This window comes from Lissotriton helveticus, chromosome 3_1 (assembly GCF_964261635.1).
Source record: "Lissotriton helveticus chromosome 3_1, aLisHel1.1, whole genome shotgun sequence".
NCBI classification, from domain to species: Eukaryota; Metazoa; Chordata; class Amphibia; order Caudata; family Salamandridae; genus Lissotriton; species Lissotriton helveticus.
In genome coordinates this window covers 1,643,983,347-1,644,127,525 of record NC_136061.1, presented here as the reverse complement: position 1 = coordinate 1,644,127,525, position 144,179 = coordinate 1,643,983,347, and positions in this window count along the sequence as shown.

Below are 144,179 nucleotides of genomic sequence, written 5' to 3'. Positions count from 1 at the left end.
TTCCAAATGTCCACTTGCATCACTCCCAATTTGCCTGCAGATGAAAATTACTACTTATTCAATGTAAGACTCGCCTTCCTACAATTTACTAATTTGTTTGAAATGAATATGACATGCATTCATAACTGACTTCCATCAGCTCCAGTCTAATGACATTCCCTTTCTTCCACCACCACCAGGGTTGTAATCCTGCTGCTAGAACAGGCGATTCAGCTGACTGCTATGTCACAGTCATGTAGAGGTGTACTATCATATACACACATACTCACTGTCTCCTGCAGTTCCCTTATCTATCAACAAACATACTTCTTCATGTTACATCAGTGTCACCTTTGCTGTCCATCATAACTACGTTACAAGTGACATATGCCACTTAGTCTTTTATTTCTATGCTGCACATCCAGGAACATTTAACCTGATTAAATGGTATGCACTAACACTCAGATTTTTTCCACAGCAGAAGGTGCAAAATACTGCATCATTCCAGCCCTATCCACTAGGGTCAGCACCATGTCTACACTCCCTGGGCAGTCTTGACAGCATAATGGGTTCCTAAAGGCCAGATAGCCATTGTAAAAAGTCCCGGTGAAGCCATTGACTTTCAGCATCTTCTCCTGGTGAAGAGTTCTACCTTTGGACTTACAAACGTTTTTAGAAGTCAAAGTTCTTTCAGCTGGGAAAACCACAAAATTGAATCTGACGGACAATGCGAGGTTGGCAGCTATTGTATGGCAGTGATAGTCTCTGCTTCTTTGGAAAAATTGGAAAAGTTACAGCTTTCAGGATTTGGCAGGAGGAGTACACTCTGACACTTATCCAAGATTATTGGCCACATCTCCCAAGCCCTCATGTCAGGAGGAGGTCCCACCTCCTCTCTGACAAAACCCTTTTGTTCCTTTTCCGAAAGTAATTCACAACTCCCAACAAGCTGCCAGGTGACAGTTAGGGATTATCTCTGAAAGAGGTATTAAATGATTACAGGTCAAGGTTTTAAAAAATTGCATCTTCAAGATAGTAATTTAAAATTCGTCTTTCCCATCAGATTGGATTTTAAATTCCCATTACTAAGGGGTCCATTAGGATGTCGGGCGGATTGCCCCCGCCAGACATCCTTCCCTGAATTCCCCCCCACCATATTACAATGGCGGGGGGGACCGCAGTGGACCAAAATACCACCTGCCACTTTTCCGCCCCGGTCGCCTTGCGGCCGGGGCGGAAAATGTTTAATATGGTGGCGGTGTCTATTAGACACCGCCAGCCATATTACAATGGGCATTGTTATATGCCTTTCCGCGGCGGTGCTGCCGCCACGGAAAGGCATGCGGTCTTCACTCTGGGGTCCCCCTGCGGGCCCCGAGAGTAAAGTACAGTTGGAGGGGTGCACATGGGGGTACCTATGGTACCCCCCCCTTCATTGTCATTTGCAAAGCGGCAGGCACCGTGTGGTGCCTGCCGCTTTGCAAATGAAAATGTGAAAGTGCATTTTCAGCATTGTGGCGGGCGGTGCAGAGAGCACCGCCCGCCACAATGCTGAAAATACAGGATGTGCCTGCCACTGTGGCGGGCACAACCTAATGGCACCCCCGGGACCCCCGCCTTTATGGCGGGCGGTCCCGATTTACGATAGGATGACGGGCGGGCAAAGACCGCCCGTCATCCTAATGGACCCCTTAGAGTCATTGAATCATGTTTTTTGCTATTCCCTAGCCGAAATTATACATTATAAGGTGTTATCATGTAACCTATTGCTTTTCTATGGGAGAGCTAGCCTTGCTGCAGTGAACAATTACTATGGAGATTTCCCACTCCCAGGAAAACGTAAGTACACATGCCTTATGGGCATTTAGGGCCTACTATAACGATAACTTATAAGTAATAAACAGGAAGGTTTAGGTCTGGCAAACGGTTTATTTTTCCATGCTGACTTTGCATTAAAACTGCACACTAAAGCTACAGAGCAAGCATGAAAAATGCTTTGCGCTATCAATTTAGTGTTAGCGCAATTGGTGCTGCAGTGCATTAGTTTCATTTAAGTACAGGCCTTGGGAAGGTTCCGTCGTGGGCAATTAATCTGAGAACAATGATTAACATCTAATACATTTAAATAAAATAAACGGTGACAAGTAAACAAACAATATTTTTTAAGTATTTTTTAGAATTATTTATTATTTTCCGATTGTTTTGTTTAGATTCTTTTAATTTCTTAGTTTTTCTATATTCTACATTTCATATCAATTCATATTTGGCATTTCATCACAAATACAGTTCAAATATATACATACTATATGTGAATTTCCGGAAATATCACTGACAGAGGTCCAAAAACTATTTACGGATATTAAAAGTGGAAGTCCAGCGGACTTGCTCCCAGCTAGACTTATGGGTCCTTTAGGGAGAACTCTGGGCCCATGATGTTCAGATGCTAGTTAACCTCTCACTTTCATCTGGAGTCGTTCCACAATGTTGGAAAAAAGCCCTAGTCAGACCTATTAGGAAGAATACATCTCTTCCTTGGACCAATCTCTCTAATCTTAGACCCATCTCCCTGTTGCCATTCTTAGGGAAAATCATCGAAAAGCACACCAACAAACATCTATCCACCTATTTGGAACAATCAGGCAGCCTTGATCCATCACAGTCAGGTTTTAGGCCAAAATACAGCACTGAAACGGCCTTGCTGTCGGTAACAGACGATCTTCGACTGTACCAGGACAAAGGCTATTCTGTTGTCCTGGTGCTGCTAGATTTATCGGCAGCGTTCGATACTATCTCTCATAACATCCTGATCGAACGCCTGTCTGTGAGTGGAATCGGCGGTAGAGCACTGGAATGGATTAAAAGTTTTCTCTCCAACCGCACCCAATCTGTCACCATGGGTGATTTTAGGTCGGAGGAGGTTAATATCACCAAGGGGGTCCCACAAGGATCCTGTTTGAGTCCGAACCTATTTAACACATATGTGGCTCCCTTGGCAGATGTTACCAGAGCCTTTGGTTTCCATCCAGTGTCCTACGCTGATGACACGCAGCTGCTCTTCCCTTTTAAACATCTTACCTCGGAGATTATACAATCTTTCTCCGAGGGGATGAAAGCAGTTGCAAGGTGGATGTCCTCCAATTTTCTCCAATGTAATGTTGGAAAAACGGAGGTGATGCTTTTTGGTGAAGCAAGGGTCCAATGGTCTCCTGACTGGTGGCCTCCTGATTTGGGCCCAGTGCCCGAGCCCAAAACAATAATCAAGAATTTGGGAGTCAGACTAGAATCGGAGTTGACCATGAAACAGCATGTCATCACCACCGTGGGATTCTGTTTCCACGTCATAGGTCTCCTCCGTAGGATTTTTCCTTTCCTTCCTGACTCCCACAGAAAAACCTTAGTTCAGGCGCTTGTCATCAGCCGCCTTGATTATTGCAACGGTCTCCTGGCAGGAGCAAACGAAGAGGTTCTGGACCGCCTGCAGGTGGTACAAAATACAGCAGCTAGGTTGGTGCTTAATGCGCCCCCAAGATCCCCTTCTAAACCACTATTGCATAAACTACACTGGTTGCCAATACGGCAACGAGTGAAGTTTAAGACTTGCTGTATTATCCATAAAGGTCTTAATGAACTAGGACCAGAGTACCTGGCCAGTAAATTTGTTTCATATGTCCCTACCCGCACCCTTAGGTCTAGTGAACAGTTGCTGTTAACCATTCCTAAGATAACTAAATCCAGGTTAGGTGGGAGGGCTCTGTCCGTGGTAGGTCCTAACCTTTGGAATTCACTCCCGCTCTCACTGAGACAATGTCAGAATCACCTCAAATTCAGAAAAAGTTTGAAAACTTTTCTGTTTAGCTCATTTTAACCAAGTATCCAGTTGGACCTTGGTAGTTCCTCTGTTACATGTTTAACTTTATTTGCTTTTCTCTGTTTCTTTACTGGATGCCACCAGCGCGGAGATATTCCTACGGGAATCTATTCATAGCGCTATACAAACATGCAAATAAAATAAAATAAAATATGTGGAGAAAAAGAATTGATTATACAAACCGCTTTGGACTGCGAGGGAGGAGGCGACGTTAGGAGAGAGATCCCAGGTTACACGCGAATAGACTCCAAGTCTGATATGGACAGAAGAAATTTCTTCTCTCATGTAAAGCGGGACTCGACCGAATAATCTTTAAAGTTGAACGTATGAGGACAGCAAAACAAGATTCATGTAAATTAAAAGCTTAAAACTTCGACAAATATCCTCTTATGTAAACCGAGATACGATTGAATGACTGCTAAAGTTGCATACACGAGGACAGAAAAACAAGATTCATTGAACTAAAAGCTCTAGAACTCTGCAAATATCTTCCTCTACCAGTTAAAAAAAAGGTTTCACCTCCCTCCAGGACATTATAGACTTCAAACGCGGCCAACCTGTATTTTTGGTGGCGGTTTTTCTTGAGAAATAGATTGTGACATTTACCAAGAAATATCAATCATTTATCAAGAAGCTTGCTTTATCTCTCCAATATCATGGACCGAAATGAGAGACTTAGAACTTGCTTTTAAACTGTCCCTTGGAGTATTTGAATCATATGTGTCACGGAAGAGGTCCTGAAGAAGGCAGCACTCGGCTGCTGAAACGCGCGTAGACCTGTGCAGGGTCTCTAATTGTTCCTTTGAGACCTAGTATTTGGCATAACACTCTTGCCAATCTGAATTCAGTTCTTTCTCTTCCCTTCGTCTTGTGTTAGTATATACAGTGTGGGTGTGATTGATGATAAATGTTGTTGAATGAATGTATGTTATTAGGGACTTTTTCTTTATGAGTAGATCATTATTGATTGGATATTTTGTATAATCAATTCTTTTTCTCCACATATAGTATGTATATATTTGAACTGTATTTGTGATGAAATGCCAAATATGAATTGATATGAAATGTAGAATATAGAAAAACTAAGAAATTAAAAGAATCTAAACAAAACAATCGGAAAATAATAAATAATTCTAAAAAATACTTTAAAAATATTGTTTGTTTACTTGTCACCGTTTATTTTATTTAAATGTATTAGATGTTAATCATTGTTCTCAGATTAATTGCCCACGACGGAACCTTTCCACAGTAATGTTGTTTGATTTCCCCTCTGTTCCGGGGCATTATTTAAGTAATTGAGGGGGTCCCATTGTACTTGCTATCAGTACAGGCCTTGGGTACATATATACTAGGCAATTATAGGTAAGTTACATATGCCAACTCAGGCATTAGCCAATTTTACATGTGATTTGGGGGAAGAGCTCAACACTGGACGGCAGCACCCCATTGTTTAAAACTTCCATACACCAGCAGCATCAGTCCAAAAATTGGAAGGTGAACATGCAAATAAGTGACCTTTCCTTACAGCCCTCAAGGGAGAATTCAATCCCTAAAGCTGACCTGTGCACCTAATACACTGATAAAGTGATTAGGCAGACCAGCTGCCCCTAGGTCATTACAGACACTATTTCCAGTCCTGGACTTTTATGTGATAGCTTAATTATACGGGGTGTTGCAGTCTTATTTTGCTTGAATTTAACTAATTAGAATAACTCCTAAAGTCACCTATGTAAAGCAGAAATAAAACATTAGCTTTATTGAAAATTAAAATGTAAAAGATACATTAAATACCATGAGGGTCTGTGGAACTTGATGGATTACTTACCACTGTCAACAGCGTAATCTGCCTTACTACTAGGATAAATGATCGCTTCTGCCACTTCACATTAGGCCTCTCACTCTTCCGCTCTTTAACCTAGTCTGTAGCATTAAGACAAAGGAAACCTTAATATTTCCATTCAACAGATAATCTAGAGCTCTCTTATGAGCAAAACGCTCTTTGTTTTCTCTGTTTAACCACTGCAAACACAGTAGGCCAGGATATTCCAAAATATTTACTTTTTCCTCCAGTAATTACCTATTTATGCCGCTGAGCATTGGACTGGGACACACATTCCTCCATATATTAGCTTTGTATGCCGCTAAGCAATGTATTAGGATGGGCAAGAAAACCACCGAATTATGAGCAAGGGGAGTTACCAAAGACAACTCTAAGTCCATAAAAGATACAATAGGTCTAATGCGATAAGTCAGCTCAAGCTGACTGCAGGTGAGACAGTAGTGATGAGGTCGGTAGGCAAGATGTAGTTTCATGTAGATTCATTGAGATTAGTTACAAGTAATTGAGTTGTAGAGATGCAGCCCCACCAGGAGCAGTCTTCCTGCTGCTAAGCCCATACTCCTACTGACACACTCAAGCACCCAGGCACCCAAACATTCCATTCAAGACTCTCACATCAACATTCCATGCATCACATTCACAGTGGCTGAGCTGCTAGGGAGTAAGTAACCAGATAGATACAACACAGGTAACTATATACTTTCCCTTCTTCTACAAAACAAAAATAGCAACCACCAAGAAGAGGAAGATTCCAACAAGGGGAACCCCAAGAAATTGAAAAATGGAAAAGTAGAGAAAAAGCGAGAAGTTAGTGAACCCAAAGCTTGAAAGAATCATGGCAAAAAAACTAAGAAAAACAGGCGTAAGCAAAGAAGAAAATACAACGGAGGTATGCAAGAGAAAGTACAAGAGAAAATGTAATAAAAGATTAAGACCGGAGTACAAGAGAAAGGACAGAAAATTCAGTGAAAATATACGAGAGATGTACAAGAAGTACATGAGAAGAAAAATAAACAGTGTAGAGGAGATACAAAGATAAATAAACATAAAATATGTATTACCCACCCATCATCCTCCTATAATGTTTTAAAGAAATCATTGGAAATGGGTGACCGACACTCAAACGTACTTTTCCAAAATACAGGTGAATAAATTGACCAGAAACATGGAACATCTACACCAAACATGAACTAAAAAATAAATAAAGGGAAAGTAATCTTGACTGCTAACCATACAGCTAATCAGGTCTAGGGGCAGACAACCAACGAGTGTGCACAAAGTACGCACAAACAACTATATATATATGGACTTGTTCCCATTAGAACCTCTCAATGAAGGTAAGAAAAGTGAAAAGAACAATAAAACACATGAGACTCGTACCCATAAGAGTCCCTGTGAAGAGGTTAGAAATGTACACAGAACAGCAGAACACATGGGACTTGTACCCATTAAAACCCCTGTGAGGAGGTTAGAAATGTGCAGGAAACAATAGTAAACATGGGGCTTGTACCCATTAGAACCACGTAGAAGGGACTAAAACCCACTACAAACTGCATAGATGGAACTAAAACCCACTAAAAAACATGGGGCTTGTGCCCATTAGAACCACGTAGATGGGACTAAAACCCACTACAAACTGCGTAGATGGAACTAAAACCCACTAAAAAATATGGGACTTGTACCCATTAGAACTATGTAAATGGGACTAACACCCACCACAAAAAAAAGGACTTGTACCCATTAGAACTACGTAGATGAGACTAAAACACACCACAAACGACGTAGATTGGACTAAAACTCACTACAAAAACAAAATGTGAAACACCAGGTGACTACACCATTAGCTGTGAAGATACGTTGAAAGGGACAAAAACCCCTCAACTGTGATAAGGGAGTGACACCCCTTAAAACACCCCTCTTATAAAGGTAAAGTGACATTTGGGATTGAAACGTGAGAAAAACAATAGTATGCGACTACTTAAAGAGATGTGTACCCTAATGGATGCTTGTCAATCAAAAATAAACACAAGAACATAAAATGGTACATTCTACACATTCTGAGACTAGGATACAAAACAGGAATGCAATGCAAAACTTGGCCAAATTAAATCAAAATTACCACAAAATAGCAAAATACTTTGCTGGTGAGCGACCTCTCACTTGCATCATGCCATGGTGTCATTCAAATTCTTCTCCCAAGTGTCCAGGAAAAGCGTTCATCCTTAAGAAGCTAAAAGCAGGTGAAGACAAACTCCACCACTAGTAGTGGTAGGCATAACATAAATCGTATGTAGCACACTGTAAACCTTACAGATAGACTCCTTGTAGCCTAATCAATACTGTCAGACTACTTGAACTCGAAATAGCATGTCACAGCACTGTCAAATGAACTGGAAAAACATCTGACGGAAAATCCATGATGTGAAGGACATGGAACCAGATTGTGAGAGTATTACCATGCTGTCACTGTTCACAAAGTGTCTAACAAAAGGTGTGCGCATCACCGTGCTAGATGGTGTAGCAATCAAAAATAAAACAGTACTTACGACTTTGGAATTTACACACAGGCCCAGTTGAACTAGACCAATCCATGGGAAGCACATGAAGAAATACATATCACATGGCTCGTGCCTAAAAACACAACATTGCAGGTATCTTTTGCTTGATGAGACAATCCCGTGCCTCCCCAACCGAGATGGCGGCATGTAACAGGTGGGAGGGTCGGGTGGCTCCTAGTGCGTGCGTGCCTCAAACATTGCTGCGCAACAATGCTGACGTGGTGAAGGCTGGATCACCATGAAAATTCCAGGATCCTATTGGGACAGGCATGACACTGCTGAAGAGACTCTGTGCGTCCCTCAAGCTTAAGGTAGGAGCGTGTGCGTCACTTGACTCATGCCACGATTCAAAATGTTGCGCAGCGGTTGAACTGTCAAGTTCCTTCTCAAGTAAAATCCCACACAAATCACTGGTAACATGGCCGTAATACCGTAGTATGACAGAGAATTACAACTACAAAAATAGACTGTGCTTACACCATGACTATTCTCCTTTTCAAAAAGATCATGCATTGCCCAGCATCAAAAACACTTGCAGATAACACAACTTTGCGCTGCATGCAACATAGTTTTTCATAAAAATGATGTCCAAAAGCAAGAATTTCTTGAGATACAAAACTGTCCTTGATAACATTAAAGGAACAAAGAGGCAGTGTGCAGTAAACAACAAACACCAATATAGTGCACACACAAAAGTTATTTAAGTACATAAGTCCTTATGTTTTTGTGCATATGAAGCGTGTCGATACAGGGGCTGTTCACTGACCAGTTCATAGGACCACAGAGGCTGTCACAGAAGCAGGACATGTTGATAGTTTAAGACAAAGAAGTACAAGAAGGCTGGGGCTGTCTGTTGAAAGAGACACTGGTGTTGTGCTGAGGATCACACAAGTTGTCATGCTGAGGATCACACAAGTTGTCATGCTTAGGATCACACAAGTTTTCATAGATGAAGGACACCCAGTCCTTGTAGCCAATGAAGTACGCGCAGGCTAGGGCTGTCTGATGTAAGAGACACTAGTGGGGCTTGCATGCCTTGTACTTCAGACTGGAGGTTTCTTCTTAGTTTCTGTATCTTTCCTTTGAAGATGTATTGTTTCAGTAAGATCTTTTTAAAACATGCGTAGTTTCATTTCTAGAATCATCGCCAAAAATCTGTAGTGATGAGGTCGGTAACAAAGATGTAGTTTCATGTAGACACACTCAAGCATCTAGGTGCCCAAACATTCCATCAAAACTCTCACACCAACATTCCATGCATCACATTCACACTGGCTGAGCAGCTAGAGAGTACGTAACCAGATAGACAAAACACAGGTTACTACAGAGACCTAAAACACCAAAGGACAGGGTTATGCTCTGTTAAAAGGCCTCCATTCATATATGTTTGCATACATTTCATCTTGTTGATGCTCCATTATAATTTAGATATAATTTGCATGTTGAGAGAAAAGGGGAGAAGAAATGGGGGACGTTTTGTAAAATTAATTTATTCTGGAATTTGATGTGTTTGTATCAAGTGATTGATGCAGTTCTGTGATCTATAAAGGATAGAGCAGGCAATCAAACCCGCAAGTTATGAGCCATTTCAATTCATATAAACGTGGATACATTGTAAATCTCTCTAAGCAGCCCCCACAATGAAAGAGAAGTGGGGGGTTCTAATCAAAGCATTTGAAGGGGCAAATAGGCGGTCCCTATGGCAAGCCTTCACACTTGGCTGCTAAGGGTCCTCGACGAGCTCCATTGACTTTCCATTGAAATCAATGGAAAGTCCATGACGAGTTACCCTTGTCATTAGCGCTGAAGGGGTTAAAATAACACCAGAAACATAGACCAGCATCACAGGCAAGAAATTGCATTTCGCCTAAATTTACTGGCCTTATGCATTTCCCCCTTTCCCCCTCAGTACATCCAGCACACTGATTTCATACATATGGACGGAGGGAGTTTTTCGCACAGCTTCCTGATCCCCCACATTCAAATGTGAGGGTTCCACGAAAATAAGAGAAATGTTGTTAAGGCATAGAAAGGAAATAACGTCAATGGAGTTAAATGTTAAAGGACAACTTTTGAGGTGCCACTGCTGAGACCGCGACCACAACGTCGTTGAATGCTTCAACCCTCAGCTCTTAATGCACAGTAAGATAAAAGGTGGAGAATCCACTATAACTGCACCATTACTTGTGCAAATCTGTTTCATTTTGGTGTGTGATTAATTGTCAGTGCAAGACGGCAAAGCAGTTTCCGGTTAGTAAAGATTTAATTTATATTTCCTTCTAACTTGGTTTTGAGTTTTATAACTGACTATAATGGACTTTCCCTTCTTCGTTAGTGAGATCTGATGGTCCTCTTCATTCGCTGGGCAGAGGAACTAAGACAGGGAATGATTAGAGGTTGGCAAAGGACGTGGCCTGCCTAGTAGCAAAAGCTTAGTCGAGGAAATCTCAACAGGTAAGTTTATCAAGGCTGCCACAGTAATGTGTGGCCATGGGAATACACCCCATAAACCCTGCACGCACACCCTCCAAAAACATCATTCATAAATTGCAGGCACACACACAGAAACACACACACACACACAACACAACACAACACACACACAATCACACACACACAAACACACCCACACTCATACACACAACACAACACACGGTCACACACACACACACATTCATATCACTGGAATTGATAAAAGTACAGTTGGTTGTGCTTCAAGTTGCAAGTATTTCCCTTCTCAGACTCTGAAGTTTATCAAATACTTCACTTTGCAGGAGAATGCTATCCCCCCAAAAATATAGTAAAAGCATACTTTTCTAATTTTTATTATGACCCGCACATGAACTTTTGTGAAGTTGCCAAACTTTCCAGTCTTTAGGAACATAGGGGCATATTAGCAAGAACTTCGTTAAAAAAAGATGTGCAGGACTTCTAACCTGGGCTTCTATTGGAATTCTATAACACATATTAGCAAGCCCATTACCGCCGTTTTAGCGGCAGTTTCCTGCGGCTAAAACGGCGATAATTTTAATGAGGTTCTTGCTAATATGCCACTCAGAGGTTAGGCAAATACACAAGGTATTATAGACAAAGATAAAATGTTGCTCACCCTCTACACTGTGTGTGAGTGTTGGTGGGGCCAATATATTTCGAACGATAAATGCATTTTGTTTCAGACACATAATGACATACATTCCAATATTCGTATACGAATCACAACATTGCTTTTACGGAGAATACTTATTTATACTTTATTGTATAGTTAGTTAAAACCATTACAAATATTCTTGCAAATGTAGAACAAATGCATTTTGATTCTTGGGTTGGGTGATATTTAATTTGTATCCCCTATTCAGAAATGAAACTAGAATTTAAAAACCTTGGTTTAGCATAATATTCTTGTGGATCCAAGATTTGATAAGTATGCGTGTTGCATGGGTTAAGAATTTGACAAATTTACAATTTGATCGTGTTTTTCACCAGTCGAGCATGAAATTAACGCTTGGAGACAAGTTCTAACCTGTAAATCAAGAAATGCTGGCCTTAGCAGTTTCTTTGGTATAGATAAATTAATAGGGGATAGGTTCACAGGCTGTGCTAAAGCGTTACAGTCTTACAGCCAAAAAATCCGCCGCTCGTGGTGGGCACGGTATATTTCCATTCTGAGATAAAGTCCTCGCGGGGAAGGAATCCAGTCTGTATGACATCACAGCTAGATTCGAATGTGAAGAGTAATTAATGCTCAAATAATGTTGTGGTTAAGTTATTGTCCAAACAAATCACTGACAAGCCATGAGCCTTTTTCACAAGTAAACGTTTATCTTGACAGAGTGAAAGTAGTTTTGCTGCTTTGTGACCTATTTTTTCAAAGTATTGGGTATGTAAACCTCCCAGCTCTTTTTAAGTTGCAAAGTTGATAAGCTGATAGGGTTGTTTTAAGATAGTTTCTCCAATGACTGTGTGGATTTGAGCGTTGTATTTCCACCCACCATTGGCTATTTATTGTGTCAGTTGGGGCACCATATACTTTTCTGCAAAATTTGATGAAATCCCTTTTCCTTGTGAGAACTTCTTTGGGTAGACCAAAGGCCACGCATATCTGGGCCTGCGAGGAACTTTGTAGTCGAAACAATGTTCTATGTAAGCTGTTTGCCATCTTTACCACTCAATATTTCAGACCCATATATTAACAATAGTAGACATTTGCTGTGAGGATTGTGGTATATTATATGGTATGTTTGTGCTACTTTAACAAAAAGTCCTACGCACACGCTGTTAGTGTTCAATAAAAGTTCATCATGTGTTTGAAGCATAAACGTTAGTAATGTCTCATAAAAGTATTTTCTATGTCGTCTTTTTATGCCAACACAAAAAGTCCAACCAGTGTTGGAATAGAAAGACAAAGAAAAGACTTTTATGATACATTACTAACGTTTGTGCTTCAAACACATGATGAACTTTATTGAACACTAACAGCGCGTGCATAGGATTTATTGTAACAGTTACTTGTAGGATTTCTTGGTCCTTCAAAACTTAGGGGTTACAGGTTTTTTTCCCCTACCTCTTGCACCGCACAATTCATCAGATCAACATATTACATGCAGATTTTGATAGACGCCAACATTTCCTATACCACTAACACCCCCAAAACATTAGCATGTTTGTGCAACTTTACTGATGCAATGGAGAACTATGGTCTAACTTTATTTTCCTACGTAGATGACACACAGGTTATGTTTTCTTTGTCATCTGCACGGGACCCTGGTTCCTCCGTTCTCAACCAGGGCTGTAGCCGAATATCCTTATGTATAAATAATAATTTGTGAATATATCTCTTTACAACGAATGCGCTACAACGCATTCCATTACAACGCGGTCGTTACAACGCGAACCATTACATCGCAAGTTGTTACAACAACTTGTTGTAAGGTGCGCGCTGGACTTAGGGATAGTATAATTTACTATTCCTTCTCCAGTTTGTGAAACAGCAGGGAAGGTTGTGGATTGTAAATCCAACACCAGCGGGCCCCCTACAGCAAGTCGTTGAAATGACTTACGATGTAATGGTACGCGTGGTCAATCAATCAATCAAAGCATTTATAAAGCACGCTACTCACCCGGAGGGTCTCAAGGCGCTGGGGGGGTCCGCTACTGCTCGAACAGCCAGGTCTTGAGCTGCTTCCTGAAGGCGAGGTGGTCTTGGGTCAGGCGGAGGCGGGTCGGAAGGGAGTTCCAAGTCTTGGCGGCCAGGTAGGAAAAGGACCTTGGATGCGGGGGACGGCGGCGAGGGCGTGGATGGTCGATCGAAGCTGGCGTTTGGGAGCGTAGAAGTTGAGGCGGCTGTTGAGGTATCCTGGGCCTTGGTTGTGTAGGGCTTTGTGTGCGTGGGTGAGGAGCCGGAAGGTGATTCTCTTGTTGACCGGGAGCCAGTGCAGGTCTCTCAGGTGTCCGGAGATGTGGCTGCGGCGGGGGATGTCCAGGATGAGTCGTGCTGAGGTGTTCTGGATCCGCTGGAGTCTCTTCTGGAGTTTGGCGGTGGCTCCGGCGTAGAGGGAGTTGCCGTAGTCCAGACAGCTGGTGACGAGGGCCTGGGTGACCGTCTTCCTGGTCTCGGAGGGGATCCATCGGAAGATCTTGCGTAGCATGCGCAGGATGTTGAAGCACGACGAGGAGACGGCGTTGACTTGTCTGGTCATGGAGAGGGAGGAGTCCAGGATGAAGCCCAGGTTGCGTGCGTGGTCTGTTGGTTTGGGTGCGCTGCCCAGGGCGGGGGGCCACCAGGAGTCGTCCCAGGCGGAGGGTGAGGATCCTAGGATGAGGACTTCCGTCTTGTCTGAGTTCAGTTTCAGGCGGCTGTTCGTCATCCATTTGGCCACGTCTGTCATCCCTTCGTGCAGGTTGACTCTGGCGGTGGTGGGGTCATTGGTGAGGGAGAGGATCAGCTGGGTGTCGTCGGCGTTGGAGATGATGTTGAGGTTGTGCTGGCGTGCGATGGCTGCGAGGGGGCTCATGTAGACGTTGAAGAGTGTTGGGCTGAGCGAGGAGCCTTGAGGAACGCCGCAGATGACTTCGGTGGCCTCCGATCTGAACGGGGGGAGGCGGACTCTCTGTGTCCTTCCGGCGAGGAAGGAGATGATCCACTCCAGTGCCTTCTCCTGGATTCCGACGTTGCTGAGGCGCTGTACTAGGGTACGGTGGCAGACAGTGTCGAAGGCCGCGGAGAGGTCCAGGAGGATGAGGGCCGCCGTTTCTCCGTTGTCGAGCAGGGCTCGGATGTCATCGGTAGCTGCGATCAGGGCGGTCTCGGTGCTGTGGTTGGCCCGGAAGCCAGACTGCGAGAGGTCGAGGGAGCCGTTCGTCTCGAGGAAGGCGGCCAGTTGTTGTTGACAGTCTTCTCGATGACTTAGCCGGAAACGGGAGCAGCGAGATGGGGCGGTAGTTCTTGAGGTCGGTGGGGTCGGCTGATGGTTTCTTGAGTAGAGCGCTGAGTTCGGCGTGCTTCCAGCTCTCCGGGAAGGTGGCGGTGTCGAAGGAGGAGTTGATGATGTCCCGCAGGTGGGGTGCGATGACAGTGTCGGCCTTGTTAAAGACGTGGTGAGGGCAGGGGTCTGTCGGAGATCCGGAGTGGATGGAGTTCATCGTGCGGATGGTGTCTTCGGTGCTGATCGGAGTCCAGGCGCGGAGGGTGGTGGTGGGGGGCGGTGGTTCGGTCGTGGCGTGCGTCGGTTGAGTGCTGAAGCTGTTGTGGATGTCCGCGATCTTGTTGTGGAAGTAGGAGGCGAGGGAGTTGCAGAGGTCTTGCGACGGGGTGATATCGTTGTTTCCGGCGTTGGGGTTGGAGAGCTCTTTCACGATGTTGAAGAGTTCCTTGCTGTTGTGTGCGTTGTTGTCCAGTCGTTCCTTGAATGCGGTTTTCTTGGTGGCGTGGATCAGTTGGTGGCGAGCTTGAGGGCAGTCATGTTGTCCGGTGTTGGGTCTCTGCGCCAGGTTTTCTCGAGTGCTCTGCAGTTCTTCTTGGAGCTCTTGAGTTCGTCGTTAAACCATGGGGCTTTCTTGCTGCCGGGTCTGCTCGGTGGGGTCTTCAGAGGGGCGAGGTCGTCTGCGCAGTCGCTGATCCATTTCGTGAGGTTGGTGGCGGCTTGGCTGGGGTTCGTTGTGCTGGTGGGAGGCTTCTTGCTCAGGGAAGGCGCGAGCTGGTAGGCTGTGATCTTGTTCCAGCTTCTACGGGGGACCTGTTGTTGGTGATGGTGGAGCGTGGTCCTTTTGAAGCTGAAGTGGACGCAGCTGTGGTCCGTCCAGTGGAGTCCCGTGGCGTGGCTGAAGGCGATGTCCTTGCTGGATGAGAAGACGGGTCGAGTGTGTGTCCGGCGTAGTGGGTGGGGGTGGTTACCAGTTGCTTGAGTCCGAGGTTGGCGAGGTTGTCCAGCAGGGTGGTGGTGTTGCGGTCGTTGTTGTTCTCCAGGTGGAAGTTGAGGTCCCCGAGGAGGATGTAGTCAGCGGAGAGGAGTGCGTGCGGGCTGATGAAGTCGGCGATGTCTTCGCTGAATTGTGTGCGTGGTCCCGGGGGTCTGTAGATGAGGGTGCCTCTAAGGGTTGTCTTGGGGTTGATGTGGATCTGGAAGTGCAGGTGTTCGGCGGGTGCAAGGGTGTCGTCGGTGTTGGTCGTGATGCGGATGGTGTTCCTGTGGATGATGGCGATGCCTCCTCCTGTCTGGTTGACGCGGTCCCTCCGGATGATCTTGTAGCCGTCCGGGATGGCGATGGCGATGTCGGGTGCTGAGGAGGCGTTCATCCAGGTTTCCGTGAGGAAGGCGACGTCAGGGGCTGTGGTGTCGAGCAGGTTCCAGAGCTCGACGGCGTGTCTGTGGACGGAGCGGGTGTTGAGCAGGATGCACTTCAGGTGGGTGCTGCTGGTGTTCGGCTTGGTGGGTGCTGGTGTGGCTTGGGTCCGGTTGCAGGTGAACTTGCAGGAGTGGCAGCTGAAGGGTCCGTGGGTGCGTCTCGGTGTGGCTCGGTAGCAACCCGGGGACCTGCCAGTGTTGAGTGCGATGAGTTCGGTGGCGTCGTAGATTCGTCGGGTCGGCTTCCGTCGGTGGGGGCCAGGGGTCCTGGCACTGAGCGAGGTCCAGGCGCGGACGGGCACAGACGGGCCTACCTTTGGCGCACCTTCGGCGCTCATTCGGTGCTCCCGCTGCGCGCGTCTGCTGCGCGGTCGCTGAGGGGGCATCATAAGTAGGGGCCGTGAGGGAGGGTCGGCCGGGAGGCGGGAGGCCCAATGGGAGAGCAGGGGAGGCGGAGCTACGGGTCTGCGGCGGGAGTCACGGAGGTGACCGGGCCGGTGAGGAGCGGGGGCAGAGGCGGCAAGCTGCGGGCAGAAGGCGAGCCCGAGGAAGAAGCGGAGGGCAGCGGCGTGGGGGAGGTGAGCAGAGGTCTCGGCGATCAAGGGAGCGGCCAGGCAGCAGCTGAGACCTCAGGCAGGCGAGCGAGCGGCAGAGCAGCAGGTAGGCAGGCAGGCGAGCAGCAGCAGCGAGGAGGGAGCGACCGCCTGCGAGGGCACAGGGGTCACCGACAGGTTGTAACGACCACATTGTAATGGAATGCGTTGTAGCGCATATGATGTAAACAATGTTCCCCTTCCCCAATCCTTTTTCCAAAATCAAAAATCTGGGCTTTCTGTTGGATGATTATCTATAAAGCCTCAGGTAGCCTAGGTTTCCTTCACCTGTTTTGCGGTGCTCAAGTGGGTGAGAAAGATTATCTGGATACTTCCTCTACTAGCTCAAAAGACTCTGATATTCAAGCCCTTATTCTATCTAGGTTAAATTATGACAATGTGCTGCATCTAGGTATTGATAAGGCTTCGATTTGATGACTACAGCTTGTCCAGAATTCAGCTGCCAGACTTTTGTTTCACATCTTAACCATGAGTTCCACTGGCTTATGATTACAAAGTGCATCCAATTCAAAGCCTTTTGCTATATGCACAAAGCTAAAAGTGGTCTGGGTCTGCAATATATCCAGAAGCTGGTTGTACCCTTTCAGCCAATACGAATGCTAAGATCAATGAACTAGGCCCTATGTACTGTGCCTAGAATCAGACTAGACCCCATGGGTGGCGGCTCTTTCACTGTTCTGGGTCCTAGACAGTGGAACACTCTTCCATTATATTTAAGAAACTGTACCTTGCTTCTTGCATTTTGTAAAGGCCTGAAGACGTGGTTATTTTAAACAGCGGCCAGGCCAGCTTACCCTCTTGATTAGCACTGGGAAACTCTTTGTGTGTAGCTGTAACACTTTGGGGCCGATTCCGATTCGGGAAAAACCACTCCGAATAGCCGTACGGAGCGTTTTTCCCATACGAATCGTACCCTGCAGCCTCCCCCGTACGTACGATGAAGTACGATTCGTACCAGGAGCAGGACTACGTACCAATCGTACAAAGATCATACTACTCTAATCTCCGTACGATTCTCCCTCGGAACGTGCTGTACGTGACATCCGTACGGTTCGAAGCAGGTTTTCCCGACCCTGCAAGTACAATTCGTGTCTGGTACGCACCGTACAACGCTTTTTTTACAGGAGCCCAAAACATCCAGAGAAGCAGAGAATGCCTTGAAACAGGTACGGAACGGACCCCCCGGGTATGGTGCGTACACCCCATGTCTGCAAGGGTACGGTTCGTACCCCTGCGATCATGGGGTGTACGCACCGTACCCCACGATCATGGGGTGTACGCACCGTGCCCCATGATGGCAGGGTGTATGGGGTGTATACCCTGCGGTCATGGGGTACAGTGCGCACACCCCATGATTACAGGGGTACGCACCGTACCCCTGCGATCATGGGGTGTACGCACCGTACGGTGTGTATGTGATTGCGTGGTTCGCCGTATGAATCGCCCTTACCTGACGTGGACCGTACGAATCGTGTCCTCATAACCCGGTCCGGATCGTACTCGTCGGGTCGTACGGCATGTTTACGAATCGTACGGTTCACTGTGAGGGTCCGTGTCATACGGTTTCAGACTTGCAATTCGTACGGTTTGCGACGATTCGGACGGATTGACGAGATACGGATCGTACGATCCGTACGGAGAGGGCTCCGGATATGATTCGGACAGATGCTTTTTTTCCCGAATCAGAATCGGCCCCTTTATAAGTCTTTAAAAATTAAACATTACTGTGTAATACACTGACTGAATCCTCTTGGGTCGAGTCAGGCTCATTTGTAAAACTTCTAGCTCAATCCTTGGTATCTGTGACTTTGAACAGCAAGGCTAAAACAAAGGAACAAGTGTACAGCATTTAAGAGCATCAAACAATGAAATCAAAAAAGTCCAGCAACAGAAAAGAAATCCGACACCTATCTATTAAAATAGATTATATTTTTATGAATTTTTATACACAAAGATGAGCAAAATCCATCATAGAGTTTCAGAGATAAAGATTTTTAAATGAAACATAAATCTCAGAGTTTTAGTCCGAAGCCCAAGCAAGCATTGGTAAACGTAAAGTTTGCAAACTTTTGAAAAGTTTGAAAGAGTTGTGTTTGACTACTCTGGCCCATGTGGGGTGACCACATCCAACATGGAGAAGGCCACAAGGTATTTGGACAGTTACCTGAACACCAAAGCAGTTTCATGTCCAGTTCCACACTTTATATCAAGACCGTCATAGACTTTAATGGATTGGTCCTGCTCGGGATGCAGGATGCTGAGGATGCTGAAAGATGCTCTGGGTGCTGTGCAGTCAAGGAGGGTCTTCTTGGGGTTATTCCTCTGTCTACGGGTAAGGTGGGGCGACTATGGCCATACAGGTCAGAGTCCCTTGAAGTTCTCTTTGAGCCAGTAGAAGTTCAGCTGATATCCTTCGGTGAAGGTGTATTGCTTTGCCCACTTGCGTAATCTGAACTTACGCACACCACTTACTCACATAGAAACTCCACATAGAAACTCCAACACTCCACTGGAGGTACAAATGAGCTTAATTAATATTGTAGGCAAAGGCAATAAGTCACTGTAACTAATAAATTCTTAGGCACCGAGTGAAAGGCAATAAACAATGAATACACCACACTATAAATCTATAAATATGAAACTGTAAATACAGGCATATAAACAGTTAATGTTCAAAGCACCTCACCAGATGCGTCCGCACCGGAGAATCCAACATCCCTGGCCAAGCACTGAACACCAAGTCGGGAACCCAGGAAGTAATCTCTCCGGGCACCAAAGTTGTCCCGCGAGTGCGTCCACTCCAAGACTGAGTTCCTGAGCTCCACCCCACAGACACCGCTTTTTATAGTTTAAATCAACATGTTCGAGAAGCCTCTAGCAGGCGCTCTCGTTCATCTATTCACAGGTGCTGGCCCCATCTCTGCATCAGACCCACCTAGACAGACCTGGCCAGATTCTGTTTGGGCTGTGCAGAGGCAAAATACATTCCTTTCCCTATCTCCAGCCTTGGAGCTTTGCACGGCCATCCTCCCTCTGTCCTAGAGATAAGCATAGAATGCACGAAAACACGCTGAAGGTACAACAACCTCACGAGACATCCTCACGAGAAACCTCGCACCAGCTTGTACTGGTTTACGTGAAAAAACATGTTCATGTTACTGCTGAAGTGTAACTACAGGGCAAGGCAGCACAAAATGGAAGTGTGATGCAACAAAATGGAAGATCAGAGCATTACATGGAATTGAGGTCAACATATAATTTAGCACGTGTAAAATGGCAAATGCAGTACAGAAGGCTAGCGTCCATCTTTGGCGACCAATCTACACTCTGATGATGTTCCTGAGTTCTGCAGACAAGGGTGCTAATTTTGAGTATGGTTTGGAGGTCTTCTTGCAACATGTCGGCAATCAGCAGAGATTCTTGTGGCTGGCAACTGACTGGCCAGAATGGCATACTTCAGCTGTAATGGCCCTTGTGCAGGAAAAGGGGTCAGCAGACTGAGTTTTGAAGTCACAACTTTGGTCTGGGGCGGAGGAGCGGCTTTTCCTTGAGCGAGGGACTACAGGCATAGTCCTCTCTTTGCTAGCACAAGGAGCAGAAAGTGCATTCCAGCAGTTGGTGCAGTCTCTCTTGACAGGTCCAGTGGTCAGCAGGGCAGTCCTTCTCTGGTCCTTTTTTCAGTCCAGATGTGATCTGAGGTTCAGAGACCCAGAGGTCCCATATTTATTCCCAGGAAGTGCCTTGGGACAATGATGTGCTCACTAGCAAATGGGTTACTAGAATCCCTCCTGGACAGTGACGACTTCCGGCTATTCGGTGGCATCTAACAACCCCAGAGTGCACTATTCTGCCCACTTTCACGATGTCTCAACCCTACCTTGGTTGTTAGGAGATTGGTAGCCCACCGTACAGGTGTGGCTACAAGGCCAAGGGAAAACGTAGAAAACCGTTTTAGCCATTGGTTTTCCCCCTCTCTTCCGGCTGCTTGCCCAGCTACCTGAACAAAGGTGCAGCTCTAGATGAGTGTGATTGCCATTTGCCCACCAGAGGAGGCTTCCTCTTTGAAGCTCGCCTTTTGGGCTAACACCCTGTTTGGCTTTCTGAAAAGCGGAGGTAACACCTCCCTCTGTAGCAGGCCTCTATTGTCCCTGAGCCTGAAAGTCATCCACACTACTCCCCAGGAGGGCAGAACGCTGTCTGGTGGCCAGCAGATGTGAAAGGGAACCAGATAAACTGGGCAATAGAGTGGCAACTTTCTAAGAGTTGCCTTTACTTAAAAATAGCATTCAAATAAACGTAGATATCAAATCGGGTTTAATACCACAATTAATTTAATAGCTTGAAGTACTCACTTTAGTAGTCACATTCAGAACATAGCCAGAATGAGAGGTGAGTGGGTAATCTGTACTAGGCAATGGGGATATTAACTTTTCCAAAGCAAATACAACAATTTGGAGGTTTTTCTGTAAAGACATAATAAAGTATATGTCCTACTTAGTAATACTGGTCACTGCATTGGGGCTCGATGAGCCTTCCTTAGGGGAGACTCACATATATTGTTAAGGGAATTGGGGTCTTTGCCACATGTTTTAATGGCAAAGTCGCTCTAGCAGTTTTAAAACTGCTCCTACAGGCTGCAGTGACAGGCTGAGAGCCATTTGCACTTTGACACATGCAGGATGTCACAATCAGTGCTGCAGTCTGCCACTCTAATTTATATGTCGCGATTACCTGTGCTAACATATAATAGGGACTTATACATAAGTCAGCTTATGCTAATTGGGGATAGCCATTTCAACATACACTTGGTAATGGGTTCCAACACTGGCACTGAGGTCTAGCAGGCCTCAGTGCACTCTCAAAAAACCAGCAACATCAATCCAAAATTGAGTTTTCACAGAACCAGTGTTCTTTTGCTGCAATTTTGGTTGGCCATTTCAGGAATAGGTTTTGTGGAAATTGATCACTTTCCATATTTTTTTTATCCTATACTACCATAAAAATAGAAGTAAGTACAGATTTTTGTCATGTAAACCAGATTTGATTTTGCCCTGTTTGTAATGCTTGTTGGGGCGGCTAGTTGGTCTTTCAAAAAGTTGACAGTGAATACTCAAAATTCCAATGAATTAAGAACATTTGTACACTAATCCACTGTTGTTTCTTCATGTATCAATTGAGGTACTTGCACTGCAATGTTCCATTGGTGGTTCTGAAAGACTGTTATGTTCCAAGGAGTACGTTGCAGAGGAATTGCAAACCAACTGACATTGTCAATAGTGTGATCTGATAGACCACTCATAAATTGTAAGGTGGATAACTTATAAAATTGCCATGCCTAAACAAAGTGTGAGCAAATTATTGCCTTGCTGCATTCGCTGTTTTACTTCGATACCCATGTTGAATGAAGAACTTTTCTGTGAGATTTTAATTGCAGGGATTAAGAAATAACTTGGGAATTCCGCTCTGATTATTTTCATACTTACATACTCTGTTTGGGCCTGGCTCAGCTCGCAGTGCCTAAGCCCAGTGTCTGTTTTCAGTGTTTAATTTAAGGCAGTAGTTGCTGGCGGTGAGATCACTGCTCATTTTTGGGGATGGGGACTTATATTCCACTAACGGACTTGGATAGATAGCAAGACAGTGAAACGTATAAAAGGGAGAAAGAAGGAGGAAGAGAGTACCCGCAGTGGGCTCCTGAGAAAACTTTGGCCCCACACTTTTTTAAAAATATATAAATTAAGCACAGTGTCTGCACCTCCTGTAACACTGTCTGTGTCTACACCTTCTGGTCTGGGTCAACATCTGTTGCTGCACTGTCTGTGTCCTACACCTTGACTCTTGGGGGACACCATTGGGAAATGTTAAACAGGCTTACTCCTGTGTGCACAGTAGCTTGCAGAAGCAGTTCCCCTTTGGCAGAAAGAAGCTGGGTTTAATTTATAGTTTTGCATGGGCTTTTCAAAGCAAATAATCTGTTTCTATGCATGCCACATCAGCATATACTTACTGCAGCAAACAAGGATCATGTGTTGTGCAGGCAGTACAGAAACTAACTATAAGCACCTTTGCTGAGGACACAGTAAATACTTGTGCAGTGGCGTAACATAGGCCTCTGCAGCCCTCGCATTGTGGGGGGGACAAGCTTCAGGGGGGCTCTCAGGACAGTACCCAGGCTTGAGAGCTCTTGAGTGACTCCAAAGGGGGGGCCTCTATGTACTTTTCAGGGGGCCCCCCTCAACTTTCGCTACACAACTGTGTAACAAGAGACCTACAGTGATGTATTGGGTGAGAGAAAACAGCACGGACCACTGACACTCTTTTTCAATCAGTCAGGATTTGTAAAGTAGGACTGCCTGCAAGGGTCTCAAGGGGAAGAGGGGTTCATGCTGCTTGATCATGCTGCCTGTACCTATTGGTTGAACATCCAGGTCTTGAGGTCCTTCCTGAACTGCTGGAGCGATGGTGAGGCTCTTAGGTGCCAGGGAAGAGTGTTCCAGGACTGCGACGCCAGGTGTTTTTGTTTGGAGGATGCACTGGGTGGCTTCTAGGGAGAAGGATCCGGAATGGAGTTTCCTACTAGGCTGGTGGAAATTCACTCATTTGTTGAGGTTTGCTAGGCCTTCATTGTGAGTTGTAGCAGTAGAGTCTGCTGGTGACGGGACGTTGTGTGGCTGTTCATCTGATGTTGGGTGGGAGCCATCTGGATATATTCCTGAGCATTTTGGAGGTGAGGAAGCAAGAGGAGGAGAAGGTGCTGACATGCTTCTTCATAGATAGCTGGCTGTTGAGGATGTTGCTGAGTTTGCAGGAGTGTTTGGTGGGTTTTGGGTTAGGACCCAGCTTGGTGGCCACCATTTGTTGTTCCATACGGTATCCTTGCCTTTCTCTAAGATGAGTACTTCTGCCTTGTCTGTGTTTAGTTTGAGACATGTGTTGTTCATCCAGAAGGCCACATCTTTCATGCATCTTTGGAATTTGTCTTTGATGGTTGCTTGGTAGTTTGCCTATGGAGAGGATGAGTTGGGTATCATTGGTGTAGAAGGAGGTGTTGTTCCCATGGCTCCTGACGATTTTGGCCTGGGTGTCATATACATACTGAAGAGGGTTGAGTTGAGGGATGAGCCTTGAGGTACACAGGAGCGGGAAGTAGGGAGTATGAGTTCTTCATGTGAGGTAGGATGCGATCCACTTGAGGACTGCTCCTTGCATTCCGTTCTGGTGGAGTCCGTTGATCAGTGTGTGGTAGGATACGGTGTTGAAGACTACTGAGAGGTCGAGCAGGATGAGGGCTGCTGTTTCTCTGTGGCCTAGCAGCATTTTGATGCCGTTTGTGGGTGTGACTAGAGCTGTCTTGGTGCTGTGGTTTGCTCTGAAGCCAGTTTGGGAGAGGTCCAAAAGGTTGTGGTTCTCCAGATGGCTGGTTAGCTGGATTTTGATAGCTCGGTGTTATTGGCTGGGAAGGGGAGCAGGAAGATTTGTCGGTAGTTCTTGGGATCTCCTAGGTCAGTGGATGGTTTCTTCAGCAGCGGCTTCACGTCGGCATGCTTCCATTTCTGGGGGAAGTGAGCAGTGGTGATCGAGGTGTTGAGGACCTTCCTGAGTTCTTTGCTGATGGGTTGATTGCTGTGGTTGACTATGTAGTGGGGGCATGGGGCAGCTGGGGCCCCGGAGTGGATGGATCACTTTAGCGTAGAAAAGGCCACTTCATCGAAGCTGGTGCAAATAACAAAATATTTAAAGCCTACTCAAATATGCTCTATAAAACTCCTAACCTCAAAAACATCCTATTCTCATACATTTACCCACCCTCACCCCTAAGTGATTACCCAAACCTTACCCCAAGCAGACTGCCTGTCAGTGTATCTACCTTCTACTTTCATAACTAGCTAATTTCCTGTACTTATAAACAATGGAATTCTTGCCTTCAGCAATTGTCAACTTACTCCCCCTCCCCTATCCAAACCGCTTCACCCACCCCAACATCAATAAAATCGATTCAACATGCAAAGCTGCCAGGTCACAACTCATTTTCGGGGGATGGGAGGGTGCAAATAATTAATTTTCTTAACCTGTCTCTCCTGAAACCTTACCAGCCTCGGTGTTACAACCACAAAATGTTGTCTGGTAGCTGAAAACCCCCACAAATGTAACAGCTGGCCCCCACCCCCATCTACCAATATGTAGCCCACCGCTACAAATCTCCTGAACTGAACCACCTCGCTCAAAAAGTTCGGGGGGCAAAGCTCCCTTTGCTCTTACCCCACCCCCACCCCCCATTTGTATACCAAAATATGTTCACAATTTCAAATCGGCCTTAGCGTTGCACATCTTTTATAATACTGAACCGTTGGACACATTTAGTGATGTTATTTTGAGTTATAATGTATTCAGGAAATCTTATAAATTAAGTCAAGCATGTTCGAGGATACTCCAGCAGACCTTGACCAGTGCCAACCTTTTAAGATATTCAAGTTAAATAAATGTACATACAACAAGTTTAAATGGATTGTTTGTATATGTGGTCTGTTGTTTTCCTGAAAATTGTATGTGTACACCCCTGACATAACTGCTAAGGTGATTTTTTGCTAACACATTAATGTATTGGTATGTGAACCTACATTTCAGCACAATTATTTCAATAAAAAAACACATAGCAGCAACTTGAGTATTTGCCAGAAATAAAGTTTACATGAAATTAAGTAAGCATTTGCCAATGTTTTATTAAAATATTGCACCCATTGTAAAGTGTTACTGAACAGCAGGCACAATCTGCAAAGAAATGAAACTGACAAGCGATATCCCAATTTGAATAGAAGGCCTCACCTCGGGTATCTCAATGAAAAGCAGAATATGAGAGCATATTATTTCACTTTGGGTGAGGGACACTTTGCATGTAATATGGACACAATCGTATTTGCTTTTTTCTGTGACTGTAGTCTTTAACAAAAACTAAACATAACAAACACTGGCAAAGTCAATTAATTGTGCATTTTATTTAAGGGTGGGCTGAACTCGTGGAGTTTTACTCTACGTAATTCTGCGGGGTTACCTAAAAATGAGATTCCGTGGATTTCCACAAGCGGCAGAATTCCGGTCCATCGTGCTGCTTGCTCTGATTTTTAGCGCTGGGAGCCTGTTCTACTCTGTAAAATCAGTGTGAACTGCACTACACAGCACAACAGATGGTGCTGCTTCTTTCTGACACTCGGGTACATTTTCTACTCCAGCAACAGCTTTTGCGATGCGGCAACTTTCTCAATGCGAGTAGTAACGACCTGCCGTGACCTCCCGCATTGAGAAATCTTGCTGTGAGGCAGTCTAGCACTTGATTTTTCTCACGCGCACTTGGGAAATCAAAAATGAGAAAAACTCCTCCACATGGCGAACCCTGCCGCCGGAGCGTAGTTTACCACCCACCTCTAATTTTATTGGTAATTCTGAAAAGCACCAGAAAAAAGGAAGATGCATACGGGTGTAAGCTGATGATTTATGCTCATATGAAGGGCCGGACTGCAAAAACGGCCCTGTAACAAAAACGGCCCCCAGGGGCCCAAAACCGCCCCCCACCCTTGCGGCGCACAGGGGGATTGCCCGGCGCCCGTTATGGCCAGTCCGGCCCTGCTCATATGCTTCATGGCACCACAGATGCTACTGGATGAAGTGGATACATGTATGCAGCGCCACGCATTCAGGTGCAATCATCAAGACACAGCAGCCATTTTTATTTAAATTTACCGTTTCAGGATGGCAGATTCGAATCTCGATGCAGTAAATTTAAAAATGTGTGCACGGCTGGGCCCTCACTAAAAGATACATTTTTGGTATGTTATAAAAAGAATGGAAGGGGCAGGGCGCAGGGAGAAAGAGAGGAGCAGAGATGAGTTGAGGCTGCTGAATAGCAGGGGCAGAGGGGGGAGCAGAGGCGCAATGGAGAACGGGGACGTTAGGAAGCAATGTTGGGGGCAACACAGACAGTGAAGGAGATTTGAGGAGGAGACAACACATGAGGGAGAGAGAAAGAAAACATATGCCCTCCCATGGAGTGCAAAAAGAAAAAAAGCAGTTCCCTAAATGCAAGCAGAGGAAGGATACAAATCATCCATTGAACACAGCAAGGAAGTATTGATCCAGAGGTGGCACAAGCAAATAATAGAGATGAGCTATTCAATCAAGACCATAGGGCATCTCCAAAGCCCATATTACGTATATATTTAATTGTATTAAAGACAATAGTTCCTCAACCACAGACCAATAAATTGGCTCACTCTGGACCCTGTGGTAAAACCTAAATTGGCCACAGATTGTGTTTGTGCCGATTTCAGATTATGGACCATGCGCAGAGTTGTTTACCTGCGCAAAGCACTCTAAGTATTACAGGGAGCATTTGCCAGGGAAAAACAGGCCTGAAAAGAGAACCGCCTGTCATGAAACTGAAACCAAACAGTACTCCCCAGTCCGACATATGAAACTCACAATCAGCAGTTCATACTGTCTGGGGTAATACAATGATCATGCGCGAATAGGGTCGTTTTGCCACCCGATAATATGAAAAGCTCGGAATGAGATGAAAGCAGTAACATGCTTTGGGAGAGAGGGGTGGGGGGAGAGTGAGCAGACTCAAAAACCCTTTAAGTGTGAAAAAGGCCGCTTTATTGGAACAGGTGCACATTTACAAAATACACAAACTCGGCAACCGCCTCACAATCTAAACCACAACCCAAGTTTTTGTTCGTTTTTATTTCACACCCAAAACCCCGCCCCCACCCCACACCCTCCATCACACCCACCCCCACCCGTACATACCCAACACAAAACCATACAAACCCCAATAACCTTATAACATTATAACATCACCTAATAAATATAATCTTACATCTCTGACTATAAACCAACAGAACATATCCCCCGATCCATATTCTCCGAACCCCACGTCAATCAAACTGAACAATCCCCAAACAATAACCGATACAACTAACTGGTCCAACTTGGCCCAAAACTGACGATCACATAGCAAAACCGCCACGCACCTGTCCCAAGCGACAAAGCACAACGTAAAATCCCATGAACACATGTTTCAAACCGCAGCCAAAAGAAAGAAATAAATAATTAAAATCCCTTAAAAAAGGGGAGAGGAGGGGGGGGACAAAAATTCTAAGCTCAACCGGCCACCAGGTCACCAAGCCCAAAATGGTGCCCGGAGCGAGGAGCCCCGCCCATTCCTAGAGGAGCGCACAAAACAACTAAAAACCAGCCCAAAACGCCCAAAAAGAACCTGCTAGAAAGAATACCCCACCCGGATCTCCCAAACCGCCCGGGGGAGGAGACCTCCCGGAGGTCGGCTGCCCTCCCCCAAGCCCCCCTTGGGAGAGAGGGGTGGGGGGAGAGTGAGCAGACTCAAAAACCCTTTAAGTGTGAAAAAGGCCGCTTTATTGGAACAGGTGCACATTTACAAAATACACAAACTCGGCAACCGCCTCACAATCTAAACCACAACCCAAGTTTTTGTTCGTTTTTATTTCACACCCAAAACCCCGCCCCCACCCCACACCCTCCATCACACCCACCCCCACCCGTACATACCCAACACAAAACCATACAAACCCCAATAACCTTATAACATTATAACATCACCTAATAAATATAATCTTACATCTCTGACTATAAACCAACAGAACATATCCCCCGATCCATATTCTCCGAACCCCACGTCAATCAAACTGAACAATCCCCAAACAATAACCGATACAACTAACTGGTCCAACTTGGCCCAAAACTGACGATCACATAGCAAAACCGCCAACCAGAAAGCCGTGGGGTGAACGACTGATACGGAGAGAGCCCCACCTTTCTGCCCCCCCCAACCGCCGCAAACCGGGGGGGGGGGGGGGGGGGGGGTTCGAGGGAGACCCAGTAGGAAAAGGAAGGAGAAAACCAGAATACAAAACGACTAACACTTACTCCCCAAACAACTGACGAACCGTCAAACAGCGAGACAGAACCTCCCGCAACTCCAGAAGATACAGGTCCATACCCATACGGGACAGGTGTACACCATCCCCCCGAAAAAATTCCACCGCATCATATTTAATGTCACTATGGACGATGCGCCCGAAACCCAGGTCTCTACAAAAACGGGAAACCTCCAAATTCACCTTCCTCCGGGATTTGTCCACCGCCTTCGGTTTCACCGCATACCTCCAAACCCTACGCGGCACCATCTCCGTCCAGATGACATGACAACCCGACCACTGACTGTGCAGCAAGGCCAAATCCTTTTTTATCGCCCGGAGCAGGACAACCCCTTTGACAGAGCCCATGTCATTCTCGCCCAAATGAAGCACCAGGACGTCCGGGCAAACCCCCCCTACCAACCAAGAATTCAAGGCAGGTATAAGTTCTTTCCACAACATACCCCCCTTTCCCTTCCAAACCACATTAAACAATCTGTCATTGAATCCCAACGAGGAACCAAAATAACTCTGACGGGCTTGCACTTGAGCTCTCTTAATGAACGAATGGCCCACGATCCAAACTGTAACGTAAGCAGCCCGAGGACCAGCCACAGAACCTGAAAAAGAAAACAGAGTCAGACAGGCAAAACAGAGGAGGACGCCAGCGCTCCAGTAGGCTCATTACGAACATAGCGCCGAAAACAGTTAGAAGTCCAGCGCCCCAGACCCATGATGTCCTCCCTCGACCAACCCCTGTGGAAGGCCTCTGTGGCTGCCCCAATCCGAAAAGAATGAGTACCGTATGAAGACCCATCCAAACCAATATGTCGCAGCGCTTTACGCAGTACCATGCGCAGTTGATAGTTCGTCACACTAGACCCATTGGCATGTTGAAAAACTCGGAAATCCACCAGCCCACCCGACAGTTTCCTCCAACAAAGGGCCCAACGTAAAGGGCACGTTTCCTGAGGTGAAACCGATTCTAACCAGACACCCTTGCCCACCCTTCTCTGATCCGTTTTGGAGTGTGAGAGCCAAATGTGGACCCCCCGCTCCGTGATCTGAACATCCCCCCACAGGAGGCCAGAAAAGGATCTGTTGCCAAGCAACTCAGACACACGAAAAGCCCCAAAAAACATCCACACCATCAACGTGGCAAACAAACACGCTTCCACTCGGTCAGTGCACACAACCGGAAGGACAGAAACAACCTGAAACAGCTTTTGCCACGACAAAGGAGATCGCAAAGTGCGAATAGCACCACTGTCTCTAGACCATCCCTCCAACATTCTCCTACCCAACTCCCCAGCCGACGGAGAGTAACCCCACAAAAGCTTACCCATGAAAGAAACTCCAGCTAATTTGCCAGATATAGTAATTCTAGACAACTTCTTATCCATTAACACCAAAATAAACTGTACCACATCTTCCGACCTTTGCCAATCCAGATCCCTCCGACAAGCGCCTGACTCCAAAAATTCCTTCCAGGCTAACTCATACGCCGTCCTCGTGGAAGGGGCCAGGGAACCTAAAACCAAGTGAAGGACCCGGAGTCTCCTATCGTCCAAAGGTGTTCCGGCATGGGAGTCGGCTCCTCGTCTGCCTCAAAAGCAAGCCCACGGAATCTCTCCCACTGTGAACGAGACAAAGCATCCGCAATGTCATTGTCCACGCCAGGCACGTGAAGGGCCCGAAAACCAATATCATGTTTCAGGCAACCCAACACAAACACTCTCAGCAGTTTCAACATCTGGGGATCTCTGGCCGACTGTCTATTAATCACCTGAACCACAGCCATATTATCGATCCGAAAAAGGACCTTTTTGTGGGCCAACTCCGCCCCCCACAGCGTGACCGCTACAACCACAGGAAAAAGTTCCAGAAAGGCAATACTTCTACCACCATTCTTCCATTGCACGGGCCACTGTTGAGCACACCACCGTCCTTGCCAGTAGAGACCAAAACCCTCACTACCGGCAGCATCAGAAAAGATCTGTACCTCCCAACACCAATCCACCTCCCAACACAAAGGCACACCATTGAAGGAATGTAAGAAAAAGACCCACATACGTAAGTCCTCCTTCACCCCCGCAGACAGTCTCACCCTATGATGTGGAAGGGAATGACCAGACAAGGCTCTGCCTAACCTCCTACAAAAAGTCCTACCCGCCCGAACCACTCTGCAGGCAAAATTCAGGTGTCCCAGCAAAACCTGTATCTCTCTCACAAACACCTTCTCCTTCCCCAACATAGTTCCAACCAGCTGAAGCATTTTCTGTTTCTTGTCCAATGGAAGACGAGCCTGCAACAAATGAGAGTCAAGCTCGATCCCCAAAAAAGACATGGTCGCGCAAGGACCCATGGTCTTCTCTGGAGCCAATGGCACACCCAAGTAACTCATCAGTGATTGAAAGGATGTGAGAGCCGCATGGCAGGCTAAGGAATTGGCAGCACCTACAAAAAAGAAGTCGTCCAAATAATGAGTGACAAGGTCATGGCCACTCTGTGTAGTAAACCACCATTGAAGAAAGGTGCTGAAAGTTTCGAACAAAGCACAGGACATAGAACAGCCCATTGGCAACGCCTTATCCACGTACCATTTCCCAAGGAAATGGATACCCAGAAGACACCAGTCCTCAGGATGGACTGGAAGGAGCCGAAATGCGGACTTAATGTCGCATTTTGCCATCAGGGCGTGAGGGCCCGCCGAGACAACCAGCTGCATGGCTACATCCACAGAGGAATAGGACACCGATGCCGCTTCCGGGTCAATAAAATCATTTACTGACTCACCGTCCGGCCATGACAGGTGTTGAATGAGCCGGAACTGACCCGGCTCCTTCTTGGGGACTACACCAATTGGGGACACGATAAGGTTCGCCAGAGGCCAGTCATCAAACGGGCCCGCCATCCGACCCTCACTCACTTCTTTGTCCAATTTCAACTGTACAATGTCCGGGTGTTCGCTCGCTGACTTTAAATTCTTGGACCAACGTCGGAGACGCGGTCCCTTATACCCCAAGCGAAACCCCACCTGAAAACCCGACAACAAGACCGACCGCAGCTCCGCAGGCTCATAGTCCCGCAAAGCCGCGGCCAATCTGGTTACGTTAACCGGAGTACGAGCCTTTGGGCCCAGCTCCAGATGAACCTCTTCCTCCCCTGTGAGCTGGGGGTTGTTGTGGTGGCACGAAAGTTCCTGAACTCTGTTGGGAACCCTGGGGCCCTGGGGTCCTAGGACCCCAGCAGCGGGACAACGGATGACTCTTCCTCCCACATTGGGAACATTCATGGCGGAATTTACAAAACTGTCTAGTACAGGTCCCGGTATTAAAATCCCAGCAAGTGCCGATGGGCGACTGGGCGGCAGAGACGGCCCCCACCCCTCCCCGGGTGGGACGGGACTGAAAGGGACGATACAATATAGGAAGACCGCTGGCCGTAAAAATGGTTTTACCGGAGGCCGACGAACCCATCGTTTGCTGCCAAAGGTCAGAGTCCAACTCCCCCCATTTCGCCTCAGGATCCCAAGCCATTCGTGCCCTGAACTCCTCATCATATTGAGCCCATGCATAATCATTCCTGGTTAGCTGAGCCTTACGGATAACATCCATGTATTTAAACAGGGACACGCAGCGCTCAGGGAATTTCTCACAATAGACGCTGGCAAAAATTAAAAAGGCCGCCGTCCAATTTTCTATATTCAGGGGAACTTTAGGGCGTTTAGCTAACTCGAACTCTTCTTCTTTAGAACCTTCCTTAGCACGGACTTCCCTGTGGAGCAATTTTAACAGTTCCACATACTCACCATTCCATATCTTTTCTTTCGTACTAAGCATCAAATGAGCCCCCAAAGGCTTTGTCACACCCATGTACGGCAACTTTTTGATTTTAAGTTCTTTACTGTGAAGCACCTTTGACGTATTACCCACACCAATAGTGGACGTGCCACTATCCACCATGTGACTTGTAGTAACTTCATCACCATTAGTACCCACACCTTGATCTCTTACCACACGTCCTTTATACAGTTTACCATCCTTTTCCGTCGAAATTAAATCGACACCAACACCAATAGAGACCATATTGGGCCGCACGGCCTGAACCACATTCTCACCTGGATTCAAAAGAGGCGGTTGATTGGTTTCCGTCCTCCATGCCGTCCGAGCACCTTCATCTGCCCTTCGAGGAGCCCTCACCGCGGGGCCGAGCACTCGTGGCTGTGACGATTCCACACGACTCCGAACCGCTTGGTCCTGAAACATGTCACGAGAGACATTAACATGCCCCCCCCTAGACCCAAAATCACGAACCTCGCCCTCTTCAGGGCTATCCTCATCATAATCTAAGATCAGGGAGTCCTCCAACTGAGGGGGAGGGACCACCACCGAAGTCTGTCTTGACTCCACCGTATTTGAACGAACATGGGCCTTACCTGCCCGCACTCTGGACCTAGGTGGGGAGGACGACTGAACTCGTCTATACCCCCCCCCACCAGAACTACTGACAACCTGCTGACTCCCAGAAAAAGATAAACCAGTAGCCAAAACACCACGTGGCACAGGAGAGGTCGTACGTAACCCGCCCCCATGAGCAACGCTGGAATCCACCGCCGAGGCTGGGAAGGTCGTACTGGACCCGGAGGCACCGCCTATGTAGAACTCCCTCGTTGGGACCATCGAGGTCGTATTAAACCTGCTTGTGATGGCCACAGCGGGATCCCTCGAAGGTATGGGACGTGCCGCGCTAGGCTCCACCCGCACTTCTCCTCGGCGTACCCGGGCTGCCTGCCGCCCTGCCAAGTCTGCTGCCGTAGATCGAGCTTCTTCCTGGAAAGAAAAAGGCCGGACTGGTGTGCCGGGTCCCTCACAAAAACCAACTCTATGTGCAGAAGACAAACCGCCAACATTAACACCGCCTCCCCTACCAGACACCCTAAAACTTCCAGAACTAACAACACTCTTTCTCTTTAAAGCATCGCAAAGTCGCGGAGACGGCGGACAGACCTCCTCATCCGAGCTAACATCCAACACAGCCTGAATAATTCTCGAAGCCGTCCCCTGAGGGTCCCAATCCTGAACCCCCCTGACTGAAAGAGCACCCCGCGAAGGAGGCCCTGAACCCACCAACCCACTATGCCATTGAAAATCCCCCGACAGCCTATAAAAAGCCCCTTCCCCCCCCACACCTCGCTGAGCAACATCCCCACCACTCTCAACCCGTCCTGTGGGAAGGTCGCCCACCACCCGAAACTGGCGGGAATCTCCCACCGACCCACCCGCGCAGTCCAGCTCCTCACCAGAGATCAGCAAGTCCGGCCGCCCCACACCCACTCCCAGACCCATTTGGGCCCATTCCCCCTCCCCCAAGGAGCTGCAACCCCCAGACCCAACCTCCCCCCCCACAACCGACCCAGATGGGGAAAACAATAACGGGCTCTGCAAATCCCTCCCCGCAGAGCGAACAAGAACGCCACGGCCCTCAGGCTCTCCGACAACCGCAGTAGATACCACAGGACGCGCAATGTGCTCACCAACCGCACCACCGTCAACCGTCACCGGGACCTGAAAAACATGGCGGCGTATAACGCTCAGGGGAGCGACCACCTCCTCAATGTCCCGCTCTGAGGCACTCTGTAACGGTTGCTGCGCCACAGAAACCACATCCAAAATGGCCTCCGCCCGCCCCGCCTGAGTGACTTCAGTCCCCACCCCCGTGGAGGCAGAAGCCGAACGCCGCGTGCAACCACGTTGCCTGGAAGCACGACGGCCCCGCAAAACAGGAGCAGAGGCCGCTCTTTCCCGCAGACCAAAATCAGAAACCATTCCCTCCCCGAGGGGGACACCCCCAACCCCAGCCTCCTCCAACAACGAGGAATCCAATGACACGGCCGGATCAGAAGAACTAGCGTCACTCCCCCGCCGAGCCCTGGAACCCGCCCGACGGGACCTAGAACGACCCCGCTCACTTACCCCATCCTGCCTCCGACGTTTCGGGGAGTAACATGCTGCCACCACAGCCGACACCCTCGCAGAGGCCTCCCGCTGGGGGCGCGGGGTCTCGGCCCGACCCCGGTCGCCAATGACCAGGTCCAAACGCCCCGCCTCGCTAAGCAGGCGAATAGCTTCCAATACACGATAATCTTCACCAGACATGATATCGGATCAGACTAGCCAAGGAAACTAAACGAAATACCAAAGAATGACACAAAAATTCTAAGCTCAACCGGCCACCAGGTCACCAAGCCCAAAATGGTGCCCGGAGCGAGGAGCCCCGCCCATTCCTAGAGGAGCGCACAAAACAACTAAAAACCAGCCCAAAACGCCCAAAAAGAACCTGCTAGAAAGAATACCCCACCCGGATCTCCCAAACCGCCCGGGGGAGGAGACCTCCCGGAGGTCGGCTGCCCTCCCCCAAGCCCCCCTTGTGACTTGGTTAGACGAAAAAAGGGGAAAGCTTTTGAGGCTCACCCGCCAGAACTCGCACACAACGCCTGTTGGCTGACAATGCTCGCCATATGTTCCATCTGCTTCTTTTAATATGGTGTAGATTGAAAGCTCTATTAGGTTCAATTTGTCTGTTTATTGAGCCCACAGCTGTTAATAGCAAACAAATCAGAGCCATCTCACAGGATCTCACCCAACAGGCGCACGCGCCATGGAGTTATCAATCTCCGAAGCCCATATTGATCGAATCATTTGCAATATCATGCACGCCAGGGCCTCAGGCCGAAATCAAGTGTAATTGCAATGGATCCGAAATCCCAGCCGGGGTGCGTAATCCGATTTTACTCATTCCTCCCCTTCCTCCGGTGAGATGAAGCTTAGACACAAAGCCCTCGGTTTAAATCGCAAAAATTAAAATTGACATGCAGCGGCATTAGCGAGGAGAGGAGAGGAATTTAAAGGAGGCACCGGCTCACTTTATCCTTTGCATTAGGAAGTAATTTGTACTTCTAACAGGGACCTAACTGTTCCCCCTCGGCAAAAGGGCAAAGAAGATGCCGTGCAAGGGAATTGCTGTTCACAATACTTAAACAAATTTGAATCTTAGATTTTTAAATCTGTATTCCCCGATGGAGGCCGCTTCATCCAATTCAAATTCAGGTCTGGCTGTATGCTCCTGCCAAGGTGTCAGCCGCCGAGAGAATGATGGATTGATGAGGCAATGGGAAGACACAAGCTTGCAGTGGCAATGTGCCCCGACAGTGATCTATGCCTCTGCACATTATCAATGTCACGCGGAGGCCCGCGCCGCCCTACGCAGACATTCAATTTCCCACTTATCCTCTATGTACTAATTATCAGCTTGGATTACTCCCTAAGAAAATGCTCCTCGCGCTCTAAGTGACAGTTTACACAATCGATACAACGGATGATTCCGCCCTCGGCGAGGCAGCCATTTTGAGTCTGCCTTGTAAAGATCTGTTTGAAGGCGTTGGGAAAGGTCTTGCTGCTATGACACGGATGTTATTAAAGTGATTGCAGAACTATTTTTTAAATTGATGAGGAAAGAAAAATAGTGCCTCATTTCCTGGAAATACTCGCAGAGCAGTTTTTGAGGAAACGGGATGCATAGATTTAAAGGCTGGGCGAGGCCCGTAGAGAAGACGTCATACATGAAATAAAATAAGAAATGAAAACAATATTTAAAAAAAAGCAAACTTGAACAAAGCAGACAACGCACTAACCTGTATGACAAGTGCTTAGGGGAAGTTGACTTAAGTTTAGTAAGAGAATGTCTGATTGGAGAAACTATTAGTCGACCGAAAGGGGTGCACTCACTAATGCAGGCATTCGGGAGGTTTGTGGCACAAGGACAAAAAATATAGAATATGGGTAGAGAAGCTAATCATGTCTGTTTGACAACTGCTGTCACCTGTTTCTTGCCAATCTCCTCTGTTTTTGATTCAGGCAGTAAACACATGCAAGCTTTCTCCACTTTTATCACAGTCATAAGTCTGTATCCAAAGAACCCTCATCTGAAGGAGACCCAGTTGCAACATCAAGAGGTCTGACCCAAATAAAATAACCAGCAGAAAGTGACAGCAGTGAAAAGGGACAGAGGTTTAGCTAATTAAATTGGTCGTGAGGATATTTCTACAAAAAAGTGTTTTCAACGCCGATCGATTTGGCCCTTGCTTAGCTTGCTTGAGTACCCCTTGGGCTTTAAGTAGCAGGCCATAAGTAGCACATGTGATGGGGCTGCTGGGTTGAAAGCTGCTAATGCTGCTTGTTATGTGAATGGTAGTTATGATGCTGCTTCTCTGCAGTGCTCTGCAGTTTGTTTTTAAGTATTCAAATATTTTTAGAATAAAAAATTTTCAAATTCATATTACTTTCATATTTCACTATACTAATTTACCTCAGATCCATTATGGGTTACGGAGTAGCGCGCTACTTGCCGAAAAAACCACTTTAACACCCCATCAGGGGTAGCAAGCGCTATATAAATGCAAACCTTTTTACCTTTTCTATCCCTCCGCTATCCTTGTCAATCCACATAACTGACTAACATATCCACCACTCAAATTACTTTAATATTTCACTATATTAATTCACCACTAATCCTTTATGGGTTCCGGAGTAGCGTGCTACTCCCCAAAAAAGCACTTCAACACCCATCAGGGGTAGCAAGCGCTATATAAATGCAAACCTTTTTCCCTCTTCTATCCCTCCACTGTCCTTCTGAATCCAAATAACTAACTAACATATCCACTATTCAAATTACTTTCATATTTCACTATACTAATTAATCACTAATCCTTTATGGGTTCCAGATTAGAGTGCTACTCGCCAAAAAAAGTGCTTAGACGCCTTGTCAGGGGTAGTAAGCGCTATATAAATGCAATTACAATACAATACAATTACATCAAGTTTAGCTATAAAAAGCATTATAGAATACAAGGATAGTCAGTAGAAGTGCAAATCCACGGCAGGGGTTAAGATTTTAAAAGACTATCAAAATTCTAAAATATACTGAGTCATTTTAGCGCTGTACAAAGAATGCAAACACAACAACGGTCAATTAATTTCTACCATACTTTATTACATTAACCTAAATGTAGGTAGCCAAGTAACTGAACCCAATCAATTTAAAGGAATGTTCATTATCCTTGAGTCTGTATGCTATTCTTCTCAGGCTTGCCTGCTTTGTTATGTCAACTATTAGCTGTAGTGCTACAGATATGCTTTTAGGACTGTTTTTGCTGTCTGCACTATTGGTGATGTAAGCATCTGCAGTTCTGGGTTTATATTTGATGTGGTCTGTAAGCTATATTGTGGACATGGCGTGCAGATTGATGTTAACCATGCTTAGACATGTGATGTGCAGTAAATTGTGCTGTGAACTTGTGCACTGTGAAGTGAGCTGTGCTTTTGTAGACAGTTGTGATTTACTGTTTTATGTGGTATTGTTTGGCTGTGTTGTGAGCTTGCTATGAGATGTGCTGGGAGTTTTGCTGTAAGTTGTGCTGCAAGATGTGTTGTGAGTAGGCACTGTTGACTACTATGCTTTTATGACTGTTTAGGCTGTTTTGTAGTATCATCAGTGTAAATATATGCCATGCTGCTGTTGTCATTTACTGTTGCCTGTTATCTGTGTTGTGGACTTGCTCTCCAAACTGTGGTATTTCTGTGTGTGAGCTGTACTTGTAGTAGCGCGGTCTAGTGTTGCACGTCACGTGAGCTACGTGACATGCCGGCGGCCATGTTAGGCTGCGCACGCAGGGAGCGCGAGAGTGGCGCGAAGAGTCGGTACGAGCAGCACAGGCTCGGCGCTCTATTAGGGAGATAATCAGAAATAAACATATTGAACAGCACTGAGGCTGCAGCGTCTTATTGGGGGCAACAAGGAACACCACAATGGCGACGAGGGTGGGATGAGCAATCCCTCAAACCCCCACAGAGAAAAAAAAAGACCACCGGGGAACCCAACTGCACACCGGTGGCCAGAAGAGACCAACAGGCACCACACTGCCACACAGGTACCCTATAGAGCGCGGCAGGGCCTATAAAGCATCCGCTGGAACAAGGCAGTCACCGCAGTAGGGGACAGAGCGGGAAGGCACAAGAATTGCGCCAGAACCAGCCACCAACCACAACCTGAGGGCACAGAGCTGGATAGCGTACAAAAGAGCGAGGGGGCTGACGCAGGTAGTCCCCAGGCCCACGGAAGCGAGGAAGAGCAAGACAGCACGCCGGGGAGCCCCAGGGGCCCAGCAAGCGCAGAACCCAAGGTCAAGAGCGAGAAGATGAGTACGCAGGCGGGGTATGCGACGGCGCCTGTACAATTTCTACCCAGGCCCGGCGAACCACTGATGAAGTGGGAAGACTGGCGAGAGTACATCGACAATTTCATAGGGGTATTAGAAGACGAGAATGAGGAAGTGTTCAAACCCCAGCGGAAGAAACGCATCTTGTTACTAAACTTGGGCCCCGAGGGGTTGAGAGTGTACAAAAGCTTAGTACCAAAACAGAGGACAAGCACGGACAGTGACGTGTACGCTCATGCTATTGAGGACCTCAATGAACATTTCAGGCCGGCGGTATGCGTGTCAGTGGATAGATTCAACTTCCAACAAAGGAAACAGCACCCAGGAGAGACGGTAGAGGAATACGTGGCAGCACTGAAACGATTGGCGGCCACCTGCAAATACGACAACTGGGAGGAAGAATTCATAAAGGACCAGGTGGTAATGCACACCACGTGCACGTCCGTACAAGACAAACTATGGGCCAGCGGAGACACCACCCTGAAAGAGGTCATGGTCATTGTCAAAAGGGCTGAGCTGGCTAGGAGGTGCGCTGAAGCGACGAAGAAAGAAACAGTGCCCAGCACCATGGTAAACAGAGTGGACGAGGAAGGGCCCCGTAAGGATCACCTGAACAGGAAGTTTGCAGAAAAGGGACAGTCCAAATGGCAAAGCTACGGCGGTCCCCAAGGAAAATCGGCGGGAAACAACAGGAAGTCATGTTACAGGTGCGGAAGCTGGACGCATGAGGCCCACGACAGAAAATGCCCGGCGTTTCGCGCCAAATGCTTATACTGCGGTATAACAGGTCATTACGAGAAGGTGTGCAGGAAAAAGGCCTCCAAAGGAGAAGTGAGATACGTAGGCCAAGACAACGATGACCAAGAAGAAACGACGGAACAGGAGGTGGTCACGTTTCTGTGCATATACGACCAGTTACTGGGCGTCGAGGGGCAAGTGCTCAGCGTCGATGGCAAGAGAACAATGAAGCCCATCCTGGAGATGAAGATTGGCGGCAATACGATCAGTGTAGTGACGGATACAGGCTCCCCATACACCATAGTCCAGCGAGCGGTATGGGAGGAGAAATTTGCACCGCACTTGGGTTCAGCACTGGAGAAGCTAGACATCCGGCCAGTATCATACAACGGAGACCGAATACCAATGGCAGGGTTCAGACCGCTACTCTTCGAGTTCCGCGGCCGGTCGGCCAACTGCAAACTCTATGTGTCAGAGAAAGGCCCCTCGGTCCTGGGATGGCTGGACCAGGGTGACCTAGGCATCAAGCTTGATCCGGGAGGTAAGGAGCAGATACTACTGACGGAACCAGAAAACTGGCCAGACCTGGAAAGGTGGAAAAGCGACTTCCCCAAAGTCTTTGGAGGAACAGTGGGGAAGTTAGAAAAATTCGCACACAAGATAATCCTAAAGGAGAATGCGGTCCCTGTAGCCCACAAGGCCAGAAACATCCCCTTGGCGGTACGAGATTCAGTTCGGGACGAACTCCAGTACTTGGAGAGGAAAGGGATCATCGAGCCGATAACGTGCGCCGAGTGGCTGGCGCCCTTGGTGGTAGTCAAGAAACCCAGTGGAAAGGTCAGGCTATGTATCGACTTACGCAAACTGAACAAGAACATTGTGGTCGAGAGGTTTCCCCTACCCCGAATAGAGGAGATGTTGGCCAACACCAGGGGTATTAAATGGTATTCCACCATCGACCTGACCTCTGCCTACCACCAAATAGCTCTACACCCGGAGAGCCGCCACCTCACATCGTTCATCACCCCATTCGGATGCTATCAGTTCCGCCGAATGCCGTTTGGGCTGGCCTCGGCGGCACTTGTTTTCCAGAAGCTGATGCACCAGCTGTTTCAGAAAACGACCGGAGTGCAATACTTCCAGGATGACATCCTAGTGATGGGCCAAGACAAAACCGACCATGACACGAAACTAGGAGAGGTGTTGCGGATTCTGGAATCGAAAGGCCTCACAGCTGAGTGGTCCAAATGCCGGATAGGAATGGAGTCAGTGACGTACCTGGGGCATGAGATCGGAGTAGGTGGAGTGACCCCAAAGGCAGACAACGTGAAAGCCATATGCGAGGCACCATCACCGACCAACAAGGATGAAATCAGGTCGTTTATCGGCATGGCAGAATATTACAGCAAGTTCATGCAGCATTTCGCCTCCAAGACACACCATATGAGGCAACTCACTCGAGAAAACACGGAATTCAAATGGTCTGAGGAAGCCCAAGGTGAATTCGAGGTGGTCAAGAAAGAAATTGCGGAAGCCATTCCACTCCAAGGTTATGACCCCCAAGGGAGGACGGTGCTGACCACGGATGCAAGCGACAAAGGGCTGGGCGCGGTCCTCATGCAGGACCGAGGACAGGGACAACTGGATACGATAAGCTTCGCCTCTCGCACGCTGAGCGACACGGAAAAAAAGTACAGCGTGATTGAAAAGGAGATGCTGGCGGTGGTATGGGCCACTACAAGATTCAGGCAGTTCCTGTGGGGCACACGGTTCCAATTGAGAACGGACCACAAGCCTTTGCTAAAGGTACTAACGTCTAGTGGACATGCCGACGCAACGCCCCGGATCTCCAAGATGTCGCTGAAGTTACTGGAGTTCAGATATGATGTAGAGCACATCCCTGGGAGCAAGAACAGAGTGGCAGACTACCTGAGCAGGGCAGCAGCCATGGAACAGAGCGGGGATGACAAGGCGGGAACAGAAGAATGGGTAGCGCTGACAGAAGACTTGGAGAGTACTATCAGCCTCCAGGAGTGGAGACAGGCATATGAGGAGGACCAAATCCTAGTGGCAGTGAAAACACATGTCATCCAAGGATGGCCGGAAAAGAGATTTATCAGCGGAGAACTGAAACCATACTTTGAAGTCAGGGAAGAACTATCGATTGAGGACCGAGGAGTGTTTATGCACAGGGGGGAGAAAGTGATTCCTCCGGCTAACCTCATCAACAAGTTGTTGGACATGCTCCACGATGGGCACCTTGGAATATGCAAATTGAGATTGAGGACAAGACAGGATTACTGGTGGCCAGGAATGGACATAAGGGCTGAAAGACATGTGAGGAACTGCACCAGATGCCAGGGAGCAGACAAGGCACTCAAACCCCTGCGACCAGCAATGGGCCAGTTTGAACAACCAAAAAACCCATGGGAGGAGTTGTCGGTGGACATCCTTGGTCCGGTTCTGGACACACGGGGCACACAGAAGTATGTATGTGTCATGGTGGACAGGTACTCGAAGTGGCCTGAACTCAAGATAGAAGAAACAATGGACACAGAAACAATAATAAAATTCATGGCAGATACATTTGTGAGGGAAGGAATTCCTAAAGCGATTCTCAGCGACAATGGACCACAATTCAGATCGGAGAAATGGAACAGCTTCATGCAGCGGAAGGGCATCATATCCAGACACACCTCCATTTACCACCCGGCGGGGAATGGTCTGGTGGAACGTTTTAACCGAGTAGTGATGGGGTCGATCCAAGCGGCCATATCGGACAACAAAGACTGGGAAGTGGAAATATGGCACATGATTTGGGCATACAGGATTACCCCCACAAGCACGGGATACAGTCCATTCCAAATACTGAGGGGACGAGAGCCATTCACCCAGGACAACAGAGTGTGGGAAGAAAAAACGGTCAAAAGTGAGTGGTCCCCAGCAGTGGTGCGAGCAAATCTGGAGAAGGCCCAGGCAGCTTACACCAAACACTACGACAACAGGAGACAGGTGAAGGACACTGGATTGGAAAAGGGAGAATGGGTACGTGTAAAGTTGGCCACGATGCAGAAGAAAGGAGAGAGTAAATATAGCAAGCCTATGCAAGTAAAGGAAGTCCTGGGCAGGGCGGCACTGCTGAGTGACGGGAACGTATGGTCGCAGGACCGCATGGCGAGATGCAACAAGATTTTGTGTTGGGACCAAGGAGTAACAGACTGGGACGAGGAGAACCAAGAAACAACAATGCAGGAACAACCAGAGACAATAGTAGAAGGGAATGGAGAAGATCTACAAAGACAAAAGACTGAGACGAGTGACCGAGAGCAGAGGGCTGGAGGAGGTATGAGCAGAGGTGATGGAAGTGCAGCTGCACCAGTAAGTAGAGGAAGAAGCGATGGAGATGACCCCAACACCCCGGTAAGACTGACCCGCAGGGGTAGAGTGGTGGTCAAGCCAGCCAGGTTCAGAGACTATGAGATGAGCAGTGGACTATAGTTATGTTGTATATATTATTGGGAAAAAAGGGAGATATGTAGTAGCGCGGTCTAGTGTTGCACGTCACGTGAGCTACGTGACGTGCCGGCGGCCATGTTAGGCTGCGGGCGCAGGGAGCGCGAGAGTGGCGCGAAGAGTCGGTACGAGCAGCACAGGCTCGGCGCTCTATTAGGGAGATAATCAGAAATAAACATATTGAACAGCACTGAGGCTGCAGCGTCTTATTGGGGGCAACAAGGAACACCACAGTACTCGATGCTGCACTGAGATTTGCAGTGAGTGGTGTTATCATAAGAGTAGATTGGAAGAATGCTGAAGTTATGCTGTAAATAATCCCAAGCAGTGTGTTGTAAACTGTGTGCTGTGACCTGGGTTGTAAACTGTGATCTTTTTCAAGTAATATCTGTCCTGCGGTCTGTGCTGTCGATATTAGCTGTTCTGTGTGCCATGACTTCTGGGTTTTGACTGCCTTTAACATATGTAGTGAACTATGCAATGAGCAATGCACAGCTCCTATTGGAGCGGCCACACACAATCTATGTACACTGTTTAGGAAGCTGAGGAGATATCAGTTTAACAACGAATTCACCCCGAATTCCTTGCCTCCCTTTAGCCTTAACCTCACTGTTAGTAAATGATCTAGAATGTTCTGCTCAACTCCCTCTAACTAGGAGAGGATAGACAGCCCAGATTCGCGATAGAGAGACAGTTCTCTCCACTTAAAGTGACATTATTGAGAGAAGAGATTGTTTGTTTCCAGGGGAACAGTCAGCTTTCTCCGGCCACAGAGACAACCGTAGGAGGGAACAGACAGCTCCTGTGTGGGGCATGCACTTTTAGCCTGAATATAACGTACTAAGAAACGAGTGACGCCTCTTACATGGGTTTGGGGAGCACAAAGTGGCACTTTTTCACTAGCTCAAAGTGCCTTTGGAAGAAAAGAGGGGGAGTGTTAGAACTGGCATCGTTGGCGTGGTTCTCCCCTAACATTTTTCCTTGAATCCTGCTATTTTTCTGACTTCGTTTTTTCTATGTTTAAGGCTTTGCACACTTTACCACTGATAACTAGTACTGAAGTGCTTGTGCACTGTCCTTAAAACATGATGAAATTGGCTTATACCTAATTGGGCTATTTAATGTACTTGTAAATCCCTAGTGAAGTGGTACTACATATGCTCAGGGCCTGTAAATTAAATGCTGCTAGAGGGCCTTCAGCATTGATTGTGAAACAGAATGTCCAAGTCAAAGGAAGGTCCCTGGGGACACAATATGCTTTCTATTACTTTCTTTACCTCTCACTCATACCATGCAATTACATTTAAAAGTAAATTCCCACACTAAAATGTAACGTTTACAGTCTTTATTTCTCATAAAAAAAGAAGAAACTACTCCTTCATATACAAATTAAAATTTCAGAACCAATTTTCTGAAAAAGTGCACAGTTTAAAAAACAACCATAATAATTCACAATACATAGCATTGGAAAGCAATATACATACAAGTTCATTCAATGTGAGAAAAATAACACAGGAAAAAGAGCCAAAAGACTCTATACCATACAATACATGAATTTATCACATTAAACCCCCTTCTGCTTGTAGCTGCAATGTATTCTAGCTACACTTTTCACCGATCCATTTGCCTCTCACAGATTTACATTGGGAAGAAACGTACCACTAATAAATGAATATCTGTTATACCCTGGGCTCTAGATGGATTCTATAGACAAAACACTGCGTCGACGCGTTTCGGTGTTCAAAACATGGATACTATAACACCTTCTTCAGGACTGACATTCTTTGGGGTCACCGGCTTCAAATATTGATATCCTTCTGTGTATGTAGAAAGATACATGTAAATAACAGTGAGCTACTAATTAGTTTATCAAATTTGAGACAATACTCAGTTCTTAGAGCAAGACTGCATTGTTTGGGCATTCCACTCTTTGGATCATAGACCTCATTATGTTTCTCAGGGGGGTACATTTACATTATATTACTTTACTCTCCCTCCATTACATTTTAGTGTTGGGACTCAATCATCATTCATTCATGCATACATCCCCAGATCTATGTCCTTGTGTAGTCGCCTTTTTCTGTTAGGGGAAGGATGAACGAATCGCACATATGGCGTATTATCCGTTAATTTCAAATTCAAAATCCACTGATTGGTGCTCTCTTTTTCTGTGGGCAACCTGTATAAGGGGACAAAGGAGAACAGTTTTCCCCACGTTTCCCTATAGTTCAAGTTTACCCCCCTCGGGGTCAAAGGACTTCAGTTACCTGTTTCGTGCTACCAAAGCATCCTTTTGATGGGTCTGGTTTCTAAGACTTAGTCTTCTTGTGTCATTAAAAATTTGACCACGGACCTTCTGTCTATTGGATCCGGAGGTCTATAAATAAGGATATAGCATTTATTTGTTTTTCCCTGTCTTTTCCCACTCGCCATTTTATTCTAATGTTTTTGTGGGCCCATCCCCTTTCCAGTAGCAGGGTTCTTACCCCTGTGTAAGTCATATTCTTGACATAACGAGGGATATTTTCACATAGAGGGGCATCTAGAGGGTCCTGCTTGTCTCAAACTGGATATGTTCTGTAAAATGATGTTTATTTGTTTTATTAGGCACATGGATGGTACAACCTATTTATTAATGCATTTTCCCTAATTTCTATTTTTAAAGTGATCACCTTATTTTTAGTTGGTTCCCCCGATCTCCATCTCTATTTGTTTTATTGGGCACACGGGTGGTACAACATATTTATGCACAAAATAAAAGAAGTATGTAGTTTTTTTAAATTAACTTTTATTAAACAATAAATATAAACAAAACTCAATTATAACTATTTTAGAACTGGAAAAATAACTTAAACAATGTTATAAACAAATTGTGAAATGGATTCCAAAAGGTGTCCGATTGGTAATCTGCAAAAGAAAAAAGAAAATTAGAGTTTAGAATTATGTATATGTGAGTAAATGAGCTGAAGCATTACGGGGCATATTATCAAGAACGGCGATAAAATTATCGCTGTTTCAGCGGCAGGAAACTGCAGCGAAAGGGGCGATAATGGGCTTGATAATATGCTGTTGTGAATACCCATAGCAGTCCAGGTTCTGGTGTTAACCTGGGCTACTATGGGAATTCACAAGGGCATATTATCAAGCCCATTATCGCCACTTTAGCTGCAGTTTCCTGCCGCTGAAACAGCGATAATTTTATCGCCGTTCTTGATACTATGCCCCTACAAGTTTTGGTAACTCTGCGGTTTTACGTGTGCAGTGTGACTCGTACATTCCAGTTCTGTTATAGTGCCGCGTTCAAGTGGTGTCTATATGGAAGTGCCTACTGCGCTACTGACGCCCGTTATGGCGACTTAGTTCTAATGCATTCCTATGAACGCTTTGTAGATCTAGGCCTCTGTGCTTACTGTTGTATAAACCTTGCGGGTAAACATTTCAAGCAGTTGGTGTCACAACTTATTCTGAACAATTCTTCTACACGTTTACACGTCCAAGACAGCAGTGTCTAAGTTTAAGAGAGAAAGAGAAATGATGTCACAGAGAGTGAGAGAGAGAAAGAGAAAACAACATTAAAACTGTGTCGCATAGTCTGGAGTTGAGATTTTTTCCTTGCGTCACTTTACTCATGTTAAAAGTGACTCAAAAGTGGCATAATAAGGTTGTGGATCTGTTTGTCAGACTATTGTAACGTATCTGTTGTCACTGCTCGGAGGTAACTATAGATTTTACAGAGAAGCTGCTGTACACTACGCACCTTGGGCCATAATATCAAGCCTGGGCGACAAAATTATCGCCAGTTTATCGGCAGGAAAGTGTCGCTAAAGTGGTGATAATGGGTTTGATAATATGCTCTATGGAATTCCAATCGAAGCTCATGTTAAATGTCCTTCACATCTAACATGAGCTTAGATTGGAATTCAATAGAGTATATTATCAAACCTATTATGGCCACTTTAGCGGCAGTTTGCTGCAGATAAATTGGCGATAATTTTGTCGCCAAGGCTTGATAATATGGCCCTCTCTCGTTTCATAAATAAAAGTTAGACTACAGTTTTACGAGTGCAGTGTACCTGGTACATTTTACTTGTCATAGTGCCGCGTTCAAGTGGTGTCTATATGGACGTGCCTACTGCGTTACTGATGCCTGTTATGGCGACTTATTTCTAATGCATTGCTATGAAGGCTTTGTAGATCTAGGCTGCTGTGCTTACCTTGTATAAAGAGTGCGGCCACCGGAGTTCACCACTCGACTTGAACTCTGCTTCTATACGTCAAAGTATATTCAATAAGTTGCAGAGAATTCCATTGCTGTTGCTTGATAGGCCGTGGTTGCTTCTGAAGGATGTTTGCTGAAGGAAACAAAAGGACGTTTTTTTGAGTTCAAAATATTTTATTGAAATTTTCATCATAGGAAACAATAAAGAAAACATACAGAAAAATATAAGAAATTCACAATTCAAAATATGAAGATATAGTTATGCGATGATAACTTAAGAAGGGGAAGGGAAACATATAATATCATATAATTAATAGATAATGAACCGAGCTACTTATACAATAACAATATAAGTATTAATCTAACATCATAAAAAGAAGCAAGTACTATAATTAATGCGATAAATAAACATCAATAGGAGTCCAAAATACATGATAAGAAATAGAATTTTGACAAACCCCAGATAAAGATAACTGTGCACCTCTTCTTGTAAAAATAACCCAGGACCACCATGCATGAACAGATAATTTTGAAACATCTTTCCAACAAAAGGTAATAGATTTTAACGCAGCTGAAATTAGGAAATTAAAAAGTTTACATTCAATAGCATTTAAATCTTTCGACAAGAGTACAGATTTGCAAATTAACAGATTATAGGATAAGTCTTCTTGAATATTAAGAATATTTTTAACAATGACCCATACATCAGTCCAGAATTTAGTTATTAAAGGACAAGTAAAAAGCATATGCTGCAATGAACCACAGTGCAAATTACAATGCCAACAAGTATCAGATTGAAGGATTTTAGCATTAAATAACCTTAATGGTGTCCATAAGCAATTAAATAAAATATAAGAATTAGTTTGAAACAGAGAAACCGGTAACCAACCAGATATATTAGAGATCCATATAGTTTCCCACAAATGGATAATGAAATTGATAATTCATTGTTCCAAAAATCTGCAATCATATTAATATTCGAACCTAAATTGTTAGACAATTTTTTATATAAAATAGAAACACAATGAGAATTAGATGATATAGTTTGAATATACGTGGATAGATCAGCATGAATAATAGAGGGAATAGCTTGTGAGAATGAATCCAAGATAGAATTAGTTAAATATTCATATTTAAAAAATCTGAATTAGTTAAACTGAATGTAGTTTGTAACATTTGAAATGATATAAACGTATTATTAGAATAAACATCCTTAAGATAAACAACCCCAGCTTTAATCCATGAAGACAAAAAAATAACATGTCTATTTAATTTAATAACATTACTATACCATAGTGATAAATCAACAGTATTGGACATGGGGTGTTCAAAAATAGAATCAAGATCATTAAAATTAGTTTAGTGGATTTAATGATACAAGATTTATGAATACAAGAGGATTTATTTGACATGGTAAGTAAAGTGGGAAGTGGAAAGGGATTCACAATGGATTTTTCAATAAGGAACCACGTGGGAGGATTATGTACAGAGGCATGGTTAACAGCACTTTGTTTCATAAACGCTTTATGATACAAAAGAAAATCTGGAATGCCAAAACCAGCATTACCTTTCAACATCTTCAGTTTTTTATAACTAATGCGTTTTGCTTTATTATTCCAAAGAAATTTGGAAAGAAGTCTATCAATATCGTTATAAAATTTTAATGGAAATTGAATGGGGATCATAGTTAGAGTGTAAAAAAGTTTGGGGGCAATATTCATTTTAATGCATTCCATTTGTCCCGACCATGAACGATGTAATGAAGACCACTTAGACATTTTATCTTTAATATAATTTAAAACAAAATCACTATTTAAAGTCATTGTAGATTTAATGGAAGCTGAAAATAAAGTGCCCAAATATTTTAACTTTTTCTTCTGCCAAATATTTTCACGCATGGGACTCATATCAGGAGTACAATAAACATTTAAGGGAAAAAATGCAGTTTTATTAGAATTTAATTTATATCCAGACACCAGTGAATATTTAGAGATTGTGTCTATTAAGGAAACGAGGATATGGGATCATTAATAAACAAAAGTACATCGTCAGCATATGCCAATTTTTTAACCTCAACATCCTTAACCTTAATTCCTTTAATGGAATCGCATTGTCTGATAGAAGCAAGAAAGGGTTCAATACCTAGTAAAAACAAAAGTGGAGAAAGGGGACATCCTTGACGTGTACCTCTGTAAAGGGGAAATTGAGTGGATACTTGGCCATTAATAAATAATCTAGCAGTAGGGGTTTAATATAAGGCTGAGATCATATGGATATAATTATCACCAAAATTGAAAGAAATTAAGGTATGAAATAAAAATTGCCAATGAAGCTTGTCAAAGGCTTTTTCAGCATCCAAAGCCATAACACCTGCTGGACTAGTGAATGTTTGTGCTTGTTCAATGACATGTAATAATATACGTGTATTATTAGCTGAGTATCTATTTTTCATAAGCCCCAATTGATCAGAATGTATAATAGAATCTAATATTGGGGATAAACGTAAGGCCAAGATTTTTGCTAATAATTTACAATCTTGATTTATTAAAGAAATAGGACGATAATTAGAAACAAGAGTGGGGTCTTTGTCCGGTTTAGGAAGAACAATAATTAAAGCTTCCGAAAAAGAACCAGACATACTTCCTGAAGAAGTAAATAAAGTAAATAGCTGAAGTAAAAAGGGTGGAAGTTGGGATTGAAATTTTTTATAAAACTCTGCTGGTAAACCATCAGGACCTGGAGATTTCTTTGGTTTGAGGGATTTTATAGCAGACAAAATTTCGTCTAATGTTATGGGTAAATCTAATTCAAGTTTATCTGATGGAGAAAGTTTTGGTAAATCACAGGAGTCCACCAGGGAAGCATAATTAAAATCAGGTTTATTATATAATGTAGAGTAGAACTCTAAAAATTCATTGACAATATCCACGTGTGAGATGGCAATTCTACCAGGAGGACTACGAATGGAGGTAATTTGTGTTCTGTCTTTTTTAATACGAAGGTAATTCGCTAAAAGTCTACCAGATTTATTTGCGTTAAAACTGAATTTAGCTTTGGCTTTGGAGAGTTGGACCCCAGCTCTTTTACTAAGAATAGTATTAAACTCATAACGTAACTTTTGTAATGTATCTCTATATTTTAAATCATAGAGGTGATAACAAGTCGTTCATATTTCGCTATTTGTTTTCCAAACGTGTAATATTCGCATTAAAAGTCTTATTTTTATGAGCCATAATAGAAATAGTAGCCCCTCTAATATATGCTTTAAAAGCATCCCAATGAGTAATCAACGAAGTAGAACCTTCAGGATTCAATTGAAAGTAATCCGAAATAGCAGATAAAAGTTTTGGTTTATTACGGTCGTTAAGAGCAATGCTGGAATTCATTCTCCATCGAGATTGTTTATGGGATGTTGTCTGGAGATTTAAAATACAAGAAATCATGGCATGGTCAGAGACATAAATATTTACAATCTCTGGGTTTGAAATAGAAGCAATAAGTTGTCGTGATACTAAAATATAATCAATTCTAGAGTGTGAATTGTGTGGATTAGAAAAGAAAGTAACATTTTTATCCATAGGGAAATGGAGGCGCCAAATATCGACTAACTTCGTAGTTTGAAGAAATTGTTTAAAAGCAAAATAAACTTTAGAGGTATGAAATTTCGTTTGAGACAGTCTATCCAATAAAGGATCGGAGATAACATTAAAATCAGCTGCTACAATCAAAGGAACGTTTCCAAGTTTAAGAACCTCAGTAGCAAGATTAGACCAAAACTTAGGTTCATACGCAGTAGGACCATATACATTTATTAAGGAAATAATAGTATCATGAACTTTAACTTTAACAATTAAGTACCTCCCTTCTGCATCAGTAAATGTGTTCAATATTTGGCAATGAGACTTTTTTGCAATTAATATTGCTACACCATTTTTCTTACCAAGAGCAGGAGAAGAAACTATACAATCAATCCATTTCTTTTTCATATAATCTAATATTTTATCATCAACATGAGTTTTCTTAAGAAAACAAAAATCAGCTTTGGAACGATCTAAAATCTTAGTACGCTTAACTGGATGTCGTAAACCTTTTACATTTAACGAAATTACTTTAACATTAGCCATAACGAAAGAATGAAAGAAGAAAAAGAGAAGAAGAGGATGATTAGGAAAAGAACATATAAAAGAGTGCAAGTAGCTCTAAAGATTATAAAATATGAAGGATAGGGTAAGACATAAAACAAAAGACAAACAACAAACAGAACAATACACATAAATATGAGTAGTGAAACGCACACACGCTCTACAAGCATGACCGAAACCGTTGGAGCCCTGAAGTAGAGTAGGAATTCAGAAACCTGTCAGCAGACAATGTACACCAAAAAATTCAAGAATTAGGATCAGAATTATGAGTGTCCATTGGACGTGAAAGCTGTTGATCAAGAAAATGGCGTAGTTCTTCAGGCCGTTGGAAATTTTTTGAGAAGGAGTCTTTCCAAATGCGCATTGTTGAAGGATCAAAGAGGCCCTATTTATATCCAAGACTTCTTAGTTGAGAGCGAAGAGCAGTGAATTCCTTGCAAATTGCAACCGTTTCTTTTGCAAAATCTTGATGAATAAAGATTTTGTGTCCATTGACCATCAATGAGGGAATTTCTCCTGCTGCCTTCCTGATCATAACCAAATGATGATGACGAAACACCTTAAGAATTATTTGTCGAGGCTTGATATGTTGCGGGTTACGATGAGAAGGAATTCGATGAGCCTTATCTACTTGAAATTTTTCAGGGAATTTGAGATTTAAAAGGCCAGGAAGCAAGTTCTCCAAATATAATCTACAATTATTACCCTCAAATTCTTCTGGTAGATTAAATATTCGAAGGTTATACTGCCTATTGCAATTTTCCATATCCAAAAGGTGAGATCTCATAGGAGATATTTGCGCCACAAGTGGGGTAAAGGCATCCACTTTGGCTTTATTATCTTGAATTTTGATGGAGTTATCCGAAATTTTCATGGATAAACATGCCATTTCTTTACGCACATTTTTATTTTCTGTCGCAATAGTGTCTGTATTAGCCCGAAGTGCTTGAAATTCCTCTAAAATTAGAGAAAGTGAAGGTTCAGATGAATCCACCAATTTCGATTTTAATGGAGGTGGTGAAATCTGTTGTTTCCTTTTATTGGGGGTTTTATTCTCCATTTTAGCATAAAAACATATTTAAAGAGAAGTAAATCTTAAAAAGATCTGCCAGAGAATATGAAAAGAAGTTAATAAAGCCCAAATGACTGGTGCAGCAGCTAAACTGTACTGTGGGTGTGGCTAGGCCCAAGCCAGGCCCTTTCTTAAAGTATACTCCGCCCCCCTGACAGAGATTTCAGGCAGAATCAGCAAGCAGAGCAGGGAGCAAGAACCAGGATGCTGGAAAAACCACTTGCCGTGTAAACAGACGGTTAAAACTTCTTCCAGCAGCAGGTAGGCACTTTATAAGCACAGCAACCCATAAAATCAATGCAGTTGACAGGAATTTGTCGTTTTTAACGAAAAACGGGCGCAAAACGCGACGGAGCTCTTCTGGCGGCAGCCATCTTGGTTCGCGCGCTCGCGCGTCTCCAACAAAAGGACGTTTTGATTAGTCTTTGAAACTGAGTTGCGTAACTACTATCAAAAGTGAATTTTAATGTGGGTTCTTAATATTCCGTAGTTAAGACTGTTGCAGCTCCAGCAAACAAAGGAAGATCAATAAGTTAATAAAGGCCGGGGACGGCCTCGTGACGCAGAAAAAAAAATACTATCATGGACGCACAATTAATAATAATAGAGGCCTAAGCACGTGGCGTAGTACAGAAATACGACACAGAAATTTATGCACAGACAATTTTTAAGATTAGGGTTGTATAGGACCTCGTGACTTATAAAGAAATATTTCAATTATGTAAGTACTATTTAAAACCATTGAGGGGTAGGAAAGCCATATGAAGGATAAAAAAATAGTATAATGCATATACAATTTACAGTGGAGGCTGATGTTGTGACATCTTCTCTTACCTTTGTTTCTGTCGTCTTTTGTCGTGTCTTGAAAGGCTGTGGTTTTGTTGAGTCTGGGGTGTTTTCGACAGTCTGTCTGTCATCGCAGCAGAGGCAGGCAAAAGAGAGCGTGCTCACGTCAGTGCCCGCATTATATGGGAACCGCGGGGGCTGACCAAACCAAGCCGAGGGCCGTCATTGGTAGCGTTTTCGCGGTCTATAAGAATGATGGCCCTGGGGGACATGCCATTAGGTAATGTATTGGTTTCCAGGCTAAATGATAGCAAGCATGCTTGGTGGTGGCATGTGGGTAGTGTGGGCGGACGTGCACTGCGTATGTGCAAGTATGAGTGTGTGCACCAACAATTAACAACAGAGAGATGGGGGCGGTGTTATAATGTACGCAGAGGCAGGCCCAGAATCGGATCTGCAATGAGTCAGCACTTCTAATCATTTTCCTTAGCGCGCCCTGAGCTCTGATTTGTCACTGAAAGGTTATCGCACCATAGTTTGTACTGCCTATCATACTCAGCGTGTACCCGCACATATGGTACGAATATGGTTTGACGTTACGCGTCGCATTAAAGCTTCGGTGTGACGTCATGTACGGCGGTCTGTACGCGAAAGGGGGCAATGTTTGTACTTGGTTTAAAACATGTATTTATTTAATGTACATACTAAGGGTAGACATTTGGGATAACTATGAATTTTTTTAATACTTGTAATAATCATATATTACTTTTAAAAAGAATTACAGAAATCGCGGTAGAACATCATGCGTACTCGTATTGAAAGAGCTGCGCAAACGCATCATAAGCGTATGCAAAGCCATGTGACTTTAAAAGTAGAGATTTGATTGGTTCATAACTTTTCCTATTGTGACTGTTGAAAGTTCCGTCCCATTATAATTATTCAACTTTGACTTTCTAAGAAGAAGCATTTGTTCTGAGAATCTTCTCAAATAGAAGGAAGATCACAATAATAAGAGCAATGGAGTCATCTTGCAGCAGTTCTTCAGAGGGAGATTTCATTCCTGAAGAACGTCCAAAGAAGAAGAAAGAAGCTCTAATTTGGAAGTTTTTCACTTTTTCAGAAGGTCAAAAAAAGGTTAATGCTCCAAAAGTAAGCTGTAAAATTTGCGAAACAACTCTTTCAAGGAGTGATCCATGTAAAAAATACTCGTTTGGCCCAGCAAATATGGTGTGACACGTGAAGAATTCGCACCCCAAGAACTTTGCTCGAGCTGCAAGACGGAGGTTGCACGAGAACCCACCTGCTGATACACCAGGCACATCCACTGCGGCAGCAGGAATTTCAGCAAGCAGTCCACACCCACATATTGATTCTGACTTTGCTAATGTTAAAATTCTATGCATTTATTGCGATAAACTTTTGTGTTATGGGGAACAGTCTATAGACTTGATGAAACGCAGGATGCAGGATCATTGCTGTCCTCGACATTAGTTTTTCTTTTTTTCATTCTTTTGTTCCGCTTGGAATTTGTTGAGAAAACACATAAAAAATTCAAAACAAAAAAAACTGTTATTTTTAGAACTACCTTTACTGGTCAAAGAAAGAACTATATTTCTATGTTAGTGTGTAAAAGTTTGTCAGAATGATTGTGTAGTTCATAAATGAATGAATGAATATGTTACAGTGTATGGAGAATGTGAAAGTGCAGGACTATAAGTAACTGCTACAACATAAATCTATAAGGTGTTTATCTATAGTATACTGTAGTATGTCCGAAGCACTTGAATGTAACATATGTACATAAATACGTTACAAATCTATGCTTCAATTTGCGCTGCTGGTGAAACTGCCTGGGTGAATTTGTATGTGTTAGGAGCGGATTTACAATCACCTTGTGCCTCTTTTACACAGCCGTTGCGTCACTTTTGTGACACAGCGGTGGTGCAAAAGATGTGCCATGGTGTGTGCTACTAACAATGTGACGCATATGGAGGGTGTATTACATTGTAATGCGCTGCGCCAGAAGAGGCTTTCTTGTGCAGAAGGGGGCACAGCAACGCCTCCTAAAAGTGACTGAGTGAAATGTATAACATTTCATTCAGTCACTCATTCAGTCACTTTTGAGCTTATGCTGCATCAAAACCTTGCACATGCTTGAAGCAGGTATAAGGTTTGATACAGCATTGTGAGCATAGGGCCCCAAGAGCATTGGTGGAGCTGTGTTATACTTGCAACCGACGTCAAGCAATTATTAATCCAAAAATTCCTTTGCAATTTAGTTTTGTTATTATTTTATAATAAGAATATGAAATATATTCTAAAAAATAAAATAAATATAAATATGTATATTAAAAATATAAGAAATTAGTATAAAAAGAAAGACATAATATTTAATACATTTATAAATTATCATTTACAAAACCTTTGAAATTCACTGAAAAAAACATAGGTTTCACACACATTATAGTTAGGAATCAGCATTTAAAAAACCTTGCAAATTCATTGAAAAAACCATAGGTTTCACACACGTTATAGTTAGGAATTAGCATTTAAAAAACCTTGCAAATTCATTGAAAAAACCATAGGTTTCACACACGTTATAGTTAGGAATTAGCATTTAAAAAACCTTAGAAATTCATTGAAAAAACCATAGGTTTCACACGTTATAGTTAGCTGAACATTTCTCTCATACAAAACCTTTGAAATTCCTCCGTTATACTTGCGCGCCCACAATGCAGTGCTGATGACGTCACATATTACATCACTCATGACATGGTCAGTGACGTCACTCATGACATCACTGATGACATCTCAAATTCCACAGTCTTTCTGCCCCCTGGGGGCAGATGGGGACAGTGGCCCCTGACCTGCCCCCGGGGGGGGGGGGCAGAAAGCCTAATAGGCACAAGTGATTACGCTGGCTCTTTTTATGCGTGGGGGTTGGGTCTTCCCAGAATGGGCATACCAGTGCCACACCACCAAAAAAATAGCCACAGGCACATCGAGGCAACGCTCCCACCCCATTTCTCCCCAGGGCGGCAGAAAGCCCACTAGGCACAGACTTCTTTTTAGCAATGTGTCTACCTGTGGATTTTGGGCCCTAGCAAAGCCGGCACATAAGGAAACCTAGCAAAGCTGTACATTGTTTAAAACTAGACACCCAGGGGAATCCAGGTTGGGGTGACTTGTGTGCCTCTCACAAGGTTTTCTTACCCATAATCCCTTGCAAACCTCAAACTTACTTTAAAAAACACTTTTTCCTCACAACTCTGTGATGGAAAGTTCTGGGATCTGCTTGGATCAACAAAATTCTACCCACTCCGCATTACCCAAAGTCTTCTGCGAAAAATGGTACCTCACCTGTGTGGGTAGGCCTTGTGCCCATGACAGGAAACGGCCACACCACATTTTCATAGAGAAAACTGACCCTTTTTTTGCAAGGTGCCTAGCTGTTGATTTTGAACCCAAGCTCTGCTGGCACCTAGGGAAACCTAGCAAACCTATACATTTTTGAAAACTAGATACTGAGTGAAATCCAGGATAGGGTGACTTGTCTGGCTCTCACCAGGTTCTGTTACCCAGAATCCCTTGCAAACCTCAACATTTGTAAACAAAAAAAAATTCCTCACATTTCTGGAAAGTTCTGGAATCTGTGTGGATCCACAAAATTCCACCAAGCCCGCATTACCCAAAGTCTTCTGAGAAAAATGGTACCTCACCTGTGTGGGTAGGCCTTGTGCCTGCGACAGGAAACGGCCACACCGCATTTTCATAGTGAAAACGGACCCTTTTTTTGCAAGGTGCCTAGCTGTCGATTTTGAACCCAAGCTCTGCTGGCACCTAGGGAAACCTAGCAAACCTATACATTTTTTAAAACTAGATACTCAGTGACATCCAGGATAGGGTGACTTGTCTGGCTCTCACCAGGTTCTGTTACCCAGAATCCCTTGCAAACCTCAACATTTGTAAACAAAAAAAAAATTCCTCACATTTCTGGAAAGTTCTGAAATCTGTGTGGATCCACAAAATTCCACCAAGCCCGCATTCCCCAAAGTCTTCTGTAAAAAATGGTACCTCACTTGTGTGGGTGGGTCAAGTACATGCGACAGACAAGGGCCCAAAACCTATTGAGGCGACATCAAAATTAGCTATCACAAAACAAAATGGTTTTGCAAGGGGGGGGTCCCATGAGTTTTTGGCCCCGGGCACGGCGGCCATCTAGGGAAACCTACCAAACCCACACATTTCTGAAAACTAGATACCCTGGGGAGTAGGAGCAAGGTATGGCTTGGTGGGTCCCCCAACATTTCCCTTCCGAGAATCCCTTGCAAACCTCAAATTTAGATTAAAAAAATCACTTTTTGGAACCTGCGTGGATGCACACATTTCCTTCTACACAGCATCCCCCTAGGTCTCCCGAAAAAAATGGTACCAGTCTAGCAAGGTATTGCTTGTGTGGGTCACCCAACATTTCCCTACCCAGAATCCCCGGCAAACCTCAAATTTTGTCTCTAGTTTTCAGAAATGTGTGGGTTTGGGAGGTTTCACTAGATGGCTGCCGACTCGGGACCAAAAACTCAGATGCCCCCTATGTATCCAAAAATGACCTGGTTTTGCAAGGGGGGGTTCCATGAATCTTTTGTTCCTGGGCCCGGCAGCCATCTAGAGAAACCTACCAAACCCACACATTTCTAAAAACTAGTGACCCAGGGGAGTCCAGAGAGGTATGGCTTGCATGGGTCCCCAACGTTTTCCTACCCAGAATCCCCCGCAAACCTCAAATTTTTATGAACAAATCACTTTTTTCTCAAATTTCTGTGTGGGAAAGAGCTGGAATCTACATGGATCCACAAATTTCCTACCACCCAGCGGTCCCCCATGTCTCCCGATAAAAATTATACCACACTCCCGTGGATGGGTCAAGTACCCACTACAGGCAAGGGCCCAAAACATGTTGAGGAGATATCAAAATGTCCTACCACAAAACAACCTGGTTAAGCAAGGTGGGTCACCTGGGTTTTTGGCCCTGGGCTCGTCGGCCATCTTGGAAGACTACCAAACCCACAATATTTCTGAAAACTAGACACCCAGGGGAGTCCAGCGAGGTATGGCTTGCGTGGGTCCCCCAAAGTTTTCCTACCCAGAATCTCCTGCAAACCTCAAATGTAGCTGAAAAAAACACTTTTTTCTCAAATTTCTGTGTGGGAAAGTTCTGGAATCTACGTGGATCCACTAATTTCCTATCAACCAGCGTTTCCCCAGGTCTCCCGATAAAAATGATAGCTCACTCGCGAGGGTGGGTCAAATACCCGCGACAGGCAAAGGCCCAAAAAGTATTGAGGAGACATCAAAATTACCTATTACAAAACAACCTGGTTTTGCAAGGGGGTGACCTGGGTTTTTGGCCCCGGGCTCGGTGGCCATCTTGGAAAACCATCAAACCCACACATTTCTAAAAACTAGACACCCTGGGGAGTCCAGTGAGGTATGGCTTGCGAGGGTCCCCCAAAGGGCACAAGTCCTAAAAAAAGAATTGGGGGGACTGATCTACTTAATCACTATGCAAGTGGCATCACAGAGCATGACATCACGGCACGCGAGGCGTGTGACATCACGGGGAGTGGCATCACAAGAAGTGACATCAGATCTTAAGCATATTACTATGGGGGCGGAAACATACATTTTTAGCAGGTGTATTATGAGTACATTTGAGCACATTTAGAGTATACTTGCAAACCCTCCTGATTTAGGCAGAAGATTCACACTTTTGTACGCTACACATAAAACAATGTTGCCTTTTGTCAGCGTAAAGCTTCCTCTAGCCATAGTGCTTTAAAAGATAAAATAGTGATATTTACATTATTACAATGCCTCCTCAGGGGTAGTAAGCCTTATATAAATGCTATTTATTTCGTGCAAATACTGGGAAAGATCAGCAAATCTGACATTTTTACAGTGCATGCATATCTCTTAAACAGACCCTGAACAAAGTGAAAAGCTGCCTCTCTTAAGTATGTGTGAAGTGCTAACAAGGTGTGAGCCTTTATTTCCCCTTTGCTGCATTGGCTTCTAGGTGTAAGGCTCCTGGCTGCTGCCAGCCAGGAGACTCGAACAAAAGGAGGTCTGATGACCCCTCAGGTTCGGCCTTTGTTATGGGTCCAGCAGAAGTCGGAAATAAGAGAGCCCCGTCCCCGCATGCACGTTGTTGCGACCAACTGAAAGCAGATAACAATGTGCAGGCGCTGCTGAATGTGTCCCGGTGTTTGGTTACACCGGGACAAATTCAGCATCTTTATCAGTGAGGCCCAACTTGTTGGCAGGAGGGACTGCATCCACCCTGTGAAAAAAGTAGGGAGACGCCGTCCACCGGCAAGGACTCCCAACTCGTGCCCCTGTCCCCCAACGTTTTCCTACCCAGAATGCCCTGCAAACCTCAAATTTAGCTGAAAAAATCACTTTTTTCTCAAATTTCTGTGTGGGAAAGTTCTGGAATCTATGTGGATCCACAAATTTCCTACCACCCAGCATTCCCCCAGGTCTCCCGATAAAAATGATACCTCTCTCGCGTGGGTGGGCCAAGTACCCGTGACAGACAAGGGCCCAAAACGTATTGAAGAGACGAATGTCTGACATAATATCGACGTCAAATATCGACGTCAAAAATATCAGAGGCGGAATATCGACATCAATATCGAAGTCCTATCTACATTAAGGTAAGTACAAAAATATCGAGAAAAAATATTGTTGTAAAAAATATTGTTAGTAAAAATATTGTATAATTAAAAAAAACATAGTTAAAAATATGTTTAGAATTATAAGTAATACATATAAGGATTTCTTTTTTAAACATAATTCATATAAAATATAATATATATACTCAGTTAATAATATTTACAATTAATTACTCTAATAACTTATAAATTATTAAAAAACATTTTATAAATTATAAATACATACGTAAAAATGCATTAATATAAATAAAAATATCAAAACTACATATAACAAACTATAAAACATAATTTTAAATAAATTGTAAACTACAATAACTAAAACAGTAAGGGCCCATTAGGATCTCGGGCGGATCGCCACCGCCCGCATGGCAGTGGCGATCCGCCCGAGATCCGACCCTGCCCAACACCCATTTACCCTCCGCCATATTACTATGGCGGGGTGGACCGCAGCGGACGGAAAGACCGTCTGCCGCTTTTCCACCCCGACAACAAGTCGACCTAGCAGAAAAGAGTTTAATATGGTGGCGGTGTCTGTTAGACACTGCCAGCCATATAACTATGGGGGCAGAAACATGCCTTTCCGTGGCAGCAATGAGGCATAGGGTAATTGCTTGCGGGTCCCGTTGCGGGCCCCCAGGACCCTGGGGTGTGGAGGGTGCACATGGGGGGTACCTATGATACCCCCCTGCAGTTTCTTACACAACATGGCAGGCACCATGCGGTGCCTGCCATGTTGTGAATGGAAGTGCACGACATGTCTTCCTGGCATTGTGGCGGGCGGTGCTGAGTGCACCGCCTGCCACAATGTCAGGAATGCAGGATACACCCGCCACTGTGGTGGGCACATCCTAATGGCCCCCATGGGACCCCCGACCTTATGGCGAGGGGTCCCATTTCACAAAAAGATGGCGGAAAGGCCGTCTGCCACTTTTCCACCCGGTCAACAAGTCGACTGGGCGGAAAAGAGTAAATTTTTAGCAGGTCTGTTTGACACCACCAGCCATATTACTATGGGGGCGGAAAGATGCCTTTCCGTGGCAGCATTGACGCCACGGAAAGGCATGCAGCAACAGCTTGTGGGGCCTGTTGCGGGCTCCCAGGGACTCTGGGGGGTGGGGGTGCACATGGGGGGTACCTATGGTATCCCCCTGCAGTTCCATGCACAACATGGCAGGCAACGCGCGTGCCATGTTGTTCATGGAAGTGCACGACATGCCTTCCTGGCATTGTGGCGGGCGGTGCTGAGTGCACCGCCCGCCACAATGTCAGGAATGCAGGATGCGCCTGCCACTGTGGCGGGTGCATCCTAATGGCCCCCACGGGACCCCCAACCTTATGGTGGGCGGTCCCATTTCACGATAGGATGGCGGGCGGACTAAATATTGGATAGCGTAGGGGTAAACATTACTATTCCAACTCCAGAGAGTGCAACAGTAGGGAAAGTGTTGGATAGCATAGGGATTAAAATTACTATTCCAACTCCAGAGAGTTTAACAGTAGGGAAAGTGTTGGATAGCGTAGAGGTTAAAATTACTATTCCAACTCCAGAGGGTGCAACAGTAGGGAAAGTGTTGGATAGCGTAGGGGTTAAAATTACTATTCCAACTCCAGAGGGTGCAACAGTAGGGAAAGTGTTGGATAGCGTAGGTGTTAAAATTACTATTCCAACTCCAGAGGGTGCAACAGTAGGGAAAGTGTTGGATAGCGTAGGGGTTAAAATTGATATTCCAACTCCATCGGGTGCAACAGTAGGGAAAGTGTTGGATAGCGTAGGGGTCACAATAACTTAATAATAATCAAAATAATATTTTTTTTAAATGATAATTTAATTATTACATTACAACAAATTAATTAACAATACCAATAAATAATTATTTCAAAATAATTACCAATAAATGATTAATTAACAATTAAATTACAGACAATTAAATAATAATTATAAAATATGTATTACCAAATACTAATACAATTTAAATAAATTAATTTTCAATACCAAAAACAATAATTCTTGAAAAACATTTAGCAAAAAAAACTAATTAACAATAAATTATTGATAAATACCAATACATTATAAATAACCAAATGTAATTACAAATTAATAATTAATGAACAATGAATTAATTTAAAAATATATTAATTATTAAAAATGTATTACCAATTAATAATTATTTAAGAATAATTTAATTAGCAACATTCAACACTAAAATAAATAATGACTTAAATACAATTAAATTACTCCCACCCTATTACCCTATAACTTCACAACACACTTCAATAATAAATTAATACACCTAAAATAAATACCAATTAATCATTTAATAAAAATTAATTACCAATTAATAAACATTAATTACCAAACAATAATTATTTATCATAAAAATAATTGTCAATACCAAAAAATAAAAATGAAATAATTACTTAATAACAATTAAATTACTTCCCACCCTATTCCCCCACAAACCCACATCCCGCTACAGAACTAAAATGCAAAATGTATTTAAAAATATTAATAATTCCTAAAAAATATTCAATTCATTTACTATAATTAAATGACTTCCTACCCTATTCCCCTATAAACCCACAACCCGCTAAGGTACTAAAACGCATATTTTACTTAAAAAATGTATTATGAACTTCTAAAACTAGTACAATAATTAACAAACATTATAAAAACATACATATAAAATACATAATAAAATACATAACCCTAATATTAATATCGATATAAGTAACATCAATATTTTTACTATCCATATTACTAACTTCGATATTAACATAAACGATATTTCTTACCTTCAGGTCGATATTCTGGTCATCGATAGACTTGATTTTGATAGTCTTTCTCTCCGATATTTAGACTGTTTACTGAGGAGACATCAAAATGACCTATCACAAAACAACCTGGTTTTGCAAGAGGGGTCTCCTGGGTTTTTGGCCCCGGGCTTGGCGGCCATCTTGGAAAACTACCAAACCCACACATTTCTAAAAACTATTTACACAGAGGAGTCCAGCAAGGTATGGCTTGTGTGGGTCCCCAAAGGTTTTCCTACCCAGGATGCCCCGCAAACCGCAAATTAACCTGAAAAAAACATATTTTCCACATATTTTTGGGTGGAATCATCATGCTGGCACGCATGTCCTACCCCACAGCGTTCCTCTCAGTCTCCCGAGTAAAATGAATTAGGTTTTTAAGGGATTTTGGGTAACAGAAACTGGAGAGAGCCAGTCAAGTCACCCCATCCTGGATTTCCCTGGGTATCTAGTTTTCAAAAATGTATAGGTTTGCTAGGTTTTCCTAGGTGCCGGCAGAGCTAGGGTTAAAAAACTACAGCTAAGCACTTTGCAAAAAAAGGGTCTTTTTTCACTATGAAAATGTGGTGTGTCCACATTGCGTTTTGCGCCATTTCCTGTCAAGGGCAGTAGGCCTACCCACACAAGTGAAGTACCATTTTCCTCGGAAGACTTTGGGGAACACGGGGTGGGTGGAATTTTGTAGGTCTACGCAGATTCTAGAACTTTCCACCTAAGAAATGTTAGGAAAATGTGTTTGTTTTGACAAATGTTTAGGTTTGCAAGGGATTCTGGGTAACAGAACCTGGTGAGAGCCAGTGAGAGCCAGTCAAGTCACCCCATCTTGGATTCCCCTCGGTGTCTTGTTTTCAAAAATGCATAGGTTTGCTAGGTTTCCCTAGGTGCTGGCAGAGCTAAGGTTAAAACACTACAGCTAGGCACTATGCAAAAAAGGGTCATTTTTCACTGTGAAAATGTGGTGGGTCCACATTGCGTTTTGGGCCGTTTCCTGTCACGGGCACTAGACCTACCCACACAAGAGAGGTACCATTTTTCTTGGAAGACTTTGGGGAACATGGGGTGGGTGGAATTTTGTGGATCCACGCAGATTCCAGAACTTTCCACCCCCGAAATGTGATGAAAATGTGTTTTATTTGGACAATTTTTAGGTTTGCAAGGGATTCTGGGTAACAGAACCTGGTCAGAGCCAGTCCAGTCACCCCATCCTGGATTTCCCTGGGTGTCTAGTTTTCAAAAACGTATAGGTTTGCTAGGTTTCCCTAGAGCTAGGGTTCAGAAACTACAGCTAGACGCTTTGGAAAAAAAGGGTAATTTTTCATTGTGAAAATGTGGTGTGTCCATGTTGCGTTTTGAGCCATTTCGGTACTTACATGTAATGGTCCATATCCCGCAATTTACAATCCCCCACCCTGACCCTCCCCCGCCTGACGTCACCGCCCCAGTATAACGCCCTGCACAGGCCGTGCCTGGTTGGAGGCCCCAGAGGGAGCCGTACCAGACTGCCGCGGTGAGTGCTTTATGCAGACTGAGGCCCCTTTCTGAGGCCGCTGTGGCACCCGCGATTCCCTCGAGCTGATGCGGTGAGTGCAGCTGCCTCTGAGTTGCGGGCTATAGCGGCGATTGGGCGGGGTGAGGGGAGAGAGCTTCACCGAAGCGTGGACTAGAATACTGTGCCCCCTGGACGCTTGAGCTACGCAGGGGGGCTGTGCTGAGAGCTGAGTCTTGGGCTTCCAATGCGGTGATATATCTGCATGCGCTGCTGCGGCTATGACTGCTCCTGCAGCTTCCCTACACCTGGGGTGAACTGTGTTGCGGCGGCGAGGAGCAACTGGGAGCATAAAGAACGCTCTCATTTTTCTGATGCCCTTTTATAACTGTGGCGCAGCCCAAGAACTGCTGGGCCCCTGGTGGGGCTTGATCCCCCTCCTCCTGGACACTGAGAAGAGCAGAAATAAAAAAACTTTATATAAATTAAGATAAACGTGCTGGACCCTAGGTGAGGCTTTACCACTCCTCCTGGGCACTGTGGGGAGCAGAGGCAGTGAAGAGCGGGCCCCCTTCACCTAAGACAATGCCAGTGGGGGACCTAGAGGCGATAACCTGTACATCACCGTGACACCATACTCAAGGCCACTGCCCATCGCGAGTCCAGGGGGCTGCAAACACAAGCGCCGGGGTGGAACCTACGGGGAGAGACAATTGGCTGCCCAGCTGATATTTCGTTCTGCCCACTTGTCCACTCCGACACTAGCACAACGATCACTGGCTCTTTGGGACCCACACAGAGCTCGGGGTTTCTGCTGTCGGCACGCATATCGGGAGAACTCCGCCACCTCTCCCTGGCGACAATACACATCAACATCCTCCGCAGAAGAGGGCATATCGTGAGGGCCCTGCTCCCCCTGCCTGTCGCACAACGAACCTCTGGCCCCCACCGCAATTCAGTGAGTGCGCATACCCGGGATACAGGACAGATCCCTTCAGGCCCAGGCTGAATTGTAGGACCTCTCGCTTGGCCGACATGGGGAAACCAGATGGTAAACAGCCAAAACTTAACTTTGACACTCACAAAAACCCCACTCTCAGACGGAGCCAGATGACGATAAGGCTGATGCTCCTACTACGTCTACTGCAGACCTCAAGGAACTATTGCTGGTAAAGCAGTTGAGCCTGACGTCTATAGATTCTAAAATGGACTCTATGTCTGCTAGAATGGATGGCTTGACCAACAGAGTGGAGAAGCATGATGATCGATTAACCAAGGCAGAGAGACAGATATCTGACATGGAAGCCACATCAAGTACTACCACTAGCCACACGCTTGAGATGTACAGAGTTCTAAAAGTGATAGCCACTAGGAACGAGGAGTTGGAATTACGCTCAAGGAGAAACAACCTTCGTATCTTGGGTATACTGGAGTCGACTGCCACCGGTAAAATGGAGGACTACGTGGAAAGCCTGCTCATAGCGCTGTTTGGCAGAGAGGAATTTTCATCAGTCCTTGTTGTGGAGAGAGCACACCGCTCGCTGGCAAGCCGAAATGCTCCCCGGACCCCTCCACGCCCCATCATAGCCAAATTGTTGAATTAACGCGACAGGGACACGACCCTCCGTCTTAAGTATGAAGGAATGGCGATATCAATCTACCCTGATTTCACAATGGTGGTCCAAGAGCAGAGACACAAATTCCTCCAGGTCAAGAAAAAGCTGCAACAGCTCAATATGCCCTATGCAATGCTATTCCCGGCCCGCCTCAAAGTAACACACCAAGGAAAACAATTTTTTTTTACTAATCCGCAGCATGCTCAGGACTTCATCAAGACCGTACCTAAACATCCCGGTGGCCGGGAGTCCCATGAACGCCAGTTGGATTACAATGGTCACGCCTCTGACATCAAGTCGCACATTCCAAAGCAGACACTGTCACTAAGGCAAATGATATCACGCCCCTGCGGCGACTCTCCGGAACTCCCACGACTACTGTGGACTGTGACTAGAGTTTTATGGCCCCCACACGCACAAGGAGAACTTAATGGAAGATGAAGCCCGGGCCACAAAATGTACAGAAAAAGCCCCAGCCGGAGCGCATCTTGACTCTGACCAAAGCAGATGATGCCACCCTCCCAGACATGGACCATGCCTGCCGCCCTATATTGCAAACTCCAGAACTCCTCATGATGCTAGATAACGCACAGCCCTTAAGTAGTAAACCTACTGTGCAGATCCAACACTTGCTGCCCCATGGCGGGCCCTGCTGGCCTGCACTGAAGCACGTGCTCCGCTTCACACCAAAGCAAGAAACCAACATCAACTAGGAACCGTACCAGACTATATGCCAAGGTGGCCTTATATCGTACCACCCGAGCACCCTTGCCCTTGCGAGGTGAATCGGGCCACCCTTTAGCTGCTGCCCGCCAGGTGAACCCTACACCTTGAATTTTGTATAATGACTGATTGTTTACCCCACCATCCCCGGTTGGAAATGGGTATATGGGATTTCTGGGGAGGGGGGAGGTACAAGGCACAGCAAGGTGGGGAGGCTGTTGTGGGAGGGATTGCGGAATGTTCTTAACATATTATGTTTGCACTGTTCCACTTTGTCCACATTTATTGATGTAGTCCTCTATAAGCACACAAATCACACTCTACACTACTACTATTCTCTACATGCACTATGGAGTCCCGACCCAGAACCCTTCAGTATAACTTTTTGACATGGAACGTACGAGGCCTGGGGAACCCCCGCAAACATCGACATATACTAGCTTATCTAGATTGCCACAACATCCACTGTGATATGCTCCAGGAAACCAACCTGGCTCCCAGCCCATCCCCCACTTTTGCAATCCGATGGGCAAGCAATAGAGGCTTCTCATTCTATTCCACATACTCCTGAGACACTATAATTCTGGTGAAACACACGCTTCCCTACACCCCCATCGGCTCTTATGGAGACCCACAGGGCCGATATAGTATTTTGTGGGGCAGGCTCTCCGCACAATCCATTACATTAGTATCCTGCTATGGGCCCAATACTGATGACCCGGAATTTTTCTGACTCTTATGGGGGAAAATACAGGACATAGGGTCCACGCATCTAATATGGGGAGGAGATTTTAATATTACCATTAACCCGAGACTGGACAGATTGCACCCGCAGCCTCACCACTGCACCAATGCGCAACTTACCCTCAAAAACATAGTTGAAGATCACGACCTCATAGACCCCTGGAGAACTCTCCACCTGATGACTCAACAGGGCTCTTGCTACTCTACTGTTCACTCCTCCTGGTCGCGTATAGATAATTGGCTGGCCGACAAAGGACTGGCAACCTGGACATATCATGCATCCTACCTCCCTCGGACATACTCGGACCACTCTCCCATGCTCCCCACTCTCACGCCACCACATGAAGAACCCCCCTTCCTCTCATGGCGCCTCAACCCACAGTCTCTGTTAGACCCCGTTTTCAAAGGCGAACTGGAACAGGAAGTATCAGACTTCTCCCTCTGCAACAATGGGTCAGTCTCACAATATTCCACAATATGGGAGGCCTTCAAAGTCACCATACGGGGCGTCTGCATTGCCAAAAGCGGGGGAGTATTAAAAGATATCGGCAATACACCCCGGTAATTAGAACTAGAAATTAAACAAACAGTTGTCTATACAGTCCACACCTTCCCCAAAATTGCAAACGCACCTATGCACCCTGATCACTGAGTACCAGGAAACGGCGGAACAAGAATGCAAATTTAGGGGGAAATACCACCAGGCTCGCCGCTACGGCGCAGGGGAGAGACCGGGACGGGCGTTGGCTTCGTCTATCCAACCCCCTCGCTTTGCTATCACGGTCCTTGAGATTGAAGATGAGGACGGCCTAACGCACAGAAACACTTCAGATATACTCACTGCTTTCAAAAGGTTTTATAAAAAACTGTATGCATCTCACCGACAAACTCCAGTAGATTTTACTTCATTCTTTGAAGACACTGCTATTGCTTAGCTGGGAAACGTCCAAAGAGAAGTCCTTCTTGAGCATCATGAAGATGAGGAGATTATCTTCGCTATTATGCAGCTACAATCTGGCAAGGCCCCGGGGCCTGACGGCCTCCCGGACGATTTTGATAAAATATTTTGTCATCTACTTATCCCGATATTGCGGCACGTATTTGAGGAGGCCCGAGAATCTGGCATCCTGCTCCAAACAATGTGCGAGGAGCTCATTATTTCCCTTCCTAAGCCAGGTAAACCGACCACGCAAATGGACTCGTATAGGCCCCTGTCCCTCATAAATGTAGATGCTAAGATCATTGCCAAACTAATCGCAAACCATATTAGTCCCCTTACGCCAGTGCTGGTCCTCCTGGATCAATCGGGGTTTGTCCCAAAGAGAAGTACATCCAAAGCCCTACGCACTCTATTCGCATTACTCCATGATATTTACACCGACGAGGATGCTGCCGCTATCTTCCTTGATGCCACTAATGCATTTGATTCCCTGGAGTGGGACTATTTCTCCTTTGTATTAATGCGCATGGGTTCCCCCCCATTCTTGGCTTGGATACATTTACTGTACACAGGGCTCTGAGCCACGGTGATGGTTAATGGTATGCGGTCCTCCTCTTTTACACTGGCCAGAGGCACCAGGCAGGGGTGCCCTCTGTCCTCCTTCCTTTTTGTCCTGGCAATCGAGCCCCTCACCGCCAAAATTCAACAACACTATCGGGACCACGCCATTGTATACCCAGAACGACAAATACTCATCTCTTTATATGCTGACAACCTCACCCTTTACTCACGTCACCCGGAAGTAAGTCTGAACCCCATCCTTCGATTATTTATTCTCTTCGGGCAGCTATCTAGAGTCAACATCAACTGCGGTAAATCCCAGATATACCCCCTTACTGAATCCACTCTGAAATTCAAACCGGACTATCCCCTCAAATGGTGTGAGGACACACTTACTTATCTTGGATTAATCATCTCTCGCAACCGTGAAGAGCTGATGTGAGCCAACTATGGATGAGCGCTGGGTTGAATAACTGATAACATCACGAGATGAATTGCGAAGCCCCTGTCAATGGCCGGTAGAGCTGCCATCATACAGATGGTCGTTCTGCCCAAGCTTTTATATGTTTGTCAATATTCCCTATGCCCCTAGTCGCCATATCTTCTCGACCATTAGGACTCAGCTCATACGACTTACTTGGGGAGGGAAGCAGGCCAGGTTGAGATGGGACTCCCTTACGTGCCCATTCTGTGCAGGTGGGTTCGCCATACCTGATATGGAGATGTACTTTAGCTGTGAACAAGCCCACTATGCCGCATACTGGATGAAAACCTCCCTTTCATGCCCCACCTTGCCATTGAAGATGGCTATATGGCCCCTAGCCCCTGCACAGTCTATCTCAGCATCCCAGCAGTCTTGCGACGCCTCGCCTCTACCACTGTCCAATGCACCACCAGTGCCTGGCACGACCTAGCTAGGGCCACACAATGCACACTCATGTACTCCCTGCTTCTGCCCCTCCTAGGGCGACAAGATATCCAGGTTACACAGCAAGGCGGATGTCGTCGGCTCTTCCGTAAATTATCCATACACATCTGGGGACAATTTTAGAGAGGGGGGAAATTCCACACAAGCGAAAAATTCTTTAGCGACATGAATCCTACCCCCAGAGAGATTTTACTATATCAGACTGAGCCAGGATGTAAAAGCTATTACATTTGATTTCCCACAAGAGCCCCCTGTTATGCCTCAACTACACGCACTCCTGCAAAAAGATACCCCCGCACATGTGCTTTCACTTTTGTACCGCATGGTACAATCTAACAGGGAATTTGACCCCCCGCTGGCCCGATGCAGATGGGAGGATGAATTGGGACACCCTCTTGCTGGGAACGGTGGAAATTGTGCTGCAAGCAAACGGGAGACATATCCGCCAGTAGCAGATTTAGAATGATACAATATAAATACGTACATCGCCTCAACTTCACGCCAGCGCGGTTGGACCGCCTGCGACTCCGAGTTAATGACAAATGTGACCGCTGCTTGAGAGAGGGTGCAGTTTTTAAACACATAGCCTGGGACTGCCCGCCCATCCAGCACTACTGGTCGGAGATCCTAACAGCACTAGACCACATGACAGGATTACACATTCCTGAAGATCCTCTGACTACACTGTTAGGTTACACTGAACCCCTCGCTGCCATAGTGAGGAAATTCACTTCTCTTGTGCTCCTTCTCGCTAAGAGGAGGATTGCTCGTAGGTGGGGAAGAGGAAGAGCACCAACATTTAATGACTGGCTCCAAGACCATATCTACTGCCAGGAGCAACTACATACATATGCGGATCTCCAGGCCCCATCATCCCGCCCAAAGGATATCTGGGCCCCCTTACAAATCTATCTATTAGAACATACCACCGCTCCAGAATCTACACCCTAGTGGATAAATGACACGATGTACAGGGAACCCTCGCCCACACACATCATCTACTGGAGAACACGGGACACCAGGGGACACAACCCTATACCATATGGATTAGAGTGCGCCACCATCTCAGATATATACAATTCGATTACAGTGCATAGAGCAAATGTTAATTTCTTTTTTCGTTACTGTTAATGTTCGGTATTATATGATTACAATAATGTCACTGCTGTGTATTCCCCTAACCTTTTGATATACTATCTCCACAGTTGACGAAACGCAATGCCAGCCCACCTGAGGATGTAGGCAGAATGCTGTGATTCATACTTCTTTACCCTTAATACAGGTTTTTTCAAACTTAAAAAAACAAAAAGAACATTGCAAGTTGCTGCTCAGTTATTGGCTCTGGGTTCGTCGGGTTCTTGGTGAACCTACAAGTCCTATGTATCCCCACAACCAGAAACTTCCAGCAGATGTAATGGTATATTGCTTTCAGTCAGTCAGTCATAAGCTTTTATTCGATATGCAAGATATCTTGTAAGCACATTTGAATACAAACATTACAATATCAAAAATAGAAAAACATGCCTTACAAGAAGCCAGTATAAAACTCATTTAAGAGGGATAAAAGGGCGTGAAATGCCCGTTAATAAATTAGCTAAAAAATGAATTAAACAGCTACTGACAATCTCTTACAACGAATAAGCCAAAACTGCTTTAAAAATTTTGCTATTCCACACACTAAAGGGGGAGAAGTGTCTGTGGTTAGGATACGCAAGGCTACTAGGTGGTTACGTGTGCCCATATTTCGACATAGAGGTTTCAGCCAAGTGCTCCTAGGCCTTGCATAATCCGGGCATTCAAATAGAACGTGGGCAATGGACTCAACCCTGCTCGGGCAGCATGCACAATTAGGGGAAGTGCGGCCCGCTGATGTCCATTTCGATACCACAGCACCTACTGGGAGGGATCCAACTCTGAATTTAAAATAAAGTGATCGATCGAAGGGGATGGTGATCATGTCCAGGTAGGGTTCAAAGGCAACAATGTCTTTAATTTGTAAAAAGGCAACCGTGGATTTGCAATGGTTGGAGTTTGTACTTAAGCGCTCCGAAATCCATTTCCAGTAAAGTTTCTTAACCACTTCTTTTGGAGGGGCTGAACGTGATGGCCAGCAATCTCCTAGGCCGATCTTCTCCAGGAGGTTTTTAGTTTCACTTAACCATCTTATCTTTGCCCAACCCCCCAGGCTCATTATATCCCCCAGGGCATCAGCGTAGGACTTTAGTTCTTCGGCCCTCCATATTCGTGTCCATAATAGGAGCGGCCGGAGCTGGGCCTGGTCTTTGATATTTTTACAGCCCGTGTCCAACCACACTGGTACAGAGGGAGTGCTCAGTGGAACGGAGATAATGGATTTCAGTAGCTTACTCTCCGCTGTCACTAGGGTGTCCATTCGACAGTGGCCCCACAGTTCAGCCCCATACAAGGCTGATGACACAACTTTAGCCTTGTAGATGTCGATTACTGGGCTAAGAGATCTCCTAGGTGAGGCCCAGAACTCCCTCATGAGGGCTCCTCCAACTCTCCTATGGTTGAGGACCATTTTTTCAATATGGTTTGCCCAGGACAACCTATCCGTAATTCGAATGCCGAGGTAGTCGAATTCCGCTACTTTTTCTAAAGGGATCGAGTTAAGTGACGGTGGGCGGCCCAGTTTCTTAGGAGGGTTTAGGACTAAGTATTTTGTTTTATCCACATTTATTGTTAGCCCTTTTGCTGTACAAAACTCCTGAAATCGTGTTAGCAATTTCTGTAGGCCTTGTGGGGTCTTTGAAATCAGGAGCGTGTCGTCCGCAAAGAGTAGGGTGGGGAGGGGGTGCGGACTCCTCCGAGGCAGGGGGCGTCGGCTGGTTCTTGCTGAAGATGTTTGACCACCCCGTTCACATATAGCGAGAAGAGGGTGGGAGCCAAGACACAGCCCTGTCTTACGCCCCTAGACACTGGTATCTTCTCGGTGAGCTCTCCATTCTTACCCCAGCGGACTTGTGCATAGGTATGGGTATGAAGGCTAATGAGAAGGGACAAGATGTAAGGAGGTAGTCCCATCTCATAAAGTACCTTCCAAAGTTCTTCCCGGGGAACCAGGTCAAAGGCAGTCTTCAGATCTATAAAGGCCAAATAAAGACTACCCTTGCCTAGCTCCACCACCTTCCACCCCAATAGTGCCAGCCTAAACACCTGCTCTATTGTCCCCATACCTGCCCGAAAACCTGCCTGAAAGTCTGATAGGATTTTATTTTCCTCCACCCAATAAAGAATCCTACCAAGGATAGCTTTCCCGGCTATCTTTTGGGTGGAGTCTATCAGACTTATAGGGCGGTAATTCCCCGGTGTTTCCCTACACCCTTTTTTGTAGATCGGGACCACCACTGCCCCTTTCCAGGATTCTGGCACTGCCCCTCCCGCCATGATATCGTTCAGGAGAGCTGCTATAACCCTAGCCCACTCCGTTGGGAATGCCCTCATAAGATCCCCTGGTAAGCCATCAGGGCCCGCTGCCTTACGCGGTGCTACCCAACCTATAACCCCCTCAATCTCTAGGGGAGTGAAGAGATCATAGGCAAGGGGTTCAATTTCACGTATAAGGTCCATCCCCAAGATCAGTTCCCCAATTGGAGGGAGATATAGATTCCCAAAGTGTTTTACCCAGTTTTGGGGCGGGATGTTACAGGGTCTCATCGATGCATCGGGTTGATTCCGAGTGCTAATGAGATTCCAAAAGGCCCTTGAGTCCCTGATCTTACTAGCCTGGAGGAGGTCATCCCAAAAATTTTCTTCCCATTCCATCCTGGCAAGTTTGAGGGATTTGTTATAGGCCTTCCTAGCTTCCTGAATCATGCCTCGAGATTTAAGTTTTACCGCCTCTACTAGCCTTGCCTTGTGGACCCTACAGGTTTGTGTGTACCAACCATCGACTGTTTTTTTTGATTTTTTGTTGCCCGACTGGTTTGGATACATGGTAAACACATTGGTTAGGGCTACTACCAGGGAGACAAAAAGCCCGCTAGCTCCACCCGCCCCTTCTAGGGAGGTTCCAAGGGTTGTTACTGCCTGGGTTAAAAGGGATTGAATTTCCCCTACCTTTGCCTCGGATAAGACCAGTTTCGCCCATTTTATTAGTCTACCACAAGGGGAAACTTCGGACTCATATTGCTTTCAAACAGCTGTCATAATTAGAAGAAGTTACAGGTGAAAACGTTGACACAAATGGCTGTTTTTTTCAACTAATTTTACATTTTTCCTATATTCAACGGTTAGTTTCTACAAAGAAACCTTGAAGGATCTACATAATGACCTCTTGCTGAATTCAAAATGTTGTCTACTTTTCTAAAATGTATAGCTTTCCAGGATCTATTATTGCTTTCATACCCATTTCTACCATTAACTGGAAAGAGGTTGAAAGCACAAAAATAGCAAAAATAGGCAATGTCCCAGAAAAATGCCAAAACTGTGTAAACTATTTTGGTTTTCTGACAAAAGTCTGCCTGTCCCTGAAAGCTGGGAAGATGGTGATTTCAGCACCACAACCCCTGTTTTGATACCATTGGCAATGAAAAAAACAGATGCTTTCATCTGTAGCCCTTTTTTCCCATAAAAAAAACAAGATTTAGCTGTATTTTGGCTAATTTCCACAAAACCTGGGTACATTTAGAATCCCCATAATGTTGGAAAAAAAGGACGCAAATTTGGCGTGGATACCTTATGTGGTCAAAAAGTTACAGGGGCCTAAGTGCGAACTACCCAAATAGCCAAAAAAAAGGCTTAACAGGGGGAAAAGGCTTAGCAGCGAAGGGGTTGAATCTTAAACTATTACATGTTTCTGAATTGCACAATGGGCAGAGACAATTACATATTAAGTCAAGGGTCATACGGAAGAAATAGAAAAAACATAATATACGATTTACAGATTCCTGCATTGATCCTAGCAATTTTTTTAATTCTTGTAAACTCTTGTGGTTATCTGAGCTTTACACACATAATCAAAAGTCTACTAAGGAACTGTTGGACTTGGCCCTTTTGGCAGGTTCACCATGAAACTTTTTGCATTTGCCTAGCCTGTTTCAGTAACCTGGTGTTGGTGATTTTAGGCCTCTGCGCACTTTTTCACTGTGGTCCAATGTAAAGTGCGTGCGCTCTCTGTGTATGTGTGGTGAGAGTGGCCTGCCCTCCCATAGGAATGCATGGGGATATGTGTGTCCATGGTAGTTCCAGATGTGTGGGGAGTGCAAGGTCAAGTTTGGTATGTGCAAACTTGTGAGATTAAATGCTGTGCGATGATGTGCACAGATTTTTTATGTCTAGTGTACAAGTGCCACTTTTAGAAGTTGGCATTTCTGTGTGCAGTGAATGTGAATTGGACAGTCTGGCTTGTGATTGACAGGAGCTGGCTGGTGTGCTTGGCTCCAGGAGTCAGGATGGGTCTGCCTGGTGGTGAATGGGGAGGTCTGCATGTTGAAGGAAGGGAGGTGTGGCACCTGGGACCTGAATAGGGCTGTGCCTTCCCTACACAATGCTGGCTCTACCCCCTGTGGTGCGTCTGATGTCCCTCGGGACATCAGACCTTGGGGAAGCAGAAGGATTTGTGGGGTCCACAACACTGGCCCAGTACTATGGGTCCTACCCCTCAACCAGTCCCGGTGGTACGTAACCTGGGTTTTCTCATAGACGATAGATTGTCTATGAGGCAACAGGCCACCAAGGTGGCGGCCATCTGTTTCACTACTTTAAGATGGCTCCAAAAAATTCTCTGGATGCTGCCTCTTGTCACCAGGAGAACCGTAGTCCAGGCGCTAGTAACATCTCGCCTGGACTATGGTAATGTCCTTTACCTTGGTGCAGATGTTGCAACGGTTAAAAAACTACAGGTTGTACAAAACTCATCAGCCCGTCTCCTCTGCAATGTTCCGAGGAGATCTTCAGCTGTACAGGCCCTTCGTGATCTCCATTGGCTCAAGGTCTCGAGCCGAATTAAATTTAAAGCCTTATGCTATCTTTTTAAAATTAAACAGGGTTCTGCCCCACTGTATCTTCAAAGCTTAGTCCAACCCTATAGGCCCTTTCGTACCTTGAGATCATCGGCCAATTGTGACTATGTCATTCCCAGATTTAAACTGGTGAAGATGGGCGGAAGATCTTTCTCTCATCTTGGCCCCAAATATTGGAACGCCTTGCCGGTTGCTCTGAAGACAGAGACTAATATGCTCTGCTTTCGGAAAAAACTGAAGACTTTACTCTTTTAAATAAATCATCGCCCGTATCCCTTGCCGCTAATATTCAGCTGTGTTGCTGTTAGTCTTCTTCTTCAGTCTATCCCTTGCGCCGGGAAACCCACTGCGGGTAGCTGTTGCGCATAATAAGTTTTAAATAAATAAATAAAAATAAATAGCCTGGCCAGTGAAAGGGAGAGAGGGGCTAAGCAAAACAAAATGCTCAGGAGTTCCCCATAACCAGCTGTAGCTGGTTCTCCCATTGCCTTCACCTTGTTAACAAAGGATTTCTGTGTATAAAAAGGGGCTGTGACCCCATGAAAAATGTTCTTGTTCTTTGACTAGAATCTACCAGGGGCTTGCTGCTGCTGGGGCCCAGGGGAAGGCTTGCCACCCGGGGCCCTGCCCAGCCCCTGGATGCCTAATGGACTTTCCCTGGAAACCTTTGCCTGTCTTTCCCTGCTTTTTACTGGGACCCTTTGCCTTAAAGGGCCATTTCTGGGGCCTTTGGGGTTTTTGTGTTCCCCAGCGCCTCGTGAACGCTTTATTTTTATTCATGGGAAGAGCGCTGTCATTTTCTTACAGGCAAGCGCTCCTGCCATTTATGGTTCACAGCGCGGGTGCCCACCCTGCTCATGGCTCCTAATTACGGGTGCCCACCCCACATTTTGCACCATTTGTCGCGGGTGCCTACCCTGCTGTTTATTTGGAATCCCGAGTTAGCCTACCCCTCCACTGCCGCCTCGAGGGAAATTGCCTCGGTCCGCGGCCCGCCTGACTGTGGACGGGGACGCCGGACGGAAGTCCCGAGTGCGGCGGGAAGTTGCATCCCGAGAGAGGAGGTCGGGAGCCCACCTTCTTGAGTGCCGTGAGGGAGATGCCGCCTGCGAGGCTCTCATGATCTCATGAGTGAGAGAGCCCCGCGGTTGTGGCCGATGGTGAAGAGTCCCGGGGCCCCCAGGAGGGGGGCCTGAATGAAGAGGTGCCACCGCGCTGGTGCCAGGTGAAAGGGAGAGACCGCTGCCTACGAGCAGCCAGACCCGGTGAGTGGCATTGGGGGCTCTGTGTGTCGGTGCCTGTTCCAGGCACGTTGACGGTGCTGGGCGGCCCCGTCTGCTAGAGGGCCGATCCAGCCAATGTGTAGCATCCGTTCTGAGCGGCCCCCGCCTGCTAGGGGGGTTGCTCTAACATGGGGGCAACGGTTGCTCTCCGAGGGCCCAGACTTTCATGGTCTAGAGCCAGAGGGGCCCGTGACCCCATGTTCTGTGCCCCAGTGTGGGAGCAAGTTATTTCTAGAGCCTAAATGGCTCCAACGCTGTACCTCATTATTTCAGAGCCTAGAGGGCTCCAACCTTTTGGGGCACATTTGTTTTAAGTGCCTAGAGGGCTCCAGTGTGCGCAGTATGTATTTCCAGAGCCCCATGGCTCCAGCATTTGGCGCAGTTTTGTTCTAAAGGGCAAGTGAGGGCCCATGCCGCAGTTTATTTTCCAGCGGCCCAGCAAGTAGTGGGCAGCTGCACCGTTTAGGCATTTCATTCAGGGGACAGGTCTTTTTGAACCTAGGAGTGAGTCGCACTACCTTCGCCCTACCTTGGCCTTCCACAGCTGCGCAGCACTTAGTGCCAGCTGCTGCATTTAGGCCCCAGTGCATTGTTCTCAGCTGCCCAGCAAGTAGTGGGCAGCTGCAGCGTTTAGGTTTGCACAGATGGCGCACCCTTGACTGGCGCTGCAGTGGCAGCGCGCCCTGACATTCTGGACACAGGGCATTTGAGCTCCCTTCGTGGATGGCCAGCTGGCCAGGGGGGCTGGTAGATGTATAGGGCGCAAGGCCCTGATGTGATTTATGTGCTGAAGTGATTGTGGTGCTAGTTAATGTAATGCATTTAGTATGTTTTATGCACCCTGTGTTTAATACCTCTAAACTGTGGTTTATGAATATGAGGTTATTTTGCATTTCATGTGGTTGTGTTAGTAAGATTATACTTCACTGTGATTTACGCCCCTAACGTACGTTATACTTGGAAGGTAGGGTCTAATGTGTTTTGACTAGTGAGATATTGCATAATGTGTTTATGCTGGTGAGGTTGGCGCAGAATGTAATTCACTCCTGATGTAACTGTACATAATGTAAAGTTATGTTACAGGTTGAGGTGGAGTACAGTGATTACCAGTGGGTACTGGTAGTAGGCTTATGATCTATTTTTACTTGAACCAATTTCTGCTAAGTGTTGATCCTGACAGTGGCCCGCGTGGCCCTGTCCTGTGTAAATAATTCCTTGAGAATATTGCCCTTGCCAGTTGGCACAATGTACATTGTGTGATTACTATCTGACGTGTTTTGAGAATACAAAGGCTATTTTTACATAACCTTGTGTGGAGTTCCTTTTGTAGTGTGCCTGGGATGTTGCTGCTGTGTGCATGTGCAAATGCTTTACACATTGCCTCCGGGATAAGCCTGACTGCTCGTGCCATGCTACCAAGGGGGTGAGCAGGGGTTATCTTTGGCGCGTAACTCCCTTGCCCTGACTAGAGTGGTGGTTTCTGCTTGGCTTTGGAGCAGGCCTTAGCCAACCAGAAATCCCAGTTCTAACATAGGTGATCAGCGGTGAGGATTAGGACTTGTGTTTGCGCAGTACCACAGCAACAACTTGCTACATTACAAAACTCTGTATTTTAGATAGTCACATGTTGGGGATTATTGTTTTTGATTTTGGTTTTCCTCAATAGTGTCATTTTCAAATGGTGTTCCTGTGCTTTATGTTTAGCGGCAGAAGAGAGAAAATGACAGGGCGGGACGCCAGTAGGGGGGGAGGTTCCCATAGTTAGGGAGTCCCTTGCTGGGTCCAGTGCCCAATCCCTGTTCCTGTCCCCAGAGGTGTGGGTAGATAGGAGAGAGGGAGTGTGGAGGAGAAATGGCCTGCTCGGGATGGTGGTTATCCCCTGAGTGTAGTGTGTGGGTCTGGATTCCCCAGTATGGAAGGATCCAGTGGTGGCAGCAAAAATGTGAACAGTGCGTGAAGTTCCATTTCCGAGTTCCCAGAGTATGGTGCCTGGTGCTCAGTAAGAGGGGTACATGTTGAGAGTCAGGGGCAGTGAGGAACTGCCTCACCAGTCTGGAGGGGGTGTATGTGGATGAGTGGTGTGTTGCACCAGAGGAGCAGGTGTGAGTTCTTTGTTTGATAAGAAGCTTGCATGGGAGGTGTACCTCTGGTGTGCTCGAGGTCCTGCAAAGGCACTGGATGGGTGAGTGTGAGTTCTTTGTTTGATAAGAAGCTTGCACAGAAGGTGGACCTCTGGCGGTGTGCTAGAGGTCTTGCAGAGGCATTGGGGAGTGATTCCAACAGGATTGACGTGTGTATCTTCTGGTCCTGTGTGGGAGAAGAGGTTCATGTGTAGCCCAGCTTGGTCCCAGTAGAATGGGAAGGGTTGTAGGGACCCATGTCCTGTCTCTGAGGAGAAGGAGTGGGAGGGACTGCCTGTCTCCATGTGTCCGAAACCCTGTCTCAGGGCCTGGAGGGTTCCCTAAGGGAGCGCCAGGTCGGGGGCTTAGGCTGTACTTACAGGTCATTTGAGGAGGATCTTCCTGTGTCTAAAGGATGAGGAGTTTCTGTAACCAGAACTCCGGCGGTCCTGGTGTTGGGCAGTACCGCTCCTAAGTGGAGGGTGCAGAAGTCCTGGTTGAGGGGTAAGAGGGGGACAACAAACCCCAGTGGAAAAGCCAGTGGGTCAGGGGCCAGCCAGAAGGGCTGAGCCATCCGTGAGTGACCATGGTGATGCCACTTCTTTTCTGAGAGACAGGCAGACTGTCACACGACACATTAGTGATGTTTCACCCTCAAGGGGGGCATGCGTGCTCCCCATGAAGTCCTGGTTCGCTGGGCATTCCCCGAGGAGGGAAAGGTCAGGTTGTAGCCTGACCTGGAAGGCAGGGCATCTGTAATCAGTGTCCTGGCCGGGTTGCATTCTAGGGGTACCCCTGTGAACATAGGAAGGACCCATCTGAATGGAGAGGGAACCTGTGTTTCCCAGAAGGGGTGGTGCAGGCCTCGCCGGGATCCTTAGGGTCCCTGGCAGACTAGGGTAGTACTACCCTGGGAGCAGGTGCAGCCCATCTTAAAGGAGAAAGACCCTGCTCTACAGTGGGAGGGTGCAGAACTCTGGAAGGGGGTGCAGAGGGAGGGAGTCCTCGCCTCTGACCCCGGTGCATCCGGTGAATGTGGATCCCAGGTGGTAGACCAGTGATGGAGAGAGGTCCTGAACTGGTGGGAGAGTTGTTGTCTGAAGGGTGTTTCCCTGGGAGGGTGCGGAACCCCAGAAGTAGAGATAGGGTAGGGCATTCTTGCCCGTGACCTCGGATCAGCCTGAGGGTGCAGACCCTAGGTTGAAGGATCAGTGGTAGTTTGGAACTACACTTAGAGGGAGAGTGGAGAATGGCTATTGTGTGCCAGGGGTTACTACCCCCCACTCTGTGGATTGGTCAGGACCTGTGACATCTGGATGGCCTAGGGACTGGTCCTGGCCGTGGACAACTAGAGAGTACCAGTGGGGTATCCTAGTTGGGCCAGAGAGTTCTTTTTTAGAGGAAACCAAGTGGGTTCAGAGTGGCGTAGAACCGGAAGGTGTCCCTGCCGTGCGGGCCCACGTCTGTGTTCCATCGCCCAAATCAGGGAAGCCCATTAAGGGAGTGATTGGTCTGCCCTGCGTCTTGGCTGGAAGGGGTTTGTGTTGGACTTTGCCCTTTTGGCAGGTTCACCCCGAAACTTTTTGCATTTGCCTAGCCTGTTTCGGTAACCTGGTGTTGGTGATTTTAGGCCTCTGCGCACTTTTTCACTGTGGTCCAGTGTAAAGTGTGTGCGCTCTCTGTGTATGTGTGGTGAGAGTGGCCTGCCCTCCATGGTAGTTCCTGATGTGTGGGGAGTGCAGGGTCGAGTTTGGTATGTGCGAACTTATGAGATTAAATGCTGCGTGATGATGTGCGCGGATTTATTGTGTCTAGTGTAGAAGTGCCACTTTTAGAAGTTGGCCGTTCTGTGTGCAGTGAATGTGAATTGGACTGTCTGGCTTGTGATTGACAGGAGCTGGCTCGTGTGCTTGGCTCCAGGAGTCAGGATAGGTCTGCCCGGTGGTGAATGGGGAGGTCTGCATGTTGATGGAAGGGAGGAGTGGCACCTGGGACCTGAATAGGGCTGTGCCTTCCCTACACAATGCTGGCTCCACCCTCTGTGGTGCGTCTGATGTCCCTAGCCTGGCCACTGAAAGGGAGAGAGGGGCTGAGCAAAACAAAGTGCTCAGGAGTTCCCATGAACCAGCTGTACCTGGTTCTCCCATTGCCTGCACCTTGTTAACACAGGATTTCTGTGTATAAAAGGGGGCTGTGACCCAATGAAACATTTTCTTGTTCTTTGACTAGAATCTACCAGGGGCGTGCTGCTGCTGGGGCCCAGGGGAAGGCTTGCTTCCCTGGGTCCTGCCCAGCCCCTGGAGGCCTAATGGACTTTCCCTGGAAACCTTTGCCTGTGTTTCCCTGCTTTTTGCTGGGACCCTTTGCCTTAAAGGGCCATTTCTGGGGCCTTTGGGGTTTTTGTGCTCCCCAGCGCCTCATGAGCGCTTTATTTTTATTCATGGGCAGAGCGCTGTAGTTTTCCTACAGGGAAGCGCTCCTGCCCTTTTTGGTTCACAGCACGGGTGCCCACCCCGCTCATGGCTCCTATTTACGGGTGCCCACCCCGCATTTTGCACCATTTGTCGCGGGTGCCTACCCCGCTGTTTATTTGGAATCCTGAGGGAGCCTACCCCTCCATTGCCGCCTCGAGGGACATTGCCGTGGTCCGCTGCCCGCCTGACTGTGGGCGGGGCCGCAAGAGAGAAGTCACGAGTGCGACCGGAAGTTGCGTCCGAGAGAGGAGGTCGGGAGTCCACCTTGCCTCCTCGAGTGCCGTGAAGGAGATGCCGCCTGCGAGGCTCTCATGAGTGAGAGAGCCCCACAGTTACGGCCAATGGTGAAGAGTCCCGGGGCTCCCAGGATGGGGGCCCGGTAGAAGAGGTGCCACTGCGATGGTGCCCGGGAGAAAGGGAGAGACCGCTGCCTACGAGCAGCCAGACCCGGTGAGTGGCACTGTGGGCTCTGTGTGTCGGTGCCTGTTTCAGGCATGTTGATGGTGCTGGGCAGCCCCATTTGCTAGAGGGACGCCCCAGCCAAGGTGTAGCGTCCATTCTGAGCGGCCCCCGCCTGCTAGGGGGGCTGCTCCAACATGGGGGCAACGGTTGTTCTCCAAGGGCCCAGATTTCATGGTCTAGAGCCAGAGGGGCCCGTGACCCCATGTTCCGTGCCCCAGGGTGGGTCCAGTTATTTCTAGAGCCTGAATAGCTCCAACGCTCTACCTCATTATTTCAGAGCCTAGAGGGCTCCAACCTTTTGGGGCACATTTGTTTTAAGAGCCTAGAGGGCTCCAATGTGCGCAGAATGTATTTCCAGAGCCCCGTGGCTCCAGCATTAGGCGGGTTTTGTTCTAAAGGGCCAGTGAGGGCCCATGCCGCAGTTTATTTTCCAGCTGCCCAGCAAGTAGTGGGCAGCTGCACCATTTAGGCATTTCTTTCAGGGGACAGGTCTTTGTGAACCTAGGAGTGAGTCGCACTCCCTTTGCCCTACCTTGGCCTTCCACAGCTGCGCAGCACTTAGTGCCAGCTGCAGCATTTAGGCCCCAGTGCATTGTTCTCAGCTGCCCAGCAAGTAGTGCGTAGCTGCTACGTTTAGGTTTGCGCATATTGGCGCACCCCTGACTGGCGCTGAAGTGGCAGCGCACCCTGACATTCTAGACACAGGGCATTTGAGCCCCCTTTGTGGATGGCCAGCTGGCCAGGGGGGCTGGTAGATGTATAGGGCGCAAAGCCCAAATGTGATTTATGTGCTGAAGTGATTGTGGTGCTAGGCAATGTAATGCATTTAGTATATTTTACGAACCCTGTGTTTGATAACTCTAAACTGTGGTTTATGATTATGAGGTTATTTTGCATTTCATGTGGTTGTGTTAGTGAGATTATACTTCACTGTGATTTACGCCACTAATGTGAGTTATACTTCGGAGGTAGGGTCTGATGTGTTTAGACTAGTGAGATATTGCAAAACGTGTTTATGCTGGTGAGGTTGGCAGAGGATGTAATTTGCCCCTGATATGACTGTGTATAATGTAAAGTTATGTTAGAGGTTGAGGTGGAGTGCAGTGATTACCCGTGGCTACTGGTTGTAGGTTTATGATCTATTTTTACTTGTACCAATTTCTGCTAAGTGTTGATCCTGACAGTGGCCCACATGGCCCTGTCCTGTGTAAATAACCCCTTGAGAATATTGCCCGTGCCAGTTGGCTCAATGTATATTGTGTGATTACTATCCGACGTGTTTTGAGAAAACAAAGGCTATTTTTACATAACCTTGTGTGGAGTTACTTTTGAGGTGTGTCTGGGATGATTTTGCTGTGTGCATGCATAAATGCTTTACACATTGCCTCCGGGATAAGCCTGAGTGTTCGTGCCATGCTACCAAGGGGGTGAGCAGGGGTTATCTTTGGCGTGTAACTCCCTTGCCCTGACTAGAGTGGTGGTTTCTGCCTGGCTTTGGCGCAAGCCCTAGCCAACCAGAAATCCCAGTTCTAACAGGAACACTTAAACAACTCACTGCACTCGGGTAAAGTACCCATGTATATGTCACTCAAACACGGTAAAGTACCCTTGTTTGTGTTTATTCCTCTTAGAGTCCTCATCGACTTAACTTGTTCCATCTTAGATAAGGTGGATGGTAGCTAACCGCTTGGAGTATTGACTTCCCTGCTGTCTCTTTCCTAAACAGGTCAGTATCAAACGTCCCATTCTCTATATCTGCCATCCACCTAATCTAAGATGTAACATTCCATACAGTGAATTCTTACGAGCTACGAGAAATTTGAGCTCGAATGAGAATTAAGAAAAGAACAAAAAGGAAATGATGGGGAGATTTTGTGCTAGAAGGTATTCCCATAAAATGCTACAGATTGGAGCAACAAAGCCAACATAATAGAGAGGGGTGCAGCGCTTTTTGGAGTTCATGTGTTTCCACAATACAGTTCACACACAAAATAAATTCTTATTCCTTTTGTTCAGGGTTGGTTGTTGTTTATTTCAGGAGACGTCACAGCCGACACGTGTTTCGTCGTTTTGGGGAATGTAACCCCCGACTTTTTCAAGGCTATTCTCCAATGTTTCTTTTGTTATTATTTGAGGTGATAATTCCAACCCTCAAAGGGGTTCTTGTGAGGATGTCGTGGGTATAATGGAATCTTCGTCCATGTATTGACCAGAATATTGGTTCAATATTTGAAAGCTTATCGCTGTGTTCTTCTCAGGAGGTTATTCGCCCCTTCTACTACATCTATGTTGCAGTCACTGCAACATAGATGTAGTAGAAGGGGCGAATAACCTCCCGAGAAGAACACAGCGATAAGCTTTCAAATATTGAACCAATATTCTGGTCAATAGCCTTGAAAAAGTCGGGGGTTACATTCCCCAAAACGACGAAACACGTGTCGGCTGTGACGTCTCCTGAAATAAACAACAACCAACCCTGAACAAAAGGAATAAGAATTTATTTTGTGTGTGAACTGTATTGTGGAAACACATGTATATATCTGTAACATGATATACTAAACGTGTGCTAAGGAGTATCAAGCATCTTGTGGCATTTGCCTAACTGGAAGAGAGAAAGTGGTTCTCTTCTCCTTGTAGCACCGTTAAAACTTTATAAATTGATTACCTGTAAACAGGACAAGTGTACTTCCCCCTGTGGCGCCAATACCTAGTAAAAATTACCACTACTCTAGTAGCCAAACGCTTTTTGGAGTTCCCAAGCAGGAACAAGTCTTAGGTGACCAAGAAGGCCCCATAAGGTTCATAACTAATTTCAATTCCCAATCGAGAGAATTCAAGAAAATCATTAAAAAACAATGGGATACTCTAACACAAGATCCAATACTGAATGCGAAATTGAGCCAGTCACCATCCATCACATACAGGAAAGGCTTGCCCCTAAGGGTCATGCTGGTCAAAAGCCACCTAGCACCACACAAAACCAATTGGTTGGAAAGAGTGTGAGTCTTTCATAAATGCAGTAAATGTAAGGCAAGCAGCCACAGTGAGAATGTGAAATAAGTCACGTTTTGATGAACTAACAAACAGTGGAGAATCACTAAACATTTTCACTTTGGCACTGACTTTGTCGTTTATGTAATTGTGTGCCCTTGTGGGAAATGGTACATTGGATCCACCACATTCCCAGTTAAGAAAAGAGTACTTGAACTGAAGAGCCATAACGAACAGGGACTTTAGCTACAGTATGGCTAAACACTTATATGAGGTACATAATGGGTATTGGACCTCTGCTAAGTACTTTGGTTTAGACATGGTTCCCAAAAATCCAAGAATTGGTAATCATACTCAGGCCTTACGTAGACTTGAAACGAAGTTGATTTTGCAAGCTGACAGTGTCTTTCCTGCAGGCATGAATAATGACGAAGAATTGCATGTGCGTTTGTAATTCGCTGAAATCCTTCAATGTCCTACTCCAGAGCAGGAGTTTCTGCAGCTGTTCCTTAGAAACATTTTAATTCTTTTGCTATCTTAGTTGTTTATGTTTTCACTCTTTCTAAAGAGAAATGTTTCTGAATGATCAATTTTATTCATTTGGTCATCACTTCTAATTCACAATTATGTAATCCCTCAGTATTAAGGATCATCTTGTTTGGGCGGATATCAGGGTACTCTTAGTATATTAGATAACTACCATTACTTATTATGTATTAATGTATTGTCCTTCTTTTTGCAGAAAATCCAGATTTGAAGGGGACACAAAGAAAGAGTAGCCAACTTGTAGGAAGTTAAGAGCACTGTGAATCGGTTGGCCACCACAGCCCTTTCTCCCTATCAGGAACATCCAATAGAGTTGGGGTTGTGTCTTTCAAACATGTGGTTCTGTCCACTGAGAACTCCAATCCTTGGTAGAAGGATGTTTACTTTGTGAGAATTGTACCGGTGGGTACCCAATGGATTTTACATGATTTAAGCCTATATGCCACATGGTACTACACCAAATAAGTCCCAGTTGAGATAAGCTATGATCAGCTAAGGGTTGCAATTGGTTCCTAGGGTGCTACACCGGCGTTAAATGTGGACCTAGGGTTATGAGCAATGTTGCCTACGGTACTATACCCATTATCGACAGTGATATGCGCTGCCAACAATGTTAAGAACACATAGTTGCTCGATGTGGAAAAATGTCAAAGGTACCAAGACAGCTGCACTTGATAAAGTTGTATTATTTTGAAGAAAAAGAACAAGTCGAGTCTATGAGGACTCTAAGAGGAATAAACACAAACAAGGGTACTTTACCAGGTTTGAGTAACTTATACATGCGTACTTTACCCAAGTGCAGTGGGTTTGTTAGAGTGTTCTTTTGTAGACTTTCGATTATGTGGGCAACACTCAGATAACGGCAAGAGTTTACTAGAATTGGAAAAATTGTTAGAATCAATGCTGGGACTTGCAAATCGTATATTATGTTTTTTTATTTCCATATGCCCTTTGTCTTAAAAATACGAGAACTCGACATATGAGTTATGTGATCAAGACCCCCAGAGGTTGAACCACGTTATTGTTTGCCCGAATAAATTGGATTAACAACCACAGCTGGTGTGGTTTGTTCTTTTACCATGAATTGGTAAGGAATCTGTTCATTTGCAAGGAGCAGCGGCGTCCGCCCTCAACAAGCCCGACCTGCTTGGAAGGGCATCCAAAGACGCCAACTTTCATTTGATATATGTATATAAGTAGTGTGGGTAGCAACCAATGACCACTATAACGAACACATCCCAATCTGGATCAGTAACATTGATGACCTGTTCCTGATTTGGGATGGGCCGTCGGAGCTGGCCTTGGAATTCATCCATAAACTGGGAAATAACTAACTGAATCTCAGTTTTACGCATAAGATCTGTAAGGATCATTGCGAATCCCTTGACGTAGCCTTACAAGTTACACATATGGGCTATTTCCAATAAAGATCATAATTATCCCACAGCCAAAGTTTAATAGAGAAGCATAACAGTAACATCAATCTCCTGACATTCTTTGGAATAGACAGGGTAATGCCACATCTCATCGGCGGGGATTGGGAGAGGCAACTCCGCATATTGGAGTCCAGGTCTATCATTGAGCTCAACGCGAAGAGCCCAAATGGACTAATTAGTGGGTAGGAATTAGCCACCCACATAGGAGTATGAATTGAGGAATGAGCAAAGGCAACCTTTCAGCAGAATTTGAATTCACTATCACTAATTTTAAGTAGGGAAGGGGCAATTATAGGGCCATGCTGGAGTACAAGTTAGGATCTAACAGGACTCTGTTAAGGCATGTATTCCATACTATCCCGGGAATTAGATGACATAATTCTCTTATAGTATTTACTGATCACATCATGTCACAGTATCACACATTCCCTCTTACACTTCACCATTTTTCATTCCCACACACTCACCACTCATATTTTCTATTATATCCTTTATAGATCACTTGCACCATAAAATGCCATTCCCTGTAGGGTGTCCCAGTTATTGGTGAGAAACACTTGGTACAATATCCAAATAACATTGGGGGTGACCAGCGATGTCGGAATATAACAGGTTATTATAAGGGTACAGTACCCAAGATCAAGTTTTATGCTGATGTGAGGAGCATATCTGTACATCCAAATAGCGAACCTTGATGTAAGATTAAGACAGTCAAGGCAATGTTTGCGGAATTACGTGCAATTGAGAGCACTATTCTGGGATCAGATCGCTGGTCACGATGGCTGCGAATAACTATATAGCGTATATTTTCTTGTGCATGAGGTATTGAACTAGTATACTGTATTTATGTACCAGTATTATTCTGTGGATAAAATTGAAACGTAACATCGGCATATCATTGGCCATAGGCACACGTCACTTTGTCTATAAAAACTTTATTGGCAATGCTATGCATAATTCTTGCCTGTAAGCACACACCACTTTGTGAAATCTTTTGTCACATACTGAATCATGGTAGAGTTTGAATAACTTTATTGAACAAGTGATGATCAAATGTTGCCGTGGAGGATAGAGTAACTTACCAATTGATTGATGCGCATTATCTCATAACAAATTTTAAATATCACTTTAGCCTACCTTATGAATTTTACTTAAATGTGTACGTATTGCATTGCCTTTTGAAATTGAGTTTGTTTATTTTAATTCAATTCAGTGATGAGGAGCAGTATACGATGTGTGTTCTCACTTTCCATGAACTTGGAAAGGTATTTCCAAGGGAATTGGCAGTAACACTTTACTTGAAAAAGGATGACGGCGAAACGTGTCGTCTTGGTGCACATTAAAAAATTGTGCAAAATCGCCTGGTGTGCCGCTTGTCTTTTTTTCTGGAGTACTGGAGGAGAGGTTTTTGCGAATCCATATATATATGTATATTTATGTCTGTATGTATATGTGTATGTATATGTATTGATATGTATATATATATTTATTTATATATATGAGCAGGGAAAGTGCTACACTTCAACCACATTACATATATAAGTAACACCATGCATATACAATTTTTTTAACTCCTAATAATAAAATTATTCAAATTAATTAACTAGCATGTTATATATATAAGTGTAGTAAAAAAATAGAAACAATTAATCAATGTACATAATTATTATTAAGTGAAAAATTAATTATCAATTAATAAACAATTGTTAGTCAAGTATTAATTAATTAATTTCCAGCATAGCCCCTATAAACCTAGCAGTTCACAACTAAGATATAATTAAAATAAATAAGCATTCAATAATTTACATATATTTAAAATGCAATTAAATAATTAATTTGAAAATATTAATTATTAATTAATAGTCAATTAATTATTATGATTTAACTTCCCACCTTACACATCTACAATCGTAGCATCCCACAACTTGAATATAAATAAAATAAATCACTATTCCATAGTTACATAATTAAAATCAATTACATATTTAATTTACTAATAAATAATCAGTTAATTATTACTTAGTTAATTCACGACCTATACCGCTGCACACCTAACATCCCACAAATAACAAATAACAAAAATAAATTAGTATTACCCAATTTACATAATACATATCAATCATATAATCAAATAACTTGTATTAAATAGTTCATAATTTATTGTACCCTAATTAACTTGTCACTCTATCACCTATAAACTCATCAACAAGCTACAACACTATAACTTACTGATAAAAACTTAAATATAAAACTCTAAATCACTTAAAATTACACTCTATTTAAAAAAAGGAATAACAGTTATATAAACAATAATATAACATAAAATTATTATATGAACTAAAACACATTCAAATATGTAACACACAATATTTGTAACCCCTAAAATATTAAGACCGAAATTAAAAATATTAATATTATTTAAAAATAATATTACTTACCTCAAAAAATTATATACTTGTCAACGATATTTTTTGCATCACACTATCTGTGTCACTATATTTAATTTCTGATATTTCTGTCTCACAATATTTTTAAGTCGATATTTTGTCCAAGCAACCCCTTAACAATGGTTCTCGGGGCCTTAATGCTAGCAAGGAAAATCATTCTGCAACCACAGTTGTGCAGTAAAAGAGAGTCATAATTGGGGTGCAGCGGGTACCTCACATGAATGGACCCCAATGCTAGAGCACTTACTGCAATAATGATTAGGGTGTACTCACCCATAAGAAGGGGAAGTGAGTAGATGAAAATCTGCAGAAAGATTAGACATGAGTGGGACAGCCAGCAGCACGTCTATTCTGGGAGGTTTGCATGTGCAGGGAGACTGGTACAACGTTTGCTCTCAGAGAGGCCGTAACATTTTGAGGATATTGCTTCAAAACCAGCAGATTAACATTTTTTTGAAAAACAGTTCTAAAAGAAAATATTTCAAATAAGGAACCCTTCACAAAGTGTTAGATTGCACAATATATTGAAGTAAGCACAGTATGAAACAAGAATTTGCAATGCAATAGGTCTCGCATTTGCAAGAGTTTAAGCTATTGGCATTGTAAATGACAATGCCTTTTACTTATCTGTTTTGCTAAGTAACACATAAATAAAAGGCAGTGTCATTTACAATGCTGATAGCTCAAACTCTTCTAAATGCGAGACCTATTCAAAGAAGCAGCCGTCATTGTTCTGGAGTGCTCGGGAAGTGAAAGCACGCGTGGTGTGCTAAATGTTGCAGGAAACATGTAGAACCTGTAATACGGCTGCCCAAGGCCACCCTGTGGCCACTCAAGAGGGCGGCCCTCTAGTCACAGAGGGCTTCCCCCCGAACCCCCCCTCTGGCACCCACTCCTCCCCCGGGCAGGAGTCCTGAAGGGAGCGTGGGAGGAGGCTTTGATGTCATGTCCGGGGCGGCAGGCAGGGCGAGGGGTACTTATGTCCCCCTCGACATTTTCTCTGCCTATTTGCCGCACCGGACGCGTCGTGGTTGCATCGCCAGCAGGGACACACAATTTCTGCGCCGGATACGCCGTTGAAGCCTCGGCAGCTAGACATGCTGTCTGCCCTTAACTCTGGAGCCATTTCGGTGTGCCAGAGTCGCGTGGCTTGGAGGTTAGTCTGCTGCTCTGCCCACCCCGCTGGTATTCTCTGGTGGGCCATGCCCGGGAGGGACCCTGTGCCAACGGGGCCTCGGTCGGCCCCGGTTAGTAGTGAATTCTTTGTGGGCCTCGACAGGGTGTTGGGCAGGGGTCAGGGCAAGGGATGGGTGTCCGGTGCGGAATTTGCCCGCAGCTTGAGCTGGTTTTCGTCCGCTTGCGGTATGGTCGTCCCCTCGGGTTTCCGCACGCACCCTCCTCAACTTATAGGCATCGTCGGTGTTGCTTAGTTCGTCGGGTTGGTTGTGGCATGGGAGTGAGTAGCTGGCGCTGCAGCAATTTTCCTGCTCCGTCTGTCTTGGTGCGGGCGACGGCGGGGGGGGGGGGTTGGGATTAGAGGCTGGCGCCATTTTGGATACCGTATCGTGGCATGTTTGGGCCGGCAGGGGGGCTAGCTTGCCTGGCAGAGGCCACTCACTTGGTGGGCCTCGCTGTCCGGGGTTGAATGCCGATATCAGTAAAGGGTATCGTTAGCGCATCAGAACGCTTGGCATTCAAAGCTCCAGGATACTACAAGTTATGGCGAACTTGGTAGAAAACTCGATTTGGCCAGGTCGCTTAGGTATGACCATATGAAACTTGGAATAGAGTTCCTGTCCCCACTCCTCTAATTGGTGAATTCTGGATAAACACTGACAAAGGTGTTTCCTCCGTGCTGAATGTTTAGTGGAACGGAAGTACTGGCGTGCACAGAACACACAGCGTAGCATGATGAAATGAGTAATGTTGGGTCACTGGCCAGCCGGAGAATTTAAACCACCTTAGAGGCTGGATTGCAATAGGGCAATTTTCAGGATGTGTTCTCATAAGCTGTCGGTTACGATAACACTTGTACTCGATGTTGCGAGGATGGTAGAGTGCCCGAGGGGGGACACCGGGTGCCACATCTACTCGTGGGTGCTCGGTAGATTCACGCGACAAATGGAGGCCGCTTCCTCGTGGTGCGCATTTTAGTCGGTTCAGGTGGCAGCGCGGGAGTCGCACGGGCAACTGGGATTCAAATGTTGACTGTCCCGGAAAGGCATTATTGGCCAAATAGGCCAGCGCATAATGAGTAACTTGGCAGCATGTCCCGTGGTGGAGGCAATTAATTGTATTCGTTTATGGCATGGGCAGGTGGATTCTGGTAGTGAAATATGTGTAACGTCGGACATTGGGCCTCCATCTGCGCCTAGGCCTTACATTTTATGTCTAGATCCATTAGCCATAAAGTCGCGAGCATCGTGAGGTGCTATGGGGGCGGAGCTTCATTCCCGGGATCAGTGGTCGAGTGCATGCTTCGCATGTATGAGGCCCCAGGTCCGATCCTCGGCATCTCCCTTTGGTGAGTACCTGCAGCCACGACACCGGAGGCATGGCGGGTGTCGAATTCCAGGTGACGGGTCACTGCTGCCTTGGTGGCCTTAGGTCGTGCCTCGGCATAGGTAATTAGGGGCCAGCGTCATTAGCTTCGCCTCCCCCCGGGACTCGGCACTTTTGGTCCGACGTTTATGTGGCTCGACCCCAGGTCTGGGGAGAGTTACGGGGACAGGGTAGGGGCGGGTTCAGGCAGCACTAACATAGGTGTTTGAACTCCGTTTGCCTTGTAGCTAGATTGCCATGGTAAATCTCGTCTGCTACCGGCACCCAGCAGCGGGCAGTGGGTCGGAGTGGGAGGCGCAGTCCCGCTTCTTCCCCGAACATGCGGGGCAGGCTGTCGTGTCCGGGGGGGGCGTCTGTCCCATGGCAGACCTCCTCCTCCAGGAGATTTGCGCGCCACGCCCGATTCCTCCTGAGACACAAACCTTCCATGTCGGGGGGGAGGAGGATGCCCAGCTCGCTGGTAGTATCACTGTGCAAGGCGAGCTATTCTTTGGCTAATTAGGTAATCGGGGCTCCAACGGAATCCAACGGTGTCCCTTCGCCTAGGGGTAGAATTTGAGCGGGCAAGGTGTCAAGGAAGCGCGGGAGGCACGGGTTCTCATGAAGACTACACAGCTCTCCTTGCTTGCTGACAACAATAAGGCACAAGGAAATGAGAGCCTCCTTTGAACGAAAGCAGTGGTTTATGACCAGTGCACCTATGCGGGCGAGATGGTTGTGGTCCGTCGGCTACATTGCCGACTTTGATGCTGGAGACCAGGGTTCGAGCCTCGGGGTTGCGGACTTCACCAGTGTCTCCTGGCAATCACAATAATCTCCCCATGCCAGAAACGTGCAATGGACAAGGCGCTCAGGGTAGCGCTCGAATACATCGGGTATAGGAATAGGGAAATACATTCATCCGCTTTCTGGCGGGTGGCATTTCTTTCAAAATCTTCCCTCTTGCAGCTTGAAAACGTTGCCATGTATGCCAGATCGTAGTTTTTTAGCATGCCTATTTGCCCTACTGATCCCCGATAGCTTCATTTATTTCCAATAGGGCGGTCCCTGTTCGGTCAAGCGTGGGTCAGTATTTAATACTACAACGTGCGTAATAAAAGTTTTGAGACTGGGCGAGGTCATCGGGTTGGTTCCACCCCCCTGTTGATTGGCTGCTGTTAGCCGTAGAGGCCATTAATAGGCTTACTATTTCTGTCTTTCTTAGTTGTCCTGCCTCTTCTCTCTGTCTGAAGCAGGGAAACTTTCCCGGGCTCTTGCTGCTCTGTTGCTTCTACTGGTTTTGTAAAGGGCTAAGCCTTCCAGCATGTAAGATGCATTTAATTATACAGTGCTGCAGTATGCGATTAATACAGTGCTGTAGGAGGTGATTAATACAGTGTGGTAGTATTTGTAGCAACTCCGGGTAGAGGTGGAAATACGACCGCGTGTTTTGAGAGCCCGTTTGCAATTAGACCTGGACAAGGTGTATGGAGCACCAATAGAAGTCACTGCGCGTCAGTGTGCATAAGATTTGAGGAATTGCGGCTCATGCCCCCCTGCGCAATCCTCGTAAGGGGGGTAAATGAGGTATAAGCCGGCTCTGGTGTTGATTCGTATGTGGTGGTTTTATGGTTGTGGTTTCACATGCACTCAAACCCACAACTTTGAGAGCCTTGAGGCTCTCTTGAACAGTCATCCCCCTTCCCTTTCTTCACTGAAGTTTGACTAAAGCGCGCTGCTAGGTGCCGGTTTGTTGTAGGGCCCTTGCGTAGGCAGCAGTGGCAACATTGATTTGGGGTATAGGGGAGAGTACATACCCCGGACAGCGCCGCGCTTGGAGGCTGAGAAGCGGGCACTGAGCTCTCCCCCGCATATGGTATTGTTGGAAATCCTCGGAGAGTGCACGCGAGCGGTGGCTTGCCCCTGTGCACCTGGCTTGCCTTCAGTGTCCTTGCAGGTAGCTATACTCGGCTCGGATGTTTCCTACTGCCAGTCAGAGCAAACAAATTAGAGAGCCCGGGGGTGAGCGTGTACCATGCAGCATATTATGTTGCTGGAACTATTTACCTCCTCCCTAGCGTCGACGTGTTGGTTGTTTTGGGGCTCCGGCGGGACCCCCTGGTCAGAGCAGACGAGGTCCTCCACCCCCAATTGACTTACTACAAATGAGAGACAAGCTAGCTTCTGAACGAATTCAAGTATAGCACCATGATTCCTGAGCAGAGGGCTAAAACTTGTTTGTGTGTGGGACCAGGTTTACGCTTAGAGTTGGTAGACCCTATTAAGTGGGTCTTGGGTCTTGTAGTTGCACGCCTTGGTGCTGTTAGAGCCTATGCACCACAGGCTTGGGGTTGCGGTGGTCATGCGTGGCAGTAAGGTGTGCATTAGCTTCACACTGGAAGAAGGGTGGTTACCGGCATATGGTTTCAGCAGGGGATGAAAAAAGAGGTTGCTCGTTCCCACCATCGGTGCTAGGCGATGATTGTGGACACTTTCCCTGTCGGGTGCTAATATTCGGAAGCTTTTGGGCCATTGGGGGACACACTACATCCATTTGGCGTAGCTTCACCCGCCTATGATTCCCGGGCAGCTGCATGGGTATCCCGTGGCCCTCATGCGGTGCTAGCCTTTCGATTCCATAGGTAGGCTTGACCTATGGAACAGTTTCTCTCTTAGCCTTTGGGCTACGGCATTAATGCGTGTATTGCGTGTAGGTGTAATTTATAGGACACAACATACAGTCGATAGGGTCGCCAGTGCTCGCTAGCAGTGATCAATCGGCGAGTTGTCGGGTGCACGGTTTCGAAGTGATTAGCAGGGGAACCTACCAGGGGGTGGGCGGCTCGGTCCTATCTTGGGTGCGCGCGCAATGACACAGCCCCTGGCAGGGGCCGAAACGTATGTTGAAGCCTAGCATTGTCTATTAGCAACAAAGTGGAATGAAGACTTCCTGCCGTGTTAAAAATCGGATGGCAGTTACACCTCTTCTAAGAAAGTGCACTCGGCTAGGTTGTATTCGTCGAACTGAGAGGTAGACAATAGTTTGCAGAAGCACCCTGGTCACATTAAGGAACAAGCATAGATGCATAAATCAAGCTGCCCTCATTTGATTTCCTCCAAATTCAGGGAGAGAAACCCGCCAATGTTAAACAGTGGGCCCAGTTACTAATCAGCATCTTGATGGTCAATTTTATGCGCCAACCACCCCTTTCAGTTGATCCTTTCGTAAATGTGTTAAGAAGGCTGGCCTTTCAGGACGTATACTTACACTGTTGGCTGCGCAATAGGGAGTCCAGTGAGCAGTGCAGGTTGCATGACAATTCCAAGGGTAAATATCTCCAGATTTTTAGGGGCACTGCCTGTAGAAGTAGTGGGCAAAGATACAACCCTGTTTAGATCTCCTGTGGGGGGAAGGTAGACGCACAGGTCTAGCGTTTATGAAAATCACATGTAGATACCACTTCCTTGGCTAAGTCTGATCAGCCACTATGGCGGTATGTGCCTGGTGAAGTGTTTTGACCCAACGGCAAAGTAGGAGTACTAGTGCAGGGCTGGAAGCATTATGTGGAGGCAGCACGACAAAGGTCTTTTAAGACACTGTGCAATTTTGCATGGTAAGTAGTCCTTCAGGCCCCCCCCCTTGCAATGTTGGCAAGCAGGTGTCACATGGGGGGGCGAGCTAGCAGCTGTCAGTTTTTGGAGCAAACCCACCAGCACAATAGCGTGAGGGTGGCTGCCGGTTGCCCTAGCATTGTTTGCCTCGTATTGAGGGCCAGTGACGGTCACTTATCAAGGTAGGGTCTGAATTCTTAGTTGCGTTTCGACACGTTGGCAGGTTGCCCTACTCACGCAACACGGCATATTTTCAAATGTAGCGGAGTGCTGCTCTTGGCGGAACCTTACTTAAAACTCAGTAGTTTCCAGTTCCCACAGTGCGGAACATAACATTTTTAACATGCTTCAAGAAAGCCATTATTAGCAGGAAGGCGTTGAACCATGGAGAGCCAAGGATTGTGGTCATGGTGCAGGATAATTATGGTTTACCGGAGCCAACTTTATGCCCAGGTTCTGTATGCTTTTGCCACCGGTGACCAGCCCAATGGGGTGGAAGTATAATCCACGCTTTCCCTGGAAATCACAACACAATGGAGGAGCTATGAAAGGGCAGGAGCGGGAGGTACTGTCATCCCTGTTTCAATGGACCGACCTGCTCCCCCCCCCCCTCTGGTACAGATTAGCAGTAGTTGGGTGAGTCAGACCTCACCTGTGGTGCCAGACTGAGTTTGAGGGAATCGTCCGGAGCCACATTCATTGACCGTCTATCAGGTTTCAGTATCCCGGAAGCTTGCGTTAGCAGTGGTGCTGCAGAGGGTGGGGCAGGGTAGCACTCTGACCTTACATCCTGCATTCCTACGGGCCATTGTCATTGAACAGGGGAAAAGCCCTCCCCAAGTTGGAACTCAAGGTAGCAGGGCCAACTTGCCTGTTGGGCGACCCGTGCAGGGGAGGGCCTTCTTCACTCCTTGCACGGTCACACCAGCGATGATCTGGAGCTTGGCTAAGCTCGTGGGTCGGCATCCCCCTGCTGCCATGGGCAAGTTGCAGGTTGCTCCAGCAAAACGTATACTGGATCTCCCTCCCAGTTGCAGACTCAGCAGGACATTCTGTCTGGTGGGGCACAAGCAAGAGAATGCGGCCTGCCCTTGTATCGCCCGTAAGATAACTCACTTGATTACATAACTTTGTAGGTAATAAAACCTGCAGCAGCTTTTTCCCAAACTAACACTGGTGTCTAGTGTGTTATTTTCGGGATGCATGCTTTATGTTGTGGGGTGGGGGGACCTGTCGCCATGATGTGACTATACGGCTGCCTGAGGCCACCCTGTGGCCACTCAAGAGGGCGGCCCTCTAGTCACACAGGGCTTCCCCCCGAACCTCCCTCTGGCACCCACTCCTCCCCCGGGCAGGAGTCCCGAAGGGAGCGTGGGAGGAGGCTGTGATGTTGCGTCCGGGGCGGCAGGCAGGGCGAGGGGTACTTATGTCCCCCTCGCCATTTTCTCTGCCTCTTTGCCGCACCGGACGCGTTGTGGTTGCATCGCCAGCGGGGACACACAATTTCCCTCCCTACCTCTCACCCTGTGTGTCAGGTTGGGGGGGACAGTTGAACTTTTTAATGTGTTAATTTTCGTTGCAGGCGGAGTTACAGGGCGATCCGGAAGCAGAGAGGTGCAGCACGGTACCTCAGCGGGCACATAGGGGTTCCAGAGCCTAAGGCCTGGGGCCTCAGTGGAGGTTCCGGGAACCTGTGTCGGCGCCCCAGTAGTCCTTCGGGCGGTTTTGGGCCTGTGCAACCGCGGGCTTGCCTAGCTACGCTCCGCCCCGCAAGGGGCGTGAGTATAATCATTACCATACGGGGCAGCACATAGGTGGTTCGCCACGGTGCTGCCTTGCTCATCAGGCGGGCAGGTGGTGAGAATGCGGCCTGCCCTTGGATCGCCCGTAAGATAACCCACTTGATTACATAACGTTGTATGTAATAAAACCTGCAGCAGCTTTTTCCCAAACTAACACTGGTGTCTAGTGTGTTATTTGCGGGATGCATGCTTTATGTTGTGGGGTGGGGGGACCTGTCGCCATGATGTGACTATAGGTAAAACACATTACAAAAAATAGTGCTTACAGACTAAAAAAAAGACATACTATGTAACAATCGAAGTAAAGGGCCAGTCCTCATGGGAGGTTACAAATGAAGACAAGGCATTACTAAGGAGGGACTAACAAGCGTTTTAACGAATCAGAAGCCAGGATTTATGAAGGGCAATGACACAAGCCAATGACAAATATGGGCGGAGAGTAGGCAGGGCTTCTATTCCATCCTCCATTACAGCATGCCGCAGAGCAGGGCATGCGCTGCCCAGGCTCAACCTAAAAAGCATCAACAGCCTTGTACCACGAACACCAGGTCCTACTTCCATGATCCAATATCCACTCCACAGTGCAACCAGAACTCCCTTACAAAGACAGAGGTAATGTCCTCCTCACAGGCTTTCGACACACCACCCTTGTTCCGCCAAAAGCTTACAGTTCTCACTTACATAGAAGGAGGCAATGTCCTCTTCACAGGCTTTCTACACGCCATCCTTGCCCCTCCAAAAGCTGACAGTCCTCACATAGACGGAGGCAATGCTCACCTTCCACACACCATTCTTGCCCCTCCTCCCCAGGTCAAAGAAATGGCTTTCCCCCATCCAGGATTGATTTTAAAACCCTGCGTTATCAGCAGGGCAGCTTTACCACAAGCTCTGCCGTCTTAAGCGGAAGTGGCGTTCCGAGGAGGAGACCATGTCAGGAGGGGGCACATTCTTCAGATGAATAAAGTGCAGCAGAAGAAAGGCCCATGTCACCCCTTCACCCAGAATTAGTACGTCACCGACTTCGGCTGCTTCTGAGGCTGTGTAAATGAAGGGGAAGTAAGCCAGCGAGATGGCGCAGTGAGATTTGTCAATATATTTTAATGTTCTTCTTATTAATGGCCACCTCTTAAGAGGCTGTCTCCCTCCCAACTCCACCATAGGGAGAAATGCTACGTAACTAAACGTACCTGCTGCTCTCTCGCCTCCTCCCTCCCCTAGTTTGAGCAGCGCTAATGTGCTGGGTACTCCAAAACCCTTTCCCTACTGTGTGTGGCAGACGCCTGCTCTACCCATCACTCTGTTCACTCGTGATCAGGCTGCCAGGACGTGCCCTCTGGGAGCCCCGGCTGTTCTCAAAAGCTAGTTTCAGATTGGGAAGGTGTTGAAAATAAACAAAAATGTATATTTTACCGACCTGGATTCGATTAACTGCTGCCTACCCGCATGCACACCCAGAATACTCGCAGTCCTACACGGCATCTCATCTCCTTTCGGAGAACAGGTTTAAAGGGAAATACATTTACTGGTTGTTTGTAATAATGATAAACAGTTTATTGATCGACAACCGACATGTCAGAGACTTCCTTGTGCAAACCTGGCTTACCTCATCTTGGTCTATTCGTCACTTCCTGTGGACAAAGTTCTACGTCATTTATTTCCCTCTATACACTTGTTCTCTGTCGTCCAGCAAATGCTCTGGCAAGTCATAATCCGGATTTAAAAAGGCGCTGTGATGGCATGCTCACACCAGATCGTGCGCGGTGAAGGTGGGAATGAGCAATAACAATTTTAAACAAGCACTGTAAAGAAGTCTTCCCCTTAAAAACTTGGGCACCCATTTATGAAAGTCTGTGATGTGCAGAACACTTCGTGTTGGGACAGTTACTGCTGGCGTTAGCAAACTCCACTTGGCTTGTAAAATACATTAGCATCGTTTTGCTGTTTGTCTAATAACGAAATGGAGCAAACATTTTTTTGGTTTCAGTCCATGCTACAGCAAGATTGTTGCACAATGGCAAAAATGAAAAAGATATAACAAGAAATCTAATAAGAGATTACAGGAGCAGGAAGCTGACTGTCTGCATCCTGATCTGCCCCCAGCAGCAGCGCATTTCTCTTGTCTACTCTGGGCGCGGGAAGAACCTGTAACACCAATATACAAAAAAGTGAAAGTAAAAGAGCGTAATGGGCGCGTTGTAGGCACGCCATGAGCGTGCACATCGGCGTGGCCTGCGGCTCGTACCCAGTGGCGGCGCATGCAGTCTTAGCTGCTGTGCTTGAGGAGTGCTGCGCGGCTCGCGAGGCCCAGGGTGGGGGCCACCAAAGCAACAAAAAAGCAGCCCCTGCACGCCATGCTGCATGGCCGAGGAGCCTGCCTGCCCGAGAAGAGCTACCAGGAGCCGGCCGAGGCAGGTGAGTGACGGCGACTAAGGCGGGTGAGTGACGGCACTGCCGTGCCTGTGAGCGCCGCACTGCTACGACTAAGTGCACTGAAGCAAAGCACCTCACGAACCTGTGATTTTGAGAGACACCACACTGCTAAACACAGAACTGTGTGCAGTACCCAACTTTCTAGCCACAGTGCGAGCTTAACTAACTTTAACATACAATTCCGTGCGGATTGCAGGGAGGGCGCCACTTATTTCCTCTCCTGAAACCTGTTGCAAAAGAAAGTACAGGCCGTAAATCTAGCAGATAGCAAGCGCTAGGCACCAGCTGTACATGTTTAACAATGAAAGTGAAAGTTAATGAACAGCAACGGCTCACAGTCACAGTGGATGCTAGCGCGTGTTCACGCGCACGTCTACATTTCCAGTCCGGCCTGCAGCCTGCGCGTGCCCATCTCCTGTCTCCCGTGAGAGCCAAGTCAGCGACAATAGATCTCGCTGGTGACAGCGCTTTCGCTAGCGAGACCTAGAAAGCAACGAGTTTAAGGGTTAGAGGTTAAGGTTAGAAGGTTTGGGTCATCTTTGCAAAAGTGTCTAAGGTGTGTTGATGACTGAAAGTTATTTTTAGTCTCTGTTCAAAATAAAAAAATAAAAATAGAAGCCTTGCTTTTCACAGTAACACTGAACTTCATTTATTTCAATGGAACACACTACAATTTTGAAGTGATGCAATCAGGAATTTTAAAAGCGAACTCAAACCATTTTCCAGCAAAATGTTTAACTAAGGAGCTTCAGCCAGTTTTTTGAACTGCAGTCAGTAGCTTGGTGGCATGCTGTTGTGATGTGAGGACTATGTGAAGACTATGGAGTGCTGACAATGGAGCAGTGGAAAATCACCGGAAGCTGGTATGTCGAGTATTGAGTGGTGGTCGTGAGAAGGGGTAGGTGAGGGAATTCAACAAAATGCAAAATCCATCCATTTGATTCGCCTTTGAAGCAACATTGGGGTAAAAAGAGGCAACTTTTGGTCAACAGGCACATTTCAGAAGTGGATGAATTTGAGTGGTCTGTGCACTTTGTGTGGTTGTTGCTTGCAATCAGATTTCCAAGAACTGCAGACATTTCCTGAACTGCCCATTAACCTAACAGTTTGTGTGGTTCTTGTAGACCCCCAGGACCTCATTTTGCTAGAGAGGTTCAAAGAAACAGCACAAAAAAGAAACGTGGCAGTTCCTAGGCAGAACAGCAATTGGTCAGATTTGTTTTAAATACATTTTCCATCACCCACACTGACTTTTTAAAACTGAAATACCTCACTAGTGCTTTTAAATTCATTTAGGTACATAACCAAGCTGGAACCACAAGCCATCCTAAGCCACCGAATCTTTAGAAGGTATTTTGATTGCTTTACCATTAAGGCACTTGTGCCCAGGATTGTTATGGCTTCGATAGGTCTTAAAGAAAATAAATTAAGCAAATTGGAGTAAATCCCAGCGCTACCTTGCAAGCCCTAGCATAATGCCCCTCTGTACTTCATTAAGTGACTAACCAGGATTCAGTGAGCAGCAGCTAAGCTGGCCTTGTCCTTACCATGTAAAGCCTCACCTACAGCAGCATTGGATGCCCTCCCCTGGCTCCCTTTGCACAAACACTTGTTTAAGGCTTTACATGTGGCTCACAGGTCTTTTTCTATCAGGTCATACCATGTTTCTGGTCAAACAAACTGCGACATTATGCGGTAGGAAACTGGTGTTAACCTAGGCTGCTATGGGAATTCACAAGAGCATATTATCAAGCCCATTATTGCCGCTTTAGCTGCAGTTTCCTGCCACTAAAGCAGCGTTCATTTTATCGCCGTTCTTGATAATATGCCCCTTTGTTCCTCACTGACTCGTTTGGTCCTCTAACGCTAACCTGCTTACGATACCTCCGTTTACTAAAGCCAGGCTGGCAGATAATCCTTTTTGGTCCAGGTCGCTCAGCTCTGGAATAGTCTGCCACTCGCCCTACGAGCTACGATCGATCATCTTGCTTTCTGGAAAATGTTGAAAACCTGGTTTTATACAAAGTAGTTCGACCCTTTTTTGCAGTTACAGTTCTGCTTAGCTAGTGCCAGGATGTCTTTAGGTTACAGTGTGCTCTAAACGTATTTTCTTGCTTGATTGTTTTTGCTGGACACAACAACAATTTTTACTTCCTTAAAAAACTTTCCACCATGTGCATGTAAAGGAAGAAGCGTTCATTATCTTCACTCTCAGGTTTTAATCTATTAATCTGTTTCTCTGCCCTTCCCCTATCTCATTGTATTGTTACTATTAGGGGCTTGTTTACAAGGCTATTGCACCGCCGGTGCATCACTATTTTTGACGCACTGGTGGATCAGTGTGCCTGCCCATATTTACAAGGCTACATAAAGTCACCCTGCGTGACTTTTCATGGCCTAGTAAATCTAGGTGCCTTTAACTCATTACTCTGTGTGAAAGGGGCATTCTATGGGTGTTCTGATGCAACATCCATGGATTCTGACACATTTCCAGATTTACGAAATTTTGTAGAGGTGCAAATGCGACAGAAGCCTACGCCTCCTCCTTAGTGGAGGCATAGGAGTGGCGCAACGAGGAGAATTACTTTTATTTCTCCATGCTTTTTCCTCTTTCTATGCATGCTGCAGAATGCCAACACCCATGCAACATAACACAAGGGCGTCTGCGTTGGCGCATTGCAGGCAATTGTGCGCTCGCCCATGGGAAAGCATCGGAAAGCACACATATGCGTTGTATTGTTGTAAATATGATGCATCCCTGTGCTTTTAAAATATCTCAGATCAGCACAGCAAAATGACTTGTGGCGCCGCTCTGCGTAATGTTTTTGTAACTGAGGCACCAAGTTACTTCTTCAATACAAACCACTTTCATACCTCTTTTGGTACTGGTTGTACTATATGAATAGCTACATAAATAAATAAATGAATATTAGTGGGGAGCATAGCAAAGCAAAGAGAGCTGCATAAGAGAATACCTGTAGCATACACAGTATGGGACACTTTTGTGGATTCTACAGGGGTTAAACCAATTACGAGAGACCAAACAATGAGAACCTGCACCTCAGTGTCTAAATTGAGGACCCCATGGCAGAGCCCCATGCAATGACGTGCATGACGTACCAATTCGGGTGTCAAATTCTGTCTGGGAATGTATTTGTCAGGCACAAATGGTGGTGTAAGCTTGACCCGCTCACACACACACCTGTCCAACCACTCCTCATTAGCCATCCAACCTGAGGAGATAAATAAGAACCTGGTGATATGCAATGATCTTACTCCCCTGCCTTTGTCAAAATGTACACTTACCTCAGAGTTGAAAGGGAACTTCTTGGTGTTACATTCTTGTGAAACACATTCTGTGTGTCTCGTTTGGGTAATCATATGAAGTTACAGTTGAATGAGGCAGCATGGTGAGATAGCATAGTCAAGAAAACAGGCCCTTCACCCTAGCGACTTAAGCAGTAAGGATATATCAATACCCAATCAATCATTCCACAACTTCTCACAACATCAAAGACACTTTAGAATTTTTATTTTTAGGTGGCAGGCCTGGTAGTACAGCGACAAGGGAAATACTGAGCTAGGATCATCCAATAGTGACTCCAGAAAAGGTCACTGCCTTGCAAATCGATCTCAGGAGGATCCCACTGTGAATGGCAAAGGAGAGCATGGTAAGCATAAAGAGCACAAGCAGTTGAGCCCTAGGGGTAAATTATGGTATGGGGCACCTTCCTAGAGCAGACGGCTCCAGACTGTGGGGCGTGCCTCGGGGTCCAAGGCTGTATTCCCAGGAGGGCGAATATTTCTTAGCAAATAATTTAAAGGTGGCCTGAAAGAGTGACCTTGATGATGTGTTGCTTTTTCAGGTGATCTTGATTTAAAAGCAGAGATTCAATTGCAGAAAGAAACGCTTGGAATCGTGAAAGCAGAATGCAGGAATCTCGTGGGTTCAGGGAGTCTGGCGGCAGAGTCAAAGAAGCAGCTAAAAAGAACAAAGTATTTTGTTACTAATTTGTTTTTTGTTTTACTTTGGATATCCGTCTCTCATAAGATCTTGCTGAGAAGGCTGGAGGACTTAGGGCTGGGCGGCTCTGTGCTGAAATGGCTGTCATCCTACCTTTCTGACCGCACACAGCAAGTTTTCACCCCTCCCTTCACTTCCTCTGCCAGACCACTTAAATGGGGAGTCCCTCAAGGCTCTTCCCTAAGCCCGCTTTTGTTTAATGTTTATTTCACCCCCTTGGCCAAGCTGATTGCTCAGACTGGGATTAAATCCACATCCTATGCTGATGACATTCAGCTACTCTTTACGTTCGATACCCCTTCCGCTTCTACTTTCGACCCGCTGAAATCCTGCCTTAGAGATATCTCTAATTGGATGGATGCCAATTCCCTTCGTCTCAACGCAGGTAAAACAGAAATCCTGCTTTTCAACTCACCCTCTCCCCTGGACTCTAGTCTGTGGTGGCCGGAAGACCTGAGCCAAGCCCCCACGCCCAAAGACTCGGTGAGAAACCTAGGGGTACGCTGGGACAATCATCTTAGTTTCAACACCCAGGTACAAACAGTAGCAGCCTCCTGTTTTGCTAAAGTCAGAACTATCAAACGGCTCATTAACTATCTGCCGGAGGACTGCCGTAAGACTGTGATCCAGGCATTAATCATATCCCACCCTGATTATGCCAATGCCCTTTATCTTGGTATCACAGCTGGCCTCTGTCACAAACTACAGACGGTCCAAAATGCCGCCGCTCGGCTGGTGGAGAGAATTCCTGCCAGACACCACATCTCTCCACATCTCCGTAAACTGCACTGGCTACCCATTGCGAAAAGATGCGTTTTTAAAGCAATGACGCTGGCTTTCCGTGCATCTAAAGGAAACGGGTCGGCCCATCTTAAAAATACCCTACGTCCATATGTCGAATCCAGGGCACTACGTTCCAACTCCCTACTCTTTCTGGAAACTCCCCGATTTAAACGATCCCGTGCAGGTGGAAAAACTTTTGAGGTCTGTGCCACTCAGCACTGGAACAAGCTCCCGGTAGCTCTACGCACCTCCCAAACAGAACCAGCATTTCGTAAATCCCTGAAAACCCATCTCTTTTCCTCTTAATCTGGCACCCTGATCCAGTACCTCCTGTTTTCAGAGTTTTTTAGCGCCGGGATGCCCCGTTGGGGCCGCTGCGCGCTTTATAAAATACACAAATAAATAATAAATAAATATCTACATATAAAATAACACAAACCGTAAATAAAAAATAAATGGGAGTTTAACTGTCTGTATGAAATGCACTTTTTGACATTATGTATCCTCAATTGGTTAATGCGCTCACAGCAGATGTCTGTGTGAATCTCACCAGAGAGTGCCAAGCACTAATCCTGGTTGGCACAGTGGAAAATAGCAACTTGTGCAAGTCGTATTTTAAAATTGTATACCACACAGTGTAATATAGGATGCTGAAAAATGATCTATGTTTATGTTAAAAAATACTTTAAAACTAAATGTGCAAAATATTCAGTGTTTAGGATAAAACAACTGCTTCAAAATATCTATATTAGTAACATGTTATCAGACTGTACCTAGGGCAACAGTTTTGGAAAATATTGATTGCCACTGTTTTATATTTTTTATTAATTGACTGTATTGTATAGAAATTGAATAATTTGTCTTTTTTGCAATTTTTGTTTGAATTTATGTGGAATTAGTGTTTTGTTTTAACATGAATATTTGTACACCTATTAAATGAAAGAAAGGTTTTTTTTTATAATTATTTGGTATCGTGGTTCCTTTTTGTACCTACCTCCCCCATGTCTTACTTAATATTATGCCATGATTTTCACATTTCCTAGGGCAACAGTGTCCATTAAAAGGATGCACTAGGTAATTTAGCTGGTAACACTCTTACATTTCCTCTCAAAGCAAATGCATTTTTGTCCAAGAACGCATCAAGCATCCCCTAAAATATACGCCTATGCTGGTTCCCAAGCAGCTGTTACATTTGGGGATTAACCAATTCACACAGGTACATTTCTATCAGGTAACAGGCACTCTGGTGTGAAGACCTGTTTCCTTTTTAGCTCTACAGTGGCTTCCTGAAACTGTATGTTTCATTGGTGCTGCATGTGCAGTAGGACCGGGAGTCAAGGGCGTGAGGGCCAATAAACCCCAATTATGGCTGTTTTAATATGCTTTTTGTTCCAGGCATTTGCTCACATTTAGTGTTAATTTAGACCTACAGAAAAAGTACCCCTGAGCATATCTCATAAGACCCACTCCATGCGCTAAACCCTGCCTCTCCTGTAATCCCTACTTACAAAAGTGTAGGTGGGAGGCCCGACTTCAAAACATTTTGATTAGAACGTCTCTGAGCAAAAAGGTTTGAAGATCTCTATCCTAGAAAGACCAGCTAACTTGCAGACAGACCTAAGACATAAACCTGAAATGTTTCACTAGAGTGACAAAATTAAATGCGGCCATACCTAAAAAATGTGTCATGTTAGCATGAGGTCTCTCACTAAAAAGACCCTGCAAATATTAGATAGAACTAATTTCATTTGGGGGGCGTGGCTTACGCGCCGACGGATGATGGCGCTGCCCGGCTGAGCTCCGTGACAACGCGGGACTCTTTCCTGGGTTACTGCTGCTATTCCGCCTACGGACACTGGGAACAGCTGGTATTACACGGCGGAACATGGTCCCCGTGCATTGCGAGCGGCGGCGGAGGCTGAAATTGCCGCTTTGACGTCTTTTCGGGCTGCAGCTTCTTCACCGGATTCAGGGACGCGAGCGGCCGCCATTTTGTGCCGCCGCGCTCGCGTCCCGTTTTTTGGCGATTTCGGCACTGTCCATGCTCGCATACTGCCGCCACAGGTCGCAATCGGCAAGGGTATGTCATAGCTATTGCATACTATGTCTCTGCTGCATTTTTTATGATACATGGTGCCAGTCTCCACCTCAGCTTCTTTGCTGCTACTAGCGTTACTTATTGGCGGCCATTTTGAGGAGTTATCTGCGCACATGCTATCTATCTCCATTTCTGTCACCATTTGCCCTCAGCTGCCTATCGCATAAACCTCATGGTTTCTATTTCCCATGGACGCTATGCTGCTTTCTCCTCCACTCCTTTCCTGGTTGGCTACTTACCTGTGACTTCCTGATTTTTGTTGCCTCTTGACACCTGCTGTATAGATTGCAGTTGGTGTTTCTTCAGTGCCACTTGATAGCCCGCCCAGGACATCTTTCAAAAAGTACTCTCTGCACTTCTACTTTTAGGGTCTCACAGCTTTTACAATTTGAATTGGCTTCCGTCCCTGCAATCCTTCTAGTCTGCACCTCTATTGCCATCATGTCCCAGGACGCAGGTCATGCGAGAGCGTCTGTCACCGGAACAAATCCAAAACGCCTCAAGAATGGCCCTCCGTCCCCTATTCGTACCTCTCAAAACCCAGTGCTGGACTCTATTTTGGAAGAGGTTCGTGGCTTACAACCTTTTATGGTGGCAACAAATGAGAAGCTCAAGCAGATTGAAGACAGATGGGTTGTCATGGAAAACAAAGTCCTACAAATGGAACAACGTATTAGTGATGTCCAGGATGTATCCACAAAAATCCCTATTCTCGAAAAGGAGATACAACAACTGAAACTTCACACTGAGGACCTTGAAAACCGTAACAGGCGGAACAACCTCCGTATTTATGGTGTACCGGAGTCCCTTGGGGAGGGCGACATGGTGACCTTCGTCCGCAAACTCCTATACGAACTTTTGGGCCTCCAACCAGACTCTGTTCCACTGAACATTCAGCGTGCACACCGTCTGGGTCGACCGACGTCCAACCCGACCAAACCCAGAGGTATCATCCTGTTGTTTCTGGAATTCACCGAATTGATGACTGTTCTCAAGGCTGCCAGAGCACAACGTCGCCTCATATGGTCGGGCCACACCATCTACATATCCCAGGACCTCTCGAATGCTACAAATGCTCGTCGCAAAGAATTCCTTAATCTACGTCCTCGCATGAGGGATCTCAACATCCAATATGGAATTCTTCATCCTTGCCTCTGCAAGATAACCCACAATGGCCGGTCCCGTACCTTTGATGATCCTCAGAAGCTCCGAGATTATCTTCTCACCGTCTCTCCACCAACGATGGACACCAATGACTGAAACTAACTTTCTTCTACTTTTTGCAATCATTTTTCTAATGTCTTGACGACTGTTGTGGCCTTGTCTCGGTTTCTTTCCTGTCATGTCTTGCGCAAGTTTCCCTTTTTTATCAAATATATCTTGCCTATTTTCCCGCGTTTTCCTTGCTCTGCTGGCTAGGCGCCCGCGTTGGCGTCTCCATGCTTCCTTTACTTGGTTCTTCTCTTACTTCTCAGGTCGGGTGTTCTTGCCTTGATCTGTTTCTTACCTGTTTCCTTCTCTTTTCCTCCTTTCTCTTTATCTTCCTTTTCACAGGCCATTGTTGCATATTCCGTGCTCATTCATGTTCGATTATCTTCTGTGTGTCCCCTCTTGTCTTTCTTCTTGTAGTCTCTAGTGTTCCACATGCTTATTCTTCTCTAGCTATATCAAAGGTGTTGTTCCTTCATATTTTGTCTTCCTATTTGTATCCGATTTGTATTGCTAACATGTTTGTCTTTCTTGTTTCCACCCTTAGTTCCCTACCTGCAGTGTATTGGACCCAATTGTTACCCTCCTCCCATACCTCCCATCATGTGTAACTTCGTAACGTGGAATGTTCGTGGTCTTGGCAACCCAGTTAAGCGTCAAAAGGTATTGTCCCACCTATCTAAATTGAATGCTCAGATTGCTTTTCTCCAAGAAACACATTGTACAGATGTCGAATCGCTGAAACTCAAAAGGGCTTGGGTGGGTCAGGTGGTGTTTTCTCCTGCGATTGATAAGAAAGGGGGTGTTGCTATTTTATTCCGTAAAGGCCTCGATGTTCAAATTTTGTCCTCTCAATCGGACGCTGAGGGTCGATGGGTTATGTCAAAAGTGTCTATACAAAACAAAACTATGGTGCTCCTCAATATCTATGGTCCTGTCCGTCCTGACCCTAAATTTTGGAATGATATTAAAATCCTCATTTCATCTTTTGATTGCCCTAATGTTATCATAGCCGGTGACCTTAACCAATGGTTGGACCCATTCTCGGATAGACTATCCTCCTCCAAATTCCAACCGGACAAGACCCATAAAGCTTTCCAGTCGGCTATTGCCTCACGTCCCCTGTTTGATGTGTGGAAAACATGTAATCCTGAGTCACTCGAATATACATTCTACTCTAATGTCCACCATACTAGATCCAGAATTGATTATATTTTGGTCAGTAAATCTCTTCTCCCTGCTATTCAGAAATCCGAAATTGGTTCTATTTTCCTTTCGGACCATGCACCTGTGTATGCCACTTTTGACCTTTCCCATACTTCGACGTCTTTCAGTCGCTGGAAATTTAACACTTTCCTTCTTTCTGATTCGGATTTCATGTCTAAAGTTAAGGTTTTCATTTCTGACTACTTCTCCCTCAACCTACCCCAAGACACGTCAGTTTCAAACAATTGGGATGCTTTTAAAGCTGCACTGCGAGGGTTTACAATCTCTTATGTCTCTAGGAAGAAAAAACTCACCAGGGCCAAATACACTACCCAACTCGCCAACATTAAGACCCTAGAGCACTCTTACTTCTCTTCCAAGAACCCTGACACTCTTCATCTCCTTATTAAAGCCAAATCTGAACTTAATCAAATTGCCACAGTTGAAGCTTGTAACACCCTTTTAAAGATCAAATCCAAATTTCATGGGGGTCAAAATAAAGCGGGGAAAATGTTGGCCAATTACCTTAAAATCAAATCTGAACGCAAATCGATTTGCTCTATTCTCAATGAGCACACTAATACAAAGGTCTCCTCTGATGAGGATATTGCACAGGTCTTCCATGATTATTATAAACTCTTATATACAGATGATACACTGCCTGGTGATGATGATCTCTCTCGTTTCTTTGAAGGCCTTCCCCCTCCTCCGTCACTGCCTACTGAATTTCAGCAATTAGAAGATGACATTACCCCTCAGGAAATACTTAAGGCTATTACATCCCTTAAGAAAGCGAAAGCCCCTGGCCCTGATGGTCTCCCTATCGAATTTTATGCCAACTTGCATTCCATTTTTGTTCCTCACCTTCTACAACTTTTTAACTCCTTTATTGCAAATGCCAAAGCATCGGGTTCATTTTTGGATGCCCTTATAATCATCATTCCCAAACCGGACAAGGACCATTCCCTTTGCAAAAATTATCGCCCCATATCCCTCATTAATTACGACTGTAAAATTTTTGCCAAAATCCTAGCTGCCCGACTAGAATCCCTTATTCCTCTGTTAATCACGACCGATCAAGTTGGCTTCGTAAAAGGAAGACTTGCTGCAGACAATGCCCGTGTTTTTACAAATATTATCTCCCATGGCAACCGTTTCAAGGCCCCTTTAGCTGCCCTTTCCCTTGACGCTGAGAAAGCGTTTGATCGAATTAATTGGAAATTCATGTTTAAGGCATTGCATTGGTTTGGGTTTGGTCCTCATTTCATTTCCCTGGTTAGACTCCTTTACTCTGCTCCCCGCGCCAGTGTTTTTGTTAACAATAAATTCTCTAAATTTTTCCCTTTATCCAGAGGAACAAGACAAGGCTGTCCTCTCTCCCCTTTACTTTTTATTCTTTGCCTAGAGCCCTTCCTTATTAAAATCCGCTCTAATCCCCTCATTCAGGGATTCACACAATCCTCGATTGAGACGAAACTCTCGGCCTACGCCGATGATGTTCTGGTCTACATGGCTAACCCTGTCTCCTCCCTTCCTCCATTTTTAGAAGAAGTCCGCGTATATTCTTCTGTTTCTGGTTATAAACTTAATCTCTCCAAAACGGAAGTCCTACCCCTTAACTCATCCTGTTACCAATATATGTTTGCTTCCACTGATTTTGCATGGTGTCCCTCCAAGATCAAATACCTGGGTATTTGGTTCTCCTCCACCCTGCGTGACACACTCAAACTGACCTTTACCTCCCTTACTCAAAAAATTCACTCACTCCTTCAGACGTGGTCTCCTCTTTTCCTTTCATGGTGGGGTCGCTTAGACACCATCAAAATGATGATTTCCCCACATATTTTATACACTGTTTCCATGCTTCCTGTGAAGATCCCTAAATTGTATTTTAATAAGCTGAACTCCATCTGCTCTAAATTTTTGTGGAATAATAAACGACCCCGCATTTCCCTACAAAAACTTCTACGTCCTAAATCTGAAGGGGGGGTTCGCTTCCCTGACTTCCAATCATACCACTCAGCCTTTTTACTGAAACAAGCCTTTTCACTGGCGTTTGATTTTACTGATACCCCTGTACCCAGATGGATTGTAGTTGAGAGATCTTTGTTAAAGGGTTTCAATTTTCAACAATCCCTTTGTATGTCCAACTGTTCATTTTTGACGCATTACCCTGTGTTGAAATATTCCCATACACTGCTACATAATATTTTTTCAAAAGACTTATCGCCCTTACAGATTTTTCTTTCCTCTAGTATTTGGTACAACAAATATCTTAAATATAAGGGTAAATCTTTCTACTTCAAGTATTGGAAAGAAAAGGATATTATGTTTGTCTATCAATTCTTTTCAGATTCATCCCTTCTTTCATTTGATGAAATGCTAACTAAGTTTGATTTATCTGTGCAACATCGTAATGAATTTGATATTATTGCTAATGCCATTTTGTCTCACCTATCTACCCTACCTACGTTTGATGCCCTTCCCTCCCTTACTCCTTCCACCCCTCTATACCCGTTGTTTACTCAGCAATTACCCAAAGCTGCTTTGATTTATAAAATGTTATTGGAGAATGTTGGTCCTAGACCTAAAACTGTTCATGAAGTTGCTTGGGAAACTGATTTCTCTTTATCGTTATCTATTGATACTTGGAATCGATTATGGTCCAAACTGTTTAAGTCTTCGGTTTCGGCCCGTATTACTCAATCACTTTTTTTCATTTATCATAGAGCTCTGTTTACCCCTATAAGCATTGCCAAATTTTCCCCTTCCTCCTCTCCCCTTTGTTGGTCCTGTTCATCTCACCCGGGCACACTTAAACACCTCCTATTTGATTGCCCACGAGTTATTACCTTTTGGAAATCAGTTTGGAAATACTGTATGCGCATTTTTCGTTTTTCTGAACCGTTTTCATCGGTGCATATTTTTCTAGGTTCTATATCTGATGTTTTGGACTTACATTCTTATAATGCAAAATTGTTTGACTTATTCATTGCAACTGCTTACAAAGTAATCTTGTCTTGCTGGAAGGATAACTCTAAATTGTCTGTGCAGACTTGGTGGAATTTTGTGTGTGATGAGCATAGAATTGCTATTGCTTCTTCTACGTCTGTCACCCTAAAAATTAAGTCTGATCTTACCTGGCTACCTTTCTCCACCTTCTTATCCTCTTCTCCCCCCCCTTAACCCCCTTTCCCCCCTTTCTCTTTCTCTCCTCCTATTTTTCTCGTTCCTTCTTTTTCTTTTTTCCTCTCTATAAGGTTTTCTTCAATTACATGGTTTTACTTTACCGTTTTTATTTTCCTATATCTCAAAAATTGTCCTTCATGATTATCTCCTATTGACTTTGCGTTATCTTATGTTGTGATATTATAATGTATCATTTTTCTTATGCTTAATAAAACTTTATTAAACAAAAAAAAAAAAAAGAACTAATTTCATTTAAGGGACCTTGCAGACTCCCTTCCGCAATCTCTGTTCAAGTTTCTTTTCGCATAGTGTAACAAAGTGGATTATTATCTAATGGGTGCGTTCGCATATTTGAATGAATAATAAATCTAACTTGTCATTGTAAACCCCCAAGTCACTAAATTATCCTGAGCTCAATCGCCTGGTGCTATGGCACGGAGCAGACAGACTAAACTCAGGGCAACATGTAAATAATGTGTGCAGTACCAAAACAGTAATAAAGCCAAAATGCCAAACAATGGAAATCCAAAACTGAGTTAAAAAAATGGCGTACAAGTCAATAAATAAAATGATACCACTGTAACAAAACTCCAATAAGGGGAACTGGACAGATAAATAGCACCAAAAAGTATGAAACACTAATGATAGCAAATGGAGTAGTAGATTAGCACCTAGGTGCAACTTTGGGCTGATCGCAATGGAGCACCAGTCAGGTACACCAAGCGGATCTGCCCAAGTGAAAGATTTTATCTTCACCTTCCAACATGCAAGCCTGAAGCATTATATGAGGAAGGGAGGTCTAAATCAGACACCTTGGCCGCAACGTCCTCCTAATGGCTCCAGAGGTCAGGTAATTCTCAACGTATTAGGGTTACTGGAGTGACTGTTCTGGGTTACTTCGTAAGCTTCGAGGAGTTGAGGACCACACTTAGGGGGCCAGGAACGTCTCCCAGAGGCCACCAACAAGAGCCAATTCTGGACCAGTTCATACTGGTCAATATTTGACTTCAGAAAAGGTCTCTTGCACATGTTGTGTCCTTGTAGCCACACACAAGGTCAGCCAACTGACACTTGGAGTTGACTTCTTTGTCCTGGTAACAAGAGCGAGCAAGTCCAGTCCTTCTAGGCTCCTCTCAGGTCACAGATAGCAGGTCCTGTCTTCTGATTTTCTGCAGGTCCAGAAATTATTCTGTGGAGGGTTCATTTATGGCTGGCACTAGCTAGTAAGTAGGGGAGACTGATGGATATTCCCTAAACAATAGGGAAAAGATTTTGTGTGGCAACCCTACACATGTTTTCAGCAGTTCCTGTCTGTGATACTACAAACAATTCCATAGTGCCCCTCACTCATTTCTCACAGAGCTTTTGTGTCCATCCACAAGTGTTGGTAGGGAAATGAGCAGTGCTCTCTCCAGTGTCTACTCCAAGCAAGCTCTAAAGGTAGCTCCCCTCTTACTGGGATTGGTGCCAGCCTGGCTTGAGAGGCAAAGAGTTGCTTCTTCAGGTCTCACTTTCCAATTACTTGTGAAAGACCAGGCCACTTTACAAACTAGTGAAATTCCACTTCCTGGGTCTACCCTAACTGATCTTCTTGCAAGGGTAGGAACAGCACTGAGAGCCGCAACTATCATTAGTGCAGCAGGTGCACCTGCATTAGAGCCCAGGAATGTGAGGGGTGCACAACACCCCAGATATGGAGAGCAGTGTTTTTTGGTCAATTGTGTTTTTGTTCCATGCATTTGCTCTTTTACATAGGTTCAAATTTAGTGTTAATTAAGAGCTACAGAAAACGTACCCCTGAACATATCTCATAAGCCACACTCCATGCGCTAAACCCTGCCTCTCCTGCTCCCCTAATCACTACTTAAAAATTTGTAGATGGGAGTCCCAACTACAAAACATTTTGCTTAGAACGTCGCTGAGCAAAAAGGTTTGAAGAGCTCTATTCTAGAAAGACCAGCTAACTTGCAGACAGACCTAAGACATAAACCTGAAATATTTCACTAGAGTGACAAAATTAAATGTGGCCATACCTAAAAAATGTGTCATGTTAGAATGAGGTCTCTCACTAAAAAGACCCTGCAAATATTAGCTAGAACAATTTTTTTTTTAAGGGACCTTGCAGACTCCCTGGGTCCACCCTAACTGATCTTCTTGCAAGGGTAGTAACAGCACTTCTCCACACTAAGGCCATTGTTCCTGCACTGGGAGCAGTTTTCACACCTCATTAATGAGGATGATAGGCAGCTGCTCCAGGATTGTCATGCAGAGAAAAAGTAACTTTCTAAAAGCATTTTTCATAAGTATTCATTAAACATCAAACTTCACCGATGAACTGGCGTTTTAATAAATATGAAAACTGGTCTTTAAATTAGTCTTGCTGCAGTTTCCAATAAAAAGTTACAGATTAAAGTTTAGAATTTGTACTTGCATTTTTTAGGATTCAGCTACAGCCCTCAAGTAAAAATAGCTTTGATACCTAGTTATTGGAGGATCATGCCTATTTTAATTTCGCACTTAATCCACTTTTCAACATAAGGCACCCTACCTTATGGGTGACAAAATATACTTAAATGTGACATTAATCTTAAAAGACAGGTTATACCACCTAACAGAAAGGTTTTTAAAAGGTCTGTACAGCAGGTTGCAGGTGGCAACAGTCTAGCTACACAGAGATGGCCTGAAGTCTTTTTTCTCTGTCTGAAGTTTTCTCTGTCACTGCAGGGGGCGGCAGAATTAGTGCTGCAGTCAACAAATGGCTCTGCCCTTAACTAATTAGAGTGACCAGGGAGAGCGGACAGTGCTCCTGGAGTCCAAGGGGATCACCCACCCACAAAGCCGTGTGTAAAGTGCTCTACTAGAGCTTGATGTTGATTTCTTTGTGCTTTCTGTGAGTGGTGCCAGATATTGAAGATACCAAATCATGCCAATGTTTTTCTGGTGCCTACAACACCACAACTTCCACTTCAAAGAGGAAAAAGCCACACCTCCCAGACAAGGTAAAATGAAGATACCTTGATTCCTTCTTCCTTGATTTTCCAAGAGACAGCCACTGGTCTTGTTAGAGTGAAAGGGGTGCACAAAACGTTACCCTGGTAGTGGTAAAGGGCTACTGACCCTACACAGACTTTAGTAGCATAAGCGCAGTGTTGGCAGCATTTCGTTTTTAGCAAAAGATGATCAGTAGAGTGAATAGGCCTTTTTATATGTGTCACTGGAGTGAGGCCTACCGATCCACTCATGTAAAGTTCTGGGATACGTTTCTAACTCCCCTTCGGCTTACATCCTGTTAGTATGTAGCGCTGAGCAGCACACATGGTTGTGTGTGCTGCTATAATAGATGTATGCCTGTGTGCGGTACAGTACATGGAGGCTTGTGGTTTCCATATTGGATTCTTAGTCACCGCCAGGCCACTGGCGTGCCCCTAACCTGCTGAACTGAAGTTCCAGAGAGAGCAGGTAAGACTAATTACCGGGCCACTGAGGCTCCTGGGGAACTTTCTCTGACTCAAAGCTCTATGGCCCTGAGATGCTTTGACTTTTAAGCAGCCATTGTGGAACTTGTAAGTCTTGTACTTGATAGCTGGGTCTAACTGAATGTTGACTCGCATGAATGGGAAATAACTTTTGTCCTTAGATATGGAAGTGGGACTCAGGGAGTTACCCGGACAATGTTAGAGTGCCAGCCTTATGAAGACTGTATGTATTATTTGTTGTGTGTCATATTTCACTTTATATTCATATAAAAATACTATTCTTCTCATAAAAGCAAGTATCTGTCTGGAAATTCATTTATTTGGGTTGCTGAGCATGAATTTGATTAGTGTGTCTGCGTAAAACCTGCGCCTATCTCCCCCTAGAAGTCTTGGACTGCTCAGCCCAGGCTACCACTGGGAGTCAAGCGCTGAAGGGGAGGTACTTGGCGCAGTTACTCAGAGTCCATGGTAGGTTGGGCCCAGAGACATCAGGAGTTAAAGGCCACAACCCCCACAGTTGGGCCGAGTAGCTCCTGCTTTCCCTGTGGTCCTCTGAAAGGAGTTCTAACAATTCGAGACAAGTGGCGGGGCGCATAATGATTAGGAGCCCAGTGTGAAAGTGCTGCACAGTCCATTTCCAACCGTGTTCCATAATGCACTTTCTAGAATTTACCCGATGCACTCCCCACCATTAGTTTCTGGAATGCCCCAGGTGCGTACACCACTTTTAATTTCTAGAGTATCACTGTCACTGATTCCATGAGTAAATCCTTTGGGTGGGTTGAGTCTAGCTGAGACCCTGAACTTGCAGTTTGCCCTTCAGAAAATTAAAGCTCAGGAGGTGGAGTATGCCAGGGAGTTTTAGAGTGAGGAGCTGAGGCTAGCTCACATGGTAAAAGAGAAGAGGAAAAGGGAGCAACTCAGAAATGGGCATGGGAAGAGAAATTGAGAGAAAGGGAACAAATGCTAGGAGGTTGGGAAGTGAGATGAAGAGAGCAGCAGGAAAGGAAAAGCAAGCTAGAGGGAGAAAAGTTAGCCCTTCAGAGAAGGTTAGGCTGGCAGTAGCTACAGTTCTGTCCGGGATAAGGGACTCTGCCTCCAGCTTAAGCTAAGTTGTGTCCAGCATTCCAAGAGAGCTTGCATACATATGTGCGGAAGGGCAGGTTATCTTGGAATGGCTTGTGAAGTTTGAGATTGCTTGTGAGGTTCAGTCTTTGAATGAGGAATCTAGGACAGATGCCTTACTGAACCGCATGGCATTGGACGGGACAGCCATCATTGGAAGAATGCCTGAGGCAGACCAGGTCTATGGGTAAATGAAGGCAGTCCTCAAATCTGGACGTCACGCCACCTGTTATATAGCATCACCGAAGAATACTTTTGGACCATTCGCCTGCCAAAACTACAAACATATTCTGTCACGCCAACACACCTGCTCCTCTTGTCGCCCTGCTGACAAACAGCGTACCCGTCTGACTCAACTGCATCATCCTCAACAAGTGGTCCCTCCACAAACAAGCCACAGAAATTTGGAACCTCCTCAACACCACCTCTCCCATCATTGCCTTCTGCTCCAGACTGGTCATTGCTATCGCTACCCCCAATGGCTAAAAAATTACCCATGAGGACCCCCCCCAAATTCCACCTTGACAACCCCAGTGACCAGAACCCCACCCCCCCTCCTAGAGAACCTTGCCAACATCAGATTGAGGCAGCTAGTCACTGCACCGACCCACGCAGCAGGACACACGCTCAACCTCATCTTCTTTGCCACCAGGAACATCAACTAAAGCCACACCACCAAACTCTCCTGGACTGACCATCATTGTGTACATCACACCCACCATACACCACCACCATCATTGCCTCCCCCGTCGCATCTGGTTAAGGCGGCAGTAGAACTTCTCATCAACTCCCTTAGCACAACCACTCCGCCAATGCCCATGGACTCCAACAAAGCTGCACACAACCTCCACGATGGACCGCCAACAAGCGCTAACACCCCTCAAGAAAAGACCAGGCAAACAGCACTCCAAGAAGGCCAGCTGGTTCACTCCGACCCTCCATAAGTCCAGATGCATCTGCAGATGTCTCGAGCAGAGATGGAGGCACAACAATACCCCAAAAACTCATGCAACCTTCAAATCCACTGTCAACACACACCAACTTCTCCTGAAAGCCACTAAGAAAACGGCCCTCCAACACAGAATCAAAGCCAAAGAATGCAATAGCAGAGAACTCTTCGGCATCATCAAGGAGTTCACAGGGCCCGACAGCGAGACCAATGATGTGCCCCGTCCCCAGACCTTTGCAACAAACTCAGCACCTTCTTCCACCAGAAGATCAGGAAGATCTATGACAGCTTCAACACCCTAGACTCGACCACCATGCCTGACATCATTGCACACAATCAAGCCACACCCCAACAGGCCATGCTCTCAACAGAGGACATGCTCAAGACCATGAAGAGCATCCAGGTGCCCCGACAGATCCCTGGCCGTACCACATCTTTCACAGAGCAGCCCCTGTCATCGCCCCCCAGATTCGCTGCATCATCATCATCTGCTCCATCGAAACCACCACCTTCCTCGACAACTGGAAACATGCTGAGATCAATCCCCTGCTGAAGAAGCCATCCTCAGACCCAAAAGACCTCGAGAACTTCAGACTGATCTCACTCCTTCCCTTCCCTGCCAAGGTCATAGAGAAGGCCATCAATGCCTAGCTCTCCGAGTTCATCAGAGTGATCCATGTCCTGGACACCACCCAATCTGGTTTCTGAAGTAACCACAGCACAGAAACTGCAATCCTCGCCACCACAGATGACATCCGCTCCCTCCTCGACTGGGGCAAGACCGCAGTCCTCATCCTACAGGACCTCTCAGCCGCCTTCAACACCATCTCCCACAGTACCCTCATCACAAGACTCCACTACGCTGGCATCCATGACAAGGCTTTGGTCTGGATAAGCTTCTTCCTCACTGGCCAGACCCAGCAAGTCAGACTACTGCCATTCCTCTCAGAACCCATGGAGAACAGCTGTGGAGTATCCCTACGTTCAATGTCGACATGGCTGCAGCCATCGTCAGAAGTCATGGACTTATCATCTCCTTTGCCAACGACACCCAGCTGATCCTCTCCCGCACCAATGAACCCACAACCGCCAGGACCAACTGTGGGATGAAGGACGTTGCTACCTGGCTGAAAGACAGCTGCCCCAAGCGCAACTCAGACAAGACTGAAGTACTCATCCTGGAACCCCCCCATCCGCCTGGGATGACTCCTGGCGGCCAGCTGCTCTGGGATCTCTTGTCACCCTGACGGATGACACATGCAACTTCAACATCATACTGGACTCATCACTCGTAATGCACTGCCAAATCAACGCAATTTCCTCAACCTGTTCCACACACACAGCCTGCTTCGAAAGACATTCAGATGGACCCCCACAGAATCCAGAAAGACGGTCATCCACACACTCATCACCAGCAAACTTGGCTAAGGCAATGCACTCCACGCCGGCATCACCCAGAAACAACTCAAGAAACTACAAAACGTCCAAATCGCTGCAGCCAGACTGGTCCTCAAGATTCCCTGCCACAACCACATCATGCAACACCTCCGACAACTCCACTGGCCCCCAGTCACCAGGCGAGTCACTTTCAAGCTTCTCACTCACGCCTACAAAGCTCTACACGAAAGACCAGAATACCTGAAGCATCGCTTCACACTCCACATACCCGCCAGATAACTCCGATGCTCTCTACTCACCCTCACCTCTGTCCCCAGGATCCACAAAATCAGAACAGGAGGAAGGTCATTCCCCTACCTCACTGCCAAGACCTAGAAGACCTGGAACACTCTGCCCCTCAGGCAATCCGTGTCACTGACCCAATTCAGGAAGGACCTCAAAGACCTGGCTCTTCGAATGATCCTCCACCCAGTCCGACCAGCAGCCCCCTCCCACAGCACCATAAGACTCTCACAGGTGAGTAGCCATGCTTTACAAGTCCCTGATTGATTCATTAATTGATTTAATGATTGATTGATTTTTGGACTGAACCTCAAAGGTGAAAGGACTGCAAGAGAGTGGATGTTGTTCTGTTGGAGACATGGATTCACTTAGTACTGTGTGCTTTTAAAGAGTGGGTGAGAGGGATGACAGCCAATAATTCTTAGTTTCTTAACCAGTTGATGATGACAGAGTGACTCAAGGAGGTGTTATATGGTTCATGCAGATTCAGTAGGAATGTGTATTAGGTCAACAAAACTTCACAATAAAGGGACTAATTCAACTCATATCATCAGTAAATGTTGGTTCGGCTAACTGACAGTAGTCCATCTAAGCTTCTAAACCTCCAGAGTTGTAGATGCTGTTGGTAACCTCGAACTTGACTGTGGTGTTCCCGTTGTGGAACATGGCACCAGAATGTTGGGGTATTTTATGTTGAGGGATTCTATAGCGGCGGTTGAGAGGCGTTGATGTGTCAATTTGAGGTAGATATCCAAGTTGTCTTCTCCTGCAATAAAAATACAACTGAAACCCTTATCGTGTCCAGGAAGTTTCTACACAAATTGGCGATGATCGTGAGTAAGGAGGAAGACAGCGCTCATCTGTTGTGCCATGTTCTGGTGATCCATATCAGTCTTTCTGCTGAATCTTCAAGTTTCTAGTAAGATCTTCGAGGAGAGACTCCAGTTTACAGTAAGATCTTTGAGGAGAGACTCTCCGATAGGAATTTGCAGTGTTTGCCACGTCGTGCTGCCTTTGGCTTGATGTATACAGTGGGGGATTCTATAGCTGTGGTTGAGAGGTGTTGATGTGTCCATTTGAGGTGGATGTCCAAATTGTCTTTCATACAACTGAAACCCATATCGTGTCCAGGTAGTTTCTACAATAACCACTTCTATTCACAAGGAATTATTGGAAACAGATCTAACACTTTCGATTGTAACTTTTGCATGCCTAAAGTTTTAGAAAGAAATGAGGCAATAATACATTTTCAAATGTTTATTGAAAGGATCTAAACCTTGTAAACAAAACATGAACAGTGATAATTAGACAGATGAAACATATCATTGTTTTAAGCATTAATAGCATTATTAGAATGGTGAAAAACACAAACAATCCAACCATGTTAATTGTTCCTAATGTTTCTTCCATCTATCAATAACACTCCTCCTCCAAAGATAGCATGATAGAAATGTCCTTTCTACCAGACCCTGTTGGAATGATCTAACCCAATACCTTGGTGCAAAGTCTCAGGAAGCCAGTCTCAGTGCATTAACAAATGAAGGTTGCCTGAAAGTGCATGCTTGCACACAACTCTGCATGCACAGCTATCTTCCTTCTTAGGATGAATGTCGGGCCAGTGGGGCTGCCTCTCATTCACAGCTCTCTGCAGCATTCATAATAACTCTGGTGCGAAGTGCCTCTCTTCAACTTCAACACAGACACCATTTAAAAAATAAAACACCGATCTTATCACACGCAGAATAACAAGTTTACATAGACTGGAGGGTAAAGCAAGGATATTGTGCTCCTATATGTATGTCCTTAAAAGTGCAGACTCTAGAATAACAATGTCTACTACAAATAAATGGGTTCATGTCATTTTCACATGCTAGTGAAAAACATGTGCAAATCACCATATTAGAAGGATGCTAACTTATAAAGGAAAACTAAAATGAAGTCTAAATATAATCTCTATAACACTCTGCCACACTTATGAAATACCTGTCAGATCTGAAAGGGAGTGATCCAGAGAATTTTACAGAGTTGGCTGACAATTGCTCAACTGACAGGGTGAATAAGGAACTAGAACAGAACTGTTCTAAGCCAAAGAATGAGAGAAACTCTCCACAGACTGGTTCCAAACTAGAAGGTAAAGGCCAGGGCAATTCCGAATCAACACGCGGAGGGCCCAGGTGAAATGCGGATAGTAATTGTTTGTACAGGAAGGAGCATCATGAGAAGGAAGGATAGAGAATTTCTTCCAAGGTAGTCACTTGCTACAAATGCCACCAGGTGTGACACTACAATAGGGACTGTCAGGTGAAAGACCCTGTACCAACTGTACAAGTGAAAGCAAGCATGTTACACATGGGTGAAGGGATCCAAGAGGCCTGGCTGTGCTCAACCCAGTCGCTATGAACATGAGGGAGAGGGACCCAGATACTCCGTAGCACATTCATCCTAAAACAATGGGGTTTGTATAAATGGGAGGAAAATGTTTTCCTTGAGAGAAACTGGAGCCTTCCGCTCTATGGTTAAGAGGAAGTACCTTCAGCCTGGGGAAAATCTCTCTGGTACCAAAGATTCAGGTTTGGTAGCTAGTGGAGAGGGCATGGAGTACCCATTTGCCCGATTTGAGGTTAAGCTCAATGGCAAGGCACCTTGGTCTATGCTAGGGTAAGGGATAAGCAAGGTACTGGATGTCTCTTAGCAATGATCTATTTCTCCCTGGCTTGGTGTCAGCACCAGAAGCCTTTATGGCTTGGACCATCTCAGCTGTGTTGACAAGAGCACAGGCTGCCCGATAGTCTCAGGATGGGACTGGGCCCATTCCGGATGTTCAGGGACCAGTATAAGGTAGCTTTCAGGAAAGGGCAGACTCCAGGAAGGCACAGGCGATGGAAGTTGTAGGGTTGATAGCTGTTGGAGGGGCACATGATAAAAAGTGAGCTAAAGGGACTCAAAGTGAGTGTAGGGTGGTAAACAAAAGAGGCATGAGGTAGAATAAAAAAACAACAGTGGTATTTGGCTATGACAGCATCTGGTAGCGTTGTTGGCAGACTCCTAGGGCCAACAGCGAGCCCCTTACAAATTACAAATTTAGACTAGGAGTGGGTCCATTAAGAGGGTCCAGGGAGAAGCTTGCAGTCACAGATTTCACTCTGCCTTGTAGGAAGTTTCAAAGTCCCCCTTAACCTTTTCCATGCTAATGACAAGGTGAACTCGTCATGAGGCCCACTGGAGCTGTGCTCATGACAAGGTCAACTCGTCATGAACAATGGGAAATATAGACCTTCAGCACCCAGCGGGAAAAGCCTTAGCAGCCAAGGTGTTAAAGGTGAGATGTGGACTGCGTCTACATGGACATTAAGTGTCATATACTGGTACAGTGGTATGCCAATAGCCTTCGCCATGATCATGAGCATTAGAGCTCTTTTATTTGCCTGAGGAGATGACATCAAGCAATGAAAGGACACCCATTTTTCACTGCAGATAGTATACTTTGCGCTTTGTAATTTGACTAGAGAAGGCCCCTTACAAACTGCTGTGGCAGTTTGGCAATGTAAAATTGGACTTATGCAAACATCCCACAGCTTCCAAAGCAGTTTTGTTATTATTGGCTCCAGACTGTTTTTGAGAAAAATACAGGCAACATAAAATCTAATCCTTTAACTAAAAGACAGATATGTAAACAAAATTCTAATGACTGCTCTGCAGAAGTTGTCTTGCTGCCTGGGTTTTCACAATATTCTATTTATTTGAGAGAGAGTATCTTACAATTTTAATGTTTTAGGCTCTCTTCAGTACCTGTCGATGTTTGCCATATTGTAGCTTTCATAACTACTAAAATAGTCCCTCTACTAGTAAAGACATTAGTGTGACCTAAAGGTTTAACCACACTCTGTATATGCATCAATAACATTTGATATGTATTAATGCTATGACTATATATTATAATGAAGATATCGCTTTTTAATTCCTTACAACTGCTCAACGTCATATTTTAGTTTTTTTTTAAAGTCTTTATTTATGATTTCAAAATATGCAGTGGTACAGTGAGACAATCCATAGGCAATTGGAATATGGACAGCCCAATCGAGACTACCGTAATGGCTACTGGGCTCTCCACATCAGGCGGTGGGGGGGGGGCAAGAATGCTACAGAGCATGTCAGTCCACAGTGAGTATTCTGGGTCCTATGCTGCAAGGGCAAGTAGGAACCAACAACCTGATACATCAAGCAGGTCCATTAGGGTTAGGGCTGTGTATAAGGAATAAGGCTCCATAATAAGTAGCAGATAAAAAGTGACAATCAAGCAACAATCAAACAGCAATCAAATACTCTAGGTGGACGTGTTCTTGGTCGAAGAGCCAGGTCTTGAGAAGTCTTCTCAAGACCATTATGTCTTGGGTCTGTTGTAGGTTGGTGGGGAGGGTCTTGGCGGCAAGGTGGGAGAAAGATCTGCCGCCGGCGGTCATTCTTCGGATGCGGGGGACTGTGGCGAGGGCGAGGCCGGCTGAGCGGAGGTTGCAGGTGGGGGTGTGGAAGCTGAGTCATCTGTTGAGGTATGCTGGACCGGCATTGTGGAGGGCTTTGTGTGCGTGGGTGAGGAGTTTGAAGGTTATCCTCTTGTTGACGGGGAACCAGTGTAGGTCTCTCAGGTGGGGTGTGATGTGGCTGCGGCGGGGGATGTCGAGGATCAGCCATGCCGAGGCATTCTGGATTCGTTGCAGCCATATCAGGAGCTTGGTTGTCGTTCCAGCGTAGAGGGCATTTACGTAGTCCAGTCTGCTGGTGACGAGGGCCTGGGTGGCAGTTCTTCTAGTTTCGGTGGGGATCCACTTGAAGATCCTATTGAGCATTCGGAAGGTGTTGAAGCAGTATGAGGAGGCAGCGTTGACCTGTTTGGTGATGGAGAGGGTGGAGTCGAGGATGACCCCGAGGTTGCGTGGGTGGTCAGTAGGTGTCGGGGCTGTATTTGGCAACCAGGAGTCATCCTAGGCTGAGGGAGTGGAGCCGAGGATGAGGACCTCAGTCTTGTCAGAGTTCAGCTTCAGCCTGCTGTCCTTCATCCATTCGGCGACGGCCTTCATTTCTCTGTGGAGGTTGGCTTTGGCGGTGAGAGGGTTTTCGGAGAGGGAGATGATCAGCTGGGTGTCGGCGTAGGAGATGATGTTAAGATTGTGCTGTCCGGCGACGTGGGCGAGCGGTGCCATGTAGGTATTGAATAACCTCAGGCTAAGTGAGGAGCCTTGTGGTACGCCACAGATGATCTCGGTGGACTTGGAGCGAAAGGGTGGGAGGCGGACGCTCTGAGTTCTTCCAGAGAGGAAGGATGTGGTCCAGTCCAGTGACTTCTCTTGGATTCCGGCGTCATGAAGGCGTGCTCTTAGAGTACGGTGGCAGACCGTGTAGGCGGCTGACAGGTCCAGGTGGATGAGGGCTTCTGTTTCTCCCTTGTCCAGCAGGGTCCTGATGTTGTCTGTGGCGGCGATGAGGGCGGTTTCGGTGCTGTGGTTGATGCGGAAACCAGACTCTGACGGGCCCAGGATGTTGTTGTCCTCGAGGTAGCGGGTCAGTTGTTTGTTGACGATTTTCTCTGTGACCTTCCATGGGAACGGGAGCAGGGAGATAGGACGGAAGTTCTTGAGGTCTGCCTTGGGTTTCTTAAGTAAGGCGTTGATCTCGGCGTGCTTCCAGCTCTCCGGGAAGGTTGCTGTCTCGAAGGAGATGTTGATCGCTCTTCGGAGATGGGGAGCGATGACTGTGCTGGCTTTGTTGAAGAAGTGGTGTGGGCATGGGTCGGATGGGTCGGATGGGGATCCGGAGTGGATGGAGTTCATGATCTTGATGATGTTATCATCGCTGACATTGGACCAGGAGATCCGGCGGCTGGTGCAGGTGGTGGTCGTGGTGGGGGACTTGGTGGTAGGTGGGGGGTCAAGGCGTTGAAGCTTGCATGGATGTCGGCAATCTTGCGGTGGAAGAAGGAGGACAGCGAGTGGCACCTTTCCTGCGATGGGGGAATGTTGTTGGTGTTGGAGCTGGGGTTGGAGAGTTCCTTCACGATGCTGGAGAGCTCTTTGCTGTTGTGTGCATTGTTGTCCAGGCGGTCCTTGAATGCGGTCCACCTGGCGGTTCTGATGAGTTGATGGTGTCTGCGGGTGGCGTTCTTGTGGACCGTGTAGCTGTCTGGGGATCATTCGCGGAGCCAGTTCTTCTCCAGTTTCCGGCATGTGCGCTTGGAGACCTGGAGGTCTTTGGTGAACCAGGTGGCTTTCTTGCTGGTGCGGCTGTTGGAGGGGGTCTTGAGTGGTGCAAGGGTGTTGGCGCAGTTGTCAATCCACTGTCTGAGGTTGCGGGCGGCGGTGTCAGGGTCGGTGGGGTCGGCGGGTGGGCTCTGGGCAAGGGTGGTGGTTAGCTGGTCTTCAGTGACTTTGCCCCAGCAGGGGCGTGGCAGCTGTTGGGTACGGGGGTGTTCTGGTGGGTTTCCTGAAATTGAAATGGACGCAACAATGGCCGGTCCAATGGGGTTCGGTGGTGTGATTGAAGGAGATGTGGGGACTTGCGGAGAAGATAGGTCAAGCGTGTGACCGGCGGCATGGTGGGTGCTGTCACGAGCTGTCTGAGTCCGGGGTTGGCGAGTTTGTCGATCAGGGTGGTGGAGTTGGCATCGTTGTTGTTCTCGAGGTGGAAGTTCAGGTCCCCGAGGAGGATGTAGTCTGTGGAGGTGAGGACGTGGGTGATGATGAAGTCGGCGATGGAGTCGCTGAACTGTGGTTAGGGTCCGGGGGGTCTGTAGACAAGGGTTCCTCTGAGGGTGGTGTTGAGGTCAGTGTGGATCTGGAAGTGCAGGTGCTCGGCGGTGCTGAGGGTGTCGTCGGTGTTGGTCGAGACTCTGAGCGTGTTCTAGTGGATGATGGCGATTCTACCTCCTACTCCGTTGGTGCGGTCTCTGCGGGAGATTTTGTAGCCTTCTGGGATGGCTATGGCGATGTCTGGTGCTGAGGTGGTGTTCAGCCAGGTCTCTGTTAGGAAGGCGATGTCGGGGGCGGTTCAGTTGAAGAGGTCCAAGAGTTCGACGGCGTGTTTGCGGGTGGAGCGGGCGTTGAGGAGGATGCACCTCAGATAGTTGGGTTTGTTGGTTGGTGGTTTCGCGGGTCGGATGCTGGTGAAGCTGCCGTTCCGGCAGGTGAAGGGCCCTTGGGTGCGCTTCGGGGTGGCCCGGTAGTATGAGTGTTCTCGTCCGGGGTTGAGTGCGTGGAGGGTGCTGGCTCCGTAGTGCAGTCGGGTGTTGTGTCCTCTCGGAGGTCCAGGGATTGTGGCATTGGGCGCAGTCCAGGCGCGGACAGGCGCAGGCAGGCACCATAAGAAGGGGAGGTGGGAGGGAGGGAGGAGCAGCTGGGTGGTGGGAACGGGCCAATGGGAGCGGCGAAGGGGGAAACAAGCACGGTCAAAGGCAACAAAGCGGGCAACAAATCAAGGCACTAAGCAACAGACACAATAGCAATACGGGCAACAAGTCAAGGCACTAAAAAACAGGCACAATAGAAATACAGGCAACAAATCAAGGCACCAAGCAACAGGCACAATAGAAATACGGGCAACAAATCAAGGCACTAAGCAACTAGCACAATAGAAATACAGCACAAAGTAACAGAGATGGAAAACAGACGCGCGGGCAGACACAAACCTACGGGCCAACCACTGGCCACCAGGGATGAGGCGCAGGTGGCAGCCTGCGGGTGGAGGCGGGCTTCGAACACCCACAGCAGAGCAGCTGGGCACAGGCGCATGGGCGCAGTCAGGTGGAGCTGCGCGGCATGGGGAACGACCTGTCTAGAAACAGGGTCAAAGGGAATGTGTAGCATGTCACATCCGTAATGGCTACAATGGCAGCAGTTTGAGTGGGTGCAAAGGCCCGTCTTATGAGTTTCAAAGGGAACAAGTACCAGTTCTGAATTGTCTTAAAAAGACAGAATTTATATCTGGAATCCCAGTCCCCACGGCCCAATCAACTCCTTCCAGCCAGCCTCCGTATAGACAACGTGCAGGACGTTCTGCGATGCATGACACAGTTGGGATAGCAGGGGTGTAGAATACAACTGGGATGTCAGCAGATTGTACAAGTTGGCTATGACACCCTTGAAAAGGCTTATAAACATAACAAAAGGAGGGAGGGAGAGAGATAAGTGGATTCAGTCGCCCCTGGTAATTATTTTAAACAAATTGGAATCCACTCAGAAAGTGGTAGTGATCCCTAAAGTGATGGGGAGCACACAGTGTTGTTTAAATGCCCCTCACACACCAACAGGCCCCTTGGTGTCATGCTTCATCATCGGGGCCTTCGCACCCCTCTACGGGATGCGGCGTGCTACGACTCACGGATACGTAGGAGCACTTGATAGTGAACTATGTGTTTGTGTGTTTTTCTTTCACACACAGATATCATCCCAAGGGGGAGGGCGGCAGGACCCATTGGTGGGCACCCCAACCTACTCTGCAGGCAGTGTTGTAATTTGATATTTCTCCACTTTTAAGTGTCTGGTAGTTGGAATTCTGCCTGTCGTAGGACAAAGGACTTGAGTTTGCTCTGTGAGACCAGTTGCTCCAGCATGACAATCCCTGCTGTTCGTCAAGTCTGCCCACACGCATGGGGGTGTTGCTCTATGTGGGTGCATAAAAGTGTCAGAATTGTGCAGATAGGAGTCTGCCCCCCTTCTCACCCTGCTCGTAGTGGTGAGTTGTGGGGGCTGGACTGTTCCCATGAGGCACAGGGTCAGACTGATTTGCATAAGACCATGTCTGAACTCGGGTGGCAGAGTGGGCTAAAGAACGGTGATGGATTAAACCCAGATCAGTAGACTGGGGATGAGTGCTTGTATTGTCAACGCTCCGTCCATCATTTCCTTTGGTTTTTCTTTGTTCGCCATAAGTTGGCAGGGTATGCTCAGACGTGAGTCCCTTGCTCGCTTTGCCACTGGATTCAAGCAAGCCGGGCTGAAGACGGCTGAAATGCCAGAAACCGGTCCTCGGTAGCTTGTTTCCGGTCCAGGGAAGGCATGGCTTGGCAGTTTGGGCTGGACTGTTCCCATGAGGCACAGGGTCAGACTGATTTGCATAAGGACATGTCTGAACTGGGGTGGCAGAGTGGGCTAAAGAACGGTGATGGATTAAACCCAGATCAGTAGACTGGGGGTGAGTGCTTGTATTGTCAACGCTCCGTCCATAATTTCCTTTGGTTTTTCTTTGTTCGCCATAAGTTGGCAGGGTATGCTCAGACGTGAGTCCCTTGCTCGCTTTGCCACTGGATTCAAGCAAGCCGGGCTGAAGACGGCTGAAATGCCAGAAACCGGTCCTCGGTAGCTTGTTTCCGGTCCAGGGAAGGCATGGCTTGGCAGTTCGGGCTGGACTGTTCCCATGAGGCACAGGGTCAGACTGATTTGCATAAGGCCATGTCTGAACTGGGGTGGCAGAGTGGGCTAAAGAACGGTGATGGATTAAACCCAGATCAGTAGACTGGGGGTGAGTGCTTGTATTGTCAACGATCCGTCCATCCTTTCCTTTGGTTTTTCTTTGTTCGCCATAAGTTGGCAGGGTATGCTCAGACGTGAGTCCCTTGCTCACTTTGCCACTGGATTCAAGCAAGCCGGGCTGAAGACGGCTGAAATGCCAGAAACCGGTCCTCGGTAGCTTGTTTCCGGTCCAGGGAAGGCATGGCTTGGCAGTTCGGGCTGGACTGTTCCCATGAGGCACAGGGTCAGACTGATTTGCATAAGGACATGTCTGAACTGGGGTGGCAGAGTGGGCTAAAGAACGGTGATGGATTAAACCCAGATCAGTAGACTGGGGGTGAGTGCTTGTATTGTCAACGCTCCGTCCATCATTTCCTTTGGTTTTTCTTTGTTTGCCATAAGTTGGGAGGGTATGCTCAGACGTGAGTCCCTTGCTCGCTTTGCCACTGGATTCAAGCAAGCCGGGCTGAAGACGGCTGAAATGCCAGAAACCGGTCCTCGGTAGCTTGTTTCCGGTCCAGGGAAGGCATCGCTTGGCAGTTCGGGCTGGACTGTTCCCATGAGGCACAGGGTCAGACTGATTTGCATAAGGCCATGTCTGAACTGGGGTGGCAGAGTGGGCTAAAGAACGGTGATGGATTAAACCCAGATCAGTAGACTGGGGGTGAGTGCTTGTATTGTCAACGCTCCGTCCATCATTTCCTTTGGGTTTTCTTTGTTCGCCATAAGTTGGGAGGGTATGCTCAGACATGAGTCCCTTGCTCGCTTTGCCACTGGATTCAAGCAAGCCGGGCTGAAGACGGCTGAAATGCCAGAAACCGGTCCTCGGTAGCTTGTTTCCGGTCCAGGGAAGGCATGGCTTGGCAGTTCGGGCTGGACTGTTCCCATGAGTCACAGGGTCAGACTGATCTGCATAAGGCCATGTCTGAACTGGGGTGGCAGAGTGGGCTAAAGAACGGTGATGGGTTAAACCCAGATCAGTAGACTGGGGGTGAGTGCTTGTATTGTCAACGCTCCGTCCATCATTTCCTTTGGTTTTTCTTTGTTCGCCATAAGTTGGCAGGGTATGCTCAGACGTGAGTCCCTTGCTCGCTTTGCCACTGGATTCAAGCAAGCCGGGCTGAAGACGGCTGAAATGCCAGAAACCGGTCCTCGGTAGCTTGTTTCCGGTCCAGGGAAGGCATGGCTTGGCAGTTCGGGCTGGACTGTTCCCATGAGGCACAGGGTCAGACTGATTTGCATAAGGACATGTCTGAACTGGGGTGGCAGAGTGGGCTAAAGAACGGTGATGGATTAAACCCAGATCAGTAGACTGGGGGTGAGTGCTTGTATTGTCAACGCTCCGTCCATCATTTCCTTTGGTTTTTCTTTGTTCGCCATAAGTTGGGAGGGTATGCTCAGACGTGAGTCCCTTGCTCGCTTTGCCACTGGATTCAAGCAAGCCGGGCTGAAGACGGCTGAAATGCCAGAAACCGGTCCTCGGTAGCTTGTTTCCGGTCCAGGGAAGGCATGGCTTGGCAGTTCGGGCTGGACTGTTCCCATGAGTCACAGGGTCAGACTGATTTGCATAAGGCCATGTCTGAACTGGGGTGGCAGAGTGGGCTAAAGAACGGTGATGGGTTAAACCCAGATCAGTAGACTGGGGGTGAGTGCTTGTATTGTCAACGCTCCGTCCATCATTTCCTTTGGTTTTTCTTTGTTCGCCATAAGTTGGCAGGGTATGCTCAGAGGTGAGTCCCTTGCTCGCTTTGCCACTGGATTCAAGCAAGCCGGGCTGAAGACGGCTGAAATGCCAGAAACCGGTCCTCGGTAGCTTGTTTCCGGTCCAGGGAAGGCATGGCTTGGCAGTTCGGGCTGTACTGTTCCCATGAGGCACAGGGTCAGACTGATTTGCATAAGGCCATGTCTGAACTGGGGTGGCAGAGTGGGCTAAAGAACGGTGATGGATTAAACCCAGATCAGTAGACTGGGGGTGAGTGCTTGTATTGTTAACGCTCCGTCCATCATTTCCTTTGGTTTTTCTTTGTTCGCCATAAGTTGGCAGGGTATGCTCACACGTGAGTCCCTTGCTCGCTTTGCCACTGGATTCAAGCAAGCCGGGCTGAAGACGGCTGAAATGCCAGAAACAGGTCCTCGGTAGCTTGTTTCCGGTCCAGGGAAGGCATAGCTTGGCAGTTCGGGCTGTACTGTTCCCATGAGGCACAGGGTCAGACTGATTTGCATAAGGCCATGTCTGAACTGGGGTGGCAGAGTGGGCTAAAGAACGGTGATGGATTAAACCCAGATCAGTAGACTGGGGGTGAGTGCTTGTATTGTCAACGCTCCGTCCATCATTTCCTTTGGTTTTTCTTTGTTCGCCATAAGTTGGCAGGGTATGCTCAGACGTGAGTCCCTTGCTCGCTTTGCCACTGGATTCAAGCAAGCCGGGCTGAAGACGGCTGAAATGCCAGAAACCGGTCCTCGGTAGCTTGTTTCCGGTCCAGGGAAGGCATGGCTTGGCAGTTCGGGCTGGACTGTTCCCATGAGGCACAGGGTCAGACTGATTTGCATAAGGCCATGTCTGAACTGGGGTGGCAGAGTGGGCTAAAGAACGGTGATGGATTAAACCCAGATCAGTAGACTGGGGGTGAGTGCTTGTATTGTCAACGCTCCATCCATCATTTCCTTTGGTTTTTCTTTGTTCGCCATAAGTTGGCAGGGTATGCTCAGACGTGAGTCCCTTGCTCGCTTTGCCACTGGATTCAAGCAAGCCGGGCTGAAGACGGCTGAAATGCCAGAAACCGGTCCTCGGTAGCTTGTTTCCGGTCCAGGGAAGGCATGGATTGGCAGTTCGGGCTGGACTGTTCCCATGAGGCACAGGGTCAGACTGATTTGCATAAGGCCATGTCTGAACTGGGGTGGCAGAGTGGGCTAAAGAACGGTGATGGGTTAAACCCAGATCAGTAGACTGGGGGTGAGTGCTTGTATTGTCAACGCTCCATCTATCATTTCCTTTGGTTTTTCTTTGTTCGCCATAAGTTGGCAGGGTATGCTCAGACGTGAGTCCCTTGCTCGCTTTGCCACTGGATTCAAGCAAGCCGGGCTGAAGACGGCTAAAATGCCAGAAACCGGTCCTCGGTAGCTTGTTTCCGGTCCAGGGAAGGCATGGCTTGGCAGTTCGGGATGGACTGTTCCCATGAGGCACAGGGTCAGACTGATTTGCATAAGGCCATGTCTGAACTGGGGTGGCAGAGTGGGCTAAAGAATGGTGATGGATTAAACCCAGATCAGTAGACTGGGGGTGAGTGCTTGTATTGTCAACGCTTCGTCCATCATTTCCTTTGGTTTTTCTTTATAACATATATTTTGCCTTGGAGGTGTATAAGGAGTTCAGCTCCATTTTGGCAGCTTCTGAGAACCATCTATTGGCCGGGGAGAGGTCTGTAATGTATGATCGGGTCTTAGCCTGGATAGCAGCTTCAAGAGTGAGTTCTTAGTATTGTCTGTGTTTACTGAACAGGGCAGCGTATTACATCAATTGGACTCTGATGTTGGCTTTAGCCGCTTCCCATAGAGTTTATGCTGAGGTCAAAGAGCCCATGTTCTCCTTCAGATAGGGGGAGACATGAGTCTTCAAGAGGGCCTTTTCAGTGGTCATTTGTAAAAGGAGGTGTTTAGTTTCCACGGTTTATAGGGATAGTCGGGTGAGCCCCCAGTCTTTGCAAAGGCAGATTGGTGCATGATCCAACAGGGATCACTCTAGGATGTCACTCTCTAAGATCCGTGATGTCAGTTGGTGAGCAGCAAGGAAAAAATCCAGTCTAGATTGGGTGCGATGTACTGGTGAGGGATGTATGACATTACAACGCATGCTTTTACATCGCATGCTTTTACAGCACGGTTTTTACAACACATACCATTACAACGCATAGTGCTTTTAATTTACTATTCCAACTCCAGTCCCCGTGGATAGTAGGGAAGGTGTTGGATAGTACATTAAACTATTCCCTATCCTAGAGCGCCCCCCAGCGCAATGCGTTGTAATGGTTTGCGTTGTAAAAGTTGCAATTTTAAAGGCACTGCGTGGTAAAAGTTGCGTTGTAAAGGTTGTTTACCACTGGTGAGATATAGGAGTGTTCTTTGTCTGTAGGGCGAAGCAATGTTCATATATGCAAGAGGCCATGGTCCTCTAGGATGTCCGTCAAAACTGCCCTGTCCCCATTATGGACCATGTCAATTGGTCCCATGCAGCACAAGATTGTGTTCTATGCCAGGTTCCAGTTGCCACCCAGGACCATGTGTGTGGACCCATCTCTGTGATAAGCCTGTTAAGGTAAAAGAAAAAGTCCTTCTTATTGCCAACCGTGGTGTAGACAGAGCTCACACTCAACAAAGCTTAAATTGGACGTACATGCCTGCGTCATCAGTCCAGTTTCACCCTACCACACAGGGGAGAGTCTTCCGGATCAAGATTGCCACCCCACATTTCTGAGAGTCGGCATTCGAGGGTCTACCTAAAAAGCGGGGGTGCCTTTTTACAGCTGTAAATTACTTGTCCACCCAGTCTCTGCACAACTTCTCTGTTTCAGCTTAGGAAAGATGGGACTCGTGTAGGAAGGCGATAATGGTCCACTTGGAAGCAAGGTAGGACAGTGCTTTCTTCCTCTTGATATAGTGTGTCAGGTGATGGACATTTAATGAAAATATATACAGGGGTACGGTCAACATAGTAAGGGTGGGGCACAGAAACACCGACCCATGCCAGAGCTCAGAGTAAGATTCAGGCGCCTTGCTGGGCACTGGTGGAATAGTCTATGTGGAGAAAAGGCAGCAACCGTTAGTGGTACAGGACACAGTGGGCGGGAAGGGGGGAGATTGTGCATCTGGAGCTTGTAGGGTGTGCAGGAGGTGTGTGCCGATGAGGTGAGAGTGGGATCTGTCAAGGAGTCTACCTTCCACTTGCCGCTAGATAATGGATGCGTCCACTAAGGCACATAGAAGGAAGATATATGGGGTAGGGGAAAGGAAGGGTGCAAGTAACAACAGGAGATGAGTAACCCCTTATATGAGCTTTTGACATGGCTTAAATCCCGAGGTGGAACCAAACCACTGCAGGGAGAACTGTGATCCTAAAATTGGAATAGGATAAGATAGAAGGTGATAGTCCCGGTAGTAGAAAGGAGGAGTTGGCAGGATGATGGCGAAAAGGACAAGAAGGGCCTGAAGGGGGAAGCCTGGAGGAGGGTAGGGGCAGTAGAGTCTAGATCAGAGTCAGGACAACAGGCCTCAAGGCACCAGAACAATGGGCGCAGTGTAACATTTAGCACAACAATGCATAGCTAAGAAGGAGGTCTCAGAGCCACTTCGGAGACAAAATATAGCACATTGTATTCTCATCAAAAATGGTATCTAGGCCAGCTGCTCACTCAACAGAATGAAAGCTGTGGGCATCAGCGCCTCTGATGCCTCCGGGGGCTGCAGCAGCCTTCAATAGCGATCTGGACTTGTTACAGCTTATGTTGTTCGTTATTGTCTCTGTAGCCTTTAGGAGGCCCTCCCTCTCAGTATGTTTCCACCGAGCTCTGTCCTCGAGTCTGCTGTTGCATGTCATGTCCTTTCCAGCCTATTGCAGGCGGGGTGCATTTGAAAGGGGAGGGTGTAAATGTCCATGTCAGAACACATCTAGATCTCCCAGGAAATGCAACAGGTCCATCGGTTCAAAGAAGTCCTCTGATTTTACGTCCTTTGTTATCCACATCCTAGATAGTTCTAAGAGTCCATACTTGATATCCAGTTTATGGAGTCTTGGATGCAGGGACAAGAAATCTTTATGTCAGGCATAAGTGTCTCTGGAAAAGTTGGCTGTGATCTCGATTTTGTGGTTATTGTGGTCGAATGGGCCGGCTTACGTGCCACATGCAGTATTTGTCTGGTCTTCTCTTGACGAAGAAGACCTGCTACGATTGGACATAGTGTATCTCTGGGTGCCTGTGCATGAGCTTGAATTCTGTGTGCGTGCTAGAAGTCCAAGGGTGCTTTGAAATGCAGGCCTGTAACATGACGGAGGAGATCCATTAGGAAACCTTTGACATTGCCCCCTTCCATTGTCTTGCGGATTCCATACAGGCAGATGTTATTCCTCTGGGATCTGTCCTCCAAGTGAGTGACTGTGCATCAGAGATACCAGTAGTCATATTCCCATGACTCTTCCAGTCTGAGTTCATGTACTGACACCCTCTGGTCTAAACCATCAAGCTTGGTGCAGAAGGTGCTAAGCTCTGAACTGAGCGATTTCACCTCAGTCGCCAGGTCCGATATTTTGGAGCCCATAGTGCATAAGGTTGACCTGATCGGAGTGATCTCTTGTAGGATCATCTCTATGGTGGACTCCTGGATCATCTGAGTGGTCGACGTTGGTTTGTCCCCATCCACTACTTCTGTGAAGAGCAGCTGTCTGGAGGGTTTGCCTGAAGCCCTCTTGAAGGGCTGGGGGAGTCAGGGACAGCAGTGGGCACTGAGTGTGTTTTCGTTGGTAGAAGCTCCTTTCAAGGAAGGTGGGTAGCAGATCTAACACAGCATGATTCACTCCCACAGGCCAGGGGGGAAGAGCAGGTACAGCGTGCACAGCGATGTCTCGCAGGTACTGTCAGGTACTGATAGGAATTTTCCCCTGTAAGTCAGGAAGGAGGGTGGCCCTTGTGGTCCCTGCCTTGCAGACAGATCTCCTGGCAGGTTGATAGACAGCAGTGCTGGAACAAGAGAGCTGTGAAGATGTGTTTATGTCAGCTGCCATGGGATCTCTTGTTGTGGAAGTGCACTTAGTATGGTCCTGGCTGGCACTTATGGGAGTCCTTACTGTAGGAGGTGATGTTGCTGTTCATGTGCCTGACCACAACTGTCAGAGCTAAAAAGGAGTAAGGGGTGGACCGAGTTGATGAGGCCATGAATCCAGGTGCTGCAAGCAGTTAGGACACGGAAGAGAGACCAGTGAAGTGCCTAATCTCACCCACAAGGAGCTCCCAAACTCAGTAAAGTACACTATGCAGCAGTTGCAGGAGATCACTTATGAGGGGTAACGGGGTCAGCACTCACCGATGTGTTCGATGGGGCAGGCATCCTAAACCCTCAGGCAGACTCCCTCCACCTGCTCTGTGGATCAATCTGGCCATCAGAATTATGGTGGGATTACCAAGTTGGTAGCCTCTGTGGTCCCCACCTGGAACAAGTAGTAGGTGCTGGCAGATGCTTGTAGACTAGGTCTCACTCCTAGGCCCACCCACTGAAGTATTGATTGCTGTGACCTACACGCCTCGGGCCCGTACACAGCATAGCGGGAGATGGCTGGTCCTGGTGGCTGCAAACAAATCGCTCCCCTTAAGGCTCTGAGGGTTCGGCACCAGCAGCACAGAAGATGCAGGAGTACCAGGTGAATCCCCACAGTGCACCAGAGGACTACACTAGGGCAGCCATTTCACTCGGCGGCCAGACTCTAACACCACCCCCCACCCATTTTTTTGTCCTTGTTATTTATCAAGCAATGGACACCTAATTGTTTTGCATGAATATATTATCTTCCAGCCTTTCCACTTATACCTAATAGGTTCACAAGGGCCACATGCCTTTCAAAAGCTCTGAGATTGGACAAATAACCTGCAGTGTATTTCTCAACCAAATTTTGTTTTTAACAACAAAAAATACTCTTTTTTCCCTTCCTTCACCCTATTTCCTGTCAACAACCTCCACACAGTGTAGAGAAGGCACTAAGAAGCTCATCCGAAGCCCTGTTGGAATTTTGATTCAGGCACGAAAGAGCTCTTGGGCACTAATTGGGTTCCCAGTTTTGATGTTCATACTGCACCTGACTGCAGATACTCCTTGGGCCCATTCTGCCACCACAGCTCATTAACAGTGTAACATGTTATCGCACACATTTTGCCAAGGCAACGAACTCTAGCCTTTTGCTGATTGTAACTGACTGGGCAAAATGTAAAAGAAATAGAACAAACACACATACAATGTGGGTGCTGTTTGCATTTGAACTCGTTACACAATTCTTTTTTTTACCACCGAGATGGAACTCTGGGCCTGACGTACAAAGCGATTCTATGATCTCAAGGTCAAAGTTGAATCATTATTTTGTGAAGCGAGCTATTAATTCATATTTTGGGCCACAAAAAATCAATACATTTGGTAGAAGTCGGTATGCAAATTGCACCCACTTACAAAACCCATTTTAGTACATTTCCTTTTCAGAAATAGCAAATTGCGAATCATTATTTGATGCAATTTTCAGTTTCTTGTTCGGAATCTTTGTATATCAGCCCTCTGACTCAAAAAGAAAACAGAAACCTGGCTACTTGTTATTAGTACTAGGGTGTTTCTGCCCGGGATCACCACAAGCACACAGGAAAACCTCTAAAAAGTAAATTCCTCTGCCTCATGGTCTTTAATATTAACACCAGACACAAGTCAAGTTTCCTGGATTCCAGATTTCCGCAATTTCTACATTTTTAATACATAGTTAATGATGATCATTCATGATAAACTAACGCTTCTGATATATAAACATGTTCTTGCCTTTGCCTTTCTAAAGAACAAACAACACGTCTGACCAACTTTCTCTTTGGGTAATTCACCAGAACCCACGCGTTTTTGAAGGATGTAGGATCACATACTCATTTGTGGCCAATTTTCTCCATGTCAGTTTAAATTCAGACAGAACTGAAAATGTTTATGAGACACCTTGCTCAAATATAGGTTTGAGAATCGGACAATATTGAGAGACTGTCAAAAAGTTACAGAACAGCATGGGAAAAGGGAAAACTTTAATTGGAAGGAGAGTTGTCAGTTGAAGTGGCTAATGATGAGAAATTCATAATGTAGGTGAAGGAGATATGAAGAGGTAAAAGGGGGCAGCACTCTCACTAGGGATGAAGACTTTAATGAAATACCTGCAGCACTTTTAAAGTGAGTTTATGGCCAGTATTCACTGTGTCCCCCTGGTCTCAAGTTTGTCAGTCTCTGCAGTGGAAAGGAGGATGCCTGCTCTTCCTGTAAGTAGGCTACTGCAATAGTTGCCTGTAAAATGTATCTTGTCATCCATGCAATAAGCTGTCATCTAACCTCCCAGGCCCTCTCAAGGGGTGAAGCACACATTAGTTAGCTGGTGGGTAATATGTACCACTTTGATGAGAAATTATTTTTATTCATTAAATATTTGAGCAGCCACAGGCAGGCAGTGTCCGCAAGTAGCTCCTCAACCACAAACAACAGTAACATGGAGATGCTTTGATGAATGCTTCTGGCTAGCAGTAGTTTACATTTTAGCTTGCCTGAGCCATTATTGATAGGTCAAACCTTAAGATTATTAGTCCAAACATGCCTGAAAAAAGGCTCAGTCTATTCTACACCATGTTGCTAGTTTGTTTCCACTCTACCTGATATAACAAGAAACTATAAATGGCTTTGGGCATCTTCAGGTCCTCATTGACATGTCTTAATCATCTGTATGTATTAAACATGGTGCCACAACTGCATTTGCCAGCTCAAGAAAAACAGAAAATGTGATGGGCATTCTTGAACTAATGCTTATACATCATGGAAATTATTCAAGGAATTATTTGATCTGTTTCTAGTTTGTCTGTACCATTACAGGCCTGCAGTTGTTTGCCTTCTTTCTTGAGGTCAGGTCGCAATGTGTGAAGCTGGGACCATGTATCTGAACTAGCCTGGCCCTCAATTGAGGAATCTCCCATGGCTTCCACTATGTCCCATGCTAACACCTGTTTCAGACCACTGCTGTCTTTGATCCAATGGGAATGATTACCTTTGAGTTGCTATGAGTATGACAAGCAGAGTTATCTGTGGGTAGGTGTGTAGATGCTTTCCTATTTGAATCTGGCTGGTTAGAGAAGTAGGGAGTTCGAGCTTGTCAGTGTGCCGCTTTCACCCGAAAAGGTGAATTTCTGTGTCAAGTATTTCGGGTCCCAAGGTGAAGGCAACAAGGAAGCAAAGAGAAGCTTAAGAGCAGACAAGTGAAGATTTATCAATGGTCTTGCTACAGAAGCCCAGGAAATAGTAAGCCATAGAAACTTGTAAGAACTCTACAACATAACAAGGAAACTCTCCGTCAGATATAGCAAGCCAGAAAATCTGTTAAAGATAAAGCTGAGAAGACAATCATAGGTAACGAAGTCCAACGACAAAGATGTGTGGAGCACTTTGAAGAACTGCTGAACCAGCATGTGTCTCAATCTCCACCAGACATACAGTCAGCTAACAAGCACTTGCCAATCAACTCTCAGCAGACAAATCAAGGAAGACAATTGGCAAGCAATCAAATATCTAAGGAATGGGAAGGCAGCAGGACCTGACAACATTCCTTCAGAGACACTGAAGGAAAACACATAAACATCTGTTGACATGACCTACCCCATGTTTGGAAGGGTGTGGGAAGATTTTAAACTGCCATCAGACTGGAACTAGGAAACGTTAGTAGTAGTAAGTGAAGTTTATTGTATTAATCAAAGATTACAATAATAACCATAAAACATCACACATGGCATAAATAAGCTTCTAAAATGGCAAATTTCTACAATTATAACATACCGGTGGCTGTTTCCAATGCATTTAAAACTCTGAGCGTACAATTTAAAAAGAGCGTTGTCTTTAGGTCATAATTAATTGGTGCATCTAATCTAAAAAAAATCATAAAAGGGACTTTTCTTAATACATTTCTAAAATGCACTAACATCTTAGGCATACATTTATCTTTACACTCTAACTTCAAAAGCAATTTGCATTCAACTTAACCCATATATAGTCGGTGTAACCTTAACAATTATAAAGGTGCATGAGTAGACATTTTAAGTTTCAACCAATAGCACCGCTTGCCTTGGTATTCATACCATTGGCCAAAACATTGTCAGCCTTCCTTCGATCTTACTCGGCCTACTGTCTTTTCTTGCCCAGTCCAATAAAGTGCTGATGTGCCAAAATATAGGGATATCTGATCAAGATCACCAAGAACGGTGACCTGAGTCACTGCTTAAACTACAGAGGTATGACTCTTCTACCCCAGGCAAAGTGTTCAACAGAGTCATCCTGAACAGGATGAAGGAGCAGGTCGATGTCAGCATCCTGGCTTCCGCAAAGATAGACCCCCATCACAGACTAGATTGCAAAACTGTGCATCATCGTTGAGCAGTCGATGGAATGCAACTCTCCCCTCTATGTCAATTTCATTGACTTTGAGAAGGTATTTGAGAACGTGGAGAGGGAGAGCCTTCAGAAACTCCTCTGCCACAGTGGTGTGTCAAATAAACTGGTAAGAATTATTAGGAACTCTTATGAGGAAATGACCAGCAAGAAAATCCATAGCTTATCAAGATGGGCCTAAAGGATTACTGGTTCCTTCCTACCTCTTTATCGCCTGACACTACAAAAGAGGTGAAAATAACTAACTGGAATTGTTTGTTAGGAGAAAATATCTCTATGCCTAGCAAAGGTAGTCTGGTAGGTTCCTATTGGAGGTTTAAAAGTGCACCTGAATTTGATCCTTTTCTACACCTACTAACCAATCCTTCTGAACGAGCACTTTATATCAAATTCCAGTTGGAGATCGTACCTTTGGCTGGCTTTACCCCCCCATGGAACAAAAAAGAAACTATTCCTAACACCTACCCTATGATCTGTCCATCAATCGAGAATAATAAGCATGTCTTATTTTTATTGCAAGCCTACACAAAACAGCTTTCTCGCTGGATTATTTCCCTTTGTCATTGGTTAGGTATTACTAAACAACATTCAGCACTAAGAATATGCAGGACAAACATGCATGATTACATTTTTCATTATATCTCTTGTTATTTGTCCTCAATATGGTATAGTAGGATGAAGGCCCTGAAATGATTTGGATGCTGAAAAGTTTTTACTTGACAATATTTCTTCCCTTTAAGATACACATCATATTTTTAAAAAGTATTCCTTTATAATTTGATCTGTTTGCCAAAGACTATGTAGGTGACTATTACTTAATATGAAAGCCTATTTTATCAAGTGTTTCGGTATTAGTTTTGAGGAAGATTGTTTTTATAACATTTTATGATGTACTTATATTTTTATGAGAATGCTAAATCTAAGAATTGAAAACTTTTGTACTAAGAGAGTATTTTTATCTTGTACCTTTTATGGTTAAATTGAGCCCAAAAAAATGGCTTGGATGATGATAGTCCATGTAGGACCAGTCATGGAAGCCTTGGAAGTGAGGAACGGAATCCTCTTCTGGTTGCCATAGACTGGCTCATGAAGGGAACCACAGCATGGAAAAGATACAGGATCCAGAGGACACCTTGTTCGCAGCTCAATGACCTGGATTTTGCAGACTGACTGTCCCTTCTCTCGCATACCCATCGGCAGATGCAAGAGAAAACCGACAAGATGGCAGCCAAATAAGCTTAATTTGACATCAACATCCACATGGAAAAAAACAAGACCCTTAAGGCTAACATGGCCAGCACAACTGCAGTCACGCTTGCGGGTGATGTACTGGAAGAGGTTAAGGCCTTCGTCTACCTGGGAAGTGTCATAAACAAGCAGGGTTGCACAGTCACCATTGTCAAGGCAAGAATCGTCAAAGCAATGGCTGCCTTCCTTCAGCTAAAGAAGTTCTGGAGCTCCAAGGACCTAACCCTGCAAACCAAGATCAGGCTTTTTAACAACAACTTAAAATCAGTCATTCTGCATGAAACAAAAACTTTGAGGACAACAGTGACCACCACCAAAATCCATTCCTTAATCAACAACTATCTGATGCAAATCTCCAAAACACCATCAGCAACAACAACCTATGGCAGCAGACTTTACAGTTCTCTGCTCATGAAGAAATAATGAAAAGATGAAAGGTCACACCCTCCTCAAACCTGCATCAAACACCACCAGATAAGCCCTCACCTGGAACTCCCAAGGGAAAAGGAAAAGAGGAACAGAGAAAGGCCAAGAAACACTTGGCATCGAGTCCTTGATGCTGACTGCAAGGAAATCGGTTACACCTGGAGTCACATTGGAAGAAAAGTCTATGGCAGAGATGGCTGGAAAGTCCTGGTTGATGACCTATACCCCAGGAGGGGTAGCAGGCATAAGGAAGTTAGTAATAGTGAAGTGCTTAATATGTTACAGCCTATCTTTAGGATGCAACGTGCTTCAATTGGTAGCCACTTCAGAGCGATCAAGAGGGAGAGATGTGATTGTAGCACCTTATTCCAGTTGCTAGTTTTGTGGCACCGCTCAGTGTAGCCCTTAGTAGTGCTAGTTGGGATTAGGTGTACTGGTAAACACCTCATTCCCATAATCTAATCTAGAGATCACAAAGCCTTGTGCCGCATTTTGGAAATCGGTTATGGAATGAATGGCTTGATTTTCCTAAGAAGTCTGAGTTTGCATCTTTAAATTTTTAACTCCGAAATGGCCGTCCACCACCTTCAAATGGTAAATTAAAAATAGTATATTCAAAAACATTCAATGATGGATTCCAAGCACACATGCATGCACAGCAGCCATCTCGGAAATGTTCTTATTTTAAGAAACATTTTTCCAAGAAATCCTCTAAACTTGTGCGTATGACACAGTGGCCCTTTGGGAAAACATTTTATTTCACAGGTGCGAAATATTGGCTTTGCCAAAGTTTGTTTTCATATACCACTTCATATCACACGCCTGCCATTTCAAAGTGCTAATACTCATATTGCTCTATTTCATAGAACACAGTTTACTGACATTCGACAGAGGTAATGCAGAGGTGGCTCTGCCGGAAATTGATCTTATGATCTTAGTGGTTGCTGCAGTGAACGTCTAAGACTCATTTAACTTATTTAGGACGTTAAAAAAGGAATCCACCGTAATGACGCAACCAGACAGCCACGGAGAACCCCTGAAAACCACCAACTGTAGTTAAAACAATCAGAATGTTTACTAGAGTGACAATTTCCTTTTATAATCAAAATAAATAAAACAGGGCATGCGACAGCTGCAGGAACTACCCTATTGGTATCATCTGCGATTCTTTAAGCTCATTTTTCAATGTTTCCATACAAATTAATTTTCATCGCAGTTTAAAGCGCATGTTGTCGTGCAGTATACCTCAAATGTTTTCTTCTGAATTTGGCACCTGAATGTTGTTTCGAGATAAAAAAATAATAAAATAAAATAAAGAGCAGTACTCCAGTCATACGCCTTTCAGCCTGCAGGACTGGCACGGATCTTGTTGATGTTGGTGTCGGCTGTTCTTGCCCACAGAGAGGCAAAGCATTGTTTCCAAGGGGGGCTTGGGGGGGGGCAGCCGACCCCTGGGAGGTCCCCCCCCCCGGGCTGTTTGGGAGGGTCGGGTGGGGGCCATTTTGAAGCAGGCCAGGGGTTTGGGCTGGTTTTGGGCTATTTTTTGGTTTCGGAGGAGCCCAGCCTATAAGGGGCTTGGGCTCCTCCCCCCGGCCACCATTTTAGGCTTAGGTGACCTGGTGGCCGGGTGTTAGCTTAGCGAGTTTTTTGTCAGTTAGGTTTTTTCTCTTTAGCTCCGTTTTTCGAATGGCAGCCGAGGATTACCGTGTGTTAGAGGCGATCCGCCTCCTTAGCGAGGCGGGCCGCCTGGATTTAGTTATTGGAGAGAGACAGGTGGAACAGCAGCGGCCTCCGTGACGTGCGTCAGCGGGAGTGTCGGCCGTGGTGGCGGCGTGTTTGTCCCCAAAGCGTCGCCGTAATGATGCGGTAAGTGAACGGGGCCGCTCGCGTTCTCGCAGAGCGGCCCCGGCGGTCAAAGCGCAGCGGGGGAGGGGCTCGGGGCTTTCTGAGCCCGCTTGTGCAGGCGCTTTTGTTGCGGGTGAGCCGGCGGTTGGGGAAGGCATGCAGGCGG